The 144,179-nt window shown below is 27.4% G+C and overlaps 2 protein-coding genes and 1 long non-coding RNA gene across 8 annotated transcripts in view; 1 reads left to right on the forward strand and 2 right to left on the reverse strand.

Moving 5' to 3' along the window:
* LOC122269371 (uncharacterized) overlaps positions 1-23,097 on the reverse strand; it is a 38,640-nt gene extending 15,543 nt beyond the window's left edge. The window contains exon 1 of the long non-coding RNA XR_006225149.2: positions 20,709-23,097. This is a non-coding gene — a long non-coding RNA (uncharacterized lncRNA). The remainder of the gene's footprint in view (positions 1-20,708) is intronic.
* A 34,393-nt stretch (positions 23,098-57,490) lies between these two features.
* On the forward strand, positions 57,491-114,581 carry LOC107436982 (hemocyte protein-glutamine gamma-glutamyltransferase). 3 transcript variants are annotated; one of them, XM_016048832.4, is made up of 15 exons: positions 57,491-57,629; positions 81,459-81,634; positions 84,147-84,359; positions 91,826-92,089; positions 93,395-93,513; positions 95,751-95,858; positions 97,723-97,900; positions 99,589-99,727; positions 102,070-102,173; positions 105,012-105,180; positions 106,318-106,415; positions 109,392-109,679; positions 110,713-110,873; positions 113,041-113,177; positions 114,284-114,581. In XM_016048832.4, exons 2-15 carry the CDS (start codon positions 81,472-81,474, stop codon positions 114,423-114,425), a joined length of 2,283 nt encoding a protein of 760 aa, XP_015904318.1. In that variant the 5' UTR covers positions 57,491-57,629; positions 81,459-81,471; the 3' UTR covers positions 114,426-114,581. The 3 variants fall into 3 exon arrangements, with proteins under 3 accessions (XP_015904318.1, XP_015904320.1, XP_015904321.1); XM_016048834.4 differs by lacking the exon at positions 57,491-57,629 and adding an exon at positions 64,533-64,670; XM_016048835.4 differs by lacking the exon at positions 57,491-57,629 and adding an exon at positions 67,555-67,676.
* Positions 114,582-135,876: 21,295 nt separating this feature from the next.
* The window catches only part of LOC107436981 (activin A receptor type 2 punt), a 55,907-nt gene continuing 47,604 nt past the window's right edge, over positions 135,877-144,179 (reverse strand). For all 4 annotated transcript variants that reach the window (XM_043042140.2, XM_016048830.3, XM_043042141.2 and 1 more), the window contains one exon: positions 135,877-136,343. In XM_043042140.2, the coding sequence (XP_042898074.1) occupies positions 136,246-136,343 (98 nt within the window). In that variant the 3' untranslated portion in view covers positions 135,877-136,245. The remainder of the gene's footprint in view (positions 136,344-144,179) is intronic.

A 144,179-nucleotide genomic window follows, 5' to 3' on the forward strand; every position in this document is an offset into this window, starting at 1 on the left:
GTATATCAGCAAATTATTTTTTGCTTTTTTAATATTTTTAAATAAAATACGAAATTATCTATTATGTTACGTATTAAAATTATTTAATAAACAGGTTAATTTTTCAAACATGATTCTTCTAAAAAATTGATAAAAACAATATAAATTAAAAAAAGAAAACCATTTTGAAAAAATTTAACTTTTTAAGCCCTTAAGTGTGAAACATAATCAAGAAATATTTTCTTTAATTCCTGGAAATATTTCACTGTTTTCAGATGAAGGAGAAAATATTTAGAAATAGTTAATATATTTTTATACACAGTATATTTTATTTTTATACAAAAAGGAGAAAAAAAACATGTTTTTATTTAGCATTGCTGAGACTGAAAGGTACAGGTTAACTAAATAATGAATTTAATAGTAGTTAGAGTAAAAACTTCCCCAATTTCTTAAGAATATTATACTTTTCTGTAATTTTCAATGATGTTATGAAATGAATTGGTCTGCAACCAAGAAAAGGGAAAACAATTCTAATTTTGAAAAAGTTAATAAAATTATATTTTTATGAGTTCATAAAATAAAACTTTTTATGATATGTTAAAGATTGATGTTTACTTCATTGAAAAAAACTGAAATAAATTTGAATTTAACTTTAAAAATGGAGAAAAGTTCTTACGCCATTTAATAGATTTCTTTTAAAAGAGTAATATAAATTGGTGTAGAATAGTATTGGTGGGAAAGGCATATTGTTATGGGGGGGGCGAAGAAAACCAATTGCGTCATAATTTTCCAAAAGAGTATTTTGTTAGATATTTTTATCATGTTATTAATATCAATTATTGGCCAATTTTCAAATCACGAAGAAATGTTGATTTTTTTTTAGAGATTCTGCTATTTGCCTAGAATTCTACGGCAAATATTGTGCTTTTGAATTACATTTTCTCAACTAAAAGAGATGTTATTGTATCAATTACTTTTGATTACGTTTCAATTTCATTTCGAAACTATACACAAGGAAAAAAAAATCTGGTAAAATTGCCATATTGTTGGGTGAAAAAAAAAGCACAATTCTGGTTAATAAAATCAAGATATAAACCATAATAAAATCAATCATATATACCATTTATTTAGTAGCTATTCCGTTCATATGATAACGGTTTACAGAAATTTTGGTTTTAAAAACTATTGTTCTTACTTCCACATATTTAGTAAAAATCACAGAACTGAGAAGCATAAATTTCACCAAATAAATTGTTTTTATGTCGCGCTCTAAGGTATCATTATAAAATTAAAAAATTTTACAACATTTATTAAATTTCATCAGATGCTATAAAACCATATTTGATTCTTAATTTTACCAAATTCATTACCAAAGCTCTCCGGTAAAAATTACGGAGCTTTTAGGTGTTCTCATAGAACCAGAAGCACCTCAAATTTACAATTTTCTGATAGTTTTTACTATACTTTTTTTCTTTATTACAAACAAAGTAAGCTCAATTAAGTAAACTCAATTTCAAAATTCAACATTTTGATTGCTTTTTATTAATTTCCTACGAATTCAAGTTAACTATTATTTATTATTGCTTTTAAAACTTTTATTTATTTATTGTTTTTAAATTTTGGATTAAAATTTTTTCATTTGCTCCAAAATTGCAATTTAGTCGGTTTAATTTATGCTTATCTTATAATGTTTTCAAAAAATATCGTCTTTATAATAATGACATAAAATCGTTATAGAATAAAATCGTCATGAAATAATGACGAATTCGGAATCCTCATCGAAATTATTGTTTAAAAATAAAGTAATAAGCGCAAGAAAATAATAAATTAATTAATTGAACGTATAATGAAGAAATTATTCGCAGAAATTATTATTATTAAAATTCTTTTAAACTACACAAACAAATTAAATAAATATTTACCGACAAGATAGCAAATGAAGTGAATCTTTTTAAACATTGGCTTTAATCCTTTACACCATAAAATTTAGTACCCAATAAATCTTAAAAATTAAGTAGAGAGGTATCGAAAAGCATTTCACAATCATAAAAAAAAATTAAAGTGTATAGCAGTTAATTTATTTTTCGACAATGACTCATTTGTTAGATTTATATTCCTCTTTTTTATGCTATCATTACGAGTGAACATTTATCTTTTTTTTTTCTTTTCAGAATTGGAAGTCATTCAAACAGACGCATATGAATCTCGCGAGCCAGGAATATTCACCACTAATGTACGCCCCGTGCATGTTAAAAATCCATGTTAATCACCATTCGCTTTATTAATAACACAAGCAAACGCGGTAGCGAGTGGGTGAAATGGAATAAAGAACACCTAACAGTCATCGTATAAGAAATGGTCTCTAGTTTCGGAACGCGGCCTCGCTAAAGCAAGGCCTATTTAATGAAACTAATTAATCTCTGCCGCTAAATGCCCCACCTCCCCCATAGAAAAGATGCATGATGGCTAAGAATTTATCGATTTGGGTATGGTATAAAAGGGTCTACCACCATCTATTTATTCATCCACACATCCATACTAACAAATGTGTACGCGACGACTGATGTCGGTTTTGTGCACGCTTCGTGAAACACATGTAGACACCCGGGAAAAAGTAGACTTCAGAGGGTTTTGTGGTGCTAAATATTCCACTGGCATTAAAACCTTAATGCGCCTTTATACACGCCCTTGCTTTGTTACCATAGTGATTTTCTCGAAACTGCGTAAATGATGCAGACATTGTTTCATGTGCAAATATCTGATACCAATAGCATAATTTAGTCCCTTTTTTTTCTCTTTTAGTTACTCCTTCATGTCCCAGAAACAGGAAATTAAATTAGGGTGATGTTTCTGTTATTCCGAAGAAGCATAGAGTGTGTGTTTATGGTGTTGTTTATTAATTACTTTTGTGTATTTTTGACCTAAATAAAATAAAGGAGTTTCCCTTTTTCCCGTTTTCTTTTCGGTCTATTTTTTTTAAAATTTTTCTTAAAATTAAAAAAAAATTATTAATATGANGAATTTAATTGAAGTAATCTGTAGTACACTGAGGGAAAAGTATGGTCAAAACTACCAGAATGTGGTAAAATTAGCAGTGTATCTGTCTATATGGGAATATCAAAAAGCTCGCTAATTTTCACCGAAGCGATTTGGTAATGGTTTGGGTATAATGAACAATAAAATATAATCTGGAATAAATTTTGATAAATGGGGTAAAATTGGTTATTTTATAATGATTCCTCAGAGCCTGGCATAAAAATCATTTATTTGGTAAAATTTATTTTTTCAATTTTGGATTTTTTGCTAAACATCGGTAATGAGAACAATAATTTTGAAAGCTAGAATTGCCTTTAAACCATTACTATTTGAAATGGAAAATTACGGCATTAATGGTTTGAATACAGTATATTTTAATTTTTTTATTTTATTAACCAGAATTAATTAATTTTTTTTTTTGCACCAGGAATGTTATCCCTATACAGTAATGTAATTATTTGTACATTTAGAGCATTTTAAAATTAAATGTAATAAAACAATAAATAATTACAAGTTATCCAATGACAACCGGCGTCATCTTCATTATAATAAGGCGACCCTTATTTGAGATACTATAAATAAGGTAATAAAAGAATTTCTTGATATGATGAAATACCATTATACTTTTATTTAGAACTAAAAACTTTTCTTTTTATTAATTTCAACTGCTCATTTTTACGCAATCAAGTCTGAAAAACAATTCATCATCAAGCATCATAATTAATAATTTATGTATACATCAATTTTAAACAAATAGAAATTCTTTATTTTACACCATTACATCTGTTATATCAATATATTGTTACCTACAAATATCAAAAAATTAAACAAATAACATTAATTAAACAATATTTAAATTTATACAAAATGAATGCTTATTTGTGTTATCCTAAATTATATAGGGCCTTAGGATTTAGCTTTGTATGGCTGGTCCTGTCTGTAGTCGATTTTAAGCATTTCCATCTTCTAATGTAACCATAAGAAAGAAATTAAATTATTCTCATTGTTTCTAGCTTCAACTATATGATAGAAAGATACATTTAAAGCTTTGCAAAGTGATATTATAGCTTCGTGCAAAACATGCATAACTTGAATAATTGGAAATATCTACCCTGGATACCCTTCTTTTAGATTATTTAATGAAAAAAGAATGGATTCGACTCAGAAGAAGAAAAAAAATCTTCGAATATCTAACTATTTTATGCACTGCTGTGTCATTACAGCAATGTCCATCTATATTAAGCACTGAAGGGAAAAAATATTGATGCGATTTTAAAGCAGTTGTAGTTTTATTTTATTTTATAACCGGTGTTAAGCAGCTGATCTGATTCTGAGTTTACGACTACCAAATTCAACTCCGTAGCCTTATAATTTACAAACCAACACAAAAAATAAGGTAACTCCAGGATCAAGCAATGGGACAAACTAGTCTCCGCGGAGGACTTTTTGGTGGAACTAGCCCGTATATGCGTTGCATGGAAAGGAAAACCACGAAAAGCACCCACGGTTAGCCAAACGACAAGTTAATTCTAACACATGATCTGTCTGTCTACCACGGAGGATATTTTATTTCAGTCATTGTAGTTAAATGATTATGTGCCGTGTCGTCGTACAATATCATCAAACTCTACTTTCAAAAGTACTGAAAAGGTATTCTCAGATTCCTAATTAGCTCTGTTGTTGCTTCCTGTCAAATGCATCTTGACAGCTATATCCATTGACCAATGCTCCAAGCAATCATTTCCCAAAATTAATTTATTGCTCTATCTTTAACAGACGTTCTCAGTCCTTCATTTAAATTATGAGCAAGAAATTCATAGTCAATAAACAGTCCTCAGCAGTATTGTTAGTTTGATATTCACATAAAAAATAAATGTAAGACTTTTTTCATTAGCAAAGTAACGATTAACGAATAATGTGTTGGGTCTTCGTTCAATATAATCAAACGCTGACTGCAATAATATTGAAAAGGTATTTTAAGATTCCGAAGTATAACTCTGTTGTTGCCTCCTATCTACTGCATCTTGACAGGTATCAATTGACAAATAGTCCAAGCAAGAGTTTTGCAAAATTAATTTATTGCTCCATGTTTAACAGACGTTTACAGTCATCCTTAATTGTACTCCTTAAAAATATTTTTACTGACAAAGTAACGAATAATAGAAACATAATTACGTTTTCAAAAGTCCACAATATCGATATGGTAAAGCATACTCTCAAAAAGCAGGGTTTTCAATAATATGTAAACTCCTTAAAGAAATATGTTACACCAATTTTTAATTCTTCAGCAATGATATAAGGTATCATAATTGAGTTGCATTTTACTCGGCGAGAACTCATTTTTCTCACGAAACAGCTACAACAATTACTTTTTGAAGAAAACCACACCAAATGAAATTCTTTTCGCAGTTAATAAAAATATTTTTATGTTTGTAGAATCTTCATTCAATAATCCTCGAGTGTGCCCTATATAATTAGAGTAACAGTGTTGCGCTACGAGATCCATATAATTACGCAAACTATATTGTAGGCAGTGTTTGATTTCCATAAAAGCAATTAACTCTACTCTTGATATCTCTGCACCATCAAAATGATTTCATACACCAATAAAGCCGGTTTCTCAAGCTAATAAAGGAGGCGGTTAGGATCTTATCGCTGCCCTTTTTCTCTTTTATAGTAAACTCCCCCTTCTTGAATGTCTTACACCAGCTAGACCGCACACTCCCTATTTTTTCCGCGCGTTATAATTGCTCTAAAAGGACTAAAGAAGCTTCAGTTTTAAGGCCGAGCCCAATAGGCATTGGCCCCACAGAGTGGACATACCTCCAACCTCCTTCTCCCCCGCTTCCCTTCGAAACCCAGGGAATGGTCATTAGGGTTCGGTCCCCTTTTTATTGAAATATTCCCCCAATTTCAGATTCGACAGAAACGGTTTTTCGCTCTCATATCCCCAGGCTTTTAAGGTTGGGAAAAATTTGTTCTTAGAGAAAGAGAAAGAATCTAGAAAGGAGGAGATCTTTAATGATAGACAAAGAAGTTCTAAGCCCCCCTTCCCCATAAATGTTTCTTTTTTCTTTATCTTGTTTCATTTTTGTTTCTTTCGTTTGCGCCCCCCCTTTACATGCTGCTACTCTCTAACATATTTCTCGAGCTGCAGTGTGACGATTATGATGAGCTTCGTTTGGGGGTGGGGGAGAAGGAGATGGTAAGAAAGTTTTGTAGAAGGGGAAGAATGTGCTGGGAGGGAGAAGAAAAAGTGCTTAATTCGAAGAGCAAGTGTTTCTCTAAAGTAGAATAAAAATAATAACAATAATAATAAAATAAAATGGGAGCGGTTGATGAATGGATTGCTTAGATAGAATTTCCCGCAATTATGGGTCATATTTTACTGCAGATGTTTAGAAAATGTACGTGACAGAACCTCGAAATCGAGAATCCTTGTTTCCGAGAGCGGAATTGCTCACATGCAACCACATATTCACGATTCCAAATGAGTTTTGCAACAAGTCTCCATCTGACTATGACGTCGAGAAATATTTTTGTATTTCAACGATAAGTATGTAGACAACTTAGTTAGAAATCAATTCACATCTCTATCTGTTATTTATGTTTTGGAGGGACTTAATACAAAATCCAAAACTTCAAAATAAACTAGCATTGTTTTCTATTTTTTCCAAAATCGGTTAAAAAAATTAAAATTCTTATGGAAAAAAAATTACTTACTATTGTTTAATTCCTTGGTTGAAGCGTGTTTGCTATAATGCCTGAATTAAAGATGTTTGCTAATGCCGGAATAAGAGATGCTGACTGCTTTTTTAAATGATTGAGTGAAGAGTGTTTGCTAATGAACGAAAGAGAGACATTTCGTTAGTGCCTGAATGAGAGACGTTTGCTAAATGCCTCAATTAAAGATGTTTGCTTATGTCTGAATGGGAGATCTTTCCTGAAGCTTGAATGAGAGTTGTTTACTTTGTTTGCTAAAGCCTGAATGAGAGACATTTGCTATAGACTGAATGAGAGATACTTGCTAAAGCCTGAATAAAAGATGTTTGCTAATGCCTGAATGAGAGATATTTGCTTATATCTGAATGAAATATTTTGTTGTTTCCCAGATGGCAGACATTTTATATCTGAAAAATATTCAAACTGGTCCAAATACCTACACTTATCACACAAGAAATTAAAAGGAAAAAATTAGAAAACACTATTCGAAAAATAAGATGATCTGTACTTCTTATTAATGACTTTGCTAATATATTTTAACCAACTAACTTTAAAACCAACAACTAAATACTCTTACATTCCCATGATAATTTTAAGATGCTTTTATGCTTATGGAAAATAAATTGGAAAAAAATTTCTTGCTAAGCTTTATTAAAATAAATTGGATTTATTAGATCATTAAAGATTTATAGGTAACAATTTCTTCAGAAATAAGTCACTCATAACGGTTTGAAAGTCAATAAAAGATAACCTGGAATAATTTATTAAAAATATAATAATCTTATTTTTTGCTGAGTTTATTTTAAAATTTAAAATCAATTATAAATAAAAGATTTTTGGTAACAATTTCTATAGAAAAAGTAGCTGCTATGATCTGAATTATATAAAGGTTAATTTTGAGTAACATTTTTGTAACAGTGAAACAGTCTAATTTTGGTAACAGTAGAACAGTCTCATTATTTTTCCCTAATTTTGCTTCTAAGTTCAAAATCGATTATAAAAGAAAAATTTATTAGTAACGATTTTTTCATAAAAAAAGTCTATGGCAATGGCTCCCTTGAAGTACATAAAGAATAACCACGAGTGTATATGACAATAGCACGTTCTCATATTTTTATTCCCTACTTTAATTTTTAAGTTCAAGATGGATTTTTGATTAAGGATTTAAAATTTCTCCTTAAAGAAATCAATACAATAGTTGAAGGATTATAAAGAATAACCTGGAGTATATTTATCAATGGAATGCTTGCATTATTTTCCATATAATACATTTTTATATTTAAAATCTATTTTAATTGAAGAATTTATAAATTAAGATTTCGTCACAAATAAGCCATGACAATTGTTTCAGTTATAATAAACGTCCTTCTTCTCTCATGAAATAATTCAATGTTCAAATTCCATTCTTAAATAAAGAATTCATAAGTTCACGGAGAAAAAAATTCTGATAAAATTACCGTACTGTATGGTAATGACATTTCTAGCGAAAAAACAATTCTGGTTAATAAAATTAAAATATATTTCTTTAAATCACTCATTTTGTAACTCTACAGTTCATATAGTAACGGTTTACCAGAAATTCTCATTTTTAAAATTATAGTTCTTATTACCACACATTTAGTTAAAACTGAAAAATGAATTTTACCAAATAGAAGGTATTTATGAAATTCTCGAATGCATCATAATAAAATTAAAAGATTTTACCACATTTTCCAAATTTTATCACGAATAAAACCGTATTTTATACCTAATTTTACCAAAATCATTGCAAAAGTGTTTCAGTTAAAATTACCGAACTTTTTGGTGTTCCCATAGAATCAGAAACACTGTAAATTTTACCATATCCTGGTAATTTTGACCACATTTTCTTATTCGTCGTTAAATATTCATTATAATTATGTCCCTATTAAGAATTTGGTGCATAACCGACAGTTTTTTATGTAAACCACTTAATCTCGGCTTTTAAAAATCCTAAAAACCATTGATTGAATCGTAAGTAAGCGTTCTATTACCTTCACACTAAAATTAGAAAATTGCTGTAAGTAATAAATCGTGAAATTAATAATGTTTGCAAAACTCTATTACTACTTTAGCTGTTTCATTTTTTCCACACCTGCAATTATGGTAGTTATTATTTGCACATAATAACTGTGGCTAAGAAAATACGACAACTGTCGAATTATTAGGCCTGCTGTGCACGGAAGTTTGCCAACTATGCTTGCGTGATAAGATTACACGCAAAACTATTTTAGAAACAATTTCTCTGATTTGCTGAATTCTAATTTAGAGTAAAAGAATTCAGAAGCTTTTTCATTAATTTAATTATGAAACATCATTTAAATGCTTAATTAGTTTTCATGAAGAAAATTTTATATTACAGTTTCAGAAAACCATAATTTATTTATGAATATCTTAAAGATTATCTGATTATTTTCATCATCAGCTACTAATAATCTGCTATTGTTACATTCATGATTTTCATAAGAAATTTTTTAAGACAAACATTGAAATTTTGAAAATCACTAAAAACTGTAAATCATTTTGTAAAAAGATGCCAAAAACTTCTTCTCATTACTTTTAAATCTAGGCATTAAAAATTATCAAATATTTTTTAAAAAATGGCAAAACTTGTCTGTGACTGTTCTCAAACGCCTTTTTCTCATATGAAACAATGTTTCTTAGTGAATAATAAATAATAAACTATTTTTTTTATAACTGTAATGCGCTTGCAACATTTATCAATGAACTAAATTTTGCCCATCTTTAACCATTGCTTTCGATGCTAACTATAAAAATGTCACAAAATATCAATGTATATCAACAATCAATTATATGAAAACAAAAAGCATTTCTGAAAAATAACTACATCCGCTTCATTGAATGAAACAGAGCTTAAGCTCATGAAAATATTCAAAAATTGAGTATTACTCATAGTTTTTAAAAAACTTCCAGGTGAAAAAATCTGTCTAAATTCGCAATTCTTTCAAAAATTAACTTACACTTTATAGACATAAGCAATTAGAGAGTTTTGATAATTATTAAGTAATTTGCGAGTTAATTCTATACAACGATTCAGTAAATATAGCTTAGAATTAAAGCTTTGCTTCGAGTTTAAGGAATTCAAATAGTGGCTTTGTTATTATTATTATTAATATTAATATTACTTAAGGAAATTGTGAATGAGTCTTGCGGCCTAGGTCACGTACACTGTAAAAAATTGCGGATCAAATTACGGTCAAAAATACCCGCACTTAGGGTGCCAGTACTTTTACCGAAAAATCGATTTTTACAGTAAAATTTTACGGAACAAAAAATATCTAATGTACCGTAACTTCTGCAGTAATTTTTACTCTAAAATCACTAAATCACTGTTAAATAAATATCACTGTAAAAATCACGGAATAAAATTTATGGCAGAAATAAATTTTACGATAAAGTGGATTTTGCGGATGCTGCATCCATAGTGACAGTATTTTTTTTTTTACCGGAATTTGGTCCGGAATTTTTTTTTTTTTTTTTTTTTGAAAAAAGTAATGAAATTATTATTATCATTATCTTTAGTGAGAGAATTTCGCTGATCCTTCTTAGGCAAGATTTCAAATTTTGCAAAACTTCTACAAATCAAAAGCCATTTTGAAAACAATTAACTAAAAATTTCGATTCTTTATTTTTTATCTATGCATTAGAAACTATCAAATATTAAAAATAAAATAAAATAAAATAAACGGTGAAGTTTCGTTTTAACAAAACTTGTTTAACTGTCACGAAAAAAAAAAAAAAGATCTTGTAAACATCAGCCACATATTTTGAAAAGCTATTTAAATTAAAGGCTATATTCTGGAATGGGTGCCTGTACTCTTATCGTGAAATCCATTTTCACAGTCAAATTTTACGAAACAAAGAAAAAAAGCCTGACATAGCGTAGTTTTTACAGCAATATTTATTCCAAAATCTCTGAATCATTGTAATTAAATACCGTAATTTTAATACTAATACTTATTCTAAAGTCACGGAATTGTTGTAAATAATTAAATATCACTCTAGAAATTATGATATAAAATTTAAGGGTTAAAATAAATTTTAAGATAAAATGGATTTTCCGAATGCTGCTCCCAGGGTGCCAGTACTTTTAATCGTAATTTGATCCGGAATTTTTTGCAGTGTTATAAAATTATTATTATTATCTTTGGTAAGAGAATTTTTCAAACCTTCTAAAAATCTCAAACAATTATGAAACCAATTATCTAGAAATTACCATTCATTATTTTTATATCTATGAATTAAAAAAAAAGGAAGTTATTTGTTTTTTTTTAACAAAACTTCTCAAACTGTCACGAAAAAAAAATATTGTAAACATCAGCCACATGTTTTGGAAAGCCATCTAAATTAAAGACCTTCTTTATTGGGGATGCCACTCTTCATTGAGAGATTTATTTGAGCCTTTCAAAAGGACAATGAGTCATAGAGACAAGATCATCTCCCACGACTCAACAAATCGCGCAAAAGGGTCCTTAATAGGTACTAACTGTTACATCCTGTGACGTCACATCCTCCTACTTGAAGGGGTCGGCTGCCACATCAAAATAGGAAATGCAATCCAAAAACAAGGGACTCCTACACAATAACACTTTTATCTATTCAATGCAATAAAAAATTTTATCTAAATGTATTTCACTATCATAATAATATTTATATCACGTTGTTCCTTTTTCTTTGCCATGCATGACTAAGAGATAAGAATTTAATACTTAATAAATATCAATCATTTATATGTAAATAGGTAAGAATTCATTTAAAATTTATTTATTTGATACAATGCGGAAGAAAACCGAAAGTTGCGTACTTTGATAAGTAAGTTGAAAATAAGGGAATGAATCATTTTTATGTAAGTGGATGATAAGTAATTAATTAAATTTACGTACTTTATACAATACGGAACAAAACTAAAAGTTGCGACCTCTAAAAAGTAAAATGAAAGTAAAGGAATGAATTATTCTTATGTATGCAAGTAGATAAGAATTAATTAATAAATTTTACTTATTTTATACCGTACGAAACAAAACAAAAAAGTTGCATACACAAAAAAATTAAGTGACAGTAAAGGAATTTATCATTTTTATGTACGCTAGAGAGTAAGAATTAATTAATAAAATTTATTACTTCATACAATATGAACAAAAATTAAGTTGCGTACTCTAAAATGTAAATTGAAAATTAGGGAATGAATCATTTTTATGTCGAAGGGGGTAAGATTTAATTCCTAAAACAGGCTTATTTTATACAGTTCGGAAAAAAAGAAGACTTCTCTAATAACTAAATTAAAAGTTAAGGAATGACTTTATAAAATAATAAAGCAAGATAAGAAAATAAAAAGCGGAGTAATAAAAAACAATTCTGCTGGCTGTTTATTTAATAAAAAATCTGAAATAATCCTAGATTATCCCTAAATTATTTTTGATAATATTTGTAATAGATATGACTGATATTTTCATATCAAATTAGTTTACGGAAAAAAATTGTCCTTAACAGCTGTGAGAGTGTAAAATTCGAACCTTATTTTGTCCATGTTAATTTTTAATTTCCTTAATTTTTTTCTTGTCATGAAGGTAATGTCATTTTCCTGTCTATTAATTGTATCAATAAAATGATAGTTACAATTTTTATTTTTATTATATATTTATTTTTATTATATATTTATTTATTATTTTTATTATTTATTTATTTATTATTATTTATTATTATTATACAAATATTTAATTACTATTTTTTTATATTTTTATTATATATTTATTTATTATTAATTATTACTTTTATTTCTAATTTATTTTTATTTAATGTAGTGTTGAAGTTTTTTATTTATTGAAGATTGCAGAGTTCAAATTCTTCAAGTGATTTCATAAAGAATTTGAAGCTAATATCACAATTGTGAAAATTAAGAAAATTAACTTTTTTAATTTAAAACATAGTTTTAATTTAACATATGAAACAATTTAACTTTTTACAGTATAATCAAGAAATATTGAATTTGGCTATTGAAGAAAGAGGGACACAGCTTCAATGGTTCAAGAAATATATGTTAACTGGTTTGTTTCAGAAAGGGTTTCCATAATCTTGTCATCAAAATTATTTAATGCGACCCAATTTCGAGTTCCCCAAATCTTGAGACCCACGATTTGTGAGACACATTACAAAGTAATTGATCAAATTTACTTTTAATATTGACAAGAAAATAAACTGGTTTTAAAATAAAAAGCTGAACATTGAAGAATTTAAAATATTTTGATTAAAATAAAAGAAAATTTATGCGTAATATTTCTCTTATTAGAATGACTTTTTTTTTAAAAATAAGAAAAATAAATAAAGTAGTATAACTTAAGCTGCAATAAACTAAACTGTAAAATGCTCATTAATGTATTTTAAACTTAATTTTATTTTAATTAATAGCAATTTAAATTTTACTGATAAAACAGGGAACACCAAATTTGGAAATAAACAATAGTGGGACACAGTTTTAGTGATTGAAAAGAGCGCTTCAATAGTAAATTGCATCTTTTATAGTTCTAATATATATATATATATATATATAAACCAAAAAATATCGTTTAGTTTTTAATTAATTTAAAGAAAATAATTAAAATTGATGGCTAAAAAAATTTTATTATGCCGCATGCTGAACAAGCAGAGTAAGCACAATCTTTATATTTAATTATCAACAAATTATATCAAGCCTAAAAATAGAACAGTGTGCAAAAAATTTAATTAATAAAAGGAAATGAAAGTCGTATAAGCAAATTATATATTATAGGTTTCTTCTGAATTTATTTTCAATTTCTATATGTAATTAATTGTTCTTATTTTTTTTGTAACATGAATGAAATCGAATTTGTTACAAATAATTGCGAAGAAATAACTAATACGAGTGAAGTATAAAGAAATGCTTTTACGAATTCATTTTAATGTGTAAAAAAAAAAATAATAATTTTAAATCCATTTATTTTCTCTGTTTCAAAAAAACAAAAAACAAAAAAAAAAAACAAAAAAACTTACCGAACCGAAGTGTAATAATTTTTTATCTCTTTAAAAATAATAGTGAAATGATTTAATAAAAGTAAGGTACAAGAAAGTATTATCAATAATTACAGTATGAAATAATTAGTAGTATGACTTCTAGAATATTAATAATAAAGAATTAATAATTTGTAATAATAAAGAAAGCTTGGTAAAATTAATTGTTCGAACATTTTTTCATTACAATTATATTTAATGTTTATTAATTAAACATTATGAAACCTTTTAAGAAAATAAAAAACTGTACCATTTCGACAAGTTTTTTTTTCTTCTTTAGGAAGTTGAAAAAGAAAGTAGGTAAAAAAAAACTACAAGGTGACTAAATCATACATATAATGATCATTTTACCTTAATTTTCTAAAATATTATTTTACTGGGACTCAAAATATTTCTAATTAATGTTAACTAATATAAAAATTTCCATTAGAACAAACATATTTTGTAATATTGTATTTCTTTTAAAACAAACAGATATTTCGAAGCGTTGCCTAAAAACATATCACATAGAACTTATTGAAGCTTCGAACTTAAGAAACGTATTTTTAACAGATATTGTTTCATTTGAACTTAATTTATTTTTTAGCTGGTTTATTTATTGGCGTTTGACTATTTGAAGTAGAAAAATATAATTTGCAATTTTTTTTCTTTTTTATTGAAATCAACTTATTTATTCTGCTTTAAAACTTAACATTTAGTTTTTATATTATAAAAAATAATAACGAAGACTTTAATGTATTTTCTTACAAACATTGCGTTACTTCATGTTGAGAGAATTGCCACATTAAAACGCTTTAAAATTATATTTTTCTCGTACCGCTGAGGAATAGTGCATTATTTGTGTAATTTTCACCTTTATAACAGTGATACAGAAATCAAACAGAAATTTTCGTTTTACTGCTTGTTAAACCTTAAAATGCAATAACCTTTTGTTATATCGCGCATTATCATTTTCTTTATTTGTATTTTCGAAAAAAATACATTTACTCAAAAAACACACGGAGAAAATAATTCTGGTAAGATTACTGTACTTCATAGTAATGACATTTCTCTTGATAAAAATTAAATAAATAAAAAAAAAAGAAAACACAACTTTCCTTTAGAAAACCCAAATATACGGTTTTTAAACCATTCATTTGATAATTTTTCTGTTCATATGGCAACGATGTACAGAAATTTCAGGTTTTCAAAATTACAGTTCTTATTACAACCCATTTAGTAAAAAATACAAAAACTAAAAAATAATTTTAACCAAATATATAGTTTTTACACCCAACTCCAAGGTATCATGTTTAAATTAGTAAATTTTATCACATTTACTAAATTTTATCGCACATTATAAAGTCATATTTTATAGTTAGTTTTACAAAAATCATTGCAGAAGCGCTTCGATAAAAATTACCGAGAATTTTGGTGTTCCCATGGAGCCAGAACCACGGTAAATTTGACCATATTCTGGTAGTTTTGACTATTTTTCTTTTCTCTGCGTAATTAGCTCCCAAAGTGCCAAAAAATATGCGAGATTTTTTTTTCGAGAAAAAATAATAATTTACATTCTATATGAATTCATTACATTTGAAGATGTAAGAATTGTCTTTATGTCATATCGCTTGAACCAAAGTTTAAGCGATAAGAATTTTAGAGCAGGATTATACTCTTTCAATAAAGTCAATTACAATAATTGATGTCAGACTGCTCTACGAAATGAAAAATTTGTTTATTGTTATGTTGCTAATAATTTTGCCCTATATATTACCATTTTTGTTATTTTCAACCATTCTCATTAAATCGCACATTCGGATACATCTTGCTTTTTTCTTGACCTCATTCAAGCGTGATATAATGACGAACTACCACACTGATTTTCAATTGCAGTTAAAAATGCATGGAGACATATACATAACAAGTAATCTGATATAACGAAGTTCTTTGTTCATTTCATAACAATTTTTATTTGTAATGTTATTACATAAATTATTATTGCATAAATTTTATTAAGTATTATTTAATTTTAATATTATTAGTTTAAAATTCAACGTTTCAATTATTTTATAATAAAAGTATGTCTTCTATTGAAATTTTACGATAATTTCAATTATTAAATACGAGTTTAATTTCCGTCATTGAATTGCCGAGCAAGAAAATTAAATGAGATGTGCTACTATTTATGATAATTTTGATCATGCAAAAAGTAAAATATTTTTGATTAATTTTATTTATAATTAAATGATTATTTTTATATTATATTTTATTGTTTTACGAAATAAACACGAATTTTGTTAAATTTTATTTATAATCAAATGATTATTTTTATATTATATTTTATTGTTTTGCGAAATAAAGACGAATTTTGTTGCTGCAAGAATCTGTAAGAAATATTAAATATTCAAGAAAATATTTTTGAACGATGAACAATTCTAAGATGGGGAAGATTATCAATGTTAGATATTTTTTAATTCGTAAAATTTTATTCCATCTAATATTACTTCTTTCATTACAAAAAAAAATTTCGAAGGCATTTAAATTTTCTATATTCTTTAGATATAAATAGCTTATGAACGAAAATTGAGATAAGAGTAATGAAGTAATTAAAAGAAAACTAACGTGAAAAGAATGTACTAACAAAATGTGCAAACAAAACTGCTTGTACAATTATTAACGATAAGTGACCAAAAATGTTTACATTCTTAGATGTCTGGAAGTGAAAAACTGTTTGAATACAATTTTTTAATGTTTTCTATGTGTTATGAATTCTTTCTTCTTAATAAAAATTAAATATAATTAAAAACATAAAAAATTAAAATTATTAAAGCATTTTTACTGTAATTACTAGCAATGCATTTTTAATATTTTGTACAGAAAATATACTAAACAAAACTGTTTGTGCAATTCTTAGGGGGAGAAGCAGTGAATATTTATTTTTTTGAAGTCCGTAGCCAAACAGAAACTCTGAATTTAAACTTTTTATGTTTTTACTAAGCAATTTAAATGTTAGTTATAATACACAGAATTAATGACACTTATAATAATTAAAATCAGTTTTATAACATACTCAAAACCTTTTTTATTAAATAATAGTTTCAAAAAAAGTTAGGAAAAAGTAGGTAAGTGTTGAAGTTTCTCGTGAATTAAATTTCAATATAAAAAATTTTTAATACCTTGATCTAATAATCATCATTGTCTATCAGGAGTTTGAAATTCAAGTAATGAAACAATTTTTAATTTATTCATTATTGTCATTAATCATTATTGTAAATAATAGAGATATTTAAAACAGAATAAAAAAATCTAACATAAGAAAAATTATAACTTGAAATATATATATATACATATTTTTGAAAAAACTAATTAAACTTTTTCTTCTAATAATCTAAAATACATTACAATTTATTTACATTTCAGAAAACAGTGGACCTTTAAAAGATTTTTACCTCCATGCTCTTTCTGCTTATTTTTCATGTATCAGATATGCATATACAGTATATTTAATGTGCCAAATTTTCAAAACAAATTATTAAAAAAACGAGAAATTAATTTAAATATATATTCAATTGCACTTAATTAAAAAAGTCTCTTTTGTTCCAGTTTTTTTTTAAATAATCTTAACTTTTTCTTTTAAAAAAATTTTGTGACAAAAGTGATGCAAAGGGCTTTTATTTCAAAATATTGTACTTCAAACAAAGCATTCGAAAAAGATTTTATGTAACATTTCGTAAAAGATTTTGTGTAAGGGCTACTTTTAACAAAAAATTTTAAAATTTCAAATTATGAAAAAAAATTGAGCAAGGAATTTATTTAATTCTGTATAACTTAACGAGAGTATTATTAAGTATCTCACTTACTGACATTTAATAAATTAGGTTCTTAGCATTTCTACAAGTATTAAAATATTAAAATGAAAAAATTTATTTTTAAGGTGTGGAAAGCCTACAGCCCCCATAAAAAAGATAAATAAATGTTTAAAAAAATAATAGATAAAAAATGCAAATTAAGATTATTTTGTTGTGATTAATTTAAAATAGAAGTATCTGTCCCGTATTTATCGGCATTTTTAAAAGTTTCCTCATAAAACAATGAACTATATAAATAAAAATTGTCTCTTATAGACATATTTTCAGTTAACTGTACTTTTTAAAAATGAAATGTTCCACGATTGAGATCTGATCCTTAATAGCATTATTTTTTAATTGTACATTCTAAAATTTGAAAAGTCAATTTAGCATATTTTTAAAACAAATTAGTCAAATAAAATGCTTTCGATTAAAAGTTGATATAAAGAAATTTTTGAATTCGTACCATTTGTAAAATTTAATGATCATACTTCACAAGCTTTAACTTTTTTAATAAAACACTTGAAATGGGAAATGAGTTAAATAAATTTGTCAAAATAATTCTTCCTTTAACTAATATTAAAATATAAACTTTGTGTCACTTTTACTTGATACAATTTTCTTGCTTTTTTTTCTTAGAAAAGTATTTAAAAAAGAATATATTTTTGCTTTTAAAAATAGTATTGTAATGTTATAAAATATTGTAGATCATTAAAATGTTACATCATTTCATATTGTCTAAATATTTATGTAACTATAAAATTATAAAACATTACAATAAAGTCGAATAAAACTTAAAGATTAAAATTATAACTAGATAATACGTTTTTTCTAGTCAAAACTTTGTATTTTATACTTACTACTAAAACACAAAATTTTTGGTATGAAACATTTATGAAAATAAATTATTGACTAAACGAAATAAGTAAACAAAAATAATTCAAAATAAGTAAATTAAACCAATCCTATCACCAATAAAAAATTCAAAATTAATCTTATTTATTTTACATTCAGCTTTTTAATATTACTATTCTTTAATTCAAAAAAATATTTGTAATATGATATTGAACTTCACGTTTCTGAAAAATTAGAAATATTTAATCTCTTGAGACCTAAGCTTTAAATGACAGAAAATGAGATTTTTTTCGTTAAAATATATAGTTTAGAAGAAAGTGAACACAAAAATGCAATAAATTATTTTAAAAATAATTTCAATTAATTTAATTTAATTTAATTAATTTTCTCTAAATACTTTCAGTTTGCTGTAAAAACTGTAAATTTCGATTTTTTTTTCGATTTTTTACGCATTTTAGGCTATTTTTATGGGTTTTTTTTTCACTTTTTGGTCATGTAACAAACTCCACTTATTCTTAAATATTTAAGCATTTACATACCTCGAAACTGCTCATAAGTCTACTGCATTCGAATTTCTTGCATTACTTAAGAATTTTCATTTTAATTAAAAGCTTAGGCAAACAATTATTTTTGTAATTTTACATGGATAATCGCTTTGTAAAAGTATCTACACAGAAAAGAAATCATAAAATATTATTTTTAAGGGATTAAATTATATCAAATAGTGTACAATATATTGGAAGCTGGGTTTCAGATGGTTAAAAGTATATGTATGTATATATATATATATATATCAACAAATAACCATATGTATTGAACCTGTTATCAAGTGCTTACTGAAGCATAACCGATATAGAGGATTATTGTTTACCATCAGAGTCCAAAATAAATTAAACTCTCATTATTTTTTTTTTTTAATATTGTTTTACTTTTCGCTTGGCCTTTATCAAAAATTCGTAAGTATTCAAATTTAGATAATTAATAATAAAAAAATATTTCACCAGACAAAACAAAACTTCTGTTGTTTTAAATTTTACCTAACTCTTATAATAACAATTGTAACGCACTCATTTACCAGGCGTTAATAAGTTTGAGATATTTAAAATAGTTCAAGAAAAATTTCTATACATACTATAAAGTTGATGTTGTTTGCCTAAAAAACATTAATAAACTACAAATAAAATATAAACGAACTATTTGAGTTTATTCAAATTACAAATGTAATGAAAATGTTATTCGAATATATTTACTATATTTAATTATTATGAAACAAAATTTAAAATTTTTTTTTTATTTTATCTTGGCTTATTTAAGCAAAATAAAATTTTGAAATACGAAATTACGCTTCAATATTAGGAATTAACACTATAAATAAATAACGAAAAATTAGTTCCTTTTTTCAAAGGGTAACCAAAACAAAAAAAAACGAAAGTTAAAGTGTAAATCAACACAAATTTATTAATTTAAACTAAACAAAGAAACAAAATAACATTTATACTATAAATACAATCTAAAACTCATTTATTTGTTGTGCATATTCATTATTTATTCTTTAGTGTTTATACTCAGTTTTTATCACTTTGGAGAACTAAAAAACAGCTAAGTGAAGTTTTTTAATAATTAAATTTTGAGACAATATCTAACTGATTTAATTATAAATCTTTTAAAGAATTTAAATAAATCAGATTTTCTTTTTTACTTGAAATAGTATGTTTGATATTACTTAATATTTTTAAAGACAAAATTAGTAATTATAAAAACTAAATACAAATTATTTTAGTAAAGCTAAGCACATTTTTGTTAAGATTACAAATAAGAAGAAAAAAACATATTGTAACTTAATATAGACATATAATAAGTTTTGCCTTGATTTTGAAATTGAAGTTTATATTTGAAGGTACAATTGAGTAAAATTATATTAATTTTTTATCACTTAAAGCAAGATATAATAATAAAATTATCTAAGGAAAATATTTATAACGTGTTTAAAAATTTTATTCAAGTTTAATTTCTCATTTGATCGTAAGTAAAAAAAATTGTATTGTTAAAAAAATCTCTTTTTTAAAAAAATAACTATATAAGAAAATATACAAGTTAAAGGTTTAATTTTTTTTTTAAATAAAAAATTAGAATTAGTGTTTCCTTTTAGGAAGAAGTAAGAGAACTTCACAAGATAAAGGAAGTTAGGGATTACAGATAAAAAAATTAAAAAAAGCGCACCTGTTGCTCAAATTTTTAACCGCAGAAGCGGATGCAGCAAAAAACCTCTCAACTCGAAAGGGTCTTCCTTTTTGTTCATAGGCATAGGTCTTGAAAACACTTGCGTGTCAAAAAATGATTTTTTTCTCCGTCAAAATTCGTCACAAGATCATTGATAATAAGAACAAGATAACGCAAAATTGGATTCAAATTATACAAAACTTTGCATTGCTTAAAGTTTCAAGGAAAGCAAATGAGATTTAATTTATACTAAAGTGACTTAAATTTTTCAAGAAATTATCCTAGATTTTTCAAGATTTCAAGAAATTATCCTTGAATTATCCTATTTTACTCCACTGATGTTCTCACAAATATTGGAAGTCCAGCTACTCGGTAAAATGATGTTCATATATTATTATGTATCCAAACTTTAAGGAATGTAAACTCGTCATAATGCTGTTTAAATTAATTTTTCTAGTAATCAATAATACAGGTCTTGTAATCATATAATCATATTGTAAGATTTTATGGAAATTTTTTTTAATCATTTACGTGAATTACCTTTCAAAATTAATCTTAAGCTGTATAAATTATGTAATCATGCTCAACAACCTCTAAATGCTATTTTGCTCAAACTTAGATGCAACTAAACTGCACGCGGTTTAAAATTCTTCTTTTGAATACCTTTTTCCTTACTCCTTTCTTTCACATCAAGTCATTCATCCTTATTTGGAGAAATGAAATTAGATGCTTTACATCTAATGAAAAATGGAACACATGTCTTTTGCTTTCATTTTGCAATTTCTTTCAAAATCACTTCAGCGATATTTCGAAATTCTATTTTTGTACCATTTCTTTCCTACATAAAATTTTTCTTCCTTGTACAACGAAAAATAATCAGTTAGATTAGATCTGAGTATCAGTCTAATAAAATATGGAATATGTTTGTTTCGTTTTTAATTACATTTCCATTTTGAGCGTTTACGTTTAAATCGATTTTCTAAGGCTTTTTTTCTCTTCTTCATCTCTTCTTCACCTAGGTTTCTTGGTTATTTTTTTTTCTTTTCTTTTTTTCTCTATTTAAGAGTTCTTCTTCACTTAAGTTTTTAGCACACAATTCCCACCGCCTTATTTTAAGGACAGCAGCCAGCTAGAATAACCCTTGATATCCAAAAAAATATAGAATACATATATGTATATATATATTTCGCTTTGAAGAAATTCTTGCGCTGAAGCAAAATTCAAAAACACACTTTGTAAAATCTCTTGAAGTTAGCAGCTATTAGGCATTAAGTTAATGACGCAAATTGTTCCAGAAAAAAATTGAGAAAATTAGATCACTTTCTCTTTCAGGATAAAGGTATTCGCCAAAAGAAAAGACGCCTGGGAAACTTTTTCAATAGAACTTTTCTTTAACTTTTTCACTTACACTTTTTAGCACTTTTCCTCTTCCTTATCTCAGAGAAAACAACTAGCTAAAGACAGACTAATCCAACAAAGTATGGAATGTATTTCCTTTTCACTTTCAAGAAGTTCACTCCGGAATCCAGAATAGCACTTTGTAAAAGTCTTTATGAGTTAGTAGTCTTAGATATTATGATAATTAAGTAAAGAGTTCCAGAAAAATAATGCAACTCTTTCTTTCATTATTTAAAAGCTCACAATTCCTCCGGACTTCAGGGAAGACCTTAAAACTAATCCAAGAAAATATGAAATATATTTCTTTTTCCACTTAGACGAAGTTCATTCACTCATGCAAAATTCAGAAGCATACCTTTGCAAAATCCTACGAAGTTAGTATTTTTTGATGTTATGCAAATTATGCAAATTCCAGAAAAAAAATGAGATAACTGTTTCTTTATGATATTTTAAAGTTATTCGCCTAAAGAAGGTATCTAAGAGAGTTCTGAATCCATCTGAATAGCGACAAGGGTTTTTATGGCAGTGCAGGCAATCACAAACGTGCAAATTGAGCCGTAATCACCATGCAGTTGGTCCAATGGATGCCATCTGTGCTTCAATTAACCCGCTTCGCTTGGACCTCTATCATTTCGTGATTGCACACTTCTCTTTCATTGAACCCATCCCTTCTCCTATCCCCCCACACTACCAAACAAAGCTGCATTTGAAAAGGAGGACATGACTTAAAAAGGCATTTAAAAACGAGACAAGACTGCAAGAAAGAAAGCAAGTATTATGGCTATCCCCATTAGATCCCCCCCTCTTATCCCATGACAAATAAACGCTGTGATTATTGCAATTTCAATAATAAGCGATGCAATGAGTGGATGCGATTTGCAATAGAGAACATGACAGCTTCAAAGATGCTGTTCCTCAGGAGGATAAATAGCTCGGGAGGAGGAGGAAAATGATCAAAAGAGTACCTTATGAGCCACATCCTCACAACACTCCAAACGTATGTAGATTTTCATGTCCAAGTGCATTCCTCGATAAAGGGAGCAAACACAAATTAAGTTAGATGCTTTTTACTTGTTGATAGTCCGAAGTTTGGTTGTATTTATAATTATGAAATGCTCCCTCTGTGGGAAAGATTTCTATGTTTCGGGAAAAAGAAGATGAATTATGAAAAGAGAACCAATTTGATATTGTTCTGTTAATTAGTTACTGTTTAATTCCATACAGGGAATTATATTATCATAAAAGTGCTGACATTTCTATTTATTTAAAACGTCTTAAAATTATGGAATAATCAATAAAAAAAGAGAAAATGTTCGGGTTTAATTTGCGCGGTAAATCGTTATCTTTGTGTAATTTATTCATTCATTTATTTTTTATAAATTGTTTTAAAATAGGTTTAAACAGAAAGATGGAAAATGTGAAATGTTTAATTTGTAAAGTAAATCATTATTTTTTAATTTTATTTATTTATATATATATTTATTTATTTTTGCAAGTTTTTTAAAACAGGTTTTCAACAAATAGAAGTTATTGTTTCGTATTTCTTAAAATTAAAAAAAAAAAGAAACTTTTTAAAATTATAGCATAAAAGAAAAAACAAAAGAAAGAGAGAAAGATAATGTTTGGATTTAATTTATGCGGTAAATCGCCATTTTTGTTCTATTTTATTATTATTTTTTTATAAATTATTTTTTTATAAATTATTTAAAAATAAGTTTTAAACAAGTGGAAGTTATTGCTTCTGCTATAGGCGAATTTTTGGGTGCATTTTTTCTGAATAGTTTTTAAGTCAAAACTCATCTATTTAATAATAACATTTAGAAATCGAAAACGAAAACAAAAAATTTTGTTTAACAATTTTAGTTTCTCAAGTATAGATTGAGAATAAGTTTTTTATAGGATCTTGTACAAGGCCATTTCTGTTATCATTAATCAAAATAATATTTTTAGTGCTAAAAACAAAAGATATTGAGTGCATTATCTAAATGAACTGATTTTTTTTCTTTTTCAAATAAAACAAAATATTTCAATAAAATTCTTTACAAAAGTGCTACATTTTAATTTATATTCCTTTTTCAGTATGAAAAATTAGATTATTTTTCTATTAAATTATTTTTTATTTCTATTTTTCTAATAAGTATAATATACGTATTTGTTAATTTTCAAAATGAGTAGAATTTTTTTTAGAAGCGTTTATAGCTTTATAATATAGNTATATATATATATTTTCTATTTATTTTGAGAATCATTTCGTCGTGAAATCATGTGATTTATAAAAAGAAAGGAACTTTTAAATAATTGACAAAAATGTTTCCTTATCGTAGTCGAAAATGTTGACTAGAATGACGAAAGAAGACTAGACGATCCAAGAGAAAGTGACGAAACAAATCAACCACTCTGTATGGTGATCAAGGAGATGGCCTCGTACTCTCCATTCTTTCTGTCCTGCTTGTGTTGTTAGGACATTGATCTACCTATATCTTGCAAACGATAAAGTCTTTTTTGGAAAAGTTAAATACATTAGACGCTGAAAGTTTGTTTGTTTGCTTGTTTTTCTTTTTCTTCTTTTTTCTTTTTTTTTTGAAAAAAAAATTAAATTATGAAATATTTGGTTACTTTTGACCAATTTCGTTTCCTCGCAGTATAGTTATTTTGTATTTCTGCTCGGAACATATATCCGGAAACGGTTTCGCCAAAAACGAAGAAGTTTCGTAAAATTTGAGCAATAATTTTTTACAGTGCAGTTTTGCCAACACGAATTTTAATATTTTCTCAAGAACTTTCAAAACGGGTTAAAGCAAATTATATATTTTTTAAATGATCTTTTGAACTGTTAAAATTGTAATATTTCGAAAAATATTAAATTTGCAAAGTTTTATTTTTTCTCAAAAACCATTCACTTAAACGAAAAATTTTCCAAAAAAATATAAATAAATAAAAAAAAAATTGGGTAAACATAATGAACCATTTATGAGAAAATTTGAGACAATTTATTTTTAAACAGCTAAAATGAGTCGGTAAAAAAAAAAGTCATTTATTTACAGTTGTTTTTATTAAATCTTCCTTAAATGTAATCAATAACATAAAATTATTTTTTTTAATGTTCTTCAATATCCGAATTAATAACTGAATGCTGAAAATAAAAACCACTTCGCTACTATATAACAATCCCCAATTTTTCAAGAACAAAATAAGAGAATCCGAATAACAGTAGAAGAAAAGAAGATCTATTATAGTTGCCGCAGGGCCACCCGAACATCATTTAGCATAATTTCATCTGAAGATGGTCTAACTGACAGAGCGACAAGATTAATGTGAATATCAAGAATCGGATATGACGGGATATGTAATTTCATTGCAATTCGTTGATACACGTGGGCTACAAGTCAGAGCACCTATTTCGCTTAATCAAATGTCAGAGAAAAGAGCTCTGAAGTAAGAAATCCCCACAAAATTCAGTGCTAGTAATTTCGATTGAATTCGCCGAACATGTATTCTTAATGCGATTTCTTTAAGCTAAAAGATTTATACATATACATATATTTTTCGTTGATAATATATTTTTTACAAATGATAATTTGAAGACTGCGTTGTTAGAGAAATATCCTGTGAAAAATCATGCATGGCGTACGTAATTATTACGTACGCAAAAAAAGGCGAATAAATATGTTAATTAAATGAAGAAGAATTAATCTGATGTCGCAAAAATAAAAAATAAAAAACGTTTTTTTAGTGAAGTATAATTTTTAATTCAAAATAAAAACTAGATATATAACAGTTATTTAAATAAAATTTCCTGAACTAAAAAATTGCTTTTTTTTCAAGTAGATAATATATTTTACACTAATGGTAATTTGATAGCTACGTAATTGGAAGGACATTTAGTCGAAAATCCTATATGACGCACGCAATTCTTGTGTACGTAAAAATGCAGAAGAAAATCATGAATTAAAGTGAGAATTAGAATGAAACCCTAGAAGTAAAAAACATTTTTTAATGAATTATAAGTTTTAATGCAAAATTTAAATTAGATATAAATCATTTAAACTCAACGTAATTTTCCAAGTTAAAAGATAGCTTTTTTTTAATAGTTAATATATTTTACATAAATGGTAAATAGATAACTACGTAATTTGAAAGACATTCAGTAGAACATCATATATGGTGTGCGTAATTATTATGTACTCACATCTGCCGGAAAATACATTAGTTAAAGAAAGAATTAGTGTGAAACCTTAAGAGCTGAAGACTTTTTTGAAATAAATTAGAAGTTTTAATGCAAAATGAAAATTCGAAATAAATCATTTAATCTTAATGCAATTTTCTAAGATAAAAAGTTAATATCCTTCCTTCTACTTTAAAAAAAAAATAGTTAATATAATTTACACAAATGGTAATTCGAAAACTCCGTAATTCCCGAGGCATTCAGTAGAAAGTCATACATGCGGTACATAATTATTATGTAATCAAAAAAGGTGAAAAAATATATTAATTAAAGAAAGAAGAATCAGTGCGAAAAGTTAAAAATGTTTTTTTAATGAATTATAAATTTTAAAGCAAAATAAAAATCAGATATATAACAATAAATTTAATTGCAATTTCCAAAGCTAAAAGATCTGTTTAAAAAATTGTTACATTATTTACTTAAAAATGCATATTCTAATAACATCATCATTACATTACCCATTTTAAAAAGCATTTTTGTAAGTGGATAATGTATGCAAAATAATAGAATTCAGATAAATAACATTTATTCTTAATGTGATTATCTAAGATGATGATTTGCGTTTTTAAATAATTGTACACTAATAGCGATTCCAAAACTGAATATTTCGGCTGGTAAACTGGAGAAAATCATACATGCCGTACACATACTTAGCAAAGGTGTGAAATTGTATAAAAGCAATGAAGAAAAATTGGTTTGATACCGTAAAAGTGAAAAGAGTTTTTTAAGGAAACATACAGAAGGTGGACAAAATGATGAAAACACTTCTATACTAATATATTTTCTTATATTTCTCAAGAAATACTTAACGAATCCTTTTATAACTTCAAAACTGTTTAGAACTTTCGATTTCTCATACATATCAATGAAGTTTAATGCTTTTAGAAGTTTGAGAGACCAACAATGAATTACAAACGGATTATAGTGTTTTTGAACAGACAATGCCAAAAAATGCAGCAATATGTTTCTAACTTGTAACAACTATTTTGGTTATTATATGCAATAATTGCACAAAGTTTCGAAAATCAGGCTTAAATACTTACGGAAATATGAACGTTTTTATATAATAAAAAAAAAATAAGAAAACAATTTTTTTTTTGTCCCGTCTTTTGCTATAACTTAAAATATATTCAATAAAATTAAACAAAATTTTTGGAGCAATTTGAAATTGATTATATAATTATTGTTTTAAAATTTGAAAAATATTCGTTGGAAACTGTGCAAGATATAAGCAATTAAAGCAGTTCTTTTGTACTGCGTATGCGCCGAAAAAATTTTTAAAAAATTTATTATAATTTTATAAGAAATCGCATTTGGCAACTAATGAAAAATGTCCGATGTGAATATCTTAAAAATTTGAAAAGTTTCAAATAATTTTCTTAGTAGTTTTTATACTTTCTTTAAAATAAAAGCTGAAAAAGATAAAGGGTTTTCTTAAAATATTATTTTGCATCGTAAAGCAAAATTTATTAATAAATGATAATGTCCTAAAATAATGGTCTGGACAACAAAGTGTGATGGTATTAAGAAATAAAACATGCGAAAGAAAAGGTACTTTGATGGCAGAAGATCCTCAACAATCCTGAAGTCATTTTTAATAAATCTTGCTTAATAGTACAAAAGGAAATTTGAAGAAAACCCCTTAATAATTTTTAGTTTTCTTTTAAAAAGACGAAAACTATTTAGAAAATTGATTAAAGCTCTGTAGGTTCTTATGATCGGACTTATTTTTATTAGTTCCCAAATACGATTCGCATCAAAATTGGGAAAACAAAAATTTAAATTTTTCCTGCTTATACGCATTATTAAATAACTACTTTAATTATTCATATCTTGCGCATTTTCTAACGAATATTTTTCAGATTTTAAAGCAATAATCATACAATTAATTTTAAATTTTTCCTAAAATTTTGGTTCATCTTATTGAGTTATTGCGAAAAGTCGTAAGACAAAAAAATGAGTTTTGTGTAAAAACGTCCATATCTCCATAAATATTTAAACCAGATTTACTAATTTTTTTAATTATTGCATTTAATAACCAAAATAATTGTTACAAGTTACAAATTTATTGCTACATGTTTTGACATAGGCAGTTCAAAAACGTTATTATGAGTTTGTAATTTATTGTCGGTCCTTCAAACCTCTAAAAGCTTTAAACTTCATTGATAAGTATGGGAAATCGTATCACTTTAACAATTCTAAATTAAATCAAATAATTTTCTTAATATTTCTTGAGAAAAAAAAAATTTGTTAGTATAGAAGTGTTTCCATTATTTTGTCCATTTGTTGTTCATTCCATTTGTTTGTGTTATTTCATATTTTTGTTTGTTAATTTGTAGTAAGTTGTATTCAAATTGAAAATAAGATAAATAATACTTATTCTCAATACAACTCTTGAAGCTAAAAGATTTTTTTAAGTAGAAAATATGTTTTACATTACACAAACGGTTATACAAAAGTTAAATAATTTGAGAGATGCTCCGTCAAAAATATTATCTAGCATACGTAATACGCAAAAAAGGCGAAAAAACACGTTAATAAAAGAGAAAGCAGCTAGTTTGATATCGCTAAACACGTTTCTTAATGAAACACAAGCTAAAAATAAAATTATTAAAACTTATTTCGTATTTTCTTATAACTTGTAATTTTTAATTTTAACTATCAATTTCAATTATTACATTACAAGTAGAGAATATAAAGAATACATTGTTAAAAAAATACATTTATCTTATTTAGAATCTTTTCTTTCCTTCTCTTAATAAACATGAAGATGAGACTTAGGATAGTAAATGTTCCTTAGACCAGTCTAAATATTTGAGGCACCAAGTGAAGGAATTTTGCATTCAGTATGTTAGTTGATACCTGTATCAATAGACGTGGTAAACATTTCGAGTTTTACAAGCATGGGCTAGAGTTAGTCCTCGAGTGCTAGAATATTATTCTTTAGTTGCTAAATAATTGTTTCCTCAAACAATTTTATTAGAGAATAAAAGCCTATAGTACTTGCATTTGGAAACAAAACTAAACTAGATAAGAACCATACCAAGAAAATAAGCTTGATCAAAACTACCAGAATATGGTAAAATTTATCGTGGTTCTGGCTCTATAGGAGCACTAACAAGCTTGGACCTTTTCACCGAAGAGCTTTGGTAATGATTTTAGTAAAACTTATAATATATCATTTTATAATCCGTGATAAAATTAGGTAAATTTGGTAATCAAAATACCTTAGAACCTGGCATAAAAGCCAATTTTTTTGGTTAAAGTTAAATTTTTTTATGTTTTTTATTAAATGTGTCGTAATAAGATCAATAATTTTAAAAAGCATATTTTCCGATAAACCGTTACCATATGAAAGAAAGAATTACCAAATTAATGGTTTATATTTTTGTTTTTATTACCAGAATGTTTTACTTTTTAATTATTATTTTATTTTCACGAGAAATGTATTTACCATACAGTACGAAAATTTTACTGCAATTAATACATAACTACATAATTGCCAATTAATACATGCTACATAACTGTGGCTCATACATTAATACATAACTGCCATTAATAAAATAACTCTTGGACCTAGATGTTCCACTACACCTAAAATATTCCTTTAGATTACTTGGAGTATAGTAGCTCATTATGCATGAAAAACATGAAAAATACTTTTTAACTTGAAGCGAATAAATTATTTGAAAAATTTGAAAAGTACCAAAATAGTAATGCAAAAGCTTCTTAAGGGTTTAAACGCTAAGGACAGTAAGGAACATCCCTATCTTACCCGGGATTCAAACCCAGATCCTTTCTGGTGAAAAGCCAGTTTTCTGACCCCTGTCAACTTACTAAGTGAGGTGAAATTTGATATTTTTTATGATCCGTAGACCTTGGCATAAAAGCCATTTATTCTGTTAAATTTACTTTTCAATTTTGTTTTCTTTACTAAATGTGAGGTACGAAAAATTATTATTTTGAAAATCAGAATTTCCTGTAAACTGTTACCATATGAACGGAAAAATTTCCAAATGAATGGTTTACATACCGTATATTTTTATTTTATTAACCAGAATTATGGTTTATTTTTTTCCCCAGAAATGCCATTACCTTACTGCGCAGTAATTTTTCCGGATTAATTTCTCTGTGTACTAATATTTTTCTTAGAAAAATACGAATGAAATTTTGTCTATACATTGTTAAAAAAATTTCGGGCTGAATAAGGTCTTTCAAATTTACTGCAACTTTAATATCGTACTAAGTTGAACAATATCACGGTGCAATTGAATAATTTATTAAGGTTGTAGAAAATTTGCACCTTATTACGCTTCAAGGCACCAATATTACATTTAAATAATAAGCCGATTTTTTTTCGAACATACCTTAACATTAAGGAAAACAGATAAAATAAATAAACAATATTAGTTTGTTAACAATACATCGATTTTTTAAACAAAATGCTGTTTTTAAACAAACGATGGTGCAAAGTCGGGATTGAAAATTTCAAAGGAATCGTGTTTCATGACAATACGTGGCCTTACACATCTTTAGGAGCGCGTACGAAATTATTGGAGCTTGGTTGTGAAGTGAAACCACATCCCCCACATGGCTTCGACCTCGCAGTATCAGATTACCATTTACTTCGATGTTTACAAAACTTTTTCAATGTTGCAAATTTCACAAATAGCGATGATCTTAAATTGCATTCGACTTTTTTTTATTTTATTTATTTTTTTTTTTTTGACCAGAAGTTCTATGAGCAAGGAATCTGAAAGTTACCAGAAAATGGCGACAAAAGATCATCGAACAGAATAAGAAATATTGTATTGCTAAAGGTACAGTTTTTGTATAGAAAAAATTGAGTCTCAGTTCACTTTAAAAAACCAAAATTTCTTTCTTGTCAACCCAATAAAATGCTGTATTATTTTTTGTATTTCTTCTTTTAAGTTGTCTCCAATTGTTAAAAAGAAAACTGAACTTACATATTTTTATAAAAATATGCTTAAAATATCTTTCAATCTATTACTTTAAAATATTTTGTAACCCAATAGGTGTCTTGATATGTCATATTTCGTCCAAAAATAGTGTTTTAAAATGAGAAAAGGTACAAGTTTTGTTGAAAATTTAAGATAACTCGAACTAAAAACCGATTTGATATATAGCAGCTTTTAGAATCGTTTTTTAATTTCAATTTTAAACATACGTTGTTGTATAAAAGAAAACCTGCTTAAAGACTCATTTATATTATTGTATAGCCCTAGTTTTCTACATTTACTATTTGTACTGTCTGAGAAAAATAGGTTCAAAGCTGATCCATGATATTGTACTTGTACTTTGATCCATAATAACTTTAATTTAGTGTTAATTTGAACTGTGTCATGCAATCAAGTTTAAGATATCATAATCTGCAGAAAACTGTGGTTCAACTTGGTACTGTAATAAGGTTGCATCAAAATTACACGATATTGTCACAACAAGATCATAAATTTCCATCAGTGAATATTTACTTTTTCATTTTGCAGTTATCTAAATGTTGAAAGCTTGTTTCACCACATTTCTTATCAATAAGTAGTGCTGAATAGTTTTCTGCTACAATAGGAGACAGCAATATTGTCAATCTTGTTTTTCATTGCAAATATTAACTCTATGAATTCGTCGGTAAGTTTTTAAATCTGGACACAGTTCGAAACTCTTGTTTATGAAATTGGACGCAGCTAAAATTTGTGTTTATGAAAATGAACAAAGCTCAAAGTGCGTTTTTATAGAATGGACACAGCTAGAAGTGCATGTTTTCAAAAATGGACAAAACTTGAGATGTGTGTTTACAGAAATCGACATAGCAATTTAAGAAGATGAATATAGCATTTAATTCCATATTTCAAACTTCTTTTATGAGTATTGTTCTTTTTTTAAGAATAAACTAATGAATCCAAATAAATTCGTAATGTGATATCGTCCGTTTGTATAAATCACGTGAAACATTTCATTAAAGTAGTCTTTTTTTTTGAAAATATATTAAAAGTCAACTGTTGTTTTTACAAGGTTGCTTTTAATTTCTAATAGTGATAGTAAATTTAAGTTGATTATTACTACAATTGCTATATTATTACTACATTGCGTATTTGTAACATACCTAGCCATCCCGAAATCCTGGACTTTCCCAGTATTGATTGTGCCTAGTGTTTAAATAAGTAAGAAAAAGTAAGCGCTTAATTCCTCGTTTAGTTGTTAATTTGACTTGTAACTGAAAAGGTGCTTTTTTGCTGTGTCCATTTTCGAAAACACGCATTTCGAGCTGTGTCCATTTTCGTAAACACGCATTTCGCGCTGTGTCCATTTTCGTGAACATGCATTTCGAACTGTGTCCATTTTCGTAAACACGCATTTCAAGCTGTGATCATTTTCGGAAACACGCAGTTCGAGTTGTGTCCAGATTTGAAAACTCAACGACGAATTTTAATACTTTAAACTTAAAACTTTGAAAATTTTGAAGTGATTTCTTGCAAAATTTTTTTCATTGGATAGTGACGGTTTAAATCTTGTATGTGCAATTTTTGTTACCTTAAAATAACATTTTTTAAATTATACAACTCTAAAAGAATTAAGGGTGAATAAAAGACTTAAATTCTGCTTACAAACTAAATAAACTACATGCTATAAAATTTTAGTTAGATATATCAATAAAATTAAAATTTCAAGTAAATAAGATCACATTTTTTGTACTAGAAATTCCTTAGCTCCAGATACAAAAATAATAATAAAAACAATTTTATTTATTTATTGCAAATTGCAAAAATATATTGACACTGTCTTCGATAATTTCTTTCCTTTGTGAACTTATTACTTCAGTTCATTTCTCTTTACTAAAGTGAGAAAAGAATTCAATACGATCTTCAAATTTATTATTGTATTTAAATAGCTGTTAAAATCTTGGAGTAATTTTTATACTTTCGTATAAAAGCAATTTACAAAAGAGAAAGTGTATTTAGAAACGAAAAAAAAAATATTTATTTTATGAAGGAAAAATAAACTTAAAAGAATACGTATTATAAATATTCACAATTCAATAAGTAGAACGGATTAAGAACATTACACATAAATAAACATAATCACAGCAAAATAAAATGAATTTATTTTTGAAAACTGAAACATTTTCAGTTAGAAATTTCCGTGTGAGCAAACTGCTAAAAAAGATATCGAGAATTAATTATAAATAGAATTAAGTAACATACATAAGACAACCTCATTTATCAACAAAATTATTCGTAATTATGATTGATTCTTTCTATATGAGATGATTGAAACGCAAGGCATATTAGTATGCTACTGTTTAAATGATTTTTTCTCTCACGGTCAAAGCTTTGTCAAATGTTTTGTTCCACTGTCGTTATGCCCATACTTTTTCAGTGGACCCGGGTTATTCAATTTAAATGATTATCTAACAATCAAATACGACTTTAACGAAAATAGCGCAAAGTGTAACATAGAATTTTGATATCGATCAAATTTTTGTTATAGATTTTGAGGCGTTGAATCCGATTATGTTATGTATTTTGAGACCACTTCAGTGTTTCCTAATAATTTTTTCTCTCACGGTCAAAGCTTTGTCAAATGTTTTGTTCCAATATTGCTATGAACATACTTTCTTAGTGAACCCGGACAATTTAATTTAGATGATTATCGAATAATCAAATACGACTTTAAAAAAATGGCATAAAGTGTAACATAGAATTTTGATATCGATCAAATTTCTTTTTATAGATTTTGAGGCGTTGAATCCGATTATGTTATGTATTTTGAGACCACTTCAGTGTTTTCTAATAATTTTTTCTCTCACGGTCAAAGCTTTGTCAAATGTTTTGTTCCAATATTGCTATGAACATACTTTTTTAGTGGACCCGGACAATTTAATTTAGATGATTATCGAACAATCAAATACGACTTTAAAAAAATGGCATAAAGTGTAACATAGAATTTTGATATCGATCAAATTTTTTGTTACAGATTTTGAGGCGTTGAATCCGAATATGTAATGTATTTCGAGGCCACTTCAACGTTTTCTAATAATTTTTTCTCTCACGGTCAAGGCTTTGTTTTGTTCCACTATTGTTATGCACATACTTCTTTAGTGGACCCGGACTGTTCAAATTAGATGATTATCTAAGAATCAAATACGACTTTAAAGAAAATGGCACAAAGTATAATATAGTACTTTGATATCGATCAAATTTTTTGTTATAGATTTTGAGGCGTTGAATTCGAATATGCTATTTATTCACTTCACTTTAGAGGTTTCTTCCCACTTTTGTGGTTTCTAAATTATTTATATAAAGTAATTTATGCAACATAGCATCACAAAATTAGCCTTGATGCTATGCAGCTAATGCTATGACACGAATGGGTGAATCTGCCCTAAAATCTCTCTTAACAGCTAATCAAGTCCACTCCTGTTACATCCGGTTATGATTTGATTGAAAGGCGAAAAGAGTAATGGGCGAATGTTCTAAATCAGTCACATGTTACTTTTGTAGTTTGCTCTTTTTCTCTTTTTTTCCAAGTTCTCTCTTATTTAGTTTTACGAAGTTCTTATTGGGAAGTTCTTCCCCTTTTAATTTGATCATCTTTTCACATTTAATTTGGAAATGCAAAATAAGGGCTTCTATTTTTATAGTTTTTGTAGGAAAAGAATAAAAATTAAGATTACCGTACTACCTACAAGTTTAGAACAACTTCTAGATTTGAACGGTGAGCAAAATAAAAAAAGTAAATACGTTAATGATTTTTGATGTAAGGATTGAATTATCGCGTTCTATGTATGGGTTGTAAGACTAACCTTAAATATGCTAAATTAATTAGTACATACGATAATTTAAGTTGAGAAAACAGACACAAAAAAAACATATTATCTATTAACAAACTTAAAACATTCCCTTTTTTCGTCGGATTTGGATTCTTGATCCTCAGGAGGAGGGTGGGGTTGCCATAGTTTAGAAAATATAATCCTATTAGTTTAATCAGAGGAACGATCAAAAATTAGGCCCCATTAATGTTAACTTCACTTTTCGCGTATTTCGCCATATTTCTTGAGCTTTTTAAGCGAATTCCAAACTTAATTTTAAATTACAGAATCCAAAATTGGAGGATAATTGGTTAACTAGTTCTTAAAAAAATAAAAATTTCAAAACTTCTTCAAGATGGAAAAAACCATAAAAATGTGATTAAGAGTAAAATTTGAGAGTCATTGAGAGTAAAACTTCGACAGCTCCTTTGACCAAATTATTGGAATGATATTTTCTATGATGCGGCTGGACTCCATTATTTTGTGGGTTAAGACACGTCAAAACAAGGTTTACTTATTCACAGAAGAAGAAAAAAATTATGTCTTATTTTGTTACTTAAAGCACCATCTGCACTAATCAATTAGCATATTTGAGATCATCCCGTCGAACCATTAAGATAGATTGATTTAGGCACTGCACTTTCTCCATTGGAAATAAAATTAGTGCGAAGCCATCGCACTAATGTCTTTCAACAACAATCGATAAAAAGTAGAGAATTTGTTATTAAAGTTACTTCGTTTGTGCTTAACCGGTTTTCATAAGAGATAATAAGAAATGTAATGTTTAGATAATAAGAAATATAATGTTTAAGAAATCTTATTAGGCTTGGAGTCATCCAAATAATTTTCAAAACGGCTGTTCAAAGTTTTATTTTCATTTCAAAGAGATAATATTAGCAAAGTTTTATTTTCATTCAAATAGATAATTGCTTGGAGGACCCAGGACTTAAGAAACATTAAAAAGACCTTTAAATTAATATAATAATAATATATTCAAATCCAGCGTCTCAAAATTAATAACCAAAAGTATTGTTTCATATCCAAATTTTATGTTGCACTTGAACCCGTTTCCTTTAGCCAAATATTTTTAGTATATANTGATTCTGATGATTCTTTCATGGTGTTGCATTTTCTACAAACAGCAGTTTATATATATATATATATATATATATATATATAGTAAATAGTAAATCTGTTATATCAACAAAATTCATAGACATTCGAGTAATCCACTGTTGAAATCAAACTAAATTTCAACTATAAAATAAAGAGAGTAATCCACTGTTGAAATCAAACTAAATTTCAACTATAAAATAAAGAGAGTAATTTTTTGTGATGGAATTAAATTTCAATAAAAACAAAGTTTAAAGTCACAAATAGTAAACATTTCATCATTATTATTTTACTGTTTGTGATTTTAAACGTTGTTTTTATTGAAATTTAAATTTTATAAAAATTTTTACAAGTAATAACTTAAACTAAATATGTTTATAATTTTAGATGATTAAATGAAATGTAAGGTTCAGAAGTTAATGCATTATCAATAACAACATCCATCTAATTTTCCAACAGACGGTCCAGAAGTCATATTGACCATGAATTTGAAAAATATATTTTTAATAATGTAATGTATCTTTCAATTTTGAAATAAATTTTTTAATAAATATGCATTCCTGCCTAATCATTGATTAAAAAATTAAAATATATTATGCAATAAGAGTTACTTACTAGTAAATACAACTTATTCTCCCATTTCAGCTTTAACATCGTTGAAAAAAATATCCTTTATTTCAAAAAATTCTACTTTCAAAATAACGTCTTTTTAAGATTTTATTACATGTTTTTATTTCACATACGCATATTTTTAAGATAGATGTTTTATATTTTACACTGAGAAAAAGAATAGTCAAAACTAGCAGAATATAGTAAAATTATCCATTTTTTGGCTCGATGGAAACATCAAAAATTTTGGTATCTTTTACCGAAACACTTTGATAATGATTTTAGTAAAATTAGCAATAAAATACTGTTTTATAATATCATGTACATGGTAATTTTATCACGATACCTTAGATCATGGCATAAAAACCATTTATTCGGTTATATTTACTTTTCAGTTTTATATTTTTTACCAAATATGTGATAATAAGAACTATAATTTTTAAAAACTGAATTTCCGATAAGCTGTTACCATATGAACGGAAAAATTATTAAAAGAATGGGTTAAACACCATATTATTTTGGTTTTATCAACTAGAATATTTTTTAAACTAGAAATTTCATTACCATACAGTACGGTAATTTTACCAGAATTTTTTTCATCGTGTAGTAACGGAAACTTATTATTTAGTGAAACAATATTACTCCCTCTGTGAAGCAAGTTAGTTCAACAAAACATAAATAATGGGAACATAGCAATGTTATAGTTCATTATCAATGCATTGCAATAAACATGAATGTAATCAAAGAATTGAAAATCGTATTAAAAGAAGTTTTCAAAGAACATTTTCGAGAACTTTAGAAACTAGTTTTAAAATTTATACAATTGTTTTGTTACGTCAATTCATTTCGGTGTTTGTGGTATATTTTTGAAGGTATAATACACAAAATTTTGAAGTATTATTGATTTAGTCTCACTTTTTAATGAGAGAAGATATTTTATGATTTTTGTTGACTGTATTCTCGAAATGTTAAATTTATACACTTTTCTTGGGCGATGTTGCAAATAATTTTGATATTTACAGAAGGCAAGTTAAGAAACCAAACAGCCTGAAAGATTTTCTGTCGAATTTTCAAGTACTATCCGTGAATAATGCATGATACGAAATATCTACCTTACACACCTAAGTAATCATTGTTTTCTTTTAAATATGTCCTATCACGATTTCACAGTAGAATTTAGTTATATAGTATAAATGAACAATATTATTCGGCAAATTTATGGAGTCCTAAACACACAACCTTCTTCAACGAGAAGTAAATTGGCGTAAACGTTATCAATTATTGGTTTTAAGATTTAACTGCACCCTTTAAAGTGAGAAAGTTTGTTCGATTTTGTATCAACTTGAAGTAAAGTAATCATTCTCACAGTTTTTAGAATTTTTCAACTCCAAATTAGGATAGGTATTACACTACAATTTTTACAGTGTAGGATTGTATAATATATTTTACATTAGCATTTTTATAATTTCACAATTCATAAAGAAAGAAGAAAAAAATCTGTCCTCTAATTTCCGTGTCATTACTGTCCATCACTATAAATATAATTAATTTAACCACAAAAGAACTAGCTGTTGATTCAAATGTGAAAAAATCATTTGCATGACTCCATATTTTCACATTCAGATGAAATATTCTAAATTTAAATATAATGATTTTTGCATCCCTTATCAGAGAAAATAAGCAAATCAATACCCCCATCTCGTTCTTCAGTAAGAAAGTTGTAATCTTTCCCCTTTCATTTTGTGTTAGCTTTACCTTATACTGTATTAATCTCATTTTAGGATTAAATTCGTATAAAAGATGTAATTTTGCATAAAACAAAACTTAAATAACTTGTGTAAAACAAAACTTATACTCTATTAATCAAATTTTGGGATTAAATTCAAATAGAAGATGTAACTTTGCATAAAACAAAACTTACAGAACTTGTGTAAAACAAAACTTATACTGTATTAATCAAATTTTAGGATTAAATTCAAATAAAAGTTGTAACTTTGCATGAAACAAAACTTACAGAACTTGCTTAAAACAAAACTTATACTGTATTAATCAAATTTTGGGATTAAATTCAAATAAGGGATGTAACTTTGCGTAAAAAAACTTAAACTTTACTTTGAGTAGAATATTCTTTAGGAATCTTAAGTGCTCAAAACTGTTGATGTCTGAAACTCTGCGGAGAAATTTGTTTTGCAATTTTCTCCTTCCCCAAGTTAAACTTTTATTCAAAATTTAAAATTTACCTCCGTGTAATTTTTCGTTACACTTTTTATTTTGCTTTACTTAAAAATTATCTGAAAAGGGAATTTTAATGTCTTACGTCAGCATTATTCATACCTTCTTCCACCCTTGTCAACAAAAATAGGAAAATCACACATCCCTAGATAGGTACTTCGGTATTATTTAAACTGCTTTTCTGGCAAAAGTTTTTATTTTCCCTTCAGAGTCATACAAACAAGTAAAGCCGAAAAATGAAAGCTTTATACAAATTGTTGCACCATCATGTTTAAGCCAGATATTTCAAAATAGCTTATTTTGAAACAAATAATACAAATTGTGTCAGAATCTTATAAAAATTATCAACAATATTAATTATTATTGTTAATAGTGTATCTTAAAAAAAAAAACTTTTCTTAAAACGGTAAAATTAGCCTTATTTAATTGCTGATAAAGTTAACTTTTATTTCAAGGGCACTTTTATATTGTTTATACATGCAACTTTATAAAGAATTAGATGCATATGAAAACCATGCTGCATTTAGTAAAAATAATTTTTCACTTTGATTTTTATTGTAATCTAATTTACGTAACAATAACATATGGTATATAAATAAAGGTATGGTAAAATAGGATTAACTAATATATGTAAGAGAGTAAAATAATGTAACAATAATAATGTGGTTGAAAAGTTTTGGAACGCTCATGTTACTTAGACCTGCAAATATAAGTTACTTATATTTCTTCTCTTTCAGGTGTTTTACGAAACAACATTGTTCTATCCAGTTTTACTAATTCCAAAATCTCATTAAAATTCAGGGCATGAAAAGTTGTTTTAATTGGATGTGTAACGAAAACAACTTTTGAGAAAAAGAATGCAAAACCGTCGGAAATTTATAACTGATTGCACATAGAAAATGTAAAGAAAAATAAAATAACTATTTGAACCATACAATAACCATGTAATTATTACTATTTGTTAATTGTTATATTTTTAATTTCTATCTAAGTTTGTTGTTATGTTATGTTTCTTAAATAAGGAAAAAACTACGATTATGATCCCTATTGTTAACTGTACCACATTAAAATAAAATAGTTTTTGTACACTCCGAATTTATTTTCTGGTTTGTAATTTCGAAAATCCATAAAAATGTTTTGATTTAGAAAAAAAATTAATTTCTTCAAGTTATTAAATTTATTTATTTATTATTATTATTATTATTATCAACATTTATAATATTTTGCTGTGAAGGGGCCATTTGGAACAAATATCCTGAATTCATCCTTAATTGTCATTAATTTCGTGTAAAATCAAACCCTATCAAAGAGATAACGGGAATGTGGACAAGTATTGCCATCTGTTGGAAAAAGAAAGAACAATAAGGCATGCTGAAACTCCCGTAATGTGTTCCATTATTTTTATAACTTCGAAATTTAAAAAAAAATAAACAATGCTTATTCCAAATATTCGTAAATACATTTTCCCCTTATGCTCAGATTGCCAGAGTCTGATTTTCTTATGTTAAAAAGGAGCATCTGATCTAGCATCATTTATAAGGGGGCCTAAAAATGGATTATTAAAATGTAGGCAAGGAGCTTCCAACTCGGACTCTAGAACACATGTTATCAAAAACCGCATATTGTGTAAAATTAAAATAAATAATTAAAAAATAGAACTTTATTTTGAAAATTTATATGTATTCCGAAATCATACGAAGGTCTTATTTAAATAGTGAGCCAAATCCATCTAAATTCAATTAGAGATGCAGAGTCTTGGAGTGCCAGTGAAGGTGCATTCTTTTTTGCAGCAGAAATTATTTGGAGCTATACTAGATTTAAAATAAGGCAGAAATTACTTGCGTGAATATGAACTCTATTTTTTTTTTTTTTTAACAGATTGTGTGAGTCTACGATTCGAAAAAGGTCTTCGTACTTGCTGCTTGGTATATCAATTAAATCAAACACTTTAAAGCAACAAACTTTAAAATAATCATATTTAATAAATTTCAAAGTTTACATTACTCTGCAAGTTCAAAAAGCGTTTATTTTTTACATAAATATTTTTTTCTCAAAGAAAAATTAAAGAGATGTTTAATAAAGATAAATTATATGGTTCATCAACCATATTTGCTACTCGGAGATGGTCTTGTTATGGTAACAAGCTGTGGTGATAATTTAAGTCGTTTAATTTTGCCGTGAAATAAAAAAATCAATATTAAAGGTTCATGGTGGAAAATATGATTAGTCACAATTTTTCAAAAATTGGCATTTTTACACTAAACAGTTTCTTAGTATTTTTTCAGATATGTTCGTTAAAATTTCAGAAACTTTCACTAGATAACAAAGGCAAAAACATCTTATTGCCTGCATGTAAATCATAGTATTTTCTATCAATGAATGCTTTTATACACTTCCGAAAAATTTGAATACTTGGCTTATCATTATGTTGATCAAAGCACTTCTCTTAGTTTATTTATAACATTATAACTCTACGAGTATTCGTTCGTAAATAAAAAATATTTTGCATTAAATGGCAACTAATCAAAGTTATAAAATGGATTTTTTGGAACTAAATTTATACCAGAAATAATTTGTTACTTTAATAGGGAATAAATATTGAATAATACTTTCCTAGACATAATTTTTTTAACTCTCCACATTCGAGAAATTTATGAAATGTAATAACATTGAAACATTCAAAAGAGATCACATATAAACGTCTTGGTCTAAAGTTGCATTATTTAACTTATGTATATAAAGGCTTTGAAAACTAAACATACTCCCTACAAGCCTAAAACTCCTAATATTTCAGCAAAGGCATCAATAATAATTTTTCATAAGCAAATGTTAAACTGCTTCTACTATAGATGGCAGCACCACGAGAATTTAATCGGTGAAATTATGGAGGAAAAATTTATGATGCTTACTTTTATCGATTAATGATTTTTTAATATGTATCTGATAAGAAACCAGAAAACATATTATAACATATAAAAGTTTAATAACATTGTACTGTTACATTTACTTAGAAATTAATTAATGATATAAAGCATTTTTTTTACCTATTTTAAAGGCATCATATTTTATTATTTCCTAAAATTTATACTAAAATGTCAATAAAAACAGCATAAAAAGCATGTTTACAATATAATTAAATATAATTTATTCTATATTAACATGGGTCATAAGACATGCGAACTATGCTATCTTTATAAATAAGTATTGATCAAAAAATAAAGCTCATGTTGCTTGTTTCGAGTTCTTTTAAGCACAAAGTACTGAAATAGCTTGTAAAATGAATGAAAATTAATAAAAGGATAAAAAACCTGAGAATTTATTTTGAAAATTTTGTCTTCAAGTACTGTATCGCTGTTATACATTTTTTTCGGAGGGGAGGGGGAGAGAATTAAGTTATACAAAATTTTTGAGTCTAATATGCTTTGTCAACCAACTGTGGTGGTCCATACCTGCGGTCTCCATGCCCGAGCCGCAGACCGATACCAAACCATAGATCGAATGGTACCGGGAGTTGAAGAAATATTAAATTATTTCCATTTTATTTGCTGTGGTGTATTTTTCTCAGGTTTGTGCAACTTTCCTAGGACGAGAGGGTTGCAAGAAGATGAGAAACATCACATAAAGCCGCACCAGTACCGTGCCTGTAATTTTATTTTATTTTGAAAGCATGTATAAATCAAATTAAATTAAAAATTTTAAATTCAAACAAATAAAAATGTAAACAAATGTTCGTCGCTCCCTCAGAGGACCGTGTTAAAATTATCAAACGTTGACAGGTCCGCGGCGATAAAAAGTTTGGAGAGCAATGAGCTATACTACATGCTTTGAACATCGAAGGAATCGTTATGATTTAATAAAACTTTAGATCTGCGTAAAATTTAAATAAAAGAAGATATAGAAAAAAAAGGAAAAAAATAAAAGGGGGTCTAAAAGGGAGGGTATAGAAAATAACAAAGGATCTAGAAAAAAATACACTTCATAACACCAAAGAGAATAAAGATTTTCTTTTTATGAATTTAACTTATTTTTAAGACTTTGTGTTAAGACTTTAAACTTAAGACTTATTCCTTTTTCTTACCAGCTGTGGTGCTGCCATCTACTTGCCATGAACATTAAAAATTGAACAAAATAAAAGAGAAAATAACATGCTTCATGCCAGTATATATTCGGAATTTCGAGGAAGAATTTCGAACATAAAAACTTCACAACTTTTATCTAATTTGAAATACGAGATTCTTATTAGAAATATAATAGCTATAATATAAATGAATAATCTATAAACAGAATAATAGACGTAATTTTAATTACAATAATTTTCAAAGTATTATTTTTCTAAATTATGCAGCTTTGCTCTCTGCTCTCTAGAAATCGCCAGTTATTTTAACATTTGTTATTGCACTCCGATTATCGATAACGTGGTAAACAAATCAAAATATAAAAGAATAATAATCATTCTTTAGAAAATTCAGCTTTATAATTTAATTTGCTAAGAAAAATCAGGAATTTAAATAAAGTTAGATATCATCTAAAGTTATAGTACAATTTTTTTTTTAAATATCACAATTATCCGGCTAATAGTTTGACCAAACTAATTTACGTTGCGCAGGAAAAAATTCTCAACTTTGACATGAAATAACTCAAAACCAATATTCGTTTATTTAAGTTACAATCGAAGAATCCTTTACTCAGAATAGTTGAATAGTGCTTTAAATCAGAAAAAAAAAATAAAATAAAATAAATTTAAAAAAAATATAGCAAGTATGCAACATTTCCTATAAAATACGAAGAATGCTTTAATAGTTTTGCGAAAGAACAACGTACTTTTAATGCTGAGCGAATGATTCAACTCATAGCTTATTTGTAAGTCTAATTCCAGATAAAAATATACGAAAGTTGTTAACCAGCAATCAGAATAATCCCTTCCAATCGAACTAAAAATTTCTGATTCTCGTTCAACAAAACATAGACAATATCTTATCGTGATAAAAATCAAGTTCTGAAAAACGCATTTTTAAATTGTCTACAGAAATTGGAACATTTTTTACAGATACTTATGATAAGAAAAAAATAATTAAAATTAACTTAATATTTAAAAATATACTACTGAATAAAAATTGCTTGATTGTTTAGCATACAATACGCAGCAAGTAAATTTTTAAGTTCATACACGCTACCTTGAAATATGTATATTAATTTATTTTATCTATTTTCTCTAAAACAATATTTAATTTCCAATCTTAATTGTTTTCCCAGTTCATTTAAATTTTTTTTAATTGGCAGTAATAGCAATCATGAATCCTCAAAACTCATCGATACTGTTTTATTAATGTGTTAAGATAATAGTTTGCTAAGTATCGTCAAAGTAATCCTTTTTCAGTGGCATATTAGATTAATTACAATGAACTGTACTTATTTGCAATTAGTGACCCTCGAAAACCCTAAAAAATATAGTTTATCAAAACTCTTTGACTTTCGGCCAGCTTGTTTTTCGATTTAGACCTATGTGTGGTCACAACAGTACCCATTTTTTTTCTTTCTTTTCTTTTTCTAATATCGACAGATATTTTTCTAAAATAGAGATGCAACACTTCAAGAAAAGTTTCTTTTAAATTCAATAATTTTAAATTTCTTTCTTTTCTTTTTTTTTAAGCTGGCACTCAATATTATTTTCTTAAAAATAAATCTTATAAAATTTAACTTCAAAGAATTAATATCCAATTACGTTAGTCCCTGTTACTTGTCAAGATAAATTTCTTATAAAAATTTCGCTGTGAATTAAATTTAAACTTTATTGTTGCTAGAGCTTAAAGTTCTATGTTATTCATTTGTGTTATAATCCAATTTTAAGGAATCAAATTACAGCACATGAAAGAATTTTACAGTAGTATTAAAAAATAATGCACCAAATAATTTTATGAAAAATCCAGCATGCCATGTTAAAATTTTGAGAAGGAATTTTTAAAAATAAATAAGTAAATAAATAAAAATAAAATGAAGAATATCGTCTAAAATTAAAATTAATAGATATTTAAAATCTGAAAATATTAATAGTAATGTTATTTTTATTTATTTATTTATTATTATTATTCTTAGATTTGTTATTAGTTATATATTTATTTCATTTTATTTTTTATTAAGAATACTATAATTAGATAAAATAATTATTACTGAAAAATAAAAAATAAAAATTATTTGTAGAAAAATGAAAAACCACATTTACGCTGTCTAAATTTAAAACCACAATTCTTAAAATTTTAAAAGAACATTAATTTAATTAATCAAGTTTAACACCATAAGAGCAGTTACGTTAATTTTGATCACCCCTCCCCCATTTCTAAAGTTATTTCGAAGATACACGTGAGCTCCAAAGTTCAAAGTTTTTTTTTTTTACTTTTCCTAAAATGTTTTTAAGTTCACCGTACCAAAATTCCACGCCTCTGTGTTGATTATTAAGATGAATAATTCAAGAAATGCCTAGAACATCCAAGGGTTTTGACCCTCTTAAGAAAAACGTTTAATTTTTAAGTAAGTCGATTTCGATTATGTATAATTGCAAACAGTATAACTCCGAAGAAATATTTTATCCTTCATGATAATTACTAGATGGCAGCACTACATTTATTATGTTTCTTTCAATAAGAAAAATAAACTTTTTCAATGCATTTTTTAAATAGTTAAAATTTATTCATTTTTACCAAATAAATGTAGAAAAATATTTAAAATTTAACACTCAGATTTGTTCAGTATAAGCTCCCGCTGCGAATTAATTTATCTATTATAAAGATTTCTAAGAAAAGCTTTCATGTTTTACATTTATTTTTGTTTGTTTCAGAATGATGACTCAGCGCACCTTTTTTAGCATTAGTAGCATTATCTCCAACGCAAGTCTTTATCCCTTTTCCCCTACTGACGCAGCTAGTAAAGTGATTCAATACTTATTAGGTTTTGTTTTATTGCTAATACATATATAATACAGTGATAGATAATTGTAAGAATATGTCTGATGCATAAACATTTCATTGAAAATATGAGGAAAGTAATCTCAGCTATCTAATCTGAAAAAAAAAAAAAAATTATGAATTAGGGATCTGTAACATTTCAATTTTCTCAATTTTCTTCTTTTATTTAAAAAAAAAAATCGTAATTTTAATTAAAATGTTTTATTGTTATCTTTATATTCTTGTCTTCCAACTACACAGCTAGAGCTTTGAGTAATATTTTTAAAATTTTTTAATGTTTTGTATATTAGTTTATATTTATTTTATTACTCTATATTTTAATTTGTTAAAAAATATTAAAAAGATTCTAATATATTAATTATGTAAGCATACATTATTATTACATAATGGTGAAGAAAAAATTTTTTTTTCTCAATTTTTACCGGTTATTAATGAAGGTATTACAAATTTAATTTGCTTAGTTTCATGTTTGAAATTTTCGTAAAAATTTTATTCCTTTAGGTAGATTTATGTATTTTACATAATGTAAACAATTAATAATAAATGATAGAAAACAATTTTTTTTAAAAAAAATATTTGTTTATTACATGAAAATATTTCAGGTGTGCTATGGCACAAATCTGAAACCTCTATCCCCGAGAGGATAGTGATTTCAGATGTTAATTATATCTCAATTTTCTGTTTTAATTTAAAAATTTCTCAAATTTAATTAAAATGTTTTATTACTATTTTTTTTTATTATTGTCTTCTAAGTACACGGCTAGAATTTTGAGTAATATTTTTAAAATTTTGGAATGTTTTGTTACATTCTGTTAGATTATATTTACTTTATTACTCTTTATTTTAATTTATTAAAAAATATTAGAGAGATTCTAATTTATTAATTGTGTAAAACACTGAAAAATAAGGATACATTATTAGTACATAATAGCAAGGAATACTTTTTTAATTTTTACCGGTTATTACTGAAGTTATGACGAATATAATTTGCTTATTTTCATGTAAGAAATTTTCGTACAAATTTTGTTCCTTTAGGTAGATCATATATTTTACATATTGTAAAAAATAATTACAAAAAATTTTATAAACAAATTTTTTTTTTAATTTTTTTTATTTACAACATGAAAAAATTCCATGTGTACAGCGGCACACATCTGAAACCACTATCTATAAGGGAGTTAATGTATCAGAATTTTTTTTAAGTGTAATTTTTGTATTCTTATGCTCTATACTTTATAGATAATTGCTTAATTTTTTAAAAAAACATGAAAATTAATGTTTGAGTGCATCGAGGGGTTAAAAAATATCCCACTATAGTATTAAAGTTACGTGGTTTCTTAGATTTGATGTCTGATGTAGCTGAGCACTTACTGAACTAAAAATTTGTTATCACGTCTGCCTGGAATATATTGACTGTAAAGAAATATTTGTGTTAAATACAGGACAAGAAATAATGATTAGTGAACATTCATTGTTGTGTTGATCAAGATATAACTTTATCACATGCCGAACAAGCTCTATAACTTAGGCTTCAAATTCTATTTTTCAACTGATGTAAAATTAGAATAAATAAATAAATAAAAATAAAGAAAAAAAAATTATATATATATATATAAATATTGAATGGTTATCTTTATTTCAGCAAGTTGAAAAAACAGTCAGTGAAATTACAATTTGAGAAAAGGGTTGTGCTCTAATTACTGGAACCACATCTAAACACCAGAATACAACGTAACTACTGGCATTTTATATTTTTTATATCGTTGTAAAGCTTGTAGATGAACTTCGGCTAAAAGAACCACAATTATTGAGATAGCGCAACTGAACAAGAGAAAATGACCTTCCGCGACACTTCTTTGTCATGACCTTTGTTATGACATTCATCTACTGCACTGAAAAATAGAAATAAAACACTAGACATGTAAGTTCAAAATGAAACTGTCCCATAATACAACAGTACGAATATTTTCGCATATTGTATGCTTCTTTGTTTTTAACAGTTTATTCATGTGCCTCTAAACAGGTTATAATAAGAAAACCTCGCTAGCCACGCACGACATTTCCAATCAGCGGCTTTCTAAATCAGACACCATTTAGAGCTCTAATTTAATACAACGCGTATATTTTCGCTAACAGCTGACATATCTCGCCAAAAGTAGCAACTGAATAAATTTAAAGTTCTTCTATAGTTTGTCTACGGTAAGAACTCCCCCCACCACAAAGTCTGAAGTCGTCTGTTGCAATGGAAACAAGAATAACGCATTTCAGGGAGGGTAGCTTCTTTTCACTTTAGGGCTAACACAATAGACCGAATGAAAAGATTCCCCTTCTCATGCCGACCCTTGCCAAAACCTGTCCTAAACAATGATTCCACACCACTACTTGAAATAATTATTCCTCGTTATCACAATCACCGTCCAGATGAATGACATGGGGAGTTCTTACTTTAGATTAACTATACTTGACGCTGTTTTTCGAATCTGTAGCCAAGGAAAATAAAAAAAGCCATTGTATCATAGTTTAAGTGTCTTATACTTGAAGCAATGTGATGATTTTTAACTATATATAATCTTGCCTTGAGGATTTATTTGGGCTTTAGAACAAACAACTTAAATATTCAAAAAGTTATTAAAAATTTTTTTAAAATGGCTTATTTGGCGACATTTTTCCACCTTAATGAAAATAAAAAAATTCACTGCCTTGAAAATTCTTATGAGCCCAGGTAATGCAGCTTAGAAGGAAGTTTTTAAATATTAAAATATTAGACCCCGAACGTTTTTCCTTTTCTCGAAATTGGTACTTTTCTCCATATTGACGTTTTGTGCCATTTTCAAAATAAGCGTAGATAGCATTGGCTTTAGATAGGCTAAACTTGACTTAACAGTCATGAGTAACAGCTGTAAACTCACAGCAGTTATAAAAAAAGCATATTATTCACAAAAAACATAATTTCATATTACGACAGAGCCTTCGAAAAACAGCCTAAAGAGCGTGAAATATGATTGACTACGAGATGGGTAATTTTATCAAGTTATGTTTTAAGAGCTATTTTAATATTCTGGTTGTAAATAATAGATGGATTTTTTTAATTGTCTACTTTGACGTCACAGTTAGCAAATTGAATTAAAATAGTGGACACAAGCTAGATCATTATCTTAATTTTTCATTGATAATCAACTTCTGTTTCAAATTTTCATCGTTATTAACATTAATTACCAAACAATCTGAGATAAAATTACTCTGATCTTAATTTATCAAAAAAGCACAGGTAAAAATAATAGCGGGTTTGCAAACGTTTCGTAATTTGCGAACAACAAATTAAAATTTATTAAAACTGTGTTTTTCAAGAGGTCTTAATAGGAGACAGTTTTATTTTTCTGAGGATTAAAATTAAAATTTATTAAAACTGTGTTTTTCAAGAGGTCTTAATAGGAAACAATTTTATTTTTCTGAGGACTAAAATTTAAAAAAAAGTAGAGTTATGATAGACGTCAGAGGGAAAGGGAGTTTTTCGGCGGTGATAGAAGTTTCATACATTAATGATACCATCTATGATACCTATTTTAGATTTAACTAAAATTAAATCATTTCTCCAATTTAAAACATTTTTAAAAAGTAGCACTTAAAATTTTTATTTTAGTTTTGCGTCTGTAGGTTTCTTTGAGTTCCCACTTAAAAGTGGTAGAAATTTCGATAAAAAAAAGTAGTGATAATATCGCCATTTAATTTTGCTTGCATTATTTAAAAAACAAAATTAAATTGGACTAGTATCAGGCACTAGTTAAAGTTTTGAGCACGATAGTTAGTTGGAAAGTGATCGAAATTTCGATGGGCATTAATTTATCTTAGACGGTGAAATAGTAGCTAAAGAAATTCTGTTTATAGATGTTCAGAAAATATTGATACTTGTATTATCACCTAACATAGAACTCCAGTTAAAATTTAAACACACTAGCTAGTGAAAAAGTGGTCAAAATATTCCTTAACAATAAATTCCAGAAACGATAATCGCAACAAATTCTGCTTGTGGTGGTCAGGAAAAGATTAACACTTATATTGTTCTCAAACAAAGAGCTGTAGTTGAAATTAGAGTACCTAAGCTAATCCGAAGGTGATCGAAAATTTAGATTAACGAAATATTCGATTTGGTATTAAAAGTCTTCCTGTAGCTTTAATAATATCACTGTAACCTTCATTGCCATCAGGCATGGAGGTGCAGAAAGAGAATTGAGTGCACTAGCCAGTTGGAAAGTGGTCAAAATTTCGGTTACGAAATTTCCCTTTCACAGATCCGAAAATGATTTAATAAAAACAGTATTAAAAATGAAAGAAACATTTTTAATGAATTTGGCAATTTAATAAGAAATAGAAAAGTAGTATTTTAGAGAAAAGCCGAGTTTAAGTTAAATCAATACTAATAAAAACTTTTAACAAAAAAATAGTCTCTTCTCCGGTTTCCCCAGGATAGAATTGCTAAAGACTTAAAATTTTCACCTTTATTTTTTAAAACAAATCGCTAATTTAATTTGTAAGTTTTTTTCTGTCCTTCAAATCAAATATACTATCATTTAACATTTTCATGTTTTTTATTCAAAGCATTTGTGTTTATTAGAAAAATTTCGCATTTAAGGGCCCCGATCAAATAACCATCAATGAATATTTTAAATAAATCTTATTTTCTAATTATTTTGATTTATTAAGTTTTTCCCTAGACATGAGATTTTTCCTAGATGTATTGTCTTATGTCTCATTTCTTCATTATGATAAAACAAAAAGGTTTTCGAATAATCAATACTGCACCATTTTTAAAAATTGAAGTCTTTTAATTATTTAAAAAATGTTTTGAATACCACCAGCAAGAAGTCTCTTAGAGCCCTGACCATGGCAGATGCCCAACTTTCACTTGATGACTAAACTTGAACACTTGATGACTCTAAATACTAAAAGTTAATTTCTAATTCAATAGTGTATTTAAAATGGAAATGAAATTAATTTTATTTATTTTCAAGTAGAATAAGTCCTTTAAGAAACGCTACGATGTCGGTATAACTGTGGTTAAATAATTTCGAATACAAGCTCTTTTTGTTTTAACCGATTAAATCTCTTGTTTAAGAAAGATGTGTGCACTATCTTATCAACTTTTTCCACTATGATTTTTATTTATTATTATTTTTTGTTGCATCTCTCATTCATAAATAAATATATTTAAATCGAAACTCGGGAAGACGATCAAAGTTAAGTAAAAGAATCACATATTGAGCGAATATGGGGTTGCCGGAAAAAGAGTGAGAAATAGGCGCTATTGTTATTTCAGGGCGAGATGCAATTTTAAACTTGAAGATGTGTCCTAACTGCCCTAGAAGTTTGATGCAGCATTTACTCGACACCTGTTGATTATATAACCTTTTTAAACTTGAAAAATTTTGGCAAAAAAACAGACTAAAAATGTCATTTTTTAAAAAAAAATCTGTAGTTTTAGGAGTGAAACTAATTTCAGATTTGTAATCCCACCTTCTCTTCAGTGGAACCTTCCTGGCCGAGTGTTATCACTCACCAAACGCTGCGCGTAGCGTGGAGTTAGCAGGTTCGAATCCCACTGTTACCCTGGATGTATCTTCGTTCTTTCCTTTTTTATATTGTTCTATCTGCTCCTCTACTTGACGAAGATTTAAAAGCCTTAATTGAGCACACCAGATTGCAAATGTAAGTTAAGATTGCAATAAGCAATAAACCCGTATCAGTATCAAGTATCACGATCAAGTATTTGTATAAATGCAACAAAAAATTTGTTCCCCAGTGTAATTTAAAGTAAGTATTATGTTAAATTAACAAAAATAAGGGGAAAAATTTATTTGATCTTATGAATTCCACTTACAACGTATATAAATTTTTAAAAAAAGGAAAAAAGTTTTTATGTCAAAAGTATAAGCCCCAAGTTAGGATTAGATCTATTTTTCAGAAAGCTTATAATTTCTTGACTTTCACAGACCCAGGAAATTTATAAGCAATCTAGCTGCTTTTATACAAAGCTTGAGGTGTGGGTCGGATAACAATGATTTCATTTATTGAAACACAGAAGATATCATTGGCTTTTTCAACAAACTCTATTTATGAAAAAATTCTTTCTCTCAATTATTGTTCTGTTATTTCCCCATCTTCTTCACCAATAGCAATAATAAAACACATATACTTGACATGCGTATATTCCAATATTTTGATCAAAAGTCTTTTTTTCTTCTGTCTTTGATCATTTTCAAATGTCTGGCAAATTTTCACCTGAGTCAGACTCTGCACTTTCTGGGTTAGCACATAATGTTTACCAAAAACTGGTAAATATGAATTTGAAAATTTCCTACATATAATTCTTCCAGTTTACTAAAGAGTAAAATAGAACGTCGTCCAATATCGTCGTCCAATTTAGTATAGAATAATATAGATACAACTATTATATTCTTCAATATAAAGGTATTAATAGTAACTGAAATTTATGTTTAAAGTGCTTTTATTTTTTACAGGAAAAGTATTTTTGCAAACAACTGAACTTGTTCGTTAAAATAAAAATAAATTAATTAATTTAATTAAAGAATAAAAGCATTTTTCTTTCATATTTTTAAAGAAAAAAATGGAACAAAAACTGCCCAAACTTTTGTATAATTAAAAGGCAAATGAAGTTTCTCAGATCATTTAAAAATAAAAACGATACATGGGTTGCTCACAACTACGCACATTAACCTTAATTGAAATTCGTTCGTTTCCCCAGTACTTTATACATTCAGTTGAAATATTCACTCCTAAAAATATGATATTTGTATACAAAAATCTTACAATAATTTAATTTAAGTGTTTATTATTTTTCTCACCTAGAATCTTGCCTGCCCCGTACACATTCAGTTGAAATATTTACTCCTAAAAATTTGATATTTGTATACAAAAATCTTACAATAATTTAATTTAAGTGTTTATTATTTTTCTCGCCTAGAATCTTGCCTGCCCCGTACACATTCAGTTGAAATATTCACTCCTAAAAATATGATATTTGTACACAAGAATCTTACAATAATTTAATTTAAGTGTTTATTATTTTTCTCGCCTAGAATCTTGCCTACCCCGTACACATTCAGTTGAAATATTCACTCCTAAAAATATGATATTTGTATACTAAAACCTTACAATAATTTAATTTAAGTGCTTATTATTTTTTTTTCTCGCCTAGAATCTCGCCTACCCCGTAAAGTATGGATTGTGCGAAGAGCTTTCTTTGTTTTATTACAACTCTATTGTTAAAAATTAAAGCAAAACAACAAAATAATGAGGAAAATTCATAAAAAACAAACAAACGATGTCAGCACTACTCCTGTCCTGTTAAAAGTTTTGGATCAAATTAAGGTAAAAAGTTCTGAAATTCAGGGTGACGGTACATTTTATAGTAAAATCTATTTTTATCGGACATATTACAGACAGACAAACCTCTTGTTTTATAATATTTTTACACAATATTTGTCGTTCCTTTTTAACTAAATAATTTCTAAGACATATTTAAAGTTCTACTACTATACTAGTTGGATAGTAATAAAGTAATATCAAGAGAAAATTAATTACTATAAAATTTATTAAATATGTATGGCACAGCGGTTAGTGATTAATTACATTTTCAGCAGTTTTTACTTAGCATCCCCTCCTCAATTTTTTTTCTGATTACGTTTATGTTTCTTCTAACCTGTAATTTATTACATTTTACGAGAGTTTTTAGCTCAAGTGAAGCACAAAAAATTTTCAGTTTATTCATAGTACGGGAAGTGGTAGAATATTTCGAATTTCCGATTTAATCGAGTTTTAATTGAGTTAAAAAGAAGAAAGCTTGTTCATCAGTCATCTTGAAAACAGTTTATGTATGCGGCTAATAAATCATTCAAAACTTAGAGCCATCATAAGGATTAGTTTTTCTCTATATATAGTTTATAGCAANTAGTATAGAATAATATAGATACAACTATTATATTCTTCAATATAAAGGTATTAATAGTAACTGAAATTTATGTTTAAAGTGCTTTTATTTTTTACAGGAAAAGTATTTTTGCAAACAACTGAACTTGTTTGTTTAAATAAAAATAAATTAATTAATTTAATTAAAGAATAAAAGCATTTTTCTTTCATATTTTTAAAGAAAAAAATGGAACAAAAACTGCCCAAACTTTTGTACAATTAAAAGGCAAATGAAGTTTCTCAGATCATTTAAAAATAAAAACGATAAACTCACAACTACGCACATTAACCACAATTGAAATTCGTTCGTTTCCCTATTACTTTACACATTCAGTTGAAATATTCACTCCTAAAAATATGATATTTGTATACAAAAATCTTACAATAATTTAATTTAAGTGCTTATTATTTTTCTCGCCTAGAATCTCGCCTACCCCGTACACATTCAGTTGAAATATTCACTCCTAAAAATATGATATTTGTATACAAAAACCTTACAATAATTTAATTTAATTGTTTATTACTTTTCTCGTCTAGAATCTCGCCTACTACACAATCAGTTGAAATATTCACTCCTAAAAATATGATATTTGTATACAAAAATCTTACAATAATTTAATTTAAGTGTTTATTATTTTTCTCGCCTAGAATCTCGCCTACCCCGTACACATTCAGTTGAAATATTCACTCCTAAAAATATGATATTTGTATACAAAAACCTTACAATAATTTAATTTAATTGTTTATTACTTTTCTCGTCTGGAATCTCGCCTACCCCGTACACATTCAGTTGAAATATTCACTCCTAAAAATATGATATTTGTATACAAAAACCATACAATAATTTATTTTAATGGTTTATTATTTTTCTCGCCTAGAATCTCGCCTACCCCGTACACATTCAGTTGAAATATTCACTCTTAAAAATATAATATTAGTATACAAAAACCTTACAATAATTTAATTTAATTGTTTATTATTTTTCTCGCCTAGAATCTCGCCTACCCCGTAAAGTATAGATTGTACGAAGAGCTTTCTTTGTTTTATTACAACTCTATTGTTAAAAATTAAAGCAAAGCAACAAAATAATGAGGAAAATTCATAAAAAACAAACAAACGATGTCAGCACTACTCCTGTCCTGTTAAAAGTTTTGGATCAAATTAAGGTAAAAAGTTCTGAAATTCAGGGTGACGGTACATTTTATAGTAAAATCTATTTTTATCGGACATATTACAGACAGACAAACCTCTTGTTTTATAATATTTTTACACAATATTTGTCGTTCCTTTTTAACTAAATAATTTCTAAGACATATTTAAAGTTCTACTACTATACTAGTTGGATAGTAATAAAGTAATATCAAGAGAAAATTAATTACTATAAAATTTATTAAATATGTATGGCACAGCGGTTAGTGATTAATTACATTTTCAGCAGTTTTTACTTAGCATCCCCTCCTCAATTTTTTTTCTGATTACGTTTATGTTTCTTCTAACCTGTAATTTATTACATTTTACGAGAGTTTTTAGCTCAAGTGAAGCACAAAAAATTTTCAGTTTATTCATAGTACGGGAAGTGGTAGAATATTTCGAATTTCCGATTTAATCGAGTTTTAATTGAGTTAAAAAGAAGAAAGCTTGTTCATCAGTCATCTTGAAAACAGTTTATGTATGCGGCTAATAAATCATTCAAAACTTAGAGCCATCATAAGGATTAGTTTTTCTCTATATATAGTTTATAGCAATTTTCAGCTAACATTCATTGAAAAAGTATCATGTACAGTGCGCGAAATAGAAAATGGACTACCCTCAATAACTTTTGATCAAATGATCGGATTTTCCCGTTCTGGGACTCAATCTTAAAGGTTCGAACGTGACCTCATATATGATAATTAATCAGTGCAGACGATATTTTAAGTTACGAAGTCATACATAAAAACCTACTTTCTCTGAATAAACATATCTTTGTTTTGATGGATTCGGATTTCTGACCCCAAAAATACTTTTAATAAATTTAAATACTATATTAGCAAATTCATTAATAAATTACCAAAAATACTTTTTACTTCTACTAAATAAAATAATAAAGAAAATAATAAATATTTACTAAAAGTTATATTTTGCATAGAATTATCTTTGGATAAACAATTTTTATTATTGTGTGCAAAAATTTTTCAATTTGCTTAAAAGGTTCTCGAGATATGGCAAAATACGCAAAAAGCAAAATTAACATTAAAGAATCCAAACTTTGGACAACCCACCTGACCAAACTATTGGGACCAGTTCCCAGATTGCGGTTGCCTCCTATATTTTGAGAGTCAGAAATCTAAATCCGTTGGAAAAAAAGTATGTTTATTCAGTGAAATTACGTTTTTGTGTGATTTCGTGACGTAAAATATCATCTGCACTAATTAATTAGCATATTAAAGGTCACTGCCTCGAACCATTAAGATTGAGTCCTAGAACGCAAAGATCTGATCATTAGATCAAGCGTTATTTAGAGTGAACCGTTTATGTATTTATTTATTATTTTTTTTGTGCACCTGTACATCTTCTTTTATTTCAGATAAAAGTTCAATAAAAATCTTAAAAATGGAGTTTTTATATTTTTTGAAGTTTTTATAAGTTTTACGAAAAATTTCATTTTGATTCTCAAAAATTTAAAATTTTAAGTTTTCAATATTTTTTTTAAGATTTTCGGAATCGGGTTTAAATTAATTTCTACCGAGTTAAAACAAATATTGTTAATCAAAATCAGTTTATACTTTTGCTAATAAATCAATTATAATTTAAACCCATCATATGAGTCCTCCCTTTATAGCTGATAACAATTTTCCTCTGACATGCATTGAAAAAAATATCTTGTACATCCTCCTTTGCTTCCGATGAAAGTCGGTCAGAAATTAAATATCTTAACCACGAAAAGTAAAACTGAAGAAGATGTAATTTAAACTAAAGACAATACATGAGTAAGATATTCTTGAAACTTCAATTTAAAAAAAATGGGAAAAACCACAATACTTGGACTCAAGATGCAACTTCAAGATTCTCAAGATGCAACTTCTCAGTGAATATGGATTGCTTCAATCAGCATCTTTCGTACGAATGATGTAAGGCGATACGATTAACTCCACTCTTCTCTAATTTGATATTTAAAAACATTTACTCGAGGAAAAAATATATTATCTCGTTTCGGAAGCTAATTATTCATTCTTTGATTAACCACAATCTTCCCCTCATTTTTTATGTCATGTACTTATGCAGATATTGTTTATCACGCCCCCGCATGGAACACCCCCCCAGCCTTACGCCATCCGATTATATCATTATAGTATTAGAAAGAATAGATTTCTAACTCTATTTATCTCTAATTTATGTGTTTCCGTTTAGAAAAACAGTGAAGTAAGGGTGGAGGGATGTTACAAACCCACGTGATCTACTTAAGAGGTTCTCGGAGACTTTCTTATTAAAGTTTACTCTGTGAAACAAGTAAAGCCACTTAAAAGTGTTCGATTACGATTTTAGACCATAACGAATGCTATTTCGGACATATTTCATTTAGGAACTGTTATTTAGGGGTATGTTTTATTTTTTTCTTTTATGATTAGTGTTGTAATATTAATTTTCATGTTAAGTTTAGTTAAAAATTTGATGTAAAATTATTCAGGAAAATGAAAATTCCATGAATGATCTTGGAAATTAAAAAAATACCGGATTAAATCAAATAATTTTAGTAGAGACGATAAAAAAGGTCTAATGTATGAATACAGACTACGCTGTAAAAAATTCTGCAGTAAAGGTGCCCATGTTTTTACCGTAAAACTCATTGTTACCGGTACATGTTACGGAGAAAAAAAATCTGATAAGCTGTAATTTTTTACAGAAATAGCTATCGTAAAATCACAGAATCACTCTAAATGAATAAATATTACATTAAAAATTATGCTATAATATTTCACAGTAAAAATGAATTTTAAGGTAAAAGGGATTTTACGGATGATGCACTCTAATTGCCTGTATTTTATACAGTAATTTGATACGGGATTTTTTACAGTGTAGTCGTAAATAATGCATTAGGTTTAGCAACCTGCAGAAAATTAAACGAAATTTTAATAATGTTCTCATTCATTTTTAATTTCAATAAAGTATGTTTTGAAATGAACTCAATATAGTTAAATTTAAAATTAACGTACATCATATAAACAAAGACATCATATAAATAAGCAAAGCAGCATTTATTATAAATGTTGTAAAATAAAACTTTTAATTACTTTATATTATGTTTGTATATGATAGACATCACATATTTAATAAATTGTAGATAACTATTGAATTTCAATCTTTAAAAGCAAAAGACGGAATAAAAATAAAAAATTACGGTAGTAAGCTAAAGAATTAAAGGGGAATTTTTGACTAAAGAAATTGAAGGAACGAAAGGACTTTAATTAAAAGAGATTTTATGTCTTTGAAAATTTATGTATTGTAATAGCTGCACAAAAGATATTGTAAACTCTGCATAAAATAATAATACCTCTGCAAACTTCTAACTTTAAAGTCTGTGCAAGAGAAGTAAAAAAGCGAAAACAGTATTACCGTAACACAGGAGGTAACGCAAATTACCCTTTGAGCCGTTGAGATTGGCACTTTAGTACGTGATTATATAATATCATGAATGTTCAGTTGATTGTCGTAGCAAGTGTAACATTCAAGGTTATAACCTTTTCTTTCTTATTGTACATAGTCCTAATGTTTAAAGCATAATGTAATTTCAATATTACAAAATAACTTAGCCTAAATTCATTGCAAAAAAATTCTGGATCAATCACGGAAAAAAAATGTCGGCACTCAGGGTGCCGGTACATTTTTACCGGAACATGTAATGGAACAAAAATTCTTATATAATATTATGCTTATATTTTACTATAAAATAAATAATATTTTACGATAAGAATGGATTTTACGGTAAAATGGAGTTTGCGGATGATGCACCCAAAGTTCTGGTACTTTATACTGTAATTTGATTCGGAATTTTTCACAGTATAGCTCCAACATTTTAAAATTATCTCCTTATTTTAATGACCTCTTGTAATGCATATTTGTAATAAATATGCATCATTCATTCATTATTAGTATCCAAAATATCTCCTATACGTTAATAGGAATTTATTTGTTTGAGAAAAAAAAATGAGAAAAATTGGGGTTAAGAAGAGTTACTGTACATACAAAACTGATATTTTTTTTGAGAAAGAAAACATTTACTTATTTTTTAACTGTTTTTATCTCTTCAAAAGTAATGGAACAGATAAGTTTTGTACTTATTTCACTCATACTCTAAACATTTTGAGCATAAGTTTCTCAAAATGTTAATCTAAACATTGGCATTTCACATTCAACTTTCTCACATAAAGAATTTGAAAAGTTTGATTTCGAATTGAATTTTCCAAAACTGATCAGTTCCTGCTGCAAATATTTATTTTTAACCAGAAAATTTTTAACCAGTTAAATCATGCGTTATTTATTCATAATTTGTCAATTATTTTTCTCACTTTATAATAATTTCTAATAAAATAAGCAGTGTTGAAAATATGTCGGAACCACGTCTATTCAAATAAATGGTTTTTATGTGAAGCTCTAAAGTATCATGATAAAATTATCAAATTTTACCACATATGCCGAATTTTATCACATACTATAAAACAATATTTTGTGATTAATTTTACCAAAATCATTATCAAAGCGCTTCTGTAAAAATTACTGAGCTTTTTGGTGTTCCTTCAGAGCCAGAAACACGGTAATTTTTTCTAAAATCCTTAAAACAAAAGGTATTAAGGAAACTTTTGATTGTTTCCTTTTTTTTTTCGAAATATAAACTAGTCTATTAAAAGTGCAAGGTATTTACATTTAACTTATTTAATAAATTTCATTTCACGAAACAGTTACCACTATCTCATAAAAACAGGACGAAACTCCACAAGAAGACATTATAAATTAAACAAGCATGAATCCTTATTTACAAATAACTGGGCGGCACACTTTCTCGTTTGTCGTTAATTCATCTCATCTCCATATTAGTGGGCAGTTCAAAAACTTCCGTAGGACGAACTGAATCCAATTGCATCTTTAGAGAATGATTTTGCCTCCTGACCCAAATTAGAATCGTTTATTAAATTCGAAGACTAAAGTACTGTTCAAGCGAGAAAGCGGCGCACCTTCATTTGAAGTCTTTTAACTGTTCAAAAATGATTATAAAACGCTAAGTAAAAAAGTATGGCCAAAACTACCAGAATATGGGTTAAGTTCATTGTCTTTGACTCTATGAGAACATCAAAAGGCATACTATTGTTTACCGAAGCGCTTAAATAATGACTTTTGGTGAAATTAACAAAAGATAAGGGTCTGATAAATGTGGATAATAAATGTGGTTTGACAAATGTGGATAAAGTTTGTTATATGTGGTAAAATTTGGGTATTTTTATCATGATACCTTAAAACATGGCATAAAAACTATTTATTCGATTTTCCATTTTGTATTTTTATTAAGTGTGTGGTAATAAGAACTATAATTTTGAAAACCGAAATTTTCGGTAAACTGTTACGATACGAACGTAAAAATTACCAAATCATTAATTCAATGTATATTTTGGTTTTATTACCAGAATTATGTTATTCTTTTACCCGAAATATCATTACCGTAGTACGGTAATGTTACCAAATTTTTTAAAAAGAAAATTTCATAATTTATTTTACTATGTATAGGGTTTCAAAAAAATTCAATTAAATGTATTTTACGCCAGTTTTAATTTACAATATTAATTTTATTCTTTTATGATTAACTCATAAAAAGGATCAGTTTCAACGTTTGGCAAATTTGATTTATCGGCGACTGTCCAAGTTTATTTATTTACATTTCTAAGATTCAAAAATAAAAAAATAAAAAAAGAAGTAGTTTCACATTTAAATTAGCAAAGGAAAAGAAAAAGAATGTAGTACACCTTAAAAAAATACGGGTGCATTAAAACGAACTTAAAGGTATCTTTTATTATAGATAATAAAAATGGTATTATATTCATTTCAAAACTTGTAGAACTTGAGTTTCTACAAATGTTCTGTAAATTGTGAGTTACTGAAGAAAGTTTTCTTTTTTTTTAAAATTTAACATAATTTTACATCTAGAAACTTTATGAGTCATTTCTTTTTCCTTTCTTTTGTGCCTTTGTAAATGAAATATAGTATTATTGAGGGGCAACAAAAATCGTAATTCTTTTTCTCAAAACCTGAAATGTGTCTCATAATTGACTTTATTTTAAAAGATTTTCATGCCTCGTACTTAAACGTATAAAAGTAAGAATTTTATGATTGATTCAAACTTACTAAATTGCGTTAAAAAATATCCTAATTTAATTTTACTCGTAAACAATTCATTAAATGTTAAAATCCTTGCAACATTTACAACAAATGTATTGCAATGAAAATTGAAATTTTTAGTGATTCAGTAAGACCATCTATCAAAATATGATCAAACTTACCGTGTTTCTGACTCTATGGGAACACCGAAAACTACCGTAATTCTTACCGAATCACTATGGTAATGATTTTGTTAAAATTAACAATTAATAAAACATGGTTTTATAATGATTGTAAAATTTGGCAAATGTGGTAAAATTTTGTAATTTCATCATGATACTTTAGATCATGATATAAAAAACATTTATTCGGGTAAATATTTATTTCAGCTTTGTAATTTTAATTAAGTATGTGGTAATAAGTACTATAATTTCGAAAACCAGTATTTCAATAAACCATTACCATAGGAACGAAAAAATTACTAATGGTTTAAATACCGTAAATTTTGGTTTTATTAACCAGAATTATGTATGTCATTACCATATAGTACGGTACTTTTACCAAAATTTTACTCTTATATGAAAAATTAGGATTTCTGACAAAAATGCATGAAAAATTATTAAATATTAGAAATCGCAAATTTATATTTGAGCAAGGAAATATCAAAAACGTTATCGAAATCTACGGATCATTACCGAAGAAGTTGGGACTAAAAACATCAAAACTTGTTTGATTGACAGAGGAAATAGAAAGGAGTTGATAAGCAATTTTTTAAGAAAATTTACAAGTTTCAGCAAAACGATTTCGATGTTTTTTATTCCCCCTTCCTCACTAGTAATTTGTCAGGCCTTGACACCTTTTTTTGCATCTCCATCACTTGAAAATTAATTTACGAACTCAAATGAGCATACTTTTTTTGACATTAATTATTTAAAAACGTATACATTTTAAGAGAAATTATGAAACACGCAGTAATTATGTTCAATGGTAACTATACGAATTTTACCCAAAAATCACATAATATAAGAAGTATATCATTGGGTTCTTACATTTTAACAAACTTTATGCAAACACGCTGAAATTGCTTACAAGGAAAATTTTCAGGTTCCAATAATTTTCAAGATAAAATGGAATGTTTTGCAGCATTTATTTTTAAGATTTACTACAAGTTAACTTCATAAATTTCTACAACATACTACGCACTCTTTATTAAAAACTCCATTCGCTTCAAAAAAATACAAACTGGAAATAGCATCGGACATGTTTCAAGCGCTCAAAAGCAGGCACCAATTTTCAAGACTAGTCAGACGTGAATGTAAAGAAGCAAATGGTATTTGAAATTTGAAGCGAAAAATTGCCACTGAAAAACGGAAAAGTAACTGTGAGAAGCAAAACTAAAATAACCACAGTAACCGAGTGAGAAAAAATATGAAAAACAGAACAAAAAAAATCACAGAAGCTGAGAGGAGAAAATCAGGGTAAAATGCATTTCCACTCACTATGAAGAGATTGTGAGGGACTGATTTCGTAAAAAATGGGAATCATTCTTGGAAATGGGTGCCTGTTTTTGAGCACTATAAACATGTCGACTGTTACTTTCAATTTTTTTATTTTTGAAGCAAATGTAATTTTTAATTAAGTAATATCTTACCACTTCAGTTTCTTGGCATTATTTATTTAACGCTACATACTCATTTTCTAGTTTTCAAATCTGAAAAAGTATTAATTTCTAGTACATGTGAAAAATATGAAAAAATAAAGTTGAAGCCTATAATAAGAATAGTATAATTTACTGCACTCTTTCCTTCCCAGCTAAATTCACTAAAATTAACTTGTCTTAAGATCAGAGAGGTCTTTAATTAAATTTAAGGTACTTATTTTAGTTATATTACCCCCCAAATATCACCGAATAAAACTTTTTATCTAAGTTTTATAATGAATAATCTTGAAACAAACCTTTCAACAATATATCCCAAAACATTTTCCCTTTTTGAAATTTCAAGTCCCTTCCCCCTCCCCCTTTTTTTTCTTAACGCATTTAGGCAATGGGACAGAGTGGGAAATTTGAAAATAATGGTTTTGTTTACTAAAAACTATACTGAACTTGTATTTTTATCCCTAGAAACTTAAAATGTTTCCAGACTTTAGCTTTACACTGTAATCTTTACCTTATTACAAGCGTTATTGCAAATGTTTTCATATACAATTAGGTTTACTTGTTGCGCTCTCATTGAGAAGTGAATACGGAGACTGGAAGGGAAAATTCTGAATATGAATTTATTCTTTTTTATTTAATTTTCACAAATAAACTAATGATGAATATTTACTCTATTTATCCATTTTTCTGACGTCCTAATTATAAGCAAAAATATATCTTGATATTTTTTAATTAACATATATTTTGATATTTTTTAATGAGAACAGTCTAATAGTTACTAAAAAAATCTGTTTGATTATCGGAATTACTATTGTGTACTAAAATATAAAATTAAAAGAAAAAGTAGTTTGAAACTTTTTTTTCTTTCATTCTTATTCAAAAATTAATTAATAATTGATTTTATAAATTAATGAAATTTCAATGATGAATGACTGTTTCTCTTAGATCTCAATAGCTGCAAATAAGTGCAAATTCCAAATATTATTTTTGGAAGGGAGCCATGTTTGGAAGATTTTACTTTTAAAGCAGAAAAAGATACCGGTGTTTCATGCTGTATTTCATAACCATAAATTGTTACGCTAAATACAATATTTTTCCATTTATTTTGATCTAAATTAATTCAAAATAATGAAAAATATATGAAAATATGTTTAAATAAATTCTGTTTCGAAACAAATACGTGTCTAAGCTTCAATTTTGTATTTAAAGACTATTATTTGAAAACTTTTGTTGCCTGATAAAAATCTGCTAGCATGTTTGAAGTATCAAGTTGGAACCTATTCGATTATTTTCAAAAGACAATCCGGAAATTGCAAAACAGAATGTATTTCACATCTTTTTTCATACCTAAACCTACTAAAACACAGTCCTGGATGTTGCGCAAATTCAACAACCCCCAGAACCCGGAAAACTGTTTTTAAAAGATCCAATGTTTGTTGTCATAAACTCCCACTTGGTTTATGCAACACTGACACACCTTCCTGAGTGTTTTTTTATTTATTCTTTATAATAGTTTGAATCTCTTCGTGTAGACTAAGGTCAACTAAACTGTTGATTCTGACAATCTTCCGGGCTTTCTATAACAGATTGCAGATGGTTTGTGGACCTGTCATACGGGGTGAGTTTTGACCTTCATTTCATTTGTCGGCTTTCAATTTTTTTATGAGCAGTCAAACAGATAAATGGTTTTTTTTTTTTAACTGCATCTCGAAACTATATTAGTAAGTTAAAAGAGTTTTTTTTTTTACGCTTTTTAAAATTCGTGTTTGACCATGGGTATGTTTTATAACAAAAGTAATTATTTGACAGCAGAGAAAGATAAAGTTACGTGTGACTCCTGATTTTGTTCTGCACGTGATATATGAAACTAATTAATATATTAGTAAAAAAATGTATTTTGTAAAAATAAATCTACGCCTGAAATATTTTCATGCAAAATTTGAATGTGCAAAAATAATAAAATAATTTTCGTTTGTTGCAATTTGAGTTTGTCCATGGACATGTTTTATAACAAAAGTAATTATCAGACAACAGCCAAATATTAAATTATGAGCGATTACCCGGTTTTGTTCCGAAACTTGATACGCGAAACTAATTAATATATTTGTCAAAAAATATTTAGTAAATATGTATCAATGCCTGAAATATCTTTGCACAAAATGTGAATACATAAAAATATTTTTATCATATTCACAAAACACCTGGGTAAAATTATAATTTTTGTCTATCCCTCTGATGTAATATCACCCAAACACATTTTTAGCGAAAATTCATCTTTCTCGTGTGATTTTTACAAGTAATTAGTGCCAAAAAATAAAATTGAAATAAAACATTAGTTATGTCGAAGTAATTAAAACAATAAGACTTTCTTTCAAACGCTTTTAGAATGAAAGAATAAATATATTCTTCAAGTTAATTGTATAACATTTTTCAAAATTTAATTGCTCTTTAGCAATAGTAATCAGAATTAAAGAGACTAAGACAAAATTAGCTTAAGAAGCGTTTTAAATGTGATGTATACATTAAACATACTAAGAAAAACAAACGAATTTAGTCAAATCAGAAAGTCAGCTAGTTGGTGTTATGACCATCTAGTGGTTGACTGCAATTTGAAAGCCTTAATATATTCTAACAAATATTTAATTTAGGTGATTCAAAATGAAAAACATATAGAAACATCAACCTCTCACTATTTCTATACATTCTAAATCTGATTTTTTTTTTAACTTCACTGAGATATGACCTAATATATTTTTCGATAAGCTCTTTATTAATTACATTTTTAATTTTCCCAAACTTCAGGAAAGTAATCTGTTACCTTTATTTGAAAATATTAACTTTGATAGATAAATGAAGAAAGGAGCAATAACCGATAATTTTAAAAAGAGGAAATAAAACATAATGATAAATGAAGTTTTATTTAAATCGAAATTGATTTAAAATTAAATTTTGAGCAAACTGCTATAAATTTATAGTGTTTCAAAGAGTTTAGTAATTTCAATTAATATCTATGCAATAAAATATGTTTTGATTTAGTATTAATTATTCTTCCATAAATATAGCTCTCCTTTTTTTTCCATTTTTGCACCATTCATCGCAGAGAAAAAATTCTGGTAAAATTACCGTATCGTATGGTAATAACACTTCTGATGAACAATACATAATTCTGGTATTTAAAACCAAGAGGTAACACGTTATTTAAAACATACATTTGGTAGTTTTTTTCATTCATATGGTGCGGGTTTACCAGAATTTCTGGTTTACAATTTAATTTCTTCGTTCTTATGGTAAGTTTAATTCATCTGCTTTCCATTTTATTTTTATTAGATGATAGGCTATCAAATTTCCAATAATGCTGCGTAGGTGTTTGCATATCTTTATGATTGAATAAGCTTTTTTTTTCATATTTTTAAGTCTCTATGTTTGAAAAAGCTTTTTTTTTCTTCATATTTTTAAATCTTTATGGGGTTTGAATGAGCTTTATTTCACATTTTTATATCTCTATGCTTGTATAAGCTTTTTTTTTATTATACGCTTTTTTTCCTTATTTTTATATCGCTAAATTTGAATCAGCTTTCTTTTCATGTTTTTATTTCTCTATGTTTGAATAAACTTTGTTTTCTATTTTTATATCTCTATGTTTGAAAAAGCTTTTGTGTCATATTTTAATATCTCTATGTTAGAATAAGCTTTTTTCATATTTCTATATCTCTATGTTTGAATATCTAAATGTTTGAGAAGTAGTAGTACTTTTTTTACGTCACACTAGAGCTGCACAATTTGTTATTGGCGACGGTATGGGAAACATTACTGAGGATGATCCGAAGACATGCTATCCCAGTTTTAATTCTCTTATAGTTCCCCCGGTTTGCTAGCTCGACAACCTGCGCGTGAATCCATGCACTTAATAGCAGAACTGTTTAACGATGATCGATACCGCACACTCTAGGTCCCCTCGCAGACTGATCAAAGCAGTCAGTCCCACTCACAGACTGCTGCCAATGATGCTTGGCTACGATGCTCTACAGGCAACCGTGCGTTTACGATCAGTCCGCTGTGCTGTTTGTCTGTTTCAGTCTGTTGTTTGATTCAGTCTCCCGTAATGTTTGTTTATTCTAATCTATCTATGAATTTCAATGCAGGGAACCATGTTTTCTAATTTCGTCCAAATTGATACCATTTTTCCTTTTTTTTTTAAACAGATTGTTAAAATTCCTACAGTGTAACGGTTATAATTGAAGTTTTTAAATCTCTAAGTTTGAATAAGCTTTAAAAGTTTTTTTTTCCAGCTCTTGAGTAAAATTATGTAGATCCATACTAATTTCAAAGCCTGTTGCCTGTACAATGTAAAATTGATTGCCTGAAGTGTTTAGTCTAACGTTCAGGTAAAACGATAAACAATTTGTTTGAAAAAAATATACAGATATTGTTTGCTTTGACAAGGAAGAAAGTAACTATATTTAGACAGCAACCTTACTTATTGAGATTATCAGTTCCTCCAGGTTTAAACTCATAATTCACTCCCGCCTACAACTGGCGTCGTTTGAACAGTCAGATGATAGACTGTCTTATTTTTTATTTTTGAAGCAAGTTCTTGACTATCTTTCAAAACCATCTTAAAAAGGTAGGATTTTTTTTTTACCTTCCGCAACAAAAACAATTTTATTTGTTATGAAAAAAAAAACGAAAATAAAAACATTAAATATTTAAGACAATTTTTCTAAGATCCTAGAATTTGTACAAAATGCATTTTTTATTGTACTGATATCCTATAATTCTTGCATAGTAATTAAACCTTCGCAGTTGTATTTGGCATTACTATTGTAGATTTAAATTAAAATTAATCATAAAAGTAACAAGTTAAATGTATTATATTGGATATATTAAACAGTAAAACATAGTAAAGAATATTAAAATGATATTTAGAGGAAAAAAATTCCGGTAAAATTACCGTACTGTAGTGTAATGACATTTCTGGAAAACAGAAACCATAATTCCGGTTAATAAAGATAATTTTTCCGTTCATATGATAACGGTTCACCGGAAATTCAGGTTTTCAAAATCATAGTGCTTACTTTCACACATTTAGTAAAAAATACAAAACTGAAAATTAAATTTAACCAAATCAATGGTTTTTATGCCATGCTCTGAGGTATCATGATAAAATTATCAAATTTTACCACAATTACCGAATTTTACTACATATTATAAAGCCATATTTTATTGTTAATTTTACCAAAATCATTTCCAAAGCGCTTCGGTAAAAATTAAAAATGTTTTTGATGTTCCCATAGAGCCAGAAACACGGTAAGTTTTACCATATTCTAGTAGTTTTGACCGTACTTTTTTTTCAGTGTACTTTGTAAGCTATTTTTTGTCTTTTTATTAAATACTAAATTAAAAATAGTTATAATTTCATAAACAATTAATATTTTATTTACAAAAACAAATAAATGTAGTAAAAATAAAATTATTCACAAACACAAGCAATATTTAGAAATTGTAACCGACATTGTTAAATGAAAGTGTTTATAAATACAAGAAACTACTTTTTAAGAGTAATATTTAACAGATGCTGAATTTCCTTATTCATATTTTTAATGTTTTTAAATTTATTAGCAACTTAACAATTGGAACTATTTGGAATTAAGAAATAGAAATAGAAATTAAATGTTTTGGCAGATACGAACTACTTCATAAAAAGGGACTTAAATAAATGCACAATTTAACATAAATTTTGTGAATTAAATTAATCAAAAAATCAAAAGAATAATAAAATTCTAACACACTTAAAAAATATACTTAGAAACCGAATTTATGAGAGTATATACAGCATATTTCGTAATGACTGCTTTAGATACTTATTTTTAGAACCTCGTTAAAAGTGAAGTATACTAATTTGGGGTGCAAATAAATATAGGAGAAATTTTGCTTTGTGTTTGTCTTGCGTAACACGTAACGCTAACTTTATTTTCTACCCCTTAACGATACTACAATTTACCGGGAAATTTTCGGGAATGTCCTTTGAAGCTGACATAGCATTTGCGTTAGAGTTTGGAGAAGCCGTAACGCTTTGAAAAATATCTCATTTCAATCCAGGAAGAAAAAAAAAGAAAACTCTATAGAGATCTAGTTAATCTCTATTGAGGAAGGGAAGATTAAAGCATCAAAACCTGTTTGATTTCCTGACAAAACAGAAAGGAGTTTAAAGGTGATTATTAGAAACTCCTTCACATTTCGAAACATAGTATTTAAGCTGATTCTGATGTTTGTCATCTTACTTTCCTCAGTAGTGACTTGACATATTTTGATAAAAATTTGCGCTTTTTTTTTCGGTGTTTAAACAATAATTTGCAACCCCTAATGTGTATACCATTTGACGAGAAATTTAAAATTATATATAAAGGGCGATTAATCTAAAACACCATGACTATGAAAAATGGGCATTAGCATTTGCAATGGTGTAGGTTTGATGCACTTGATCTTGATCAACGAAGGTTTTCGCCTCAACAGCAAATTTAACAGTATATTTAATCAGACAAAACCTTGAAAAACATTAATTTTTAACAATAAAATAAACTTTTAGGTGTTTTTTTTTATTCAGAACTGCACGTATCTAAACAATCCTCTCTGAGGATTGAAATCCACGCTTCTTTCCTTTAAGAATAAAATGATATACATCTGATTTCTATTTTAATATTAAAAATGAATTATTTCAGAAACAGAAAAAATCTGTAAAGTAAACAACAGCTCAATGAATCTAATGGCATAGTTATTTTTTTTTATCGATGATCATGTTTTAACAGAGGAAAAAAAAGCATTTTACCATGAATAGCATAGAATGCTTTCAGCATTATTTGATGTTTCTATTACATGATTTTTTTAAAAAGGAAATATCTAGGTCGTGTAAAAAGGTGTTATTTACTTCAATATACTGTCGATATTTTCAGTTCTGGAAATAAATCTGAAATTTTTTTCTGTACTTGGCAATCAGTACTTGGTTTCAGTATAGGCAATGGATAGAACTAAAAACCCAACATTATTGAAAAACGATGTTATGCATAGATAAATTACATATTTTGTAATTATTTCATCTCCATACTAATGTTTTAAAAATATAAAAAATTATTTTATATATTACAGAGGGGGTGTAGTGTTGACATTTTTTATTTATTTGCCAAAAAAGCATATTAATCATTATTTTAACATCTATCTAGTATTTTGTTATTAAACTTTGAACTGTTATCTTCATTCAGAATGATAAAATAGTTAATTTGAATGTTAGGGGGAGTGTGTTGAAACGGATAGAAAATGTAAAGGATCAGTAAAATTTGTTCCCCTATCACGTGATACCCGAAAACAGTGAAGAGCCGGAAATCCTTTAACCCTTAAGAATCTGCGTCTCCAGTATTAAATTTTAGTTTAACAATCTTAGTAAAATTAATATATTTATTAAGTTACGATGTGTAGAAGATAATACCGTAACATACTATTACAGGAGATAATGTAGCATACTTGTAATGAATTGAGAAGATGATATCGTAATATACTCTTATGTACAATAAATCACGGGGAAAAAACAGTATCACCTTCTATCTCTCATAACTTCAGGTTCTGTTCAGCAAATATTTTTCTAAATACAATGGGAAAAAACTATTTACTTTGAAATTAACTTAAATTAAGATATTTTTTAAGCTTTGTATCGCGTTTCAACTTTGTAGAAAATTTTCAAATTTTTCAGTTTATTAAATATATTTTCAAGCAAAATTTGTTTTTAGTAATTTTCCATTTGAGTTCACGATATCTTATATTTGTATACAAATTATATTGAGAAAAATGCATTTTGGGAGTTTATTGGCTAATTATTCTTGATTAGTTTAAAAAAATTTAAATTAAATAATAATTTTTATTACTAGCGTAATCAATTAGCTAACTTACAAAAACAGCTGTTTTTCCTTATTTTTTCCACAAAAAAAGTATCATAGATGCTCCCCTCAAATTTGACTTTTTGCTTTTCTTTTAAGTGGATAAATAGGACACTCATGCACTGAGAAAAAAATTATGGTCAAAACTTACCAGAATATGGCAAAATTCACCATGTTTCTGGCTCTAAGGAACACCAAAAAGCCCGGTAATTTTTACCGAAGCTCTTCGGAAACGATTTTGGTAAAAATAATAATAAAATATAGTTTATAATGTGTGATAAAATTTGACAAAGATAGGGAAATGCTGTAATTTTAACATGGTACCTTAAAGCAGGGCATAATAACCATTCATTATGTTAAGTTTACTTTTCAGTTTTGTATTTTTTATTCACTTTGAACAATAATTTTAAAAACCTGAATTCCCGGTAAACCGTTATCATATGAACGAAAAAATTACGAAATGACTAGTTTGAATACCGTATATTATGGTCTTAAACTTGAATTATGTTGTTGTTTTTTTCTGCCAGAAATGTCATTACCATATAGTACGGTAATTTTACCAGAATTTCCTTCTTCGTGTGGATACGAAATTTAAATGCTCTCATATTTCAGACAAATTTCTGAAATTATTCACAATGTAGTTTCATGATTAAAGAACACAATGTAATTTATTTAATAACTGAGTAACAATTCCAATTTTAAATTTTGACTTTGGCCATTTTAAATTTCCCCTTTTAAGTTTTATAATTGGAAACATAGTAATGCGCGCTCGCGATTCTTATTCAACAACTAAAGAAATATTAAATTAATTTCAAAACGAAAAAAAAAATCCTTCACATGACATGAGTGAAATTTTAAAGCAGACGTAAAACTTATTTTTGGCACTTATGGGTGTTTATGGCTTTAAGCAGAAATTTATCTGCACTTAGATGTAAAAGCACTCTTAAGATGATAAAAGTTACAAATTGTTCTTGAACTTCTCTTTAAAGAAGTGCTTGTTGCATGTTTTTTAAAAGCTGATAATGTTCTTAATTCATTTGTAACATATACCTATTCCTCCATGTCTTTGAGCCATGTAAAAAAGCTGTGAAATCATTACCAACTTTTAACTATAAGTAATCGCAAAGGAGTAATAGTTAAGAAAAAGTTTTTGCATATTTGTGTAGGTCGTGTTAAGGACACTAGAAAAAAATAAAATATTCTAAATGGCGACTCAATTTACTAATACTAAGTAAAAAACTTTCATATTCAATGCTACTTCCTTATTTGTTTTGACATTCGCTATAAAATAAAGTAGTAAATTTAAACGCTTAAAAGACCTTCATATTTCAGCTGAAATTAAACATATCACTTTATGGTTTGTAAAATTCAGGCATAGTTTTAAATATTGCTTGTAGTAACACATATGTCCAGCAATTATTTAGAACACTTAAAAAATAAATTGAATTAATACTAAATTAAAAACTTTCTATATTTCAAGCTACTTCCTCCTTTAGCTTAACATTCGCTTTAAAATAAAATAAATTGTAGCAAATTTAAACGCTTAAAAGACTTCTATATTTCAGCTGAAATTAAATAAATTATTTCATGGTTTTTAAAACATACGCATAGTTTTAAACATTGCTTGTAATAACACAAATGTCTAATAGTCATTTAAAACATTTAAAAAAATTGAATGAGGGAATTTAGGGCAATTTTATCATTAATGACTTCACGCTAAAGGACTTTAAAGAACTATGCAATTTAATAATTTAAACATAATATAAATGCTTCCTTATAAACTTGTCACAGACATTGAGATAATTTAACCAAATCGCTTAAATAAGAGAGACTATAGCTGCCGCTGAGAAGTAATAATTGAAATTTTCTGGAAATCATTTAACACAAAATAGACGACATACAGTAGCGATATAAGATAAAAAGGGGCTCAGTAAGTCATTTCTGAAAGAAACTTTAAAATTGTCCAACTTGAGATTAAAAGTGTCCGAGAATCATCCAGTGGATTCCAGGTAAAATATTCTAAGTCTGATTTCTAGCTTTTGGCAATATTAAGTGTAATTATTTTTAAAATAATGTTGTTTTTTTTTAACTTTAAACAGTTCTTAACAGTTTTATCTTTAACATAATTGCGCTTTCTTAATCATATTATGACTCCTTTAAGATAAATAATTAATTTAACGCTGCATAACGGGCTTTAGTAAAATGACAGAAATCGTCTTAGTTTTGAGGATTTTATTTTTTATATAAATATATGTATTACGCATGTAATATTGAAAAGAGGAATAAAAACATAATAGACCTGTCTTTTTAATTTTTTTTATCTTCTACTCTATATTTGTTTGATAGTTGTAAATTATTATAGTTTCCATTTTATAAATATTTATTTATTTAAAAGCTCAGTCAAATTTGATCCATAGATGTTGCTTAATTCACAGCAATATTATCATCAGACCCAGCTTCTAATATATTGGACAACATTTAATCCAATTTTATCATTAAGAAAATAATATATTTTAGAAATATATTTCCTATTTGTACACGGAGAAAAAAAGTCTGGTGAAATTAGCGTTCTGAACGGTAACCCAATTTCTAGTTTTAAAAAAAAATATTCTGGTAAATAAAACCAAAATGTACGGTATTTAAATTATTTATTTGGTTATTTTCTTCATTCATATGGTAATGGTTTACAGGAAAATCAGGTTTCCAAAATTATAATTCTTATTTTCACTGATTTAGGGAAAAATACAAAAGTGAAAGATAAATTTAACCGAATAAGTGGTTTTTATGCCATGATCTATGGTATCATGATAAAATTACCAAATTTCATCCATTATTATAAGAGGATATTTTATTGTTAATTTTACCAAAATCATTAGCCAAAGCGCTTCGATAATAATCAACCAATTTTTTTTGGTGTTCCTATAGAGGAGGAACACGGCAAATGTTACCATATTCTGGTAGTTTTGATCATGCTTTTTTTCAGTGTATATCGTCACAAAGCAATTTTATTTAGAAAGTTTAAATAGATTGGAAAATATAATTAGAAAAATATGTTTTGATCTTTTAATTACAGTGAAATAATTACAACAGAATTTTTAATTACTATGAAAAATCATAAGAAAGGTATGGAATTCAAGTACCTTTCACACAGTTTTATGGCACATAAATATTTTATTATATCAGTCTAGTGGTTTTTTTTAATGAACAAATTGTAAAGAAATAGACTTAAGAATCTAAAAATACGATAAGAAACTAAAATTTATCCTTTTTCATATAATAATTACAATTAACTTAAAGGAAGGTAAACGAAATTTAATGAATTTAATTTTTTTTTAAAAAACGTTATTACATTGAAGAATTTAATTTCTTCAAGGCAACATATGTCTAAATGAAAAGTGAATTTTTTCCATTATTTAAAGCTCGGGCACGTTAGCATGAAAAAATATTTTACTTTGCATTTTCGATGTTTTTATATTTATCATCTTCACAAATTAATCCTCAATTGCCGCAGCATTTATATCAATTTTAATTTCGCTCGTCATTTTAATAGAAAGCTAGAAACAACCCTAAGTCAAAATTTAAATTTAAAAAAAGTTTTGGACACTTGTGTAGGATTCTGTCTATGTGACAATAGTATTCCTCCAAAACGTGGTACAAAAATATAATCAATATATTTTTAATACTCGCTAAAATTCCAAGAAAAAAATTTCGAATATCAAAACTCTATTTCTCTCCACTTATCTTCAATTATTATCAAATTTGAATCTAACAATCCTAAAAAGGTTTTCTTCACACTTGTTCTGTGAAATTTTGATCCACTTAGAGTGATGATAGACAATAAACGTCAGAGCCAGTTTCATGAAAGGTTTCTTTCATTGACAAAGTTCAATGGTCATGTTAAATAAAAGCGTTATTATGATAACAATTTAATTGAGACTCATAAATCACACAATACCGGAACAAGAACTTAGTATTAGGTTACAACTGTAGGACTTTCTATAGTAACAGCTTGACGATATTTTTAAAATGGAAGACAATTCTTTCCAATTGACAGGAAAATCTGAGGTTTAATTTAGAAGCGTTTTTTATACACAATGTGACGCAATATTTTTAGAGCTTTTTGATTTTTCTTTAATAGTTGCATAGTGTTGTTGTGAGTATTACTGATTTATTATTATGTTTTTTAATATGGACCAAAAATTTCAAGAATCATAGTGGTTACCAGCAGTTAAAAATAGTAAGTAAATAAAATAAGTCGTAAAACGTGCTGTTAAAAATAAAAATTGTTCTTCAATATAATTAGATGCTTATGTTTAAATTTCTAATGTAGAGTTTATTTAACTTCTTAATAAAAATATAATTTTGGCATTAATTTTAAACATAAAATTAAACTGTATAAATTGTGGTGTAACATCTCTCCAAATTTGATGTTCCAAATTTCATAATTTCACATCATCCAAATTTCATCCAAATTTGAAGGAACACTTTTTTTCAAGTTAACACCGAATCGAGCATTCATATACAATTTAAAAAGTGTATGAAAGCTCTAAACACCGAAGCGGCAAAAAGTTTAGATCAAGATCACTCACCATTATACCATACGCTAAATACTTTCGCCTTCGAAAACTCCAATGTTGGCGTGTTTAGAATTTGTATGTATTTATTTACAATCAGCAACGAGTTGACGAGTGTTTGAGCCTGTCATTATTGTTGTTTTTCATCTGCAGAAACTAAAGCTTGCTGTAAAAAATTGTGTATGTATGTTTTTAGTCGTTAAATAAGGCTGTTTATATTTAATTTTTAAGTCTCTATAAACTGTTTTAAGTAATTTCATATTGTATAATTTCTATCCACTCCTGCTCTGTTACGCCTAGTTCGAATTCATCTTAATATTTTTTCTGCAATGCGTTTGTTCGATTTACAAATTCATTTTATTTTAAGAATTAGTGTATGTGAATGCAACCTAAATTACTGATTCTTACTTTATATTATAGCTTTACTGATTCCTATGCGTATTATATCTAACAGTAATTATAAATTGTAGTGTTATAAAATAACAAACATGGTAGTTGAAAGTAGCTACTTTACACTAAGTAGTATAAAAGAACATTGTAGGCTAATCCCTACATCCAGGAACTATCCTTGAGTTTTGGTGTAGAGGAATACCACTTTGGTGTTAAGTATTTGCCACTAATATTCATGTTCAGATACACGAAAATGTTTTATGTTATCTGAAAACTATATAGGTTTTTTTTTCAAAGAATTAGCAAAATAAACGTGTTGAGAATGTCTATTTATTTATTTCATTTTATTTATTATTATTATTTTTAAAATATAAAATAAAACGTTTATACTTTTGTAGATGTGATATAAGAAATTCACTCAAAACCGATGGTCAGTAAACATGGATTTTAATTTAACTCTAATTTGTTTGTGTATAAAATTTTAAATTACGTGCACTTAGTATGCATAGTTATATTTGTATTTAGTGTGTATATAGTTATCAATTTTTTATCACGAAATGCAATAACAAATTTGTAAATCTTTAATTATGATTATTTTTAACTTGTTTTCAGGTGTAAAATGCATTAGACTAGCATATTTCTAAGAGAATTTATTTTTTACCTATAATAAATAATAGAGACACAACCTAAATTTGATTAATTTGTTCAACCGACATTATATGTTGCTTCTTTATTAACATAACGCAGTAATTTGTGAAATAAAAGGGACATGAAGTATTCTGTCAATTAAAAAATGAGATATAGTTGAAATATATTATCTTTCTTGATAGATCTGAAAGAGATGGATAGAAAAAGAGCTATCGTAAATAAATTAGTAATTCGTAAAATGCGTATTTGTGCGGTATTTTTCCGTTTCAAGTTAATTGATTCAGTTTCATACTGTCTTCAATCGATTAAAGTTTGCACTTTTTTACGTAACTGGATTAAATCGATATAAATCACTTGTTGCTCTATATATTTAGTTATTTTGCTTATAAAGAATTTAATATATGCAGAAAAATATTATTAATACTGTTAATGAAGAATCAATGTACAATTAATAACAATTTCAAATACCTAGTCAAATTAAATTAATCTCCAAGAGATTGATTTTTAGAGATTAATTATACCGTCAATAGAGATTTTAGAAAATTATTTAATTCAATTGATTTAAAATAGTTCAAATGAAACATTAAAAGAAATTTAAAACAACATATGATAAGAAATAGTAAGTAGTAATAATATTAAAAACGTAATGTTAGTAATGTTATTAAAACTTTTATAAAACACAGCAGTGTCAAAATAAGTAAATTCTAGATTTAGAATTTTAGATTTTGAGAAATTTGATCAGAAAAAAACATGAAAATAGTTTTAATTTATATAATAAAGAGGAAAAATGCGCCTTTGGTGAAAATGAAAAGAAAAAAATACATTGGGTCTTTTATTTATAAGCATGTACGGAAATTTTTATTAGTCTGAGCTGGTATGTTAAACATTTTTGATCAATTTAAATATGATTTAAAGCAAAAGTTTCGCACTTAAATTTACATTTAGGTAAATACAATTCAGTAAACCAGATTCATTTAATTTTATTACATACAGTTTTTTAAAATAATTTTCAATGATCCTAATATATTTGTAAATTGTTCTTAAAGAAATAATAGTTAATAATTTTACCTCTTTTTTGCAAACATTAAGCCCTTACATTTTTAGATATTACGCTAAATGTGGTATTATAACTTTTACAATGAAAACTAATTATTAAACAGTTAAACAGAAAAAAAAATTTATTTCATCCTCACGGATGATTTTATAGACATTCAAAACTTTCAAATCACTTCAAAAATTCAAAATGTTTAAAAAAATTTCAAATTGTTGAGTTGTTTACATATAAAGCAATTAAAACAATCCCATTCAGTTGATGAAAAACTTCGACAACTAACCATAATGATGGTTTGCAGTCAACTTCAATTTTTTCGTATAATAAAAAATACTCTAAAACATATTTTATTAAAATTTTGACTGTATTATTACTGTACTATGACGTATAGTATCTCTCTTTTTTATTATTATTATTTCTGAATATCCACAGTAAGTACAGTCAAGTTTCTTCACAATAATTATTATAAAATAAAAAATTGAATTGACAGAAACTAACCATTTATTTATCATGTTCTAATTAACTGCTGCAGAATTTGACAAATATAGAAAAACGTTTTGGATGATTTATACATTCAATAAAATTCCAATAGTCAGACTCCATTTAATGCTAAAAAAAAGATTTCCCCGCTCAACTGAGTTTATAAAATAAAGAGAGAGAAATTTATGCATAAAAGGAAACAAGAAAAAAAGCTACATTTAAAACACTACTAGCTGAATTTGAATACTCTCATTACATTTCTCATAATTTAATAATTTGTTTCAGAGCTATACAATCCTATACTTGGCTGGTCGATGCGAATTCCGCACCCAGGTTGCACCGACCACAGTGTTAACGTAAAGTGTAAAAGTGTTGATAGGTTAAAGTCCCCTTGCCGTCACGCTAACCGTGGGAGGTTTTCCAGGTGCTCCCTTGTCTTCTGGATTGGGTTCAAAATTACAAGGCTACGGAGTTGAACATTAGTTGTCGTAAGCCCAAAATTGGGTTGACTGTTCAACTACGGTTATAAAATTATAAAAATAAAATGTACCTCAATACAAAAAATTGTGGCAAATACTATACAAAGTGGTACAGTGAAGCCCTATACATAACTATTGGATCTACACCAAGAATGTTCTTTTATACTACTTGGTGTAAAGTTGCCGCCACCATTTTTATTATTTAGTAACACTAAAATTTATAATTACAGTAAGATAAGATACACATAAAAGTCAGTAAAGTTATTTTTACAATACAATATAAAGCAAGAATCATTGATTTATGCTCCATATGTTGTACAGCACGCAAAAAATTATTATTAATAATAATAAATAAAATGAACCACCCAGAATAACTTCAGATTTAATGATCGGATCTTCACGTTCCAAAACTCAATCTTAATGGTTCGAGGAGGTAACTTCAAATATGCTAACTAATAAGTGCTGACGATATTTTAAGTTTGAAAAAAATCAGATACAAAAACGTTCTTTCTCCAAATAAAGAAGCTTTTTTTGCTGTTTACGGAATTGGATTTCTGACTCCCAAAATATAGCGGGTAGCCGCAATCTGGAAAATGTGGTCCCGATTGGTTTTCTCAGGAGAGTAGTCAGGAGTTTGCTCCCTTAATTTTACATTTTGAGCATCTCCCTATGTCTCGAAAACATTGAAAACTTCTTGTACAGAATTATAAAATTCGCTTTTTTATCCAGCAATAATTCCACTCAAAAAATATTTTTAGTAAATATTTATTAGTTTTTATTATTTTATTTAATAATAATAAGAAAAAATGTACTGTAAGGCATTAAATTTTTGACATTTTAAAGAATGTAATTTTACATATCAAATAACAAAATTTGAGTAAAATCGGTGGAATAATTTTTGATATATCGAATTTTAAAAAGTCATATTTTTAAAATCTGATTACTCAGGAGCTATTCTACCGATTTTTAAAAAGGTTGTATTTTTACCTCTTTATGGCATTTATATTCATTTTTTTCTCCATGTTGCTCTTTATTCTAGATCATTACAGTGACTAGTTCAAAAAGGAATTGTAAGTTCTTTTTTGTTTTGCTTTGTTCTTCAATTCTGGTAGAGATTTTCAATACGCATGAGTATTTAATAAATATGCATTTATAAAAATCAAACTTTTTCAGCACTTCTTATTTTATAAAGTTAAAGCACTCCTATAACAGTCATCATGTATGTATGTCAATTATGGCTTCGCTCCACAATTTCAAAGCCAGTGGCTCTTTTCCCTTAATTGAGAAAATTCAGAATTTGTGTGAAATCGGTTGAATAGTTTTTGAGATATTAAAATTTAAAGAAGTCTTGTACATATTTTTTTTAACATCACAAGAATTATTTAACTAGTTTAATATAAATTCAGATTTTGTTCCTTAAAATTATCTATTTTAAAAGGGATATAAAAAATATGTACCTTAAAATCAAAAATATGAATTAATGATTATGAAATTTAAAATCAAAAATATTTATTAAATTGTTTTACCTGAAAGTACATTTAGGTAAACAAGTATTAAATATGGATATGAAAATTTTCTTGATTCACACTATTATTTATAGAGGAATAGAGATTTAGGCGAAAAGTAAAAATAATTTTGAGCGGACCATACGCCTATTTCACACATCGAATTTAAATTTTTCTCCTCATAAATGTCACCGAAAGCAGAAATACTCCTAGTAAATTTATTGCTAACGAACGTACTGTTAAGCAGTGAAAACAAAAAAAAAATTCATAAATTTCCTTAATATTTTTTTATGAGAAACCTTAATATAATTAAAATATAAATATTGAAAAAAAAAGGAAAATTATGAGGATAAATGTTTCTTCGTTAAATATCTAAGCAGTAAAATTATAATATTTTGTAATTAACAACAGTCTCTTTAATGAAATCTACTCTACTTTTCTCTCCTAGAAAATTAATAAATGAGTGAAATTAGTCTCGAAAAAAAAATTTGGATAACACTACTTTCAGCCAATCACTGGACTTAGTTATTAGAACTATATCTTTAAGACTGCAAATTAAAAATTCAAATCCATTGAAAAAAATGCATGTTCACTAAAAAATGCGTCTGAACTCGCTTTTTGACTTTGATTTTGTAACTTAAATTATTGTCTGCATTCATCAAGTAGTACCAAATCTCAGAAGCCTTCAAAGCATAACGATTGATTGTAAAAAAAGTGGTTCCAAGTGTTACACGAAATTTTGATATCAAATTTTTAATAGATTTTGAGGTACTGAAATTTAATTAATATGTTACGCATTTTGAATCTTTATGAATAAATTCGATGTTTTGTCAAATAAAATATTTTGTGCTGCATAATACAAAGAAAATTATTATAATTATAGTGATTTCCAGGTGGCACAATGTGAAACACGCATTTCTTGTCTTTATGAGGGGTTAGCCTATTTCTATCCCTATCCTATTTCTATCCTATTTCCACCCTATTTTCTATCCCATATTTTCTATCCTATCCTATTTCAACCCTATTTCCATCAAAGTTTCACTCTCATATATTTTTTCCTTCCTTTTTATTCAATTTCCATTGGTCCTCTGAGAAAGGATATCTAATAAATAAAGATTTTCCCTATTTACCTTATTTCGGAAGTCAACATTCAAGATAGACAGATGATCACGTTACAAAGGTTTAACTTTCTTTCAGTACGTGGAATAAATTCGGTTCTTGGAAAAAGGGATCAACTTAGGTGGTCAATTTATAAGAGTGGTTTTGACAAGTTTCACTGTATGTAACATGTTAAAAAAGCATATTTTAATACAATGATATTTCATTTTAAGTTATATTTTTTGTAATTTGACAGTTAAAATAGAACAATGTATCGTCCACGAAGTCCAACTCGACACATCGAGGGCTTCGGCAGAAGAAGAGTAGTAGTTGTCCCCGTGGAAGATGATGTAGATTATTTGAGTGACGTTTTAGAAAGGTTCAGAAGAGATGCTTTAAGACGTCGAAGAGAGTTTCGTTCAATAGATGAAGGTACGTTAACATTACTTACCTAATTTATTTAAAAACAGCCATATTATCAATACCATTAGCCTATTTTTAATGGTAGAAGACGTCTATATAAGTAAGATGAAGAAAACAAAGCACGAATTTTCTGGGCGTAAAATATTAAATTAGAGAAATTTACTTTTGATAATAATTTCTGAAAATTTTTTTAAATCATTTAGAAACTACTACTCGGAATTGCTTATTGTTATTTAGTTAACTCAATTATTTCTAGCTGGAACTCTGACCTCAATGTTTAATAATTTGCATTCTATTTAAGTGTAAGCAGTGCACTGAGTAATCTTGTAAGCTATATTCTGAGTGATTTGTTGAGAACGTTAAAAGCACATTAGAGAGATTTTGCATAGCAGTCGTCTTACTTTAATTGTAACGCCAACCTTATTTTGCGTGATTAAGCGTTTCTGTGATTTGCCAGGAAATTTTTGCTCATGCATTGTGAAACTAAAATATCATTAGCGTTAGAGTTATGAAAAACCGTAACGCTATGAAAAATCTCTCTATTCTAAAAAAAAAAGTGGGTTAAACATTAAACTATAATGTAAGTAGCTTGAACCATTATAAGATCCCATTTTCATTCAACTTAAAAATTATTAAATTGAACAATGTTTTCACTAAAGTTAAACCATAGTATCAAGTAATCGTTTTTAAGGAGTATGATAATTTTTTTAACGCAGCGCCGTATTAAATTTCAGAAAGCGTGAACGATATAATGGTTTATTAAGCACCGAAATTTCAAATAGTTCATCAAATAATTGCGTTTTTCTTATTTTATTATACTGTTTTCTCTATTTCTATCAAGGGTAGAATGCTCTTAATTCTTTCATTCTTGCAAAATACTGGACTCAGATATGATATAATCTATCGTAAATATAACATATAAATATATTTTTCCTAATTCGTGGTCATTTGTCCATCCCTAGTTTAGAACTTGCTTAAAAACATTATTTGGTACTGACTGCCTAGATTTATACGGGAATTAATATCTACCTAGTTTCAATTATACAGGGTGTTCCGTAGAAACCACTCTTAATATGTGTTTTTAGAATCCTTATCGAAAATTAGAACAAAAGCAGTTTATCATGGAATTTTTAAATAAAAAACAATCACTTCAGAAAATATAAGGGAGGATTGATTTCGTAAATACTGAAAGAAAACTTTTACTTTACTAAAGGTTGAAAATTTATGTATATAATTCTTATTTAATGAAGAATTTAAGCTCTTAGAGAACTTTACCAGCTTTTACTTTTAAGATTTCAGAGAACGAGATATTTATGTAACATGTTCAGGTAAAAAGCTTTTTATTCCTTCATTTCTTCTTCTGAATTCGCATTTTTTTTTTTTTTTTTTTTTTTTTTTTTTTTTTTTTTTTTTTTTTNTTCATTTTTACTTTTTTGATGTCGGTTTTGGTAATTTAAAACATTTACCCTTTGACGCAGATTTGACACCAGTGTACCCTTTATATATTTTTTCATACGATCTAATTGCAAATAAAAATATATTTTGGTATTTTTTAATTATGAAAAACTATCTAATAGTTGAAACAAAAGTATGTTTGACTGTAGGAATTATATTTGTGCCAAAATATAATATCGAAAAAAAGTTGCTTGAAATTTTTTTTTCATTCATACTCAAAAATTTTTCAATAATTGATTTTGTAAATTAAAGAAATTTCAATGATGAATAACTGTTCTTCTTACATCTAAATAACTTCAAAATAAGTGCAAATTTGAAAAATTAGTGTTTTGAAGTAAGCCGTGTTTGGAAAATTTCATCTTAAATGCAGAAAAACAAACTGGTGCATCGTGCTGTATTTCATAACCATAAATTATTAAAATGCTAAATATAATACTTTTCATTTACTTTAGCCTAAATTAGTTCAAAATAATGAGAGAAAAAATTAGAAATATGTTTAACGAAAATTCTACGTTAACGAATGTTTTTTGAGATTTCAAGACTTTGAACGATAAACAATTTCAGTGAATTCTTTTTTAAAATCGAAGGTTTAGCTTCAATTGAATGACAAATACCCAATAAAAGAAATAAAAAACTTTTTAAGAAAAAGTACAGCTAAACCATAGTATCAGGTAATCGTTTTTAAGGAGTATGATGGTATTTTTCCTTCAACTTAATTATTAAATTGAACTATGTCTTCACTTAAGTTAAACTATAGTATCGAGTAATCTTTTTTTAAGGAGTATGATAGTTTTTTAACATTCAATGTAATTAATTAATTGCTATTGGTTTGATAACTATTATTAAGGGTTTAATATGTTGATTTTAAGGAGTATGATAATTAATGAATTAAATTTCAGGAAACTTTGAACGATATTACGGTTAAACATGCACCGAAATTTCAAATAGTTAATTAAATAATTGTTTTTTTAATTTTAATTTCCAAGATATTTTGAGTATACGCTTGATTTAAAGGGCTTTCCCTATAATTCAACTTATGAATTTATATTGTTTTTTCTTTCTCTAGTTGATCGAGGACTACCCCTACCCAATGAAGTTGATTTGATTGAATTCTACTGCAAAGAGAATGCAAAAGTTCATCATACAGAAAATTATGATTTGTTGGATGGAAAAGATGTGTCGCCTATATACCGGAGGGGGGAAACATTTTATTTTGCAATCAGATTCAAACGACCAGTTAATTTAATGACTGATAAAATCACCTTACAGTTTTCATTTGGTAAGAAGTTTTGTTAAATATGTTTTATTTTATTTAAAAATCCTATGTTTTTATCTTTCTCAATTTACATATCAAACATTTTTTTTACAATAATTCAAGTTCATTTCCTAATCTGTTGCACTGTACAAATTTTGGTGCATATTTGCCCCCACTTTTGGTGTTGAGGTAAACTAACATTTTCTTTACAGTGCATGTAGTCACATTTTTATTTACTTTTTCAATGTTATAGCTTTATTGATTAATTTTTTATTTGTTTACTGATAACACATTTTTTTCACATTAGAATCAATTCAATGGCTTAGTTGCAAAATTATCTTGATAAGGAAGAAAAAGCGCATTTTTAGTAAAATATTTGCATTAATTCTTTCAAACATTTTTTATGTTGTCAAATTGATATAATTTTTTGTACTATAACTGCAGTTCTGTACTTAAAAATAACTCTAGTTTATCCCAATATTGAAAATGGTGACTACTATACGCCAAAATTTTCTTGCAGTGCCCTTTATTCCATTGAATTTGCTTTTCATTGCTATACTCTATACTTTATTTCGCTGGAATCTTGTGTAACAAACTACTGCTTGAGTTTAGCTATAATTATTTTTTATGTCATATATTTCTCAGCCCAGTCAATTAAAAACGAAAAAGCGCCGTGCTTTTAATAATTTTCTGAAAGCTGGAAAGGTAATTTCACTTAGGGCATCTCAAAAAAGAATAATATAAGTTTGTGACGGTTTCTGACGTGAGCTTAACTTTTGAGAGCAACAGACTGAAATGCTAGGGCATTTTTTTTCTTCAGTTTTGCCTTATAGCATCGTACACATTAATGTCGACATAGTAGTAGTAACGATACGAGATTATCTTCATTAAAAACGACTGTCTGAATAAAAATTGTGTATTTTTAATGAATGAAAGTATAAGTATAATATAGGTTAGAGCATGGAATAGCATATAGATTTAATAACCTCAGCTAACTCACTGACATACCTACACTTTTGTCAAAATTTTTATGTTGTTATTTATCCCACTTGCCAATCAGCAAGCTTGCTTGAAATCAAGCAAATTTTTGAGGCAGATGCTGCGTTTCTTGTTTTAGTGGCGCCATCTATGGCCAAGAATAAGACTTCAACCACACACTCACCACAGTTCGTTTTACAGGGAGGATCCAATCATCCTCCATTCATTCATCCACAGATCGTAATTTTGATCTGAACCACGGAACGATACCCCAGAGGTATTGATTTGTTATGAGAACTCGGAGGACTATGTGACCCCGATGGATTTAACGTGCACCACTCACCATTTAATACACAGGTCATAATTTTCACATCCATTGCATAAGCCCGATTTCGTAGATAAAGCACACAGTTTTCTCCTTCAAAGCGTTTGAAGGCTTAGTGGTTATGGAAATGTTGGCTTTGAGATTATGAAGCAAGAAAAACGGCCTGTTGCATTAAAACACGCGACACAACCCAAGAACGACTCAATATTCAAATTCCTACTCAAAAATAGAAACTCGTTGTTCCTCTGAATTGTGTCATTGTTAACTGCAAGCTGCCGCAGTCTTATTCTCTTTATAACTGCAGTTTGTTGCACAAATGGGGCAAAAGTTGAAATCTGAGTGAATATTAAGGCACTTGCTACAAGCTAGACTACAACATGTAATGCCTTTGCAAAGATTATGAACCGAAATAAAACTCAGCGGGAGAGGTTTTATAACGCTTTAAAAATAGACCAACTTTACTTATGGCCCTCGATTACAAGCTAATGGGAGTCAGAATTTTATTGTAATTTGTGCACTTCGATTATAGCCATCTCCTGGTGTAGCCGTTTTCAAGCCAGATTTACCTATCCAAGAAAAGTGATAGGTGTACAGAGATTGATTCTTTTAATGTGCCTTATGGTTGTTTTCTAATCAACTAGATAGTGCTAGTTTTCCTATTACATTAGCAGTTTGTTTCTGTCTTTTTGCAAAACTTTTTTTTTTCCAGATTTGCATTTTTTTGCAAAATTATACTGTTTACTTTTTTTCAAGTTTCTTCAAAACTGAAAACAACCTGATTCCTGTATTTTGACTACATACATGAAGTTTTACTTAGCACTTAGTAAAAAAATAAAATGTTGACAATATTGTTGAAGCGTGTTTTCAAATAAATTTAATGAAAGATTAAGGCATGCGTCATGATTGACTGAGAAATATTTATTCCCGATATTTAGACAAATAAGAAAACTCTTATCCGCTTTCGGTTTTATGGGGGTAAATTTTATTTCAGTATTTAATATTTAGTTTTTGCGAAGCATCTTAATCTTTTTTTCTTACGGTTTATGCATTTTTCAAAAACATTCTCTAAAAATTCTTCTATACTCAGTTCTTCCTATTCTTAGCCTGATAGCAGAATTTATGGAATAAATCTGCAGCATTTTCTTTATAGACCCCCAACGCAGCCCGATAAATATTACACACGTAAAATTTCAGCTTAATCTAACAGATCAGTAGAAGTTGCAAAGGTATTTAAAAATTGTACATAAAAACTGTCATCTAAAGTCAATAATTAATATTAAAAAGTTGAATGCCTTATACCGTTTAATTAACTAACAAGAAAAAAAGTTTTTTTTGTTATGTGCAGTACTTTCTCAGTTTAGCTTTATACTAATTATAGTTAGAAATAAGTTTAGAGATGTTTTGAAAAATAGTCTCAGCATTATTTTATTAATTTGTTTTAAACATCTTTAAATGAAAATCTGCAGCCTGTACTTTATACCATTCAGAAAAAAGGCTGATGTTACATTTGTGCCCGATTTTTGCACTAATTAAAACATTAAATTTGTCAAATAAGCATTAAAAAATTGAAAGAAAATTTCGGCTTATCCGTTTCTTGTCCTCGATTTTTATTTGAATCCTACCTGCATTATCAATTTCTAATTTTCTATAAACACCTTTAACTTCATTTTTACTCATTTATCATTACTATTGTTAGTATACCACTATAACCATAGTGAGCAAAAGAGATGTCAATGCACTTTAAAGATTGCTTAAAAAAAGTTTTTTTCGAACACTAATTATAATCACGCATATTTTGGCATATTTTATGTAACAATTTTTTTCACCTTACATTCTGTGAAAGTTAAAAAGCTTGTTTGCACTTCAAGCTTTTCTACTCATTTGCCCTTGTATCTACAAAGGTTGGCAAATTTATTAGAAAACAAAGCAACCCAACATTTCAATGATTAACAAGTATAGTCCTTAAGGAGATTTCAAACTTATATTATAGAAGTACAATGATATCGACTTAGTAAAAGCCAGCACAAGAGTACCGTAATTAACTTTCTAAATTTCTCTACTAACGTATAGACCCTCTTCAATCCAAACTCTTGTATAATAGTTTCGTGTATCTTCTTTTGTTTATCCTCTCAATTTTTCAAAACCATAAAAAATTTCAAAACCATCAGAAATTAAAAACCATCTCAGCATTAAAAATTAAGTATTAAATCGTAGTTAAATTATATAGGTATATCAAAACTTTATATTACACTTAACAATACGATTTATTGATAAAATTGTAAGGTATTAAAAAATATCTTTCATATAAAAGTTTGTAAAAAAAGTATATAAAAGTTCATAATAAAAGTTTGAAAGTAATCAGACTTAAGATTTAAAAATATTTCAACAAATCAAGTGCAATTTTCGAAAACTATAGCAATTACGCTCTACCAAATATACTATAGCAATTACGCAAATAACGCTACCAAATGCCAGACTAGAGTTAGTTCAACCGTATTAGTGCTCGAGAAGAAAATATTGGAGTTAAAAATTTTAATATATTCATAAATTGTGTTTCCATAAAAAGACACGTATGCATACAAATTGCACATTTATGCTGGAAAAGGTCTTGAGTGTGTTCGTCTGGTTATATTAAAACTTGTATTTTGAGATTAACGAAGTTAATGTACATTATGTAAATTGTCTTTAAAAAGGCGAATACTTTACATTTTATGCCATTTAAAGAAGCTTTTTGCACACTTTTAAAATATTAAAGGGCAAAAATTAACCAAGAACTCTTATCAATTAAAACAAAATTTTATTGCATATCAGTTTCATTACAGTCTTGAAAATTAGCACATTAAGACAGCATTACAGAAAATTTTGTAATGCTGTCTTAATGTGTTAATTTTCAAGATACAGCTAGCTGTAATAATACAGCTAGTTTAATACAGCTGTACAGCTGTATTGTATATGCGTATTAATACATAACTAATGCGTATTAATGCGTAACTAATACAGCTGTATTGTATATGCATTATATACAATACAGCTATAAAAGCTCACAGTTTGCTCCTTAAAGTTAGTTTACATTAACTTATCAATTAAAGTATTTATACGGGATTGCTGAAAAATCAGGGTAAAAGTAGTGGCCAAACTTTTATAAAAATTATTCGCTGGCAAGAAAAGAATGCTCTAACTTATTTTATTGACCAGAATTTATTTCAAAATAGTTTATGCTAACATATCTAGAATGTGAACTAAAGTGAAAGCAAGGATTGATTGCATTAGATACAATTCGGTCTTGTCACGCGTAATTGAGATGCACATTTAATCAGTTTAAAGATCTAATGTATTTACGCTTTTAGTACTCTGATAAATTTCAGAAATGACATTACCAAAATGTCAAACCATAGGCAGCAAGAAAGCCAAGTAACATTGCCACAAGATGGTCTGTGTTAAATTTTTTAAATCTAAAATTCCATGCTAGTTTTAACTTAAATATAGTACATTTAAACTTTAAAAATTCCAGACATTTAATATACACACTAAAGTTCAGCACGATGAGAATATTATAGTGCACATTTTAGTTTAAGTAGGAAAATTGTAAAATCAGTTTTAGGAGAAATGGCATTCTAGCATATCTAAAAACTCTTGTTTTTACAAAATTTCGTTTTAAATTATAGCTGTTAATGCCGGTGACCTGTTATTAGTATCCGTTGAATACTTCAATCCATCCAGAAACAGGACTTTTCAGTTTTGTGATTCATTAGTGATTAATAAAAACATCCATGGCTAATCGGTTATGGTCAAACTGAATTCTGAAAAAGAAATAAAAATTTTGAGTTTGTAATAGTTAGGAATCTAAAACAAGTTAGTTTCAAGCAAGCATATGAAAATTTTTTTATATTAAGACTGCTTGAGGTTTCAACATATGAAAGACTAGTGATTATGCATTTTTAAAAATTAAGTAAGCTATAGTGCTGAAAGCTTAAGCTAACGCTCTAGGCCTATGATTTAATTATGTAATATCTTTCGAAGAAAAATCTCATTAACCAAAACAGTCCGAAATTTTAGATTTTCGTTCAAATATAGTTATCCTTACATTACGTGTGGATTTTGCATAATGTGTGCTTAATGTGTTAAAAATTTTAGAAGTTTGATCACACGTTTTCAATTTAAAAAAAGGAGAAACTAAAAATAACTAAAATCCAATTAGAAAAAATTGCAACTTTCAGAAAAGATATTTACTAGTTTTACAATTATTGCTAATTTCTATATCCATATTAACATTTCTAAAACACCACCGGTAAAAAGTACAGTTTCAAAGGTAAACTTTTAAAAACCAGCAATTTTTTTAAAGTTTAATTTTATCAACAAAAACAATAGACTATATAATGAGGAGGTTATACAGTAATTTTTATATTTTAAAATAAATACTCCGTAAGTTTCTAGAACTTGCTATTTGTCATTAAATTCGATTACTGTATTCTGGAATTAAAATTCTAAAAATTAACCCAATCTATTCGGGATTTTAATTACATTTTACCATTTAGATGTAAATTAAAACCTAGTCAAGAAATTAAATCAACTCAAACATTTCATCTGAAGAACAACATCGGCCAAAATTGGCTTATTCCACTACTAATACCTTATAGGTTGAGGTAGTTTTCACATTGAAGGGGAAAATAGTTTCTTTGCAGCATTTTAGCAATATTGGTGAAACAAAATTTAAATTTAGTTCTGCAATAACTGAAGTAAACTGGCTTTCCTCACATAAATAAACAACGTGAAGTTATTTCACTCCTCATTATATCTTTAGAACTCACTTTTGCTTCTAGGGAATGATACACAAAGTATTTACATAAATATGTAAACAGAAAACTAATTCTAAAAAATCACTTCGTGAAATTTAATGAAAATGCATTAGCCTTCGAGACTAGCAGATTTTAAAGTTGAGAAAATTATCAGTTTAAAATAACATGCAGTTTAAAAAAGTAACATGGTTACAAGTAATTGAATAAGTCTCATAAGTATATTAGATAAAAAAATAGATAAACTTTGTCAAAAAGATAAAATTCTTAAATAGTTTACTGCAAGAGAACGAAATCCTTCTGTACGTGACATATTAACGAAATTTCTAGCACTTTATCAAAGAAAACTTACAGGACTAAAACGCTTTGTCACAAAATATGGTCCAGTGCTTAAATTCTTTTAAAGACATGGACCTGCGATCTTCTTTGTTTTAGTCTCTGATATTAAGCTCTATTTTGCTACACTGAACTCTCTTGCTGTTAATGCTTGAAAGAGTCGTCTGAGGGGCAAACGATAGCAAAGAAAATCACAGGCTAACACCCGTAAGTCATTGAAAAACCTCAGTGTTTACAAGACGTTTAAATTATATTTCAACCTTTGTAGTAGTAGTTAGTTTGCGAAATAATCAAAAGTCTCTCTTCTATGATTATAGTGTAGAGTAGGATATACACACCAGACAAGCTGGTACTCATTCATCTGAAGCTGGATAGAATTCAACCTGCCACTCTGGATCGATACCCAGTTTTTCACATTAACAATTCAGTATTTTGACCCCTATGTCATCACAGAAAATTATTTAATATAGTTCTTTTTTTTTAAATTAGAGTTGATAGGAGACATTCGTGTTCTATATAATTAGACTATGAGTTAGTAGTCAGGACGTCTCATCAAGAGGATTTGTCTTTATAAACACGAATCTCACAATCCCGAGGCACCCTAGTAGTCCTTTTTCCTCGTCATACGTAACTTATAATATCGTTTAATTACTTATGCAATTACATCAAAGTTTAGCGCAGTAGAGCCGTTTCCAGACCTTGTACCATTCATTAAACTGCGTATTCAATCCAGTATGTTCGAGGGCAAAAATAAGAGTGATGGTATGAATTTTTAAGAGAAAGAAATAAAGAAAAAAGAGGATTTTACTTACATATATCTAGACGTAATATGCTCACCTGTCAGAATTATCGGTGGATGAGAATAATTAAAAGGAAAGGGCTATGAAAATACTGTAGAATAAGATTTTTACCATAAATAGTAACATTATTATAGTAATTATTTATTTGTGTTGAAACTCTAGTGTAGTTTGAGTGTCTTAATTTATTTCTGTATGTAGGAATCATATGTCAAATTTACAGTTCCTTACAAATCTATACACATTTTTCTTAAATTTCAGGGCCAAAGCAACAAATAGGTAAAGGAACCCTTATTATTCTTCCTGTTCCAAATAATAAAGTATTTACCCGTGATTCTGCTCACTGGGATGCTTGTATATCTCGCCAAGAAAGAGCTATCCTTACATTACAAGTCCAGATTCCTTATACAGCTGGTGTTGGACTTTGGCGAATGAAGATAAAATCACAAGTAGCAGGCAATGAAAAGAGCGTCTTCCATGAATGTAAAGAGAGTATTTATGTACTTTTTAACCCCTGGTGTAAAGGTAAACACTTTGTACTCTAAGAAAATTACTTAAACTAAAAGAAAATTTTCTATAAAATGTCTCAACAAGAACAAAAATTTTAAATTTTAATAAAAAATACTACAGTTATTTTTGTGGTACATTTAATCATATCGTAATTAGGTTTTTAAAACATAGTTCAATAAAGGAGACAAATTTTATTGTACAAGCAAGAGATTACTCAAATGAGGAATAGAAAAAAATTACGCAATGATGTCGTCAGCTCACAATGCACACCAAATATGGTACAGAACCACTGTGTCTCAGATGATAGGGCGCTTGCCTCCCAATGAGGTGACCATTTCTGAATCCTAGTCACTGCCGGTAGATACGAATTCTGTTCTCGGCTCGTACCGACCTGAATGCTGACGTAAAATATTTTCAATAATAGACAGATTATGAATTAAAATCCATTTGCCATCAGGGTAACCGAGGAAGTTTTCGTGGTTTTCTCCCCATGTAACGCAAATGCGAGTAAGTTCCGTCAAAAGTCCTCCTCGAAGATTAGTTTGTCCCAATGCTTGATCCAGGAGTTACCTTGTCTTCTGGATTGGATTCAAAATTATGAGGCTGGAGTTCAATATTGATCGTAAATTTAAAATTTGGCTGGCTGTTCACTGCTGGTTATAATATAAAATAAAATATGGTATAGAGCCGCGGTGGCTCAGGGGAATGAGGTGACTCAGGTTGGAATCCTAGCCGCTGCTGGAAGATACGAATTCTGTTCCCGGCTTACACTGACTACAGTGCTGATGTAAAATATGTCAATGGTAGACTGATCATGGGTTAAAATCTCATTGCAATCAGGCTAACTGTAGGAGGCTTTCGTGAGTTTCTCTCTAAGTGTAATGCAAATCTGGGTTGTTTTTTCCTCTAAGAAGACTAGTTTGTCCCAAAGCTTAACCCAAGAGTTACTTTACTTTCTGAATTAGGCACAAAATTACAAGGCTACGTTGAATATTGATAGTCATAAATCGAAAAAATGGGTTGGCTAATTAACGCCAATTATTAAATAAAATATAGTACGTTTACCGTATCTGTTACTCCAAATGTAATTCTAACTTGCCTATTTTATGAATAAATAATTTTTTTCTTTAAAAAAACTGTATTGTGTAAAACTGCTTGGATACCCTGTATCTTGCCAAAAGGGAAGGAAAAAACAACATTACTCTACTAAATATAGAAATAAGACCATATTATTAAAATATAAACATTATATTGAATGTCTAGTATTATAGATAACTAATGATTTCTCTAAATCAATATAATTATTCTATGTTTTACTAGATGATCCAGTCTTTCTGTCTGATTCCAAACAAAGACTTGAGTATGTTCTAAATGACGAAGGAAAAATCTTTGTTGGTTCTTACAAACAACCAGTTGGACGGCCTTGGGTTTTTGGTCAGGTAAATTTTGCATGGTTTTTAAAACAAGTATTAACTATAATTGCCTGTATTAAATTATTATAATATTGAAACTATCTTGTCTTTTTACATAATATTTTATATAAAAATTTATAATCAATTCCATAATTCAAAGCCAAAATATTTTATTTCTCGTGCATAATGATAACTGTTAAGTTCCTTTCCATTGATTTGCAATTAAAAATGTGAATTTTAAGCATTCTTAATTTTTTATCCAGTTTTCCAACTCACATCAAAATAGAATAAAAAAGTTATTTATAAAAATACATAATTTTGCTTTCATAACTATTTGAAACTGTTTTCTTCAAAAATCTGTTCAAATATTCACCTATTTTACAAGATTTAGGATAATTGTACATTAATTTCAAAAAGAAAGCCAGATATCAATCACTAGTAATAATAATCATTCTATAAAATTTCAATCCTCCAAATTTAATTTTAAACATTGCATGATCCAGGATTCTCATAGCAGAGTATATGAAAATTTCAAATATTGATATAAATTCAAAAAATGGTAATAATACATTTTAGTTTTTTAATAATGATCTTAAGAACTTTATTTCAAAATTTTAATTTTCATAAATAATAGTAAAAAAGTGAATATAAACCCTTACAAGTTATAGTGAATACGTAATCCTTACAAGTGATAAAGGAAAAATAATTTCAATTTTATAACAGTGGGAGAATCATATGCACTGATCTATATTTTCATTTTATTTTCGTATCCACCGTCAATAAATAGCTTATTCACATAATGAAAGTGCAATACTATTAACATTCATCTACGTATCCTAATAATTTTTAATCACATGCAAAAGTAAGGGAACTTTTGTTTGTTGCGATATCGACACATATAAAGAATAATTTTTATCTTAGGAAAATTATTCTTTATTCAGAAATATCGCATTAATTTATACCAATAGATGTGTCTTGATAACGACTATTGGTTTTCCCATTTTTAGTTTCTCTTTATATTAATTTTTATATATATATACTTAGTAAACATAATATGTATAATTTTAATGCAGTAATGAGTAATGTTATTAGAAAAGTAAATTGAATCCCTGTTTCTTAGAAATTTTCTAGGAACATATTTTTGTTTTTTCTCTTTTTTAAATTGTATTTTTATGTCTTAGTAAGGTCGGTGGTCAGAGCAGGTAGTGAAAAAATTAAATGCCCCTTTACTGTGCTAATTCTCTTATTTGTGGCGCATTTTTAGTTTTTTTTTCTTTTTTTTTACGATAAATTATCTAATGTCACCATGACAGTTTATTTTATATTATATTATATAACAATATTATATAGCAATATTTTACACTATGTATCCAACTTAAATAAAGCCACCTTGATTTTGTTCCCTAACTGGGGGCAAAAAAAAAGAAAACAAAAATGAGAACCAATCATATACATTAAGAAAGTCTATATCTAAGCACATATTTACAAGCATTAAGTCACTTCCTGCTCCACCAGCAGCGTCGAAGACTTCTAACTCACGCCAGCTTATATTCAAATGTAAACAATCTTTATACGATCTTAAAAGCTCGAAAACATGAAGTGAAAATAATTCTCGTTTGGTGCAAATGAGTATAAGTGTTTGGTGTAAGCTTATGCCATTTTATAAGTTTAGATATAAATTACACCCTTTAAATTGTATATGAAAGTTCGATTTAGTGTTAACCTGAATTACAGTGCTTCTTTGCACGCTTTTTTGAATTGTCCAGCATTATATTCAGTGGGATATTAAACCACAGTTTTTATAGTGTACTTCGAAATATATATGCCAAATTGTAGCAGTTTGAGTTTGTGGCAAAATAGAAGGTTGCCAAAATTGAAACCTGGAATAATATTTATGTCCTCCAGGCTTCAGTAAATGGTATTCTGCATCATATATTTCAAGGCATACATAAACATATCGGTTATATTAGTTATAATCAGGAATAGTTTTATGGGGTACTTTTTTTCCCTCCTTTTTTCTTATTCGATGAAGCTAACTTCCTATCCGTGTGGAGCTGGTAATTAGTAACTCCTTTCAAATATATGTCTTTAGATATAGACTTTTTAATACATTGGTTTAGTTTTCATTGTTTTTCTTTGTGTCAAGTTACAGCACAAAATCATGGTGGCTTTATTTAAGTGGGACACATTGTCTATACATGTTGCAACCTGTTTAATGTATTATTATTCAAAATTATAAAACCTATAGACTTCTCTTTTTTTAGTTTGCTGATGCCGTTCTTCCCGCTAGTGTGTTTCTTTTAGAAAGATCTGGTTTAGATTATACAGCAAGAGGAAATCCTGTTAAAGTCGTACGAGCTATATCAGCAATGGTATGAGATTTTAATTTTTTTTCAATTAAGTGCATGTATTTAAGATCTTATTGCTTCATAAAAAGTAAACATTCTGAAATAGCTTGTACAAATACAAATATAGATTAAAAGTAATCTCTCAAGAAAAGTTATATTTGCTAAAACTAATTTTATTATATAGACATAACATTGACTAATATGAAAATAATATCACTATAATTAAAAATTAGTATGAGCAAATTCTATTTGGTTGAGTCGAAAGAATTTTCTGGTAGAAATAAAAACAGCTCAGAAATCCTATTCTAAGGAAAAAATTTCAAGCTAAACAAACCTTATTAAACTCAAATTATGTATATATGCATATATATATACTACTGAAAAAACTTTTTTTTACTAAACAGACCTAAGTAAGCTCAAAGGACAGTTTTTTCTAATCAAGTTATTATTTTGAAAAAAATTTAAAATTATATAGACCTAAATTTACAGCTCGGCTTAAATTTACATTTAAATAAACTTGAAGCATACTTTGTTTCTATCAAAATATCATTAAAAAAACTAAACTTATAACAAAATTAATATTAAAAAATTCTTCAGAAATTTATTTTAAAAGCTTAATAATTTAAATTTGTTAACTCTCAAAACTGCTAGCACCCGCCGTGGCATTGATTCCACAAGGTGCTGATAGGTAGTCTAAGGTATATAGTACCAAGCTCTCACCAACTGGTCCTGCAATTTCCTCACATTGCGAGGAGGTAGCGTGGCAGCACTAATTTGGTTTTCCAAGTAGGACCACAAATGCTATTTTGGACTAAGGTCAGACGAATTTGGGGGCCAAGACATGACTTGAAAGTCACTGGAATGCTCCTAGAACCAATCCATGACGATTCGACCCTTAGGGCATGGTGCATTATCCTGTTGGTGAACACCATCCCCCGCAGGAAAAACTGTTGCCATGAATGGGTGAACCTGGCCTGCAACTATGTTCAAATAGCTTACAGACGTCAGGGATTGTTGTTAATAGGATTATGGGTCCTATTGTGCCCCATGAAAACATTGTACCTATANTACTGCTTTGGAGAAAAATATTTACGGGAAAAAGTTTTATATTTTTAGTCAACTTCAGAAGTTGAAAAATATTTATTTATCGTTAAAAAACTTTAAATAACATAACGGGATACATTAATGGGTTTCAAATCCAATTTATTGCAAATTCATATTTTATATATATATATGTTGCATACGCCATTCAGCGCCACCTGTAGTTGAGCAGACTCCCTCTACATTCACTCACTGAACGGCTGCAGGGAGCGAGCTCATTAAGATGTTCCAGCTCTACTTATTTTCTATTGTCATTTAAGTGCTTTTTGTCATGATAAAAGCTTTAAAACGCAACCCTAGACTGCTTTGAAGCTTCATCGACACTCCCCGTCCGTAACATATCTATATATGTAAAATTCCCTGTGAATCTTCAATAAATAAACCATTATGTACCTTCTCCGCAAAACGAGAACTCCCGTAACCGAACGCGGACGTCATTTATGCCTTAAAACTTTATTTCCATCTCTACAATCCGGGCAACAATTTTTTTTTAAGTTTGAAAAAAAAAAACTTTCTGCTTTAAATTCTAAGGGAAAAAATATACAACTTTCCTTTATTTTTAAAGAATGCAATTTTTTTACCTTATCCACAACTAAAAATATTGTTAAGTGTCATAGTGGGAGGTTTACTATTCAAGGAGGTATTACCACGTTTCCCATAAAGTGATTGGGGGTGTTAGGGGGTAAACCTAATAATCAAACCGTCTGAGAAAACTTTGTAACTAATTTATTAGAAAATGAAGTTTCAGAATTTTAGAAAAAAGAAAATCTATTTTTTTTTCTTAAAGGTCAATAGCAATGATGATAGGGGTGTACTAATTGGTAACTGGAGTGGTAACTATGATGATGGAACAGCACCCTGGAGTTGGACAGGAAGTTCCGCTATTTTAGAGCAATATTTAGCCAGTGGTGGTCAGCCTGTTCGATACGGACAATGCTGGGTGTTTTCAGGAGTTTGTACAACAGGTAAGTGTTAACTACTAAAAATATGATTGCTTCATTAAATCGCTCCAAAGCCACTTAGAGAAACTCTAAAGGCATCGCATATTTTTCGCAATTTTATATTGCTGCTAAATATTCAACAGATCTAGTTTTAATTTTGAGGTATTACTATTAACATTGAGTTAGTTACCATTAATATTGGTTATACTATTACTAGTTAACATTAATTACTACTGATATTAGTTATTACTAGATATTACTTAGTTAATATTAATATTGAAGTATCGTGAACTGTAAAACCTGTGGTGTAATTTGGTGGTTTACATTCAGGCGTTGAAAAACTCTAAAACTGTGTGTTGTTTCAAGTTAATATCGAATCGAGAATTCATGCGCAATTTAAAGTGCGTAGTTATTTGTTTTTTTTTAAATTAATAGCTAGAACTGACTGGCTCGGAACTATTGCGTTCTTCTTCACGGAAGAAGCCAAAAATATTGCTCATTTAACGTTACCAAATGGGCATCAATTAACCTAAGTATCGGAGGCGAGCAACATAACCCACGTCACAGATACCGGTTCATAGGGTGGCCCACATTCACGCGGAAGAAAACAAGCACACAAAGACATCCACGCCCTGAGCGGGATTCGAATCCGTGATCATTGGTTTCGTATTTAGATACCCTGACCGCTCAGCCACTTGTTTAAATCTAAACTTCAATAAAGCAGAAGGCTTACACCAAGATCAGATACATTTACTCTATCCACAAATTATTTTCGCCAATTCTGGCGCACATTCATTTAGGCGACATCACTAGTTTGTTTATAATTTGAGCACGAGAAGGTGGAAGTTTGCTTTACCTCACTCGATGCTGAACATTCCGAAAAAATAGAACTAAACTCTTATAAAAGGCATGTATGTTTTTAGTTATATAATAAGCTAATTATATTCTCTTAAGAAGATTTATATAAATCTGTCAGTCGTATTAAATAATTATATAATATTTCTATCCGCTATGGTTTTATTAAGCTTTATTCGAATTCATATTATTATTCTCTCTGTGCTATGCGATTGCCAAACTAATTTTATATTAAGAAATATTGTATACATGCGTCCTAATTTAATAATCCTTGCTTTAAACTGTATCATAAGAATAACATGACTGACTCTTATGCGTATCATATCCTACTGAAATTATAATTTTTAGTGTTACTGAATAACAAACATGGTGGCGGCTACTAAACACCAAGTAGCGTAAAAGAACATCCTTGGTTCTTGGTGTAGTGTAACACCTAGATACAAAAATCATGTATGACGTTTCATTACATTACTTTGGTGTAATGAAACGTCATACATATGGCCACCATTTTTGGTGTTGAAATGCACTAATATTTTTTTACTGTGTACGTTTGAAGTTTTTGATTAGAAAGCCTACTTAATTCATTTTCTTTCTATTTTTTTTCTTTTTTTTTAGAAATGATGAGCCATTTTCTGTTGCTTTAGCCCTTAATAAGCTTTTACATTACTGTTTCAGTATCTTTTCCAAATTTTTCAAATAATTTATTCGCTTCAAGTTAAAAAGTATTTTTCCGGTTTTTCATGCTCTTTTTTACCCTATATATGATAATTTTTTGCTCTCTCTATATGCTCATTTTTTGTTCTCTTACATATGTAATAGTAACTTTAACATAACCATAAACTTTTATGTGAAAACAGTTTGTAGAGCACTAGGAATTCCATGCCGAAGTGTTACAAACTATGTATCAGCTCATGACACAGATGACAGTTTAACCATCGATAAATATTTTGATGCTGAAGGAAACGAGCTCAGTGAATTTAACGAAGATTCTATTTGGTACGAATTATTTTTACATTTCTTAATAATCTCTCTGGAAGAATTACAAAATAAGTTAAATCAAATCAGGCAAAAATAAAAAAAAGATTTATCATTAAAAAAAAAAGTAATTAGTAGTCTATGAATTTTCAAGCTATATACTTGTAATAGTAATATATAAGTTAGTTCTGGTATGTATACTCCATAAGAATGTATACTGGTATGTATACTCTATAAGAATGTATCTGGTATATATTCTCTATAAGAATTTTATTGTAGGGTTTATTAAATTTATATGGCACTAAGTGTAACACAAAATTTTAACAAATTAAACTATTCTATAGATTTGAGTCAATTAAATAGTTTCCATTCAAAACTGAAAAAAAATTATCCTTCATTCAAAAAATGAAATAATATTGCAGCAAATGTAAGATTAAAGTGACTTTAGAAATAAGGCAGAAAACATATGAGATCCCAAATTCAAAACACGTACAAGCTTTCGAATTTATTTTAATCATTTTCATCGAATTCTTCATGACTGAGTGTTGATAATTTGGAAACGTGACTCTTTGAGCTGCCGATTTTTCTAACTAAAAGTCGAAGATTTTTCCAAAACATTTAAAGAAATAGCAAAATGTGTGCCTTAAATTTAATTATTTAAATAATTTTGTCCATCACTTTTTATAAACAGTTCAAGAGTGTGTACGCTGTTACACTATCGAACAATAAGTATTTTGAAATTTTATTCTTTTTAACAGAAAGCTATAAGTCTCAATCTTTCGGAGATTGTTTTCAATGAATCCTCGAAGTATTTTTTCTACTTGGGAGGGCTTAAAAAATGCATGCAAGCTCTTTCATTAATTGCGAACTTACATTGTTACTCCCTTTAATTCGGAGATCCAACTCATCCATGAGCTTCTCGATAGGGTTTAAATTTGTGCTCTGGGCAGACCAGTTCATTTGGTTAATACCAATGTCATCTTAACAATCTATGCAACAAAACCTCGCAACAGAACAGCTAACGTTGTCTTTTTCGAAGTACCATGGATCCAACCTGTAAAATAGCCATAACGTAAAAGGCAATCTTTCATTCAAAATAGTTCTGTTGGTGTCAATAATGAGCCCATCATTAATTTGAACCAATGATCTTCATCGATACGAAGAAAACATCCCCTGTCCAAAATTCCAACTCCACCAATATGCATATACATCCAAATACTTATTGGTAGATATTTCGTGAAAGACCTAATAAGTTTATTATAGTGTTTTTAAGTGCTAGCGAAATTTTTAGCTAATTATGTATTTAATTAAGTATATAACCCCAAGAAACTGAAACGCAAAATATTACTTGATCGAAAACTTCATTCGCTTCAAAAATATAGAAATATGAAACACAGTCAATATATTTCAAGAGCTTCAAAAATAGGAGCCAAATTTTTTTTCCTTCACATTTACGTCTGGCAAGTCTTGAAAATGGGCGTCTGTTTTTGAAGCACTTGAAACATGTCGACTGATATTTCATATTTGTTTTTTTTTTTTAAAGTAAATGAAGTTTGCAATCAGGTAATACATAATTTTATCAAACTCTTCTCCGTTGCCGAGTAATGGAGCAGTATTTAAAATGAAAAAAAAATTGAAGTGACCACCACCTGCTCTGGCAAAATTTCACCTGAACATGGCACAACACTCCCTTGTTAGGGACTCGGAATTCTCGCTAATATCGTTTTCCTGGTGATTTCAGACAAAGAAAAGTTTGTGCATGGTTTTGGAGTGCAGAAAATGGATTTTGGAATGATGAGCGCTAATGTGCCAGTATTGTTTATCGGATCATCACTAAGAAGGAATCTAAGCTGTCACCAATAATCCATTAGAACGACGTTAACAATCTAGCCATTATCATTAATAAAAAAAGCTTTGACTCAAAACAATCATAATTGTAACGAGATGATTAAAAAAAAAATCATTATCAATCTCGTTGCTGATACTCCATATTATTCCATAATACCATCGGAACATTACATTTTGTGCAAACACCATTTCTTTTTCAAAGCCAGATAAACTTTTTTTTAAACACAAACTAGTAACCCTTCAATAAATGCAATATTTAAATTAATTGCATCGAAATATATCGAACAATATTATTTGATACCTAGTTTTTGTGGTTTAGACTCGGAGCAAAAGCTTAATGGATGCACAATTTGGGGAAAAATGCACCCAATTATGCAAAAACAAGATATCAGAATATATTCGTATTATACTTCAATAAGGAATGAACAAACGTTTTACTCAAAATATTAAGAATTATTACTTTATCATTTCTTAAATATTTTCTTTGATCAACATTGTTTGAAACATTCCAACAGGAATTTTCATGTATGGAATGATTGTTGGATGTCTCGGTCAGATTTACCCTCAGGTTATGGTGGCTGGCAAGCAATAGATGCTACACCACAAGAAACAAGCGAAGGTATACGCATTTACTTTGTTCTAATGATTGTTTTAAGATTGAATGATTGTTTTGTAGGAGTATCCATAACATGAGGTTTCACTCTGCATGCAAAAATTTTATAAGTAGAAATTGTTTTTAAATTATGTTATATGAAATCTTTATAAACAAATTTGAAATTGACTTTAGTTGAAGTATAGTGGAATCGTAAAAGTTACTTAGATAATATAAAACACCCTATTGACGTTTAAAGAAACATGTCAGTATTGTACGAAATTATGTAACCTAAAACGCGTAAAAAACTATAATGGTGTAAAATGTTTTAAGCGAGAAACGACAATTTAAAACTCTAATTATACATTACAAAAACAAAATTTCAAAAATAATAATAATAAATAAATTAAAAAATCCTTTTAACAATTTTAGTTAGCCAATCTCAGTTCGAATCTAAGTATAAGTTTCGATAAACGAAATGTTTAGAAACAAATATTTTTAGAACTGCAAGATTTTCCTAGATTGCCACCCACAATGTAAAAAGTTTTGTAAAAAATGAAGCTCAAATTATGCAAAGTAAATTGACATCTAAAAAAAAAAACATAGACAAAATCTGGTGAATTATTATCGAGAACATTAGTGAAGATGGAATTAAAAGTTTCAAAGATAGTAGGATTATCGATTGAAACTTAAAGGTGTTTTCAATTATCATCTTCCACATTCTTTCAGTTTCATCTGACAACCAAACAAACTTTAATGATTTTAATCTAATAGTAAAACAGTCAAATAATATTTAAATTTATACCATTTTGTAAAATACTCATTGTAAAGAGCAATTGTCTATCAGTAAAATTACCGACTATTAGACTAATAGACCTGATAAACCATTCACAAAGTTTGAATTTGATCCTTCAAATTTTTGTTACTGCTGAATTGATTTGACTGATAGATGCCGGAGATTTGCAATTCACCATGGGGGATCTCAAAGGAGGATGAATTTTGACCCGTCTTGAGAACTATCTTTAAGCAAGTTCTCTCAGGTGTATGATAACAGACAACACTTGCAGGTGTCAGTTCGCTTTAAAAATGTGATATAGTAGACTTAACTGATTTGCAAGATCAGAATAAGTATTATGGACTATGTCTGGAAAATTTCAAAAATAAGAAACAAATTTCGTTATTGCCTAACATTCAAAACAGCTAAAATAATTTTTTTTTAAAAGAGAGAAAAAAAACATTGTACGAATTTATTGCTAATATTTTCTTAGATTAGAGACTATTGAGACAAATTTTAAAAAAAAGAAAACAAATTCTTGAAATAAATTTAGATAGTCCTATATTAAAGACAGTTTTAATATAATTCTTTTTTTAATGTCTTAACTATCGGCATAACTGAGAACGAGTTTATTTCCGACATTGTCTCAGATTAGAAACAGTTAGAACCAGGGCATGATATCATTTTTCAAAATCAGTATCAAAATTTACTAGTGCTTAAAAAATAAGACTCGCAAAATCAGGGTTGTTACAAACAGTTTCTTCAGCAGTATCGTAATAGATTTTGTGATGCAGAGAATTCAGCATAATCATTGCTGTCTGACTTATTGCAATAAACCAATCACTGAATACTAAATGTTATATAAATGTATGAAATATAATTGTATGAAAGTTTACATATTTAAGTGCGCGATTCCAAATATCGTATTTAAAATATCGAAATTTTAAAAGCTATGTGGAAATCGCAGGGTCGGAAGTAAGACAACAAACTATAAGAACTGGCGAAAAAACGATTAGAAAATTACGTTGATTTACAACGATTTTGTCGCGAATTGAACGCGTCACAAAGTGATTAGTCAAATTTGAAATTCCTGCACTTCAATAGCATTGCATTAAAAATGTCGTTATTTAAAGAACCATGTGAAAAAGACCATAAAAGCGAAAAAATAACTGTCGAGAAAATGGTTGGAAGCTGATATGGATTAAAGATGGAGTAGCCACGAATAAAGCAAATCAAAAAGCGATAACTCAGATTCGAAATTTGGGTGTCAAAATATCATATTGCAAAATCAGAATTTAAAAAATTTTTCAAAACTGCTTAAAAATCGGTAAACAACTGTAGGAAAACGAGGTGGATTTATGACGTAATCGTCACGATGTGGGTCAATGCCTTCCCCTGAAGATTTACCCATAATGACTTCCGATTTATCTTTGATCTCCAATTCTTTTCATTAATTGCAAGAAAATCTGACTCCACCGAGTCACCCCATCTCAACCGCGGCTTTCCACGCTTTCTTGTTCCAGTGGGTTTAAAAAGCAACATATTTTTTATTGTGCTGTCATCACTCATTCGAATCCCGTGGGACAGCCAATTTATTCTATTTATTTTTATGTATTTATAACATAATTTTTGAGTTTATGACTACTATGTTCAAGTGCAAGGCCTTGTAGTTTTGAACCCAATCCAGAAGGAATTCCTGAATCAAGTATTGGAAGAAATTAGCCTTCGTGTAGGATTATTCGGTGGAACTAGCCCACACTGGAGTTATACGGAGAGGAAAACCACGAAAATCTCCCACGGCCATCCTGATTGGAAGGGGACTCTAACTCATGATCCGTCTACCACTGAGCATATTTTACGTCAGCACTGTGGTTGGTGTGAGCCGGGTGTAGAATTCGTCTCACCAGCCACCGCTGGATTCGAACCCAGTTCACCTCATTGGGAGGCGAACGCTCTATTCCCTGAGCCACCACGACTTTACTTAGAAACATCTTAATTAAGCGCCATGCTTTATTAGCGTACGTAGAAGGTGAGGGTTTAAGTGTAATTCTGTGGTAGAGACAAATAATGAAAATTTATTTATATTTTAGGAGCATTCCGGGCTGGACCCGCCTCATTGGTAGCTATTCGCAGAGGAGAAATAAATCATTCCTACGATACACCATTTGTGTTTGCCGAAGTAAATGCTGACATAGTGCACTGGAAATTAGACAAGAACAATGAATTTGGGTGGATAAAACTTAAAACAAATACTTACCAGTAAGATTTTCTAATAATCAATTTTCATTAGATATATATACTTCTAATATACTTTCGAAAAGTAAACAAATCCATCATGTAATACATTTGAATCTAATATGTGTTTATTTCGTGAAAAATCATTTTTTATTAGCTAATTTATTATTATTTTTAACTTAATAATTATCGAAAAAACTTTGAATAGGAGCATATTTTTACATCATTTTAATTAGAGTATTTATGATTATAAAATACCACATTTGAATGAAGGTGGTTGAATAGTTCCTATGGCAATAAAATTAAAAAAAAGTCTTATTTTTAATATTATATTTCTCAGAAACTTTTTGAATAATTTCATTCAAATTACATTATATTTGTCATTAAAATTAGATTAATTAAGTTATAAAAATATAACACCTTATAATTTTAAGTTTTCGATTATTTTGGAATTAAAAAATACATAATTTTTAAAAATTATATTTTACATAAGATTTTCTTTGTATGAACAAAATTTATAATTGTGTGCGAAAATGTTTTGATACGCTGAAAAGTTCTATTAACCATAAAATTACTACTCTGCCCTACGATAGAAAAATTAACATAACTGACAAAAATTCAAAATTGAGATTTTTATATTATGCGTTCTTGTATGAACTATATATTGCAATTAAAACAATTTCAGAAATCTACTTTTTTTATAAATTATATGAAATTTTATTTTAGGATTTATAGTATATTAAGGAAAAGAAGAAAAAAAATCTCAGGTTTCTTTTCTCGAAATCTTTCATGAAGTACTTGCGTTGATTTTTCAATTGCATACCGGTATTAGTTCCACATTTTCTAGATTGCGGCTAGTCATCATATTTTGTGGACGAAAAATCTGAAACTGTCGAAAAATAAACTAGCAAAAGATAAATTAATAAATTAGATTGATGAATACTAGATTGGTATTTAGAGATAAATTGAAAGAGAGAGAGAGAGCGCGCGAAAGAGAAGAAAAAGCTTTGAGATTTCAGTTCAATGAATTTCAAACAGAGACTAACAGAAAAATGCAGAATTCCTTTGTCTCAATTGTCTTTCAAATTATACACATTTTAACTTTAAAATGTCTTTCTTTTACAACAGAAATATTTATAATTGTTCAATTTTTGTTCCTAGGATTGGAAAACTTGTTGTAACAAAAAGAATAGGATTTGATGACGAAAGTGGGCATCGTGATATGGAAGACATTTCAGCAGAATATAAGTCTAAAGAAGGTAAACTGAATAGATAGACATCAGAGGTTTCAGGTTTGATTCTAATTAACACAAGTTAAATGATCCAAATCATAATTAAATATTGCAAATAAAAGCAGGAATGTCAATTGAAGAAAAGTCACAGTTCTGTGAAAATGAAGAAAAAAAAAATATGAATTAATTTATTTGATATTTGAAAACTTGCTCCAACGCTACATTGCCTGTCCTTATAAAAACTTGAAAAAAATTCAGAATTATTTATTGATTTTAATAATTTTTATCCAGGTTGAAATATAGTTGACTAATTTTTTAAAAAATTCTAAATTTTTTTTTTATCGATATTAAAATTATTTGTCCGTTTTAAAGCCCAAATAATTCTTTATGGCAAGATGGTATGCAGCGTATTTCGTAAAGACCATCCTTAATATGTATATTAAGAATCCCAACCAAAATGAAAACAAATAAGAATGCGCAAAATAATCGAGGAGGAAAAAACAAAAATGCTTTCAAAATATGACACATCACGGTACAGGAAAGCGGGAATATTAAATAAAAAGACAGGTTTGATTGCTGGCGGAAACAGAGATATAGGAAGACGAGGGAATAATAACCTCCTTTCAACCTCCAATGTAGTCTATTTTGATGTTTATTACATCTGCCGTCTTCTACTGTAATCGGTCAGATTTCGAAGGCGTTTTTGTTTTTTCTTCGAATAAATATTAATTGATAACCCTAATGTATACACCTTTTTGATTTCATTTTAGATAAGGATTCTGAAAAAATACATATTAAATGCAGTCTTTACGGAACACCATGTAGATAGTTTAAAATTACGGCTCTGCTTCGAGTTTAACGCTGTTGAACTAAAATTTTTCTTTATTTTCCTTAAAAAAAAATAAGCTACAAAAACCACCCTTAGGTCCACTTTTGTTAACAGCCATTTTTATTCATTATAAATTGTATTCAAACTAATCTTAAAAAGAGTGTCTTGAGATTTTTGTTAAATCAAAATATTTTATGAATTTGTGCTTCATGAATTTCGAATAGTTATTCTTAGAATGGCTATTTTAGAAAAAACTAGCCATTCTAAGAATAACTATTCGAAACTATTTCAATTTTAGTTTCAGTGCATCTTATCAAGCTTATCAATTTAGTATCTTAAAGGAAACAGCATTTCAATATTGAATTTCAATATTCAATATTCGTTTTTACTATAACTAAAATACAATAATTAATCAAAAGATATTGAAAATTAAAAAATGAATGAGATATTTTCGAAATTAAATTTAATTTCGAAGCTTAAACCCACCTGCCAAGAACATAAATCAATATTTTTTTAATTTATTTAATCTCCAAACAAAAAAATTATTTTAATGTATGAGAGAAATGCTCATCGAAATTTTATCTTAAAATCTTTATAATAAATGAATAAATAAGTTGTTGTTGCTTCTAATGTCACTTGAAAATTAAACAGCTAGCTTGGTGAAACTAAGCGAATTTAAGCAGAGGGAGCCTTTCTTGTTTATCAGTGGCGCCATCCATGGCCAAGAATACGTCTTCGCCACAAACGCGCCTTACAGCCCGTTTTAAAGGATGGACCCATTGACACATTCATTCAATTATCCACATATCCTAATTTTGAGCTGATCCAGAGAGCGATCGATCTCCAATTCATTACCCCCAGAGGTGTTGATTTGTTTTGGGAACTTAGAGGACTTTGTGACCCGACAGATTTAACATGCACCAATCACCATTTACTACACGGAGAGTCTTCGGCCGGTGGAGATCGGACTCACGTTGGACTTGGGCCCAGCTCCCTATCAACCAGGCTATCCGGCCAATCACAATTCATTGGACGTATCGAAGATCAATATATTAGAATCGAGACTTAATCCTGGAGGGGATTGAATGTACAGTTTAATAACACAAAAGCCGGGTGCAGCTATGTTGCACCAAGCGCCAGGTAAAAACTTATTTAAAGTAGCAAGATCAGTGTTAAAAATTTGTCTGACGTAAGAGAAGAAAAAGTTACCACAAACAAAAGGAAATATTAGTAATGGGGAACCTTGGTGTTTTGAAGCGTATAACTATTTAGATGAAAAGGGTACGCCTGGCAAAACATCACTACTAGAAAACAGACTAATTCCCTAAGAAAGACTCCCGCTACCCCTCGTTGTAGACCGGGAGCTGGTAACGGTTGATCTAGTTGTAAGGTGGGTTTTAGGTCGCAACTGAAGATTGAACTCCAGTCTTTCAAAATGACGGTTAATTTCCTTTAACCATTGAGCTATCGCGGCTCGATTTAAATATAATTTTGAAAAAATTATAATATTGGGAGTATTATATCATAAATGTCCTTATTAAAGTAATGTTTTTGGAGCAATTTCTCAAACATCTGCATTTTGCTGAAAAGCCATAGATAAATACACGAAGAAAAAAAATTTCTCTTTCTCTCTCTCTGACTATATAGACACTTTCAGTGTCTTACTTTTTTTAAAAATAATTTCTCAAGAAATACTTATAGAAATATTTTATTTAATTTAATTTAAGGCTCGTGTAAATGGGGTTTAAGGCAAATAAATTAGTTTTTTTTTTAATAAAATGTTATATGTATGTTATTTTTTTTATAATATATTTAAGCTAGGTTTATGGAATTTTGTACAATTATTACATATAATACTTGAAGTTATCAATGTAAGTTACAAATTTATTGCTATATTTTCTGACATAGGATGTTCAAAATTAATGTTTTCATTCGTAATTTATAACCGGCCTCTCAAACTTCTGAAAGCTTTAAACTTTAAGTATGAGAAATCGCATACCATGAAAAAAATTTAAATCACAAAATAATCCTCTACTAAGTATTTGAGAAATTTTTTAAAAAATGTCAAAAACTGTACGAGTCTCTTCCACTATTGTGTACATACCATTAAAAGCTTTAAAATTCAGCTATTAAATAAAGTCATTATTGATTTAATTTGTGGATTTTTATTACAGGCTCTGTCGAAGAACGTATGGCTGTGTTGAATGCAGCTAGACGGGGAGGTTTAACTCATATTTATGACATGCCTCCTCCAGGAAAAGAAGATGTTAAATTCATTTTAAAAGATATCGATAAAGTTATGATCGGGCGACCCTTTCATGTTGTGGTGGAGGTAGAAAATAATAGTGATGAGAAAAGAACAGTGACATCTGTTCTCTCTGCTAGTACTGTTCATTATACTGGAATAACAGCTAGAAAAGTGAAAAGGGCCAGAGGAACATTCACGCTAAAACCACGACAAAGTAAGTTCATTTTTTTTTATAAGATTGATATTGCTTATTTACACAGGGTGTTCAAAAAAAGTATAGATACGGTTAAATATTTCAGATTTACGCCTCTGGGTGTCACCCCAGTCTCAGAGGGAGGGGAAGGCGTCCAGTTTGGTGTCATTAGATAGACCATACACGACTTTTGTTACTTTTTCAATCTCTGATGTATTTTTCACCATTTAAGCAATTAATTTTCACCATTTAATATTTCTCCATTTTAAGCAATATGCACCCCACTTCTATTTTCAGATTACAGTGTCATCATTGAACCAAAGTGCTATAACCTATAGGTCGAAATGGGGTACTTATAAATCTGCAATAAAAATGGCGTTCCTATTTTAGATTTTAAAGTTAACCCAACCCCACCCACCTATATTATTTTAGAACATGTCCTTACACTTTTTTCCACATTTCCTTTAGTACTATTTTTTTTTTTAATTCCATATTTTGAAGCCAAATTTTGTTTTTTATGCGCAATAAGTGTTAGTGCAAAAATATGTTAACATGAATTAAATATATAAAAATTTCATTTAGATGAAATGAAAATAAAGCATATTTTCATTCAATTTAATGCAGTCCTTATACTTTTTTCACTTGCTGTAGATTTCACAATAAAATTAAAATTATAGAATCACTTTATTTATCGTATAAAATGGTATATCGACAGTCGTATTAATACCTATTCTCAAGGGTAATTAAGAACAACTAGATTATTACTTCAGCTCATTTGTTCCAAAATTCAAATTTCATATTACTTAAAGAAATTTTTTTATTTTTTATTTTCTCTACATCATCTCAATATCATCAATCTTTTTCTCTACATTTAAGATATTTATGCTAAATATTCGTTTGTAATACTCCATTTCTAGGTGTATATTACCTTATTTACTTACTATTAATCATAATTATAGTTTATATAGAACATAACGCAAAATGTAAATACGTCAGATATTTCTGTTTCGGCTTTTAATATAAAATGAACTAATTTTGTTTTTAAACTTTCCAGAAGAAGAACTTGGTATTGAAGTAACTGTAGACGAGTACTTAGACAAACTTGTGGATTATGCATTCTTAAAAATTTATGCAATATCTACAGTAAAAGAAACACAACAGACTTGGGCAGATGAAGATGACTTTCAAGTTGAAAAACCAACATTACGAATAGAGGTATGACATTACCAATCCTCAATTTCTTTTATGCAGAAGTGAAAAAAATCTACATTTTGTTAATATTGGCTATTATGTAGTAATAAGACACACATTGGTATATACTCATAACGGTTATCACATTTATACTATAATAAAGATCAGCAAAGTGCATGGCAATTCAGCTCAAGGGACTATTTAAACTTATCGAGTTTGGATCCCTTAATTGCAAAAATAATCTGCTTTATCCCCATTTTTTTTTATCTTACAAAAAATGATTTAAACGAATGGCAATGCAAATTGTAGAATTGTTTTAAACTAAAATCACAGAAGCAAAATTTTTTTTTTAAATCATCAAAATCATCCAAAGAAATTTTTAAAAAAAATGAAAGTATGAAGCTCCAAAAAAAAATTAAATTGTTGCGGGCTTAAATTACAACAACGCAATTATATCATTTCAAATTAAACTACAGTCAGTATAAATAGCTTTATAATTGCTTTATTTTATAATTGTTTCATTCGATTTTACAATTGTTTGAAAAGTGATAGATTTGTATTTTTAATAATTTTTTTTAATTCGAAATTGGTTGGTTGTGGTTTTGATTAGAAAAAAAATATCTATTGCCTAACGCAAATTAGTATAAATATCATTAATTCCCATTAACATTTGGGGAACGGAACAAAGAAAAAAAAACAATTTACTAAAGAATTCTGTTTTTTTCTTCAGATATGCCCATTCGAAATAAATAATATTTGCTTTGTTTAGTATGGATGGTGTTTTCAATATAAATGTAAACAACACCAATCTCCAGCTCGTGACCTGCTTTACTTCCGGTAAGAAAATATTCAGCTACTTGCTACAATTTATTCTGCGAGGCGATATTTTCAAACAGATAATTTTGTTTGTAATAAAAGAAATAAGTTTTATAATTTTTGAGTTCAAATCTGGTATATTTCACAAGATATTTATGATATTAAGTAGTTCTGGTGAGTTAGAAGTGAAAATTTGTTTTAGTTATTTATAGATGTATTGTTGAGAAATGGTGACATGGTTGCTAGATTTAGAAAGAAATCGGTTTTTTGCCAGTCCAGATTTGACCTCTTTAACTTGTTTATTACTGTTTGTTCTTTTTGCAAGCCGTGCACCATCATACGTGATTGTTAGCATAGTGTTCAAGCAGCGAGATTAAGTTCATTTTGCAAATTGTCATTTAGGTTTAAATTTCGAAGTTGGTATATTGTTGACAAGGTAAGTAGTGTTTTATATTCCTTTTTTCAGATGACGATTCTTCGGTCTTGAAATGACAGGTCTTCAAATTAGGATTCTTATAAAAATAATAAATCAAGTAACAAATACACGTATACAAGAAATACTACTCAAGAGAGTCTCAAAACACAATAATCACATTGTGAGCCAAATGGCTTCAAAATACGCCGGAAACAGTAATCCGGAAGTGCACCCAAGTGTAGAAAACACCATCCATACATTTAGTATACGGCTACAACTGTTTAATATATTGTGGACTCCGTACAATTGTTAATTCTTCTTATCTCCATGTTAACGTAATTAGCTCACGGTCTCTTTCTTAAAAATAGAAAAAAGTAGTAGCATAAGTGCTTTATTATTTGGATTTATTTTGCAGAAGCATTATAGTTCTATTTACCACAATATATTCATAATGTGAATACTTATATCTTGATCTGAAGTTTAAGTACAATGCATGTTTACTAATAAAGTGGTCGGTAACAAAAAGTATATAAACTTAGTATGAAAAAAAAAACATGTACTGCCACTTTCTTCATATATAAACCACTTTTACTTGCTGAGAATTAATGGATTGTACTTTAAGAGTAAACTAGTACAATCAACGAAAGGGGATAACGACAGTGATTAACATAGCTACACCACCTGTTCAATGCTCGGCCCAGCGTTCTGTTTATCTAATTATTACTAGAAGTCTGAGAGAAGTCCACGAATGAGGATCAAAATATATATATATATATTTTTATTAAAAATAAGTATGTGGAAACGCATGTATTGAACTTCTCTTAATTCATTACTAAAAGTAATATAAAAGCCATTTTTGTAGATTCAGAGGAGTTTATAATAATATATTTTGTTTTTGAGTAACCTTTCATCGATATAAAATTTATCCAATTTAAATATTTATTCTTTGCCATTTCAAAGGTTGAAGGAACCCCCAAAGTTCACAGACGATTTAGAATCAGAATTTCATTCACAAATCCTCTCAAACGAAGACTTGAAGACTGTGCTCTTACTCTTGAAGGACCAGGTTTAGCAGCACCCTTTCGAATTATGATTCCGTAAGTATTTTTTCCCCTTGAAAACACTTAACTTGCATTTTATAGTTGTTTGGTTGGTGAAGAGTGCCTTCTAACAGACCCCGATGTGTGTTATTAAAACTTTTCAAAAACTAAAGACACCTACCTTTTTCAAAGACCTTATGCAGTGTGGAGTTCATTGAAAAACTTATGTTTACCGAAATAATCCCACGACACTAGACAGCGGCAAATGCGTTCATTTCCCTTAGCACTCTATAAGAGGTTTTGCGTTACCATTGCACTGCGAGCAGTGGATGTTATAAAATAGATATTTCATCACTAATCCTCCAATTCAATGATTCATTGTTTATTATTTTAGCCACTGAATGGCGATGTTTAATTATGTAATGTATAACTTTTAATAAGTTTCACTTTACTATCATCCATCTTGTTAAATGCCCTAGCTCAACCACTTATATTGACTAATTATGTTTATTTAATAATAAACTCGCATTTTAAAAGGCAATCCGAACTTTTTACTGAATTAATAATGCCTCAATTTATTGAGTAAGTCACACAAGATATTCCAGCACTAATAAAGAATATAAAGTGAGGAGAACAAGAGTGACCACGCACAAGACAAAGGTAAGCAATATTTATCTCTGCTACCTTTAATTCACTTAAGTGCGTGATTACTAACAGTGGACATCCTGAACAGATTTTTTAGTCAAGCCAAGGGTACTTTTTTCAAGAATTTTATGCAGTGTACAGTGCCATCTGCTGGTAACTTTTGTAACTATACTCCAAATTTCCGGATAAAATTTTTTTGTTTTCACAACACACACCGTTTGTTTCATTTCTCCGTAGTCTTTTGTTTCAGAAATTTTTAATTTTAAAAACAGGTCGGCCTTTGTTGGACTCCCTGTATATTCGTACCCATAAAATAGAGAGCTCTATACTCTGAAGAACAAGTTTGGCAGGAAATAAGAATATAAATTTCAATATAACTCATCACTATATTGAATTTAGAGCTTTCAGATTTTATAAAAAGATTCATTTTTTCAGAAAGTATATTCCAAACAAATGTCATACTAATCATAATATTAAGAAATGTTACTTTCATATTAATTTTTCAATTCTTGTTACAGGGATGTTGAAGCAGAGAGAAACATGTCTCACGAGGAAACATTGATCCCCATAAAACCAGGGCCCAGAAAAATTACCGTCATTTTCTCCTCACGTCAACTGATAGAAGTCGTTGGTTCTAAGCAAGTGATCGTTCAAGACTAATATTTTAAAAAAAATGTGGCCTAAAAATACAAATAATTTGCTATATGCCCTTTAATATGATTTTCTCAAGCCATCAAAAGAGTTTAATTATCAAAATTATTAATATATTAAAAATGATTTTGTAATAATTTAATTAAATAGTGAAACACTTCAAAATGTGCTAATTTTTTTCTAAATCTTGCATTCATCATTGTTCTGTCAAGACCAATAGAATGAACAAATAGTAGATATAATTAAATTAAACATTTCACATAAATTAATTCTCCACTTAAACAGTTTTGTCACACCAGAAAATACTGTTTCTTTTTTATTTGATGCATAATTATTCCCTGTAGGCATTCATAAAGTGTTTATACGTTTTATTTATAAATTTATCAGATGTTTTGCTAGGCAAAATTTCATAATTTAAACTGCCATTGAATATTATGACACTGTGCAGCTCTAATGTGACGTAGATGAAGAACCTACCTAAATATCATGAAACTAAGAAAAAATATTAAGAAACAAGTACTTTGAAGGTGTTACCAATTTATTAGCAAAATAAAATTAAGTTCTCACCCTTCATATTTTTCTATAAAAATTTATACTAAAAGAAAATATTAACCTAACTTTGAATTTTCTTTTTTTCTCCTCCAATTAACTGAATGATTTTGTTCATTGATCAAAAATATTTTTTCCTATAACTTTTAAATTGACTAATTAATCACTTCACATAAGAAATCACAAGGAAAAGAAGAACCATAACTTCTCATAAATTTTGATAATGATTAAACAAAATTTTGGAGAGACAACTTATATGAGTATACAAATCCATTACTAATTTACATATATTTTTGAAAAAGTACCATTTGCACACGGTTCTACAATAATTATTGATAAAACCTAGGTACTAAAACATAAAATCAGTTGATGATCTTTTTATATCAGGTGCAGAAAGTATTATTTTAGTTAAAGAATGTTTCTTTTAGAAAAGAGCAAAGAAATTTTAATTAGGGGATAATATAAAATCCAATCATAAAAAGGTTGATTTCAACTGTAAAAAAAAAAAACGAATTTTTGAAGTTGAATCCATTTCTTAACATATTGACTGTTGAATCTCAAAAAACTACAATTAAGAACCATGATATCAAACAGAATGCCTAGAATTGTCTCTCATCAATAAGTCTCATGAATGCAATCAATTTCATGAATGCAATGGAATTGGTTATTAGCAAGTCTAATATCACGACTTAATTTCACTGAAACAATTAAGCAATGAACTGAAACAATTTAACAAAAGTTAGATTTTGACAGAATAGTGACCTTCAAGCATAATTTTTTAAACACAATTTCTTATATCTTTTTAAAAAGATAGGTCTAAGAGATTACAAGAGGAAACTATGTAAAATTGCATGTTTGTGTGTTAAATTCGATGTTAAAATAAATTTCTAAGGTTAACATATTTGAAGGAAAGAGTAACAGTGAACAATACAAAACAGTGTAACATGCAGCACACCAATTTAACTTCTATTAGTCAATAACACATTTTTCATTTTCAACTTCATTTTTTCATTCCTTGTCTCATATCTCAAAAACTATTCAATTTATTTCAATTTTGTTTTAAGATTGAAGATACCTACAGTATATTTCTTAATTTTGTTTATCTAATAATAAGTTACCTCTAACCTTCAGTGATTAAGAATTTTTTCATTTATGATTATTAAGAACTTTTTCTAAACTTCATTAGTTAAATTTTTATGCGAAAGAAGAAAAAATATTTTACTTATAAAAATTTTAAATAATAGATATTTAAAAAAAAAACTTTCAAAAAATAATTTAAACATAATAATTTAAATAAAAATAATTTAAACATCTCATTAAAACAAATTAGAAATCAGATAGTAGTTTGATATCAATGGGATGAGGATGAAATATATATCTAATTATTTGAAAATGTGATTGAAGTTTGAAGATTTGTGTAAACTGCATGTTACCACATTTCTAATCTAGTCACTGTAACTTTTTCAAATAGGGTTGTATCGATTTTAACCATAGGGATTTTAAGAAGTGATTTTAACCAATACCACTAAAATGAACTATTTAATTTTTAAAAAAACTAACTAAATACATTTCATTAGCACATATTAAACTAAGTTAACATTTGTCAAATATGTCATAACCTAACACAGGTAACACCAAAAACGTAATACCAAGTAAAGAAATGCCATAGCATGACACCAAGATACAGCAAAATCGTTTAAGTTATTTTATACACTAACTCTTTTATATAATTTGAGTTGACTTTAAGAAACGATAACAAGTAAGAAGTTTTGCTGATATCATTCAACTTGTAAACAATTTCATAATTTAGTTTGGATTATTCCAAGTTTAGAAAATAATCTTTCTGTTGATGAAGGTCTGCATAACAGCTTATGAGATGTAATTTGAATTCATGTTTTATGGGTTTTACTGCAACTGGTTTATATTTTACAGTTGCATGGTCCATTTTTAACATTCTTATGGTACATACATATTTTAATAATTAGCCTCATAAACTAATTAATTTATTGTTTAAACTATATTCTTATGTTTAAAACTAATAAGTTACTTTTTTGTGTGAAAAATTGATTAATAAAATTAAAACCATTTGAGATCATCTTTAACCAATATGACCATTTTTGGACATTAGAAATCACTTTAGAATGATTAAAACCACTTTTATCTAGGACCCTAGTCAAATTGTTTTGCCCGGTCAAATATTAGAGCCCTGTCCCCAAACTCACTGTAAAGTTTTTAAAAATGCATAAAATAAGATTTTGATGCTCTAAAAGATTACAATGTTTTTCTCTTACGAAAAGTAAATTTTAAGCCATTCATTCAATTTCTTGGTTAGTGAGATATCATACACACTGATATCAAAATTATAAAATTCAAAAATAAAATACAATTAAGTTTAAAAACACGGAAAACTTAAAATAAAAAACTAACTTGCAAGTTAACTAACATGCGAAAAGTGTGATTTCTTACATCAACTGGTAAAAATCATTTTTATGCAGAAGATTTTTAATGAAAAACAAAAAGTCAAGGATGTCTCACTACGCTCAAGATCAAGAAATATGGAGGTCAAATAAAATAATTTTTTTTTAATATATTGGAAATGAGTGTAATGAATGAAATTTAGTAAAATTACATAGAAATAATTTAATCATAGTGATTCATAAAGTAAAAGAGATTATCACCATTTATTAAATTTTTAAAATTTACTACATCCATAATATACAAAATGAAACAAAACATTCACATAATGATTCTGGTTACAACTACTACACAACACATTTTAAAGTTATACCATTATTTTTTTTATTTGTTTTTGTAAACACCTTAGTAAACAGTTAAATTTCAACAAAAATTACTATTCTATAATGCTTAGATGTGAAAACAGACTAGAATACAGCTAAGATATATATACACATATAAAAACTCATTTAAAAATAATAAGTACACTCCTACGGTATTTTTCAAAATTACCACAGTTGTACCGCATTGTTGAAATTAAATATATTTTTGCAGCATACTATTCATCTTTCATGTTAAAAAAGAATCATGAATGAAATCATGAAGAATCATGAATGAAAATTGATTTCAGTCAATTTTCAAATCCTAATAAAGCTGAAATTAAAATTGATTATGAGGAATTTAAATGAATTAAATAAATTTTTAAAGATTAAAATAACATACAAATACACACAAAACCTAAAATAAATAAATTTTAAAAGTCAATGTAAGTTTTATCTAACATTAAAAATATAAACATCAGTTATAAAACTGCAACATGCAAATAGTACTTCATATAGTAAACATTTAAACACAAACATAAAATAAACATTTTAATTTTACTCATCATGAATAGCACAAAAAATACTATGATATAATATATGAGCAGTCACATGGACATATTAAAAATGTACAAATCTACTAGCTTTCTTTTCAAATGTCAGAATTTTAACACTAGTATGCTGTATTATGAGCATCCACCTTAAATGAGGTTTCCTACTAATTGGTCCATATTATAAATTATGAGCCCTTTGTTATAATGTTCACAAAACAAATAAATAAGTACGTGACCAACAATTCCTATTAGCAATACATACTATGCATATAATTAGGCTAATAATTTTAAATGTATTCTTGACATTGATGAGAAAATAATGTGTATTAACATGATGAAATGACAAAATGTAACTTTAAAACTCTCCTATTTCAAAATTAAGTAAAAATGAGTGCAAAATTAAACTATGCAATTAATGTATATAAAAATTAATAATTTACTATGTCTTGAAGATAGTAGCTAAATTATTAAAATATTCATATAAGGCTCTTTGACATATTATTGTGAGTTGTGAGCAATATCATGCATTTTAAAATTAAACACTAAAATTCATAATTTATTTTATAACAATATCTTTAGAATAAACAAGTAAATTATTTTGAGATTAAGCAAAATATTTAATAAATTTAATTCATCTACTTAAATAACTAATTTATAGAACTAAATTTACAAAAGAATGTTGAAAAAGAGAATGATTAAATAGTCAAAGAAAGGTACAGTTTAAAAAAAAATAGCAGAGGCACTTTAAGAAATACTTTAGCTGTGAAACTCTGCTTTTCTAAAAGACAGGTACTTGAGTTCAATGAGTTGGTAATCCCATAAAAATGGCAGATTTATTTACATTCTAATGCATAAATATCTGAAAAATTTCTTTCAAGGAAAACCATACAGATTTTTTTTTTAAGTGATATTGTGACTATTGGAGAATCAACTGCAGTTGAAATTCAGGAGAAGAAAAAACAAATAAATAATAAAAAGTTACATTTAGAGAGGAATTCAAGTACTACACTTTGAAATGACAATAAATTAATAATATAGGAGTGATTAAAAAAAGAATAATACCTAATTCTGTTTGAAATTATAATATTACAAATTCAGGAAGTTTTAAACTAACCTAAAAGTTCTTGTTTTTTATAACTAAGCAATAAAAAAAATAAAAGACCCACATTAAACAAATTTTTTAAGTCAGATTTTATGCAATATATAACCAATTTTCGCTTCATTTTTTAAATTAATAGCTTTTGGGGAAATTTAAAAGCTACAATATAATCAAAACTCAAGACAAAAATAGCTTTAAGATAGCATTTCATTAATTTATTAATCATTCTTTAACTAGTTAGATAAAAATATCCATATTTATGCAGTCAAAAATATTTTCTAATACTATAAGAATAGGGAGAATGTATATAAACAAACATTAATAAAGAAAACACCATTTAAAGCAATTCCATTTAAAGAACTCATTAAATATAAGAAAATGAGGTAGTGTAAATTTTTAAATGCTAGTTAGTAATCAATAACATAGTTATTTCAGCAGATATTGGGATGGAAAAAATCAAAAATACTTGCCAAAATTATTCATAAGTAAAAAAGTTATAAAATAATCCTGATTACAATACAAAGCAAATTCTAGGGGGGAAAAACACTATAAAAAGAAAATGAAGTCATTAAAATTTTAAACTATAAAATAATTGGTAAAACAACGCATAGAATATTACACAATTGGTAATATACACAAAACAAGAAATGAAAGTAATAATTTATATAATCAAAAGATAAAAAGAAAAGTATAAACTTGTAATTTTTCTTAAAGCAATTTCTCCAGCATTTTGATTCTTGTTTACAAATGGTTAAAAAATTAATCTTTAACAATTAAAAAAAAAAAAAAGATGTTAACATAAATTTTTGGGATATCATGAATATAAAGAGAAAATATTAATAAAATATAATCTTTCTTTAACTAACATGAGCTAACTGAATGAGCTTATTAAAAAAAATTCTCAGCTATTTACTTATCCACAATTACAAGTTATATTCTGAATACATATAGACATTATTGAATAAGAAACTTTAGTTGACAACTTTTGTTTTATCTATTTAATTTAGTTGACAACAATTGCGTCAAAACATATTTTGAAAAATTAGAAAGAGTGGTATTGTGATTAAGAAAAAAAATAATAGATTAACCATGAAGAATATTTTTACTTCAAGTTATCAGCAATATTGATATAATTCTAAAGAACCTGGCAAACATAATGTACATTTTCTTTCATAACTTTTACCAAAAAAATAATTATTAATGCAATAAAAATACACTTTCTTGACAATCAACTTTACAAGGAAAAATTACTTAATGTTATATACTCCAATTTACGTTATTAGTATAATAGTTTGAACCAAATAATATACCACCATAAAAATCTTGATTTTTCTTCTATTTTAAGAGCATATACAATTAATAGCTTTTTTTTTTAAAAAATGCTGAAATTTAATGATGATTATTGTGAAGTTGCTTTGTTCTGTTCAAACATGTTTATTTTTTTCTCATTAATTACATTGCTTTCAGTTTTAAAAAAAAAAATTCAAAAATTGCATCATGATATTCCTAAACTAAATCAAACAAAAATGCTTATTTGTATTTAAAAAAAGTCTTAAGGCATATTTTTTCTATAATCTATATCTTCCTTGTGACTTAAGTTTGTAACAAAATATTAAAATCCATTTATTTGAGTTATTCAGCACCTCAATCCTTCAATATTCCTGAAAGATGGAAACATTGAACAATGTTCATAGAACATTATGCGAGATTTATAAAAACAATTCTTTTATTATATACTCTGTCACTTACGGACGGCCTGTCTGCAATTCATTTATGTTCAATACTTGATGAATTATAAGATAAAAAAATTTCTTTCTATTTACATTGGATTACCACTTAATTATTCCAGTACTGATTCAATTTTATAGTTCATAATATTTGCATTAGTATTTTCGATAAAAACCATAACTTAAAACATCAGCTATTATTATAACTTTCTTGACCTACCTATGCAAGTTTTCCAAATATGAATGGTGAAATAAAATTGATAATTACAACTTATATTCTTAAGATAAAAGTAATTAAATATAGAATTTTAAAATATAACTTTTGATTTAAATATTTGTAATACATTATACTTGATTAAATTTAATAAAATTTCCATGCCAACTAGAATTATCACACATCAGTTCATTGTGCGGCTTAGATAATTTTTCGTAAAATGATGCAGACCAAGAGATTGGAAAAATCAGATACATTTGCAACAGTAACAAGCAAACCTTTCTGGTAGCCCTTTAACAAAGTACATATGGAGAGAGGGAAATTTTTTCTAGGTTTAATGTTAAACAAGTATATTCTACCAAGAGAGCAATAAACCAAAATTGTAGAAAAACAACTAAAAAAGCAAAAGGAGAGGGAACCAGTTCTGGATAGAATGAGAGAAATTCAGTGATCAGTACACCTTAACTTTATATTTGAAACTTGCGTTTTTTCTTTCTTTATAATCAAGTATTTAATACTAGACATTCCTACATTTTATTTATCTTTTGCCAATTTAATATTCATTAAACAATGAGATTAAGGTTATTTATTAGAGTTATATTTCTAAGGCAAATAAAAAACCTCCAGCTTGAGTCCCTTAAACTAGAAGTAAAACTTTTAATTATATAATCTATACACTATCTTTCTGAAAATAATTTACTGAAATTAAAAAGTAAATAATTTAGATTATTTCATAGATTAATTTTTTGAAAAACTTACAGTTCTCAGTATTTGTTCCTCAACCTACAGACCGATTTCCCTCTGTTGTGACAAGCATTTGGTCGGGGTTTTCTTACAGACATTTAGTTATAGGGTTATGAGCTAATAATGCAAAACTAAAAAATAAACTAAGGTAAGAAATCTCTCTTTATCATACTCAATATCTTTTTTATCTATACTTGTATTATTGTATATATTTTAAAAAAATGCCTCAATTTGAATATTTTCCACAAATAATCACACTTTTGAGAAAATTTATGAAAATGTAGAAATCAGTCAGAAACTTTAAAATCTGTCACCCTCAAAATTTCTGCATTAAGACCATAAAGACTACCTTTTCAGCAATATTTGCTATTAACAATTTGAATTAAGATAACTTAAAATATATATTACATTGATCATTTATAGTCATTTCATTGCAATTTAACAAAAAATAAGTCAAAGTTTTTTTTTTCTTCCTTAAGTAGATATGGGGGAATTGATAACTTGGATGAACAATATTACTATATAATTACAACTATCAAGTAATTATAGTTAAAAAAATACAGTTTTACACAAAATGTTTAAAAAACAGCAGAAACCAGGAATTAAAATACATAGATTTGAACGATAAAATTAAATAATAAACATTTTAAAATGAAAGAATTCAGGTACAGAGTATGACTACTTTTAAATGCTTGATAAATTGAACTTTGCGTTGCAAAGGCAAAAATGTATAATAAAAGTTATTATTGAATGCTTACTCATGCATGCATAATTGTAAATGTATGTGAAATAAATTACTCACAATAATGAACATATGATAAAGATTAGTAAATTTAGTAAAATATTTACTAAAATAAAAGTTCATTAATAATTTAGTTCAAAAGGATAAAAGTAAAGGCAAAATCTTTTTAAACAAAAAAAAAAAACTTCTTTTAAAAAAAATTTCAAAAATTGTGAACATTCATCAGAAATTATTTTCACTATTTGATTAGTATGCTTTAAATAAATTGGATTTTATATGTGCCCATTTTAAGCATATACCTTATTATTTGAATCAATGAGGACAGGTCAATTATAATTAATTTCTTATGTAGATTGATTTCAGATTCATCAATTGTGCTAAAGTTTTTATCTGACATATAGTTAAGCTTGATAGTTATTAAAATATATACATAATAAAATTTTAAAGTGGTCAAAATAATATGTTAATTTCGAATTCTCTTTCCTTGAACTTTTCACACACTCTTAAAAATTCTGATCTTTTTCATTGAATTTTATAGCATGTAACATATGAAGAATATGCAAATAAAATTTTAAACCAAATAGATAATAATTTTAAACATCATACAGCTTAGAAATTTATCATACCATAACAAAGCAATTATCCTGAATATGTAGAAGCAATTCAGACTGCTTTGGTAGGGGATTGCTCAAAACTATGTTTTTATAATCTATAATTAGAAGGCCAAAGAATTTCTAAACCGGTCTTCAGGAAAAATTTTATTATGTGTACAAATTATTTTTTAGAAAGAAAATAATTCAACTTCTTGCATTGACATATTAAGAGGAAAAATTCATATTATGGATACTTCTCCAATTATAATTTTTGAAACAGTGACTGCCACTAATAAAAATCACTGGTTTAATAAAAAGTAGCTGCTTTTCAAAATCAAATTTGCAAGAACAGAATCATTGCAATATGAAAACATATTAAAACCATCCTTTAATAAAATAATTATCACCATCTTATACAATCAAGCTGTTAGAGACCATATGCTTTAAAAATAAAAACTTTTTGTTTCTGTTAAAAGTATTAGGATTATCTTTTTCATGTTTTAAAAGATGTGTAGCATATAGATAACAAATTCCAGCCCACAACCTGAATATGAAAGAAACAATGCTAGAGGCGTTTATTACTCATTTTGATGAAATTAAAGGGTAAGAGTAAAAAAAGAAAGAAGAAGGGAGAAGGAGTACAAAAGAGTCCAAATAAAAACTGCTTATGAATATTATTGAATTAAAATTATTGAATGCTCATCATCATTCAATGTCAGTCATAATCACTGACTAGTTAACCCTCACAGTTAAAGAAGAATAGCTTGAATGTCTTACACATTCAATAAGATAAACCTTATCTGTGTGTTGTATTATTTATTTTAACAAAGAATGGGTCAGAATATGTAGGAAGAGTTTCAAGCAAAACAATTTTGTGGTCATATTAAATTGTGATTCAACCATGAATAAAGATCGAGATTGCATTTCTATAATAATTTTAAAACCAATTTGTTAACTAGCAAGCATGCCTAAATTGCAAGATTAGAGTGTCAAGGATAAATTTGAAATGCAAATTTATGTTTGACACTCAATATCATATTGATGATAAGAACAACTTTTACAAATTCTCCATTAATTTTTACTTTAAAATTCTGTAAATCAAACAATAATACACTAATAACCTTCCAGTAAATTTTTAAAAAATGAAGCTCATGTTCAATCAAAATGCCAATTGTAAATTAAAATATAAATTAATTTAGTTTCTATTGTATTTTCAAAGTTTAACTTTGATATTTTTTTTGTAAGTAGATATGCCAGTTTATAAAATCAGTCTCTTCATAAAATCAAACATCCTCAGAACAAATGTGATTTTAATAAGCAGCAGACACTGTATCATGACAAGCATCTATACAAAATTCATTACAAACATCCCTAAGGCAAACATAATTAAATAAGGAAAAGAACTTGCATTTCAAAAGTTCTTTTTAACTTTTACAAGTTGAACCTCAAATTTTTTTTCAAACAATTTAAAATACACTTTTTGTAAGTATGGCTATTAAACAAGTTAAGTGTTTATGAGTAATATAATCAAAACTAAGAAAGAGAATTTTTAAGAGAAAGGAGTACAGAAAAAAATGCGAATACAAGGCTTCTTCATAGCTTTGAAGTAATTTCATTATAGAGTAAATTCTTTTTGCATGATTGTAGGGAATTTCAATATCTAAACAATTTCAAGACTTCAATATCACAAGTGCTCTATATATAGGTATTGCAATGTTCAGTCGTAACACATATTTTACTTCAGATATCAAATGAAATTATTAATGTGGAATCTTTCAGAATTAACTAATTTCTTTTAATACTAATTGGTAAGTTTTGAATTGAGATATTGTGTTGCTAGATTCCCATTCAAATCTGAATAAATAGGAAGAGCTTTTGCTACCTCTGAAACAATTGGGAAGAAAAATAATTATTTGTTGTAACATTATAAGACAATAAGCTTTAAATCCATATTTTTTCTTCTGCATCAGCTACATTTGATAATTAATAATTTTGACTTAAAAAAAGAAAATTTAAAAATATACTGTAGTATAAATTAGAAGAAAGCAGCACCCAAAAATTAGATAAGTATTGAGAAACTAACAATCAAGATTCAGATATTAATATAATTCAATAACCATCATTTCTATCTTATTTTTATTTTATACCCATTATACTTTGTAATTAGAGCGTCCATTTTTAAGCGAATATCCTTCTCAAAGGGACAATGTTCTGGTCCCGAGTGCATCTGTTACAGCATACGTAAGTACATATACCTTTTACATAAAAAAAATCAAGATTGGAAGTTTAATTTTATGGAATTTTTAAGATATCAATTTTCAAAAAACTAAATTATTTTTTAAGAAAATATTTTTTAACCGATGAAAAATTTTCAATATTGATACAAAATAAAAAACTTAAATTAATACCAGTTGATACTGGTACGCAGTTTAAAAACGCAGAATGATACATAGTTTGGTACACAAACGGATAATTTGCACCATACACAAAACAATTTTCCCAACAGGGACACGAAAGGCTCTTGTGGTTTACCATTCTTTGTTTCCTTCCATGGCTCATTAAAACTAATTTATTTTAATACAATCTAACTTATGGTATTTATATTTTTGTTATAAGAATTTTAGATAATTCAATTTCTTTAGCATTCCCTTTTGAGTTAAAATAAAGACTTTTCTATAATCAATTTTACACATTATTTTAAACTCTATAATTACAACCACAGGCAACTAATTTCAATTTAAAAGAAAAATTACTATAATTTTTACTGTCACATTTTACAAATTTCAACTCTGTACATGGAGAATTTGCTTCTTAAATTTTACTGAAATATGAGTCATGATACAATTAATTATTGATATGAAATTGAAAAGTTTAAATATTATGCAAAGTATATAGTTTAAGTTAATCAGAGTTAAGGCTGTACAAAAATAAGAAAAATAGCAAGTAAAATTCATTGAAAAAATTGCTAAAAATTACAGAAAAAATTACTTTAAACTTTTACTTTGAAATATAATGAAAGAAAGAATAAGAATTGAAATATAATTTACTTTGAAATATAAGGAAAATAGCAAGCAAAGGAAAAAAATACTGAATCCACAGAAAATTCTTCACAATTATATAGAAAAACTTAGTGCTAATAAAAATAAAGCAATTTCTAATCGATAAGTTTAATAATAGATTTAAAGTTATAAAAAAGTCCAATTAGCTATGTTTCTTTGCATTATGAGAATAGAGCAATTTATCAGATTGTGAAACTTGACACATCTTTTTTTCTACATAATAACTCTTTAAACTTATTTATTTTCAACCAGAATTATAAATCAATGAATGGAAGGATATATATTTATTAAGAGATGTTAAATTGAGTTATGATTTTTAAGCATTACAATTATCAAGGCTTGAACTAAGATTTACAGATTCCGATAATTATTGCTGTAAGGATTATTTTTTGTTCATCGACATGGACGCAAAGTCATGAATGGAATTCATAGTTACATATTAATAAATAAAATTTACAGCAAATTTAACTATATATGATTTTTTAAATAGAAGAGCAACTGATTGCACTTATTAATTTCATAAATTTATGTTGTACTTATTTGGCTACAAAAAATACTTTAATTTTTTCCCTTTTCCTGATGAATAGGTAGATCTCTGCTGAACGCCCCTGACCAAATTACTCATTTTAATTTAGGGTTGAGGTTAAAAATTATTTTAATTTGAGTGACAAACAGATTTTATGTAAAATGTAACTATAACACAACATAAAACATATATAATGATATACAACACATAAATTTTAAATAAATTTTTAATTTCAGTTATATTTTTTACTATGAAAACATATGCTTAATATATGCAAGGAAATAGAAAAATATATAAAAGCATAGACAGCAACCACGCCAAATGACGTTAAAGGTATGCAAGTTATGTGCAACATTTACCAAAATATAAAACAAATAAATTTTGCTTGCTATTAGCATTTTCAAAGACAAGAGGAACAGCTCAAAATTTAATATAAAGACCCTGTCTTAGTATAGTGATTCATAGATATGGCAATTTATACCAGTAATAAACTTATTTAAAAAAACTGGTTCAATGCTTATGCGCAATTTTGCCTGTTATTAACAAAAATAATATTGCAATTTTTTTATAATCTTCTTAACAAAAATAATATTGCAATTTCTTTAAAATCATCCTTACTAAAAAGTGCAATCAGTCTGACATTTTCATTTAAATCTATGAAAAATGCCGTTGTTGCTAAATCTTATTTTAAGCCCTGAAAATCACTAATTTCTTAAATGTTTAGATGCAGCATATATACATAATATAGTATAAGAAACGCAAAAATATATAAAATAAATTGTTGGTTAATGAAACAAAACACATTAAACAAAACCAAAATATTATTAAAAACAATTAAACATACATATTTTCACAAATACTTATTTTTGTACACATTTTACCCGTTAAGATAATTAGATGCAGTTTCTTTCATAAAACACTATATGATTAAATAAGCTGTACAAAACAAATAAAAGTGGTATTAGAAAAATAGAATGAAATAAATATTTTAAGTTTGAAATGCAAAAAATGCATGTTCAAATACAATCAATCTAATGTCCATAATACAGCAATAGATATTTATCTTCCATTTACATGGAATATTTAATCATAGGAATTATACAGTAAAAAAATTGCTAAGTGACATAACAGTATCAAAAAGTTTACAGTTACAGATGAATTTTATAGTAAATTAAAATTAATTTTTTATACTAACTCAACATTATAGTAACATAAAATATTACACATACATTAATAATGACAATTTTAAACTGCAGCAACATGATTAAAAGTTAGTTTGTTTTTTTAAATATTGAATTGAAATACAAGCCACCTGATTTGATACACAAACCCATTTAATTATTTCTTAAAATTTCCAAACTTTACCATAAGATGAATTGCACAGACATTATGGGTAAGCAAAAATCTTTTTTAAAACTTAATAGAGAATTCAAACTCATAAAAGATTAAGTGACTTGCTATATTCAAAGTATTACACTCTAAGCATAACCATTAATAACTAATGTTTCCATACCTGAAACTTCAATCCAATTCATTGTGATTTAAATTAACTGGAAATCATGAAGAATAGCATAAAATAGGCCAAATAATACAATGTGTCATTGAATTGATATGATTTATGCAGTTAAATGAGTATGACTTGAAAAGAAATAAAAGTTGTAGGAAATTACAGACAGCACATTTTAAATAGAAAAAAACATTTCATTCAGTTGTAAAATACAAAACAAAATATTTTCAATCATGTCAAACCTTCAAATCAAATTATTTTTAACCAGAAGCTTCTCAAATATGATGAGCACTTCATATACATTTGAAAATAAAAAAAATACCCAAAAATTAACTCATCACATGTCAAATTTGGATCGCAGAATAGACAAATGAATTCTTCAGCCTTTTTTGTTCTTTTTATCTAACAATAAATTTGATAATATTTTCGAAAAGTAGTTATACACACAAACAAAATGTGTCATATTATTTTGCATATTACTAATAATGGGACAAAAAAGATGTTAACTTTTAGTTAATAAAAAAAATCCTAACTAAAACTAGAACTACAGTGAAAAAAAAGCTGGATTTGAATATATAACTTAAACATTTTTATACAGGTTATAAAAAATAATAATTCATAGTTAATTTAATAATAAATAATAACTAGATATTATAGCTTAAAATGAAAATAAAAGATGGTGAATTATAAATACCTTTGAAATATCAAAAATAGCTCATTAATCCGCAAAATTTAAAACATATCTTAAATCAAGATAAGAATTTTTATCAAATTTATTTTAAAGAAAAGCTTCTTAAAGCGTGAATAGAGCATGACTGTTTGAATATAAATGTACTTTTACATCAACATTAGTTCTTCTAGCTATCAAAGAATTGAATTAAGAAAGACAATAAGTTTATTTGATGAAAGTTTAAGTGATTTATGGGTAGCATATATTAAATAACAAAAATGGTTTCATACAGTTATCAAGTATTACAAAATATCAAGCATTTTAAAACAAATAAAGTTTTTTATTCAAATTGATTTTAGTTGGAAACTTAAAAATAAAGAACAGCACAGGATTGTTTAGGCAAAATAAAATTTATCTTTAAATTAAGGTTAAATTTTCAAGCTAATGAAAGATTTTAATCAAAAAATCAATTCAATTTCATATCACTTTACATTATTTACTGTTCAATAAATTGAATAATATTTATAAAAAAAATTAGTTGCACAGTAACAAAATGAATCATATTATTATTAATCATATTGGCAAATTTCTGAAAAGATGTCTGAATTTCTAAATAATTGGGATAAAGAACCATAACTAAAATTATATATAAGAAAATGTACTGTAACTTAAAAAATGTGGTGGACATGACTTGGTCATATTAAGTTTAACAATAAATAATAATTAAATAAAATTAATGGATTAGAATCACTCTATCCCTGTAAAAAAATAACAAAAGAGGGAAAATTGGACAAAACAAAAAATGAAAAAAAAAACTTTTCCTAAGAAACTATCTATTTGAGTGAAATTACAATTTATATTTTGAATGATAAATTGGTGCTTAAGGTTAAAAAAAATTATAATAATAAAAAATAATGAAAATATTTAAATTTGGGAAGCGAAGGAAAAAAATATATGTATGCAAGTACATGGTTTTATTCACCTGGTTGTACAAAAGAATATAAACCAAAATGCATAAGAAAAGAAACATTCGACTAAACAATTTTATTTTTAATAAAATATTAGCATAATATCCTTGAATGCTTTGATGAACATATGTAAATATTCATAAATAAATTTGAAAGTTATTTATTTTGTATAATAATAAATAATGTTAATTGATGAAACATGGATGTCAACTTTTCTTGCTCTTGGTGAGAGACTTTTTCAAAGTGGAAAAATTTATATATTAACATTTCATGCTTAGTTTTAAATACTTTTGACCACCATAACCTATAATTCATATAAAAATCATGCATGATTTTAATTCTTACAAAACTAAAAAAGTTTAGCTAAACTCATTTATTATTTCACCAAGTTTAAATATTGCAAAGAGCTAGAACTACTGGATTGACAACTGTGATAAAATTTGAAAGAAATTTTAAGGGGAAAAAAATCACACAAAAAATTTTAATCTCATTTATCTCTATTGGCTTTATTATACATCTTTTTTTACAGTTTAGCAAATTTTGCTTTGTTTAAAGTCATTTCACACACTTCATAAGATAAAAGAATGTTATATATATAATTAAGCAAATAGCACCACTGATATAGCAAAAAACTGTCCTTTTTTGGTTTTATCCAACTTTCCTCTACTTTTTCAAAATACAATAGCTTTCATCATTTATAGTTCTTTTGCCTTTATAGGTCATATTAATATTTAATTTCACTTTAACACAAATATATTTGATCTGTAAGTTGAATACATGGTCACATATTTTATATTTCTATGTTATGGTTTAGCACAGGTACAAGTTATCTCCATTTCCTCTCAAACATATTTTATTTTAGGTCAAGTGCAGGGTCACTTCTTTTACATTAATTTTTCATTTTAGCATGGTTGCAAGTCATCCCAATTCAATGTAATACAAAATATATTTCATACATGGTCACATTTTTTTACATTTAAACCTCATTCTTAGATGGTTCCAAATAATCATCATTCATGTTATCATAAATATATTTAGTTTATAAGTCACATGCATGGTAATATAAGTTTGATTTTGTCCTTTTTCTCTCATTGAATAGCTTCCTTTAAGCAAACATACCAAATTTTTAATTTTCATTTGCACCTTGCTAATAGTAGTAAATAAAAAAATGAAATACCTGATAAATGTCATTAAAACTATATAAAACAAGTTTTTAAATCAACATTCTTTCCTTTTACTAAATTTTTTTATAATTCTTTAAATGATTTTTTTTTTCTGGAAAAAAAAATAGCAGTTTTGGCTTACAATATAATATATTATGTTTATTTGCATTTAAAAGTAAATTTTATAACCTAATTTTGACACACATTTAAACACAAATGTATAATTTCAAAAATTACTTATCATATTAGTTATTTAGCATAATCATAATACTTATCTTATTTGCAAATTTTTTTTAAAGAATAAATTCAATGATTGGGCTAAGTAGAACTGTTATTAAGATAAAGCCAATAATATTCTTTCATTTTTTTTTTAACTTACACACTGAAAATGGAAAAGTGTGTCATTTTAGCCTTTTTAGTGACATAGGAATGTATTGACAATTATTAAAATTATTAGAAATCCAACAAATTACGCTTAATTATAAACCAAAGGCTGGAAAACAAGAAAAGTTAAATAAAATCAGGATTTCTTTTAAATGCAGAATGTATCTAAAATAAGAGTTATCCCAAAATATATTTAATGTTATTTATTTACGATGTAATCAAGACTTTCATTCTAATTATAAAAAATGTCTGCAAGTTGGAGTTATTAGAATTATAAAGAGAAGAAAATAGAATAATTCAAAACAAGTAGAAACCAAAACACTTGAAATTAGAATTTAAAAATAAAAAAATAAAAACATGAAACTATTTGTTTTCTGATATTAAATCTAAATTACGTAAACAAAAACAACTAACTCAGATTTTTTTTCTTTTAAAAAAAAGTGTGAATTCTAAACCTGGCGCCGTTTCTATTTGTATCATTATAATGGCATACACAGTCAAGATGGTTATTTAAAAAAAACTATTCAAAGCTAAACATGTCATTTATGAAAACTGTAAGTGAATAATTATAGATAGTGTCTCAAAGAGCTAAGAGAAAATACAAAATCATTTATACAAGTCTCTTTTGAAAACTGTGGTATACATTATGAATAATAGGCCCTTATTAGCAATATATTTTATTTTTAAAAGCTAAAAATACTTAATACTATGTTCAGTTAAGGATCACACAACTGATCTAACTCACATAATAGTCGGACATATCACATTGATTGATTCAAGACACATACAACTTTAAGATACCTTAAAGAAGCACCATTTCTTTGGGAGTAAGATAATATTTACAGCTACATACATTTGCACACCACACACATATATTTTCCTACAGTATAGACACTATAAATACAAGACTAAAGCAATTATATGTCCACAAATTTATGTGTTTGCCAAATATCTCACTAAATGCCTGAAAAATTACCTTTAAAATTATTTTAATATTATAACAAGTGAATATATAGTCGTAAATTTTAAATGATGCAGCTGACAGAGTTAGAAAAAAGAAGTGTTTTTTTGTCTCGTTTTTTTTTGCTATTACATCCTCTTATACAGAGAACTTCGAATAACATTAAAAATTAACGTAACAATGAACTTCTTACTATGAACTAATTCAGTTATAATATCAAGAAAGAAAGAAATTATAAAATAGACTTGAGTAGCCTCTTTTTAATTTAAATAGATATGAAGTGCTGAGTCTTTTTTTAAATTGTTAATTGAATGATACAGCTTTATAATAATTATGCACTAGCACACAGCTCTGCATCTAGTACTTAAGAGAACTTAAACATTTTTAGTCGTAGAAACTTTGAAACACAATAATAGTCTGCTTGAAGAACCAAAAAATTGTTTAATAATTTTTAGCTTGTGCATTAATTTTATTTACAAAGATAATTACATTTGCTTCCTCATCTTTATCATCTGTCAAAATCTTTTATCATTATCATTCAAATAAGAATCCATTGATGTATGATACTGAGAAATAGCGAAAGCATAGAAATTAATGTCTGCTCATGTGGAGTCACCGTTTTTCACAAGAAATATAGAATTGCAGCTAGTCAGCATTTAAATAATTAGTAAAAAATGCCCACTTTGCTTCGTGATTATTCAACACTACAATAAATTTCAAAAATTAATTTTATTATAACATGGATTACAAATTAAGACTGAATTCCACCAAGATGCCAAGTGTACACTTCTAATTTCCAAATCTGCTCGCTAAAACTACTAATTTATATTAAACTTAAACTCAACCATTAAAGGGTAATGTAAGAAACACGTTATGTAAAAGAAGAAAGAAAAAAAAACAGTAAGGTATCTAACATTTTGAAAAATTATGAAAATAAGAGAGAGAGATATTTGTGAGAAACTGGCATTTGGACTAAAGTTTGTACATGTATAACTTCATGAGTGTTTATACAACAATTGAATTTTTTCTCAACATAGATTCCATAATTATTTTAATCAGTTTGAACCTTTGCAAGAAAGAAGGCTGATAATTAAATTAAACTCGCCTAAATAAATTTAAACATTACTGCAGTTTAAAAGTAATAAACATTATTGTTCTCAAAAACTGATCAGTAAAGGATAGTTAATGTAAGTTGCATAGTTTTAATGTTATTTTGATTTTCGTATTTTGCATTTTAAAAGTTTTTTATTTGCTCAATGTCTAAGATGTTAAACTATGTGCTCTAAATGTGAAATGAGGTTCTATCATATTAATATGATATCATGCATTATATATGTGTGTGTGGATGTATGTGTATACATATGTTACTAAAATAAAATACATTATCTTTCAATTCAGTTATTAAGAAATTTTAAAAAAATTACAAATATATGATATCAGTGGTTAAAAGAGATAAGAATACAAAAACAAAACTGCTGTACATTTGATAAACAAAATGAAGAGGTCAAATGATTTATAATGCTTATTATCAGAATATTTACTAATTAAAATTTTAAAAAAAAAATTTAAAGTTTACAAGTAGGAAGGAAGTGATGAAACAACTGACCAGCAGAGTTCCATTCTTCTCACTAAACATATTTCAAGAAGCACTGTATTAAAAACTTATTTAACATGTTGACTGCAAAACCTGTTTTATGAATTTCCAGCTCAGAATTATCTTGTAATTATATATTTTTTGTTATTTTAAATATTGACAATATTAAAAGTGATACAAGAGATACTTTAGTAAAATGCGAAGAAATACTTTCAGGGATTAAATTTATTTCAAAATGAAAAATAAATATAGGTAAGAAAATTGAACAAACTTTATTTTTTAAAGGTATTTGGAAATTTTCTGTAAGTTAGCAAACCAGAATCTAAATTTGGAAATAAACTACAAATCACCTACATGTAAAACACTTAAATAATTGAATGCTTATTTAAGTAGTATGAAACAAAAATGCTCCTAGAAGAAGTAAACAGAGGTAGTAATAAAATTATAAATAAGGGTATGTATGAAGTAGTTATGAATTTTTCAGTCCATCCTTGTTTCTTCCTGAAACATCTTAATATTTTAACAAACTTGAACTTTTAAACTGATTTTGTGTAAGTTTGTAAGCATTCTTGGTATGAAACAGTCAACATGTTTTCATATGTATGTTTTATTTATTTATATATATATATATATACATATNTATATATATATATTTTCATTTAAAAAAATGATATTTTTAATATCCACCTAAGCCTGATTAAGAAATTTGTAGCAAGCATTTAAGTTTTTCAAATTGAGTATAAATAAAGCTATTTTCGCAATGTAAAAAAAAATATTGAGTTTAAAAATACTATTTTATCTGAAGATTTGAGATGAAGTTAATGATAATTCTGCATATCATAAATTATTCATTTAAAGATAATGCAACAGACAAAGAAGAAAAAAGAAAAACATCTACATACTAACAATTTTGTATGGAACTTAACTTTGGCACTTGCTGTCAGGTATAGATTTTGTCCATAATGTCAAACATTTCATAAGTAATTCGGTTGTTGTTTACACATTAGCTATTTACCTTATAAGACACATAACTCTGTACATTCGTTTCTACCTCCTTTAAAGTTCAAATTTTTCAGAGGGGGAAATCAGGGCATCTTTCCCATAATGATGCAATGAACTAAAATGCAATCCCTGCCATTTTAGAATTCAGGTACAGGCAGCATGCCACAGAGGCCATGTTAATAATAGGAACATTCATAAGAGCAACTAATAGTTTTGTAATCTCAGATCTTTAGTGCTTGAGCTTAAACTTAGCTCAGTGTCAAGCATCGACTTAAAGTTCACAAAAATGGATCAATAATAAAACCCACATAAGATTCCAGTTTAAGAAGTGACTACAACTCAGAAGACTTATACACACATGCATTCAAAAATCATATTATATCTCTAAAAGTTTTGTGTTAACGATAATATAACTTCATTTTTACATTTAAACATAGTACTTAGATAACAGTAATTAAAAGTATAGCAATTTGATTGTTACATCAGCAATAAAAAATTTTTTTTAGTCATAAAACAATAAGAGAGGTAAATATCTAATTATAAAAATCAAATCAATAAAATTCATTCAAATTTTAAGAAACTTTTTCTTGTTGTTCATAGCATAAAAAGTGTCACTCCTAAAATAAACTATTTAATTTACATAATTTAAATTGTTTTATTTTTCTGGAAAATGTAACAGATTTTGGATGGGTACACTGTAATGATAAACAGAGTTTAAAATGACGAAGATATTATGTAAAACTTTTCCCTTTCCCCCTGCACAGGCTAGTATTAAGAAGAGCAATTACTTATCAGAGTAGAACTGACTGTAGTGATAAACTTGTACTAGCTTGATAGAAGGCACAAGGAAATCTTGTGAATTACAAGAGATATTTTAGAAAGAGCATATAGTTTTAGTCTGTACTTCCAAGCTGAGTTACATCCATTTTGAGAAGAGAACTCTTTTAATCACTGACCAATATCCAGTACATGGCAAAGCAGTGTTTCTTTTTGTACATTCTATATACTAGATTCTTTTGGCGGTAAAATTGGAGGAGATCTAGAAACTGGCTCAATATCTGGGCAAATATTTGAGGTAGCAGTAGAACATGATATTTCTGTCAAAGATAAAAATATGAAATTAAAAACAATGTTTCAATTTTAAAACATATATAATTCTTTCAATAATACAATTGTAGTACTTATGCAACACGCTACCTTACAAATCCTTTTGATCTAAAGCAAAATGCTTAGAATCATGGAACATTTTCAATTCACTCATTGTTACAACAAAATTAAAAATTATTCGAAAGAAAAGATCCTAAAAATTTTAATTGTACTTATACAGATTTAGTTTCTAAATCAACTGCGATAAAATTTTAATTGAATCATTTTTTTCTACCATTGCAACTTCATCTACAATTTTATTTTCCTAAAATCTTACTTAATTTTTGGTTAGCATAAAAGCTGAAACTTTTTCCACCAAACAAATTATTTAGTAATAAGTGGATAAGTTAATTAGGAGTAATTTTTCACAGTTTTGTATCCATTATTTCAATTGCATATGTTGACTGGAAACAGATTACATAAAGCTTATCATAAAAGCTAGTAATTTATTTACTATTAATAATTGTGAAACAGTTAATAGTTATATATTATTTTAAATACATTTATCAAAAAATGTTGCATAATAAAATAACACATTACTTTGTAATTAAAGTATACCACTCCTAATTTTAAGCATTTAATTTAGAATAATAATCAAAAGTTAAAACATAAAAATAGAGAAGTATACAAAGACAGGATTAATAAATATTGCAAAAAAATACAGTTAAATAAGGAAAGCATTAGTAACTTTTGCATAAATAATACCAGGTTATTTTTTTGTTAACTTTTATGCTGATGACAATCACAGAAATTAAGGAATGTTAATTCGTTAATTAAGAAACAGTACTATGTAATTTTTTGGTCCATTGGAGAGTGCAAACACCAATGAGAAACAGTTCAGAGAAGGGAAATAAAACATTTTGTATATTTGTTACACCAATAAAATCTTAATAAAAAAAGCATCTTCGTTAAAAAAATATATATATAAATTTTCTTAAGCACAATTAAAGAGTTTATGTTGTAAAAATTGTTATAAAATGTTCAATAAAAGAAATTTAAATGGTATTAAACTAGGCTTAAGAGAAAAAAAATAAATAAAATTAAAGACATAAGATTTATAGTGCATCAAGATTAAAAAACCATATGCACATGGGATGAACTAGAGTTAATACTACACAGTTAAGAAAAATCTTAAGACAAATAACTAATTAAACATTTTTGATTTGTTTCTTTTTTTAATATAAATATATATATAGTAAAATCTCGCTATAACACTATTTCTGGGAATAAATAATATATTGTTGTAGAGGGATGTATTGTTATATTGAGGGCCTACACACTTTGGGAACACAATAAGACTTTTTTTAAAATTTTAATGTTAAATATGTATCAACTATAAACGTATATATTAATTTGCAGATAGGTTATTTAGGATGAAATATTAAAAACAATTGAAATAAAACAGACAGCAAATATACCTGAAAACCGTTTTTATTGAAAATAATCCGATATTTTTGTTTGTTTATTCCCCCGAGGCAGAATCGTGGTAACACGGCGACATTGTCCCAGAACATTACTGAGTTCTTGCAGAAGGATTTTTCCTTTGTGAAATAAAAAATTTTGCTTTTCTTTTCAGCAGAAATTTTTGAAAGATTTTATCTTTTCTTCGGAATTATAATCAAAAGATGCCTTTCTCGCGCTTCGGAGTGGGAAAAACATGCTTGTGACTTTTCTATTCTCATTGGAGAAAAATGAAAAATAAAGAATAATAAAGTAAAAAATTTGGTTTTCGTTTCTGTGGAAATTTTCGCTCCAATTTTTCATGCAGTTATAACTACTGATTTCCACATAGCTTTTAAAATCCGATGTTAATTATCACAACAACTAAATCTCGAAATGAAAACATGCATTTAGTAACCTCTTTTTGAAGAGTGCGTTTCGTGTGATTTCGTCGTCTATCTTTTTTATTGGCAGTTACTGCTACAGATTTCACTATTTTATTTTTTTAATATGATGATGAATTATAAAATGCGAGAATATCGCCCATAATATTAGAATAAAAAATCACACATGCAATTAAAAAAATTATTTTATTTGATCCAATTTTTGTTTATTTAATTAATTTAATTTTTTTAAAATTCGTATATTTCTTATTGTTAAATATTTGCAGAAAGATATTAGTATTAATGAGGTATGTCGCAGAAAGCCCGAAAAAATTCTGCTACAGGGGTTTATTCATTCTTTTGACTGTTAAGTCAATCAACAAAGTATGCATTGAGTTTAAAATACGAAAATGACTTTCGTTTGCGAATGGTGCTCCACCCACCCTCTAAGTAAAAAATTTTCTTTCAGGTGTTAATATGATGCTTTTGTTCATTTGTGACTCATGACCAGGTTTTAACATGAAGGAAATGAAATCAAATAGGAATATTATGTCTGTGACTTCTTAAGAGATATGGTGGGCAATTCTAAGAATGGAAGCTCTTCGGGTGGTCAGCAGTGGGTTTTTTCTTGTCAGAAAAAAATGGGAAAATGGCAAAAGATGATAAAATAAGACTTTTTACATTATTTGAAAACTAAGAATAATGAAAAAAATAAGGTTAAAAATTTGGAAGAAAAAAATATTTTTTTACAGTTGTTTATTGCTTTAGAGAATATCGTAATATCGAGAGGAGAATAACATTAATTCATATGAAAGTTTGTCGGGACCATGAAACATTATCATAATAGCGAGAGTTATTGTTGTAACGGAAATCATAGTAGTGAGAGTTCACTGTATATATATATGTATACATACAATATATATATGTATGTATACATACATACACACATTTATATATATATATATAAATATATAGATAAATATATATATAATAAAATAAATAAATACAAGAAAAAAGTTAAGAAAAACAATAAGTTTCATTTATTGCGCATAAGCTCCAAGTAAACAGAACTCATTAGATAAGTTCAAAATGAAGATAAAACAAAGGAAAATTATGGACATATGAAAAAAAGGGGGGGAATAACAATGAAAAAAAATAACAAACTGATTTTAAAAAAAAGGGATGAAATTTTCTAAAAAACCAGAAAATAAAAGATATAATCTTTTCATAAGCCCACACGATTATATCCACAAAAAAGAGTGCTTTCTGATATTGTATCAATATAGCCAAAGCAAAATATATTAATACAATAGTGTGAGGAGCACTCGAAAAAATTTTTTTACAAAAATTACAACAAATAAAAATAACATGTAAAAACAGAAAATAAAATAAAAAGAAAAAACAGTATAAAACAAAATCTCTAAAGCGAGTAGCGAAATCAGATGTACTTACATGAACAGGAAATTTTCAAGAATGATTTAAAAATATTTTCGCAACAAGAATGCCAGATTACAAAATATGAAAACAAGTTGACCACAAATAATTTTAGAAAATAAATATTTATTTAAGAAAAAATAGAAAAGAGAAACATAAATTGCCTGTTTTGCAAATAATTTTGGCCACGGATTTGCCCAAAATGGATTTGCACATGGAAAAGTTATACAAATTATCAAAGAAAAGAAAAATTTAGTAGATAATTTTAGCACGGATTTGCCCGAAATGGATTTGCACATGGAAAAATTTTATAAATCAATAAAGAAATTTCTAGTAAATAATTTTACCCAGCGATTTGCCCGAAATGGATTTGCACATGGAAAAATTATAAAAATTAACAAAGGAAATTTTTAGTAAAGGAATTTTTCAGTAAATAATTTTGACCACAGATTTGCCCGAAATGGATTTGCACATGGAAAAATTATACAAATTAACAAAGAGATTATTTAGTAAATAATTTTGGAAAGCGAATTTTCCCGAAATGGATTTGCACGTGGGAAAATTAAATAAATTTATTTGTTGCAATTTCTGTAAAAAAAAAATGTTTGAGTGCTCCTCACACTATTGTACAGTATGGAACCGATTATCCGGAACGGTCAGGACCATCGCTATTCCGGATAACTGATTTTTCCGGTTTTCTGAATCGCTACAAAAAGCTGTTTTTTTATAGTTAAACCCAACTAAAAAAAAATATTTGGAAATAATCTTAAAAATAAGAAAAAACGATGAAGTAATACACTAATAATTATTTCCAAAATGATGGTACGGTAAACATCTTTAAAAGAAAAAAGAAAAATCGTAAAATCTCATGAGGAAAAAAAAATTTTTTTTAAAAAATGGCGAAAAAAAATTATTGAATTTCGTTCTGGTTTTTTGATTTTCTGATTTCCGGATAACAGGTTCTGAACTGTATTAATATATTTTGCTTTGGCTATATTGATACAATATCAGAAAGCACTCTTTTTTGCGGATACAATTGTGTGGGCTGATGAAAAGATTATGTCTTTTATTTTCCGGTTTTTTAGAAAATTTCATTCTTTTTTTTTTTAATCAGTTGCCTTGCTACTTTTTTTCATTATTATTCCCCCCCTTTTTTTCATATGTCTATAATTTTCCTTTGTTTTATTTTCATTTTGAGCTTATCTAATGAGTTCTATTTACTTGCAGCTTATGCGCAATAAATGAAACTTATTGTTTTCCTTAACTTTCTTCTTGTTTTCTTGTACAGCAGGGAACCGATTATCCAGAACGGTTGGGACCATCGCTTTTCCGGATAATTGATTTTTCCAGTTTTCTGAATTGCTACAAAAAGCCGTTTTTTTAATTGTTAAATCCAACTAAAAAAAAAATTGGAAACAATCTTAAAAATAAGAAAAAACGATGAAGTAATACACTAATGATTTTTTCCAAAATGATGGTAAGGTAAACATCTTTAAAAAAAGAAAGAAAAATCGTAAAATCTTATGAGGAAAGAAAATTTTTTTTTTTTTTAGAAAATAGCGAGAAAATTTATCGAATTTCGTTCCGGTTTTTTGGTTTTCTGATTTCCGGATAACGGGTTCTGTACTGTATTTATTTATTTTATTATATATATATATATATACATGGGTGATTCTCACGAAATATGACAATTCACTCTCCCTTGCTCCAGGATCTAATACCATAACAGTAAAAGAACTTTTTTTTAAAAAAAATTTATAAATTGCATTGCTGTTAGCATTTTAAAATGACTTTGCACTAGCATTGACTATTTTGTATAGTTAAAAAATTTAATTGAACTTCATATTGTCATTTTCCTGGCATGTTCCAAACAATGCCTCCTGTAATAACTAGCTTCAAAACTTCCCATAAATTTTTCAATATCTAATTTTTTTTTACTCAATCGGTGTAAGCATTTATAGAATATATGCAGAGGGTATTATTTACAAAAACTTCGCTTAAAATAATTTTTTCTGTCAGTAATTTGTTTGTCCCAAGAAAATCTGTCATTTTCGTGGCTACTTTTATTTAGTGGTTTTTAACCAAAATAGATAGAGCCAGCTTTCAGTATCTTATGTTAATAGATTGATTAGATACCTTCCTATATGAATATGTCTTGTTGCATGAATAAAGAACCAAGTTTCTGGTTCAAAGTCTATTTCAAAAAAATTTTCAAGATGAGTAGATTTTTGTGTTGTCATTTTCCTGTTTCCTGGCTTCTTGAAATCATTAATAACATAAACTACATAGATTTATCTGAGTTATTTTAAGAAATCCTGTTGTTTTTTTGCAGAATGTAAACGTCTTAGAACAAAATATTAAATTAAAGTAAAGTTATATCCTATAAAATGGCGAATTTGTCATTATCCTGGCTTATGAATTTCAGGACATTGAAGTGTTACCAAAAATTTTTTTTAACTGCTAATACTGTAAGAAGGGAAAGCAAATATTGACCTAATGCCAAGTTTATGCATGATTGTAATATGGTTGGATTTTGGATGGTCAAAGCTATTTATTTATTTAATAACTGATTATTATACACAATTTTATTCTGTGCATATCAGCAACAACAAAAAAATTTTATTCTTTCTACAGTGGATAAAAAGAATTAATTTAAGGAATTTATGGCCCATCTAACATAAAGGCTTAAGTTGAGTTACTTACTATTAACTTAAAATGACTGTTTTTTAAACTTCTAAGCTAATATGTCATTTTCCTGGCATTCAAGATTTGGTGAATTTCTATTTTTTTCTTTTTTCTCGAGTAAATGTCAATAAACTACACTGCTGTCTGTAAGATATTAATAAATGTAACTAAAGAAGCGTACAAAAAAAATTAGATTATTTTGAAGACTTTAAATTTGAAGAAATTTTTCGGTCCGAATTGTCATGTTTAAAAAGAATCACATATATATATATTATATATATATAAATGAACTGATTTAAAAAGAACTATTAGGACTATTTATTAATAGGAAGAAAAAAAAATTCAGCCAGTGCTGAATATTTAGCAACAACCAAATATTTGGAGCAATACTATTAGTAAAATGTATAAACGCATTGCTCTACAATACTTTTCAGTATTTTTTCTAAATTTCTTTACCTTTTTTATTATTAAAAGTTGTGAATATCAATTTTTAAATTGAACTGCACAACTCTGAAAAAAATATCTAAAAATTCATAAGATTTCAATATAATCTTAAAAAAGTAAATACCAATTACTTTCATAGATAAAAGAAATTTTTTTATGTTCTATAACAATGTATAAATTATATTTTAGAGTTAGCTAGAAAATCCAATGAATTACAGAACTACATAAAAAATTACATTTTATTAAAGCTGATAATTTTTAAAAATTAAGCAAAACTGATTTTAATTATAATTTAAATGACTACAATCTGTCTAGGTATTTCAAAATTGCAAAATTGATTACATGCCAAAATTCGAGCTATTGTAATGAAAAATTTTATCAATAAACACATAATAATTGGATATAAATCAAAATGTATTCTGCAGGTTTCATGAGATGCAGGCTCAGATGATACTCTACTTTTATGTCCAATTCGATAAATATTGAGAATGCCCTCAAAGCAAGTTGAATGTATTCAGCATTAATTCTGATGCTATTCCTAAAATAAATTCATCTCTTGATAACTTTAGGTTACATTTACTCCAGAAAGTATTTTACAGGTAGATTTATGAAGTTTAACTTCCACCAAATCAGGTTAGCATTTCCTAATCGCAGGGTTGATTATGGTAGTTGTCTCTAATTCCCTTAAAAAATTTTAAAACATTTGGAAAAATGTAAAAATAAATATAATTAATGTATTTAGGTAATAATTTCTTTTACTTATATCTTCCACATTTTTATTGGACAAAAAAATTATGTAATTTATACATTGTTTTTCACATAAGTCATAATACCCAGCCAGAAAATAAATCCAATTTTTCCCTGCTATACTGATTCTGCATAATTGTAGCATCTACTAAATCTTTACTTTATAATAATTACTGAATTTAACACAATATTTAAATCAAGGAAAACAACTTCATAACACTGATGTAAACACTCAAAATAAATTATACACTACAAAATAAAATAACCTAAGACACTATCATAATCAAGTTGGTGTGCAAAAGTCTTTGGCCAGTGGGGTCATCCCATGTCAGTTCACCCAGCCATGGTACCACCATGATCTTAGTTTTTGATGAAAAATTGTACACTTGTAAAATTATTGATGCTGATTTTAGAAATATCAATAATATTGGAATCGGTAAAAGATTTTAAAAGTTATAATCATTTATTTCTTGCCGAAATTGCATCTTTGCCGCCATTTTCATTTATACATCAGAGGCCATTCATGACTGTAACTCATGTTTGTCCTAGAATAATAATTTTTTTTATTTTGTTCAGAAGAAAGTAGTCTGTCACATAAACACACATTTTTACAAATAAATATTTGACTTGTTTAACAATAAAATTTTGCAGTTT

The sequence above is a fragment of the Parasteatoda tepidariorum genome, chromosome X1, assembly GCF_043381705.1.
Source record: "Parasteatoda tepidariorum isolate YZ-2023 chromosome X1, CAS_Ptep_4.0, whole genome shotgun sequence".
NCBI lineage: Eukaryota > Metazoa > Arthropoda > Arachnida > Araneae > Theridiidae > Parasteatoda > Parasteatoda tepidariorum.

Coding starts and splice junctions, on each gene's coding strand:
- LOC107436982 (XM_016048832.4), top strand. CDS start 81,472: ATGTATCGTCCACGAAGTCCAACTCGACACATCGAGGGCTTCGGCAGA. Junction 81,635..84,146: donor GTTTCGTTCAATAGATGAAG/GTACGTTAACAT, acceptor TTCTTTCTCTAG/TTGATCGAGGACTACCCCTA. Junction 106,416..109,391: donor AGAATATAAGTCTAAAGAAG/GTAAACTGAATA, acceptor TTTTTATTACAG/GCTCTGTCGAAGAACGTATG.